The sequence below is a fragment of the Drosophila obscura genome, unplaced genomic scaffold (genome assembly GCF_018151105.1).
Source record: "Drosophila obscura isolate BZ-5 IFL unplaced genomic scaffold, ASM1815110v1 contig_189, whole genome shotgun sequence".
NCBI lineage: Eukaryota > Metazoa > Arthropoda > Insecta > Diptera > Drosophilidae > Drosophila > Drosophila obscura.
In genome coordinates, this window is record NW_024542777.1 from 2,075,786 (window position 1) to 2,196,364 (window position 120,579).

A 120,579-nucleotide genomic window follows, 5' to 3' on the forward strand; every position below is an offset into this window, starting at 1 on the left:
CTGTACAAAGGCAATTACTTTTCTTTTTTGAGTTCCCTTTTTAAAACAAAGATATGCGATGATATAATGCAAGTCAGGGGGAAGTCTTCCTTTTGGTGTCACTTTTTCAATTTTTGTGTAATTCGTTTTCATTTTACTAATAGTTAAATGTCCAGAAGCATAATGAAGCTGGTAAAAAGCGAGATCCATTAGCAAATTAAATGGGGAGTGACTACGAGCTGTCAGGGGAGCAAGGTCAGCGTGGAAGTCTCCGTCTCTCAACCTTATAGAGATTTCTACTTGGAAAAAAGATTGCAATTATAAAATCATATAGTACAAAGAATGAACTTGTAAAAATACAAGTTAGAAGTCATCCTAGATTGTAAATTAAATGAAACTTAAAGGAAACTTCAAGATCAAGTATAGAGTTCATATGGTGTCCCTACCCCAACCAACCCTTCTCCCACTTCCTCTCCTTTTCTCTCTCTTTCCTATTCGGAGTTTGCTGTCCAGCGTTGTGCTATCCACATCCACAGTATCTAATGACTTTTAGCTGGAGGCTGCCTCTGTTGCTGTCTCTGTCTCTGGATCTGCCCAGGGAACGGCGCATTGTAGCACTTAAGTGCAATGCAATGACGGTCCCCAAAATGGGTGGGAAAAACAGGAAAAAGTTGCCAACTGCATTGCGAGGGGTGGAAGCCAGGAGGCTGATGCTTGCGGGGTGTTGGCTCTCACTTTTGACGTTTTTGCCGTCCGTACAAAAAGCACAAAGCACATTGCCAAACACCCGCACCCATTTATAGAGCTCTGTAGAGGTAAAAAAGAGACAGGGAGAAAGCGATACCGTCGCATAAGTAATTGCATCTCTGCTCTGTAAAACACTTCCGGTTCATTAAACTGGCTGGCCCTGACCCAACGGGCAATGGTATCCCGAAAAGTGCCCAAGCACAAATATGCCAACCGTCTGCTTCGCTGACTCGTTCGTTTAATGGTGACTGCAGCATCAGAATAACAATGCGCATCTGAATAAATAAGTAATTCCCAAAATAGACAGATTGATTTTTACCATTGCTGAAAATGAAATTCTAAAATTTAATCCAAGAGAAATTGTTTTTTTTTTCAAATATGTTTTGTTGCAATTTCTATGCTAAAATCTATGTAAAGAAAGAACAAATAACTAACTAATAACCAAGATTTGCTTGGTAATTGTTGCAACGTTCAACTCAAACAGAGAGCAAAGTTTTGTTCTCTGCTGTGTACTCGTATAGTTTGTTCCTCAGAATTTTCATTCCCTTCACAGACGTGACAAAATACTCGTCTCAAGCCATTTTTCTGCGTTGGTTCGTATAAAAAGTTGCCTTTACTTTCCCCCTCTTTGCTTTGCCAAGTTGTTCAGAACAGTTCTCAGAGTCAGAGAGGACTTGGGGAGCATTTTTCCAATGCAAAGTGCCAGCTCATTGCCATATGGAAATTTAAGCGATTTGTTTAACACGAACATATGTTAAATGTTGATTTTTCATTCGCCCATTGCCAGGCAAATGAGATGCCATTGAATGGGATGAGGTTGAGGTTGCGGCGACACGAGACGAATAGAGTCGAACATCAGCCAACAACAAGTGAAACCAGAGAAATGGCAGAACAAGCAAATCAAATGAAACCCTTCATAAAGTGCAAAACACAAAAAAACGACAGCACCCAAAAAAATCAGCTTTGATAAACGAAAGAGAAACGTGCAGGGAACAGCTAACGTGGTTACCGCTGTCGCAAAAAGCGAAACAACTGTCAGGAAAAACGTTGTTCCACAGAGTCCCCGTTTTTCGTCTTCATGTGTCTCACAGATGGTCCTCCATCCATCTACGGTACACGCATATTTGAGGTCTCTGTGGTTTCTGCTGTATAGTTTTGTGTTCGTTTTTCCCTTTTTCTGAATCAAGCTGGGTTAAGCATACGGCAAGGAGACATCTGGGCTAATCTTATAGCTTCATGAACTCCATTGCCTGACCTGTTGATGGCTTTAAGCTGTGTTATCCGATTTCTCTGGGCACTACGATGCTCTCATCTTACTCTGCTCAATCAGCCGAGCTGTCTATATCGGGCACGCCTGATTGGTTTTTACTGCTTCACTTCCAATTTAAAGTGGAGCATGTCATGCCAAGTCTTGGCCAAGGTGCACAAATAAGCATTTCCAATTCTCGAACAGACTTTTCAGCTGGAAATTATCATTTGAAGGCTTGATAGAAAAAAGATAATGTAATTGTTTTCATTATGAATCCAATGAATCTTTCAAAATATATTTCAAATGTCACCTTCAAAAGCGGAAATACCTTTATTAAACCACATTTTCCGAGAATTGTAGGTATAATAATTCTCGACAAATTTCGGTCACCAAGTCAGCCCTATTTTTTTCTTATTCTTTTTATATATTTTTTTTTTCTTTTGAGTTAACACTAATAAACATGGACAGCTGCGAGGCAGCTGGAGGATGGACGTGGCCAATGGGTTGTGGCAGCTTGTGATACTGATTGCATTTTGCACCTGCGGGCACAAGCTGTCAGTCCGAGTGTTTGCCTCAAGATGATTGAGATGTTTGACACTTTTTCACTGGCATCGGACACGCGGAGCGACAGAGACAGAAAGAGAAAGAATTTTTAAGCTCGAATTTTCTACTACAAGTCCTCTTTCCCAATCTTACTATGTGTACTTGGCTGATGAGCAGTGCCATTCAAATAAAGGTCTTTGTCTAATACTCGAGGGCAAAGAGCTTGAGCGAAATATTACGCATACCCAAGTAAACATATTAATTATCTTCCGCCGACATTGTGGGCCTGTAAATTGTGCGGAAATTTCAGGACAGACAATAAATCAAAATATTTATTTACGATTTCTGTCTATACGAAAAGCGTTAGCAGACGGAGGCCTTTTCAATATGAGTGTCTGTCGCCGTTCCCTATTGGAATATTCATCAGCCCGCTCCTTTTGGGCCTTCTCTTTCTGTTTGTGTTTGTGTTCAGGTTTCCGTTGCCGGGTTTCTCCCCGTCCTGCCGTATGTGGCATAAACAAATATTTATACTTGTGCGAAATATTCTGGTGTTGGTGTTGCTGTTGGTTTCAGTGTGGTTATTGGTTCTGGGGCGTGGTGCAGCCTTCGCATTTCACTGCCGCTGACATTGCTGTTGACTGGCGGAGCCCTGCCTCCGCCTTTACGGCTGCCATTGTGTCAAAACCGAAACTATTGCCGCGGGATATGGACTTTGTGACACCCAAGCAAATGGTTTGAAAAACTAGAGAAATGCCGTTGTGATTTATGAAATTGCAAGGACTTTATCCTATAAGATTATAGCGTATCCTCTTACATTTAATAACAATTATATATGTATGACATAAATATGTTTAGGATGTGTTTATAATTTTCAAAGAAATTAAGGCTTGTTTTCCATTTTTCAAGGCAATTTCCCTGATACTTTGTTTTCAAACTTTAGCTTACAATTACATCACAAAGTCTGTTTATTCTACTGATGAACATAAAATGACTTTTTAGCAATTGTAAGTAAGTCCCATACTATACAGAAATTTTAATTTAATGCAAAAATTTGCAAGAGATCGTTCATACCCCATCCTTCCATTATGCCACATTTGGGAAAATATTGTGTCAGAAAATGCATAAATTATAAATTCAATTTCGCAAACGACAATGACCGCATTTTTAAGGCATTCTTTTACTGCTGATGCAGGGATATATTTGCACAGAGATGTGCGTAAATTAAAGTTGATACTCTTGAATAATTTAATTTAAAGGAGATCACAGAGCGGAATGAGTCAGACTAATTCGAGTTTAAAACTCATTAACTGACGAAATGAAATTATCGCCTGGTTGGACACAAACACATATAATTGCGGCCAATTACAAGTTCCTAGGCTTACCTCGTTAGTCCAGGAATCTGTGCAAATATTTAATAATATCTACCTCCTTCCTGAGGTTGAGGAGAAGCTTTTGGGTAATTTTAGTTGCATCTCTCAGGATTCAAAAGTTCCTGGAAAACTGAAGCCATAGTAAAGTTTGACCTTTGGCAACGAGCTTCTATTATACATTTCGGGTGAAATTTATAACTCTGCCCAATTGCATTTTCTTTGAAGCCAGAAAAATGGACTTGAATGCCCACAGCCACAAATTCAGGCAGACCAAAAGTTATATATGGCTCCTGGCCATTCACAAATTTCTGCCACTTACAATTTACAATATCGAACTGTCACTGATGGACATTAGCATTGGGTATGTGGTATTGGCCCAGTCCACTGCTGGTCGATTCTGACGCTGCCTGTAGTCGGACCCAGTACCAACCTTATCGTTTTACTCCTAAATAATTTATATTTCAATTTTAAAAATTTACTTTTCAATGAAAAAATTCCAAAGAAGCGAAAAAATTATGCCAAGAAATGGGAAATAAAAAATGTTGCCTACTTTCGAGCGCATAATTACTTTTGGATGTTGGGAGAATTTCTTTTGCCCCTTGAGAGTCGCTGAATTTTGTTGAATTTAAAACCAATTTATTTGAGTTTCTCCCTTTTGCCAAAAGCTTTTGGCAGTTGGCAGCCCTTTTGTGCTAATTAAGCAAAGGCACAAAAACTGAGGCAAGAGTAATCAGGAATGAGTTGGCAAGTCGACTTGGGGATACCTAGTAGCAACGAATACTCTGGGAGATGATTGAAAAGGAACTTGACTTTGATATTTTAATTTACTTTCTTGATGTGAAATTTGCAAATATTTTTCGTTTACCCTAAAAATATTATATCTATTTAGTTTTTGTGGACGTGTTACATTACCCTCTAATATTAAAAGTACTTAAGGCCTTTTTTTTTTAAGTGTTCGCTGTACAAAAGTTTGTTGATTCGCTTCAACTTTTGGGACCGACATGGTTCAATACTTAGCAGAGCTTCCGGTAGGGTTTCATTTGAAGTTCGGACTGTGTTTGTTCCGCTCAGTTTGGGCCTGTTGGCCAAATGGAAAAGTAAATCAAAACGATTACCATTTAACACTAGATCAAGGCCGAAGTGAAGCCAGACTCATTAATTACAGAACCAATTTTATTAACAGCCCGGCCAGGGCATTATTAATGAACAGAAAGTTGGCATGAAATGTCGAAATTGAAAGTGCAGTTGAAATTGAAGCAGGGAAAAGCAGATCGGGGTCGAAGCTGGACAAAGTTAAGCAATTTAAACAGACAGCAGTAAAAGGGTAAAGAACAACTCGACATAATGCAGAAATGTTTCATTAAAAAGTTCTGTCACAATTTTTAATTAAAATTTTTTAATAGTTTTGTATCTGAAAGTTGACAGAAAATTGTCCGATTTATCAAAGGGAACAGAATTCCAGGAAAAAAGTGTGATAAATTTTGCATATATACGAGTATATATTTATTTATGTATGTTTTTTGTATACACCAATTCCATAACATAAAATACCTTTAAGACCCCCTTTAAGCTACTGACAAAAATCCCACGAGCTCAATTCTACTCAGTGAACTAACTACTAATGTATCTTGAATGGTACCAAATGTTGTAAGCAGCTAGAATATATGCTGACTAACTCCTCTCTTCTACGCTCATACGCAGTGTGCTTAATCTTATATTAACATTAATGCAGACATCGGTGTCAGCTGCAGTCCATGGAGCTGACAGAGCGAGACAATTCCTTTATGCAATTCAAGAGCAGCTGACAAAGTCAAAGAGGGCAAAAAATTTGTAATATTCATTATAATTGAAGATGAAATTAGTGTATTTGTAGCAAAATGTACAACTATAAATTATACAATGTAGACCGAAGTCAGTTAGTTATTTTTGGCTTGTCCGCGTCATTCGCAAATATGTGTTTGTGATACGTAATATTTTCTGAGCGTTGCACAGGCGAATGCAGAAAAGATGAAAAAATATTTGTTGTGAAATTTATGGGCACACACGGTGATAAAGTGTGTGACAGGGGGGGATGGGGTGGCTGGGGGGATGGAACATGATATGTACCTTGCCACTAATGGCACACAACGCCGCCTGCATTCCAATCGCAGAGCAAGCGGATGCAGAAGCCGAAAGCTGAAGGCTTCGACACCATTTTGGCGCAAAGCCCTGCCGCTTGCCAACAAACACGTACCACACTTGCAGCTTCCCGATTTGGCCATAAAAACACCAATGCTGCTTTTTCCTCGAACTCTGCCAGCGTCCTTAAGTGCAGCTTTGTCATGCGGCTGCCGGGAGCCGGAAGCAAGCTGAAGCCATGAATATATATCTAAATGGATTTCCTGTGTGACATCAGCATCGCTTGGCATCTGCCGCCTCAGCGTCGAGCGTGGAGCGTCAAGCGACGAGCGACTAGCGTTGACATTAATTGCATAAGTGCAATCAATGCCATGAACGCTAAGAAAAATGTCATAAGCGAATTTTAGCATGACAATTTCCAAAGGAGCTGCCAGTCCAGTGCCAGTCCACTCGCCGAGCCACAAGCCTGAAGCGCCCTCCCAATTTGCAATTTCCAAATTGCGTTCAACTTCAATTAAAGGATATTATAAATTAAACTTATCTGTGGCATGAAGTTGCTCGCGTCTGCCAGCCACTGTCGGGGCCAATAGTTGCGATAACAATTTGAGTTATGCGATGCGAAACGGAAACTCAGCTCTCAGCTTCTCAGCTCTGGGACTCAGAGTGCTTTAATGAATGTATGTAGTTCCTGCTCCTTGTACTTTTTCCTCTAAGTTATTTTCGGATATTGGCTTTCTTACTCATGTCATAAACTTTATGTTGTTATTCAATTTCTCAACTGTTTGTCATTGCTGAAGAGCAGAAGTTAGACACGGAGATTAACTACTCTGTAGGTAATTCCCAAGACTTCACATTGGTGGGTGGGCCTGAAACAGCCTCAAACAGAAACGAATGCTTCCCCAAGCCAAAGGAATTCCGAGAGTTCCAACCAGGGTCTTCATACAAAGCATTACATTGCTCGTCTTTCCCATGGCTTGTCATGTCAGAATGTCGGAATGTACAATCATAATCGCTTTCTGGCAGTGCCGCAAAACCGAATCGAGAACTCAATTGCTCCGCCTTCCAAGCCAGGCCATGACCCGCGAGGTCTAACACTTCCTTGTCTTTCATACGTTACACGTAGAGTAATTAAACTTAAAGACCAACAAAAGCACATAACGCTTGAGGCCACACAGACACATACCCGTAGTCACACTGACACACAATTTCGTAGCTTCTTATAATTATGAAAATAAATAAGTAATTACATTGCCAAATCATTAAAGACTGTCTTGTTTGCTATAAGTACTTTATTTGTATAATAAGCTCTTATAAATGGTTTCGAAACAGTTTTACAGACTTATTTCGTCCAGTGTACGCTCAGAATTGTTGTGTACGCCGCCTTCGGTGTGCTGTGTGTGGCTCCGCCTGCCGTGTTTCGCTGCGGCCCACCACACAAACGTGGCGCTTTGTGTTGTGCTGGCTTGGCGCTGGCTTAGTCGGCGCTGTTTGTCATATCACCGCTAATATTGCCGAGCCGTTGGCTGTGGCTCAGCATTCAATATGTGGTATTCTCCGTACTCGCATGGAGTGTGTGGCCACATGTGTTGTATGTGTGTACTGGCAAATGTCAAGGGGCCATGCTGGATGCTGGATGCTGGATAGCAGCTTGCACTTAATTGCCAAGCGAACAAGAGCGCAAAATTTCAATATCGCCGGAGACATCGAAATGTTATTAAGCCAATGCACATTACATTGAGATCTGACTGCAGCTAGACAATTAGTGGGGTATGTTGATACATTTTGCATTTGGAACACGTTCCTCTTAATTGACATCTAATCCGACGGGCGCATTAAATATGCATATTCAGAGTCCATACTCACTCCCGACATTCAAAGCCCCAACAAAAGTACACACAAAAGTAAAGCAAAGCTCATGAAATATTTTCAACCTCGTTGCTCCCTGTAGCTAAAGGGAATTGTCTATCCCCAAAGCTCCTGGAACAGACAGAAGCCAAGCTAATGTTTTTCTTTTGGGAGATGCCTTGCCCTGCCTTCGAGATGAAATATTCAAATTTTGCAGATGCAATGATATGAATGGAATTAAGCAAACGTCAGACATTTTCTTTTGTCCCGGACCCAATGACCCGATACTTGGTTGACCCGAGCCGTTTCACAGGCATCTAAGGAAGGACAAAGTTCTGTCGAGCAAGTAAAATAAATGCATGGAGCTTATGCTTGATAGTTTTAGCAATAATAAAACCAGATTTATAATTTAGATTTTTTGAATAAAATATCTCCAACAAGTTTTCAAACATTTTTATAACTCGCCATAAAAGGGGTTTAAATGCGCGAGCTATGCAGCGAGCATGACTCCAATATATGCCCAAAATATATTATTTGTATTTTCTTATATAAATATTTTGTCCAGCACAGTGGTGAATCTTCTGTTATCATTATAATAAGCCAAATTGGGCACTCGTTCCCCCGATCTCACCGCAGCAAAACTTCGCTGAGTACCCACCACAGCCACAAGGAGGCCATCCAATTGGGCCAAAGTCGTGGCTGGGCGTAGAGAGCCATGCCAGGCTGTGCGTGCCCCATACTCGCACTCTTGGTCGTGTATGCGACATGCGTCAATATTGAATTAAAGCGATAACAAATTGTAATTACGCCGCATGTGGCGCTACGCAGAGAGCGCACAGAGCCCACTCCAGAGTCGAGGCTAATGGAGTTTCGGCCGGGACACTGCGCAGTGCGGCACATAAATATCCAAATTGACATAAATTAGTGGAGATTGAAAAAATAGCTGCGGCTGCGGCTGGCACTGGGGCTGGGGCTGGTACGGTGGAACGGTAACCGTCCAGGGCCATTGTCTTCGTCTCTGTCTTTGTCTTGGTTATAAATGAGAGTTTCATGGCCCTGGCACGGAGGCATTAAATACTCGTATGCTCACGCTTACACATGTTATGTGCCCTGACATAAATAAGGAGCCCAATAAGGTCAACAAATAAATTTCAATTTGATTGCCCGAGGCACGTCAGGTGGCTTCGAAGCCTGAACCAGTCTCTAAAGAGAGCCACTAAGGAGGGGTGTACTCAAGTTGAAGAAGAAGCTTGACGTTGGTCATTGTCCCCGTATCTCAGAAGCTACCCCAGAAAGAAAACGAAGCGGTACCGAGCCATGACTTGAATGAGGGATGCATACCTAATGAGCAGTTTGGAAATCAATTCAATTTATTTTGCTGGTCACCGTTTTTTAAATTTTTTGCGCTTTTTGGAGCCTTGGAAATGAACTATTGTGTTCCAAGACTTTCTTGGCATGAAAAATGTACGAGTATCTTCTTCAATTCCGTGAGTCGTGTCAAGCTGTAAAAAGTAGTTGCCTTCCTGCTCATCCTCTTGCGCTGTGTTAATTTCTCATTGGTTTTTACATTGCTGGTCCCCGGCTCTGGCTTCTGGCATGAGTTGTGGGATTTATGGTTTAAAACTGAAATGGGGTTTGTAAGCTATGTAAATGAGGCTGGGGTCAGAGCTGAGGGATCTGATTCGGGTCTTGACAAGTCGCTTAAAGCGTATTTAAGTCCCAACCGAATATTCCAGCCAAAAAAACTGAAACTGAACAAGTACATAGACGTAGACAAAGCATATACTCGTATCCTTGCTTACATCGGAGCCTGAACCATGAAAGTTGTTAAGTGTCAGCCCATCGGCTGTTGTGTTGTGGGAGTCGGGCAGACCACCCAAAAATCGAAATTCAAACTCTCATTTGTGCATTATACTCGTACACCGTACACCTGTCATTGGGGGGACAGCAAGCGTAAAAACCCATTTCCCCCACCCGAACGAGGAAATGACAAAAAATGTTTCCCTCAATACAGTGGCCCTGCCTGTTGATTAAGTGCCCTGTGTGTGCGTGCAAATTTGCATTTCGAATGATTGATTGCAATTTGATGCATGATTCTCGAAATTGCTTTCCATCGGTTGCAAAGGGCAGAAAATTCGAACGGAGGAGGCCTGTAATCCCAATTCAAACAATTTTCCAAATCAGTTCGATTCATTTCTGATTGGGATTCTATCTCTACCGAGATGAAATATGTATGTTTAATGTGTAACGAAAACTCAAAAGGCAAATACATAGCTACACAATACGCAGCAATTGTTTGCTGATGATGTTTTTCTCGTGAACAGTCTTGCCGTTTCAAATATGAATCATTTTTACGGCGCCCCATTACTGGTTTTCGGGCACATCCTCTGGAAGGGAACATTTTGAATCTAGAGTAAAAAACCAATATGTAGTCTGGATTAGTGTTCCCTCCTCTCCCTCCGACAACTGGTCGATTCCATTTATCACTGTTCATCGGACAAGCGTGAAATTTAACCGCAATGGATATGGGCCAGCAGCCCACACATCCTGTCACTTTAATTAGAAACCAAAACTCGCACACGAAACACTCATTAGCCAAGTGGGCAGCCCTCACCAGGTCACAGGAGAAGAAGACGGCCCCATCACCTGATGAAAGCAATTTGTCAGCACGGGTCCCCAAGGAAACAAAAGAGTTACTTCCTAATGAATAACAAAGCAGACGTATCAGTTACACCACCAGCAACAAATAACAAAAAGGGGGAAAAAATACGGAAAAAAGGGGAAAAAAGAATAAAACCCATTTTAGCCCAAACTCTTTCGTGTCTGGCATTTGTCCTGGCCTGGGGCAGGGTCTGCCCAACAAATGACTCGTATTAAAAATGCCTTAATTTCGGAGTGGCCACGCCCATTTGGATAAAAACCACGACAATAAATCGCGCCCTTGGATGCCAACAAAACAACCAAAAACTACAGAGTGTCATTAGCATGCCACGGAGAAATGAGTTTGAACATTTTTAAGAAAGAAATTACCAGTGGGTAAGCTTACTTCTTCTTTCAACATATATAGGTACACTAAGGAGACAGAGATGAGATGCTTTCTTTTGTACGTTATAGCTTATGACAGAATCCTCGAAAAAAGAGTAATTAAAGCTATAAGTCAGGAGCAGCAAGTATACAAAATAGATTCAACGGCACACTGATATTCAGGAGGATTTAGAATAAGAAACATGTAGAAATGCATAGATCAGACAGTGCCAACCCATCTAAGTATACCCAAGATCTCGTCCGATCTCCATATTGTAACGATTCCCCGGGCAAAAACATTCAAGTTTATCTATAAAAAACTGGACAACTTCTGGACACAACCTAGATAGTCAAACTCTCAATAAAAATGTGCAGTAAACTTTATAAGACATTCAACGAAAGTGAAGCAAAGAGCAAGGGTACAAAAGGAAATGAAGCAAAAATAAAAAACAAAAGCTGATGCAGCAAAATAATAAGAAGAATGTCGGACAGGACATTACCGACAGGATGCAAAAAGTTTAGCATAGAACATTACAAACACATGGATGCCATGGCCAATATACTGAGAGGAAGGAGAATTTCCATCTCCCTCTTGTTCGTTGTCTTCTTCGTTACATAGAATTTAAGTTTTACGACCAACAAAAAAAACAATTGAACAATAAAATTTGCTTTTGAAAACAGAATGATGGCTCTGTGCAGGCGACTTGGCTTTTCTCGTTACGGACCGTAAAGCAAAAACAGCAAGTCCCTGGCATTTTCTCCTGCCATTTGTTGGGTTTGTACCTCAAATGCATAACTAGGCGGAAAGCTCGACCAGGGCCACCAACAACCACTACCCAAAGCGTAACTAGCCATTGTTTTTGTTCTCGACCTTTCTTTGCCGTGGTTAGGTTATCCTTTTCCCCAAAATAAGCACCAGCTAATAATATTAATGAAAAGGGCCAAACAAAAAATTCAAAAACAAACACTCGCCGGAAAAATTCTTTATTGGATTGAACGAGAGTTGGGCATATTCAAACTTCCGGTATTAGTAGGTACATGTGAAACATTTAATTTAACTTTGTAATATAAACTTAGTAGCGTGTTAGCTAGGTCTCACATATGTAATGCAACAAAATAATCCAAGAATGAGCGGGAGATTAAAAGTACTGCAGAATTGGCACAATAAACAACTGGAAAGGGAATCCCTCAAAAACAAAAAATAAAGAATAGGCTATCCACAAAAGTCTCTAAAGAGTAAATAGTTGGTTGCATCATTATACATACCTATAAGGCTTGGACTTAAAATCTAAAACCATCTATAACCAAGGTGGTTGAACTGTTAGGGTATATGTATATCCGCGCAGTTTTTCTCTGGCCCGTATTTTAGATTTAATTCATATTAAAATAACAAACAAATAAATTATACAATTTTATAAAAAAAACCTACATACATATAAACATACAAAATTACTGAAAAAATGTATTTCATTGAAATGCAATCAGGCGGCATAGATGGACATTAAATTATGGTATTCAAATGAGAAAAATAAATATACTCGAATTAAACTTTAAATATGTATGTCAAATAAATTTTCCCTCAATTATTTATAGCACAAAATTAAAATTCCAAAATGAAGCTGCGGGTAAAAAAATATATTAAAATGGAACCGAATAGGAAACCCACTGCTCGGTTCGAGTCCCCGGGCTAATCAGCCCGTAAGGAGTGTGAATGAGCCGTAACAGGGCATCGGGTACCCGGAATGCTGGGCCTGAACTCTTTTAGCATAAATCACGGCTGGGAATCCAGCACGAAGCAGGGGCAGATAGCTGGCGGGCAAGTGTGGATAGCGTCACCGGATACCCGCCACAAGAAATGTCAAATTAATTTAACAGGCCCCTAACTCTTCCTGTACTCCTGCGCCGCGTGCCGAGCCTCTCGCTTTTGCCTTTTTCAATCAAGGTAGACGCCGTGGAATCATTTTGCATTTCTTGTCACGTTTTAGGAATTTGCTGCGACACAAACAGAGCGAGATGGAGGGAAAGGGCAAGGACAAGGGCAAGGGGCTGGGGCTGAGCCAGAGCAAACTCTCTGCTTATATAAGATCCAGCTGACTGGCGAAAATTTCGTCGGCATTCGGCATAGATAACGCGCCGCCGGGCTTAAATGGTCTTTGTGGGGGGCGGGGCGGGGCAAGTACCCGACACTGGCCCTGAGTTGGAGATGCAAGGGCCTTTCCTTTCCCTTCACTTGGGTGGCGGAAGCGTAACGACAGACACGCATAAATTACTCAATTAGTAGTCGAGATGCGAGGCGAACGAGGACGCCTAACAAGACAGCCGGAAGTGGTGTGACCCCTCCCCTCTCCTACTCCTTTTGCCACTCTTCTCCTCGCTGCTCCGATTTGGCTCCACCACTCGTATTGAGTAATCAAATGACGGGATATTAAACGCGTCTGTCGAGCGCGTTCCCTGCTCTTGGCACATGAACCCATAAATCAGAGGAGTCAGATTCACTGACTGGGAATGCTGAGATTTCTAATTACAATTGGAAGGCAAAGAGTGAAGAGCAATCCCAAAAGAAAAATAAGACATATTATAAATATCCTCTAAGATAGATCGCTTTTTAGGGCTTAACATAACTTTTTTTGCATTGCATTTCTGGCTTTTTCAAATATTTCACTATTGACATTGACTATTTGCAAAGTTTTCTATTTATTTTTAATTTGTGACCCAAAATAAATACAAAATAAATTTATTGTTCATGCAGCAGCAGCGCCGTTTCCTATGCACGTATAGGAAATGGGAGGGAAATTCCATATAATTATTGTAGGTTGTTTTTTAATGGAGTCCGTTTATAAGTTCGTTGAATGACGAACGCCAAAAAACGGTATGTGAAGCCCGTAAAAGCTTTAACCCATACCTCATTTTGTTTGCTCTGTTGATAATTACCAACATAATTTGTTTGCCCTGTGGCTAGGTCACTGCAGCTGCTGGGGCTCCCTTTGACCTAGGGCCACCCTAGACCAAGGGTCACACCGACCCCGTGACAGTGTTTGCGTGTCCGAATTGCGATAATGTGGATATTTGCCTTGTCGCTGGCTGCCATTTCAGCAAGCAATTAGAAAGTGCGCACAGTTATTATTAGAAATGTCGACGCAATTCGCTCCAACAGGACAGAGAGACAGACAGACAGCTCTGGACGGGCCCAGCCCAGCCCAGCCCATTCCACACATACACGTTCTAGAGTTGATGGCTATCAGTTTACGGCGACTTATTAATTTGATGAATTGTGATAAAAGTGGGCAGCACCTGCTGGGTAAACAGAATGGATGGATGTGTCTAGAGACACTGGAGACCCCGGAAAAGGCTTGAAGAATACATTAGCTATACATCCCTAATATTGACCCAATAACAGCCAGAAACACTCTTCTCTCATATGATCTCCCTAAAAATATCTAATTATTTTAGTTGCAGGAGTGTTTGGCATGGTCCGATATCAAGGCCACTTGGGATGCCATTAATCAAAGCAAAAAAAAATAAAGTGGCAACAGGCAAATGGACCGAATACTCGAACATTCCCAAATGCAAACCCTGTCAAAGGTGCCCGCAGCAAGTGGATTGGAGTGGAAGGGCCGCTTCAAGTCACGTCACTGGCAAGATGAGACCAGATGTAAGAACGTACAACCGTGCGTATGATTGATGTTGTTCAATGCGGTTCTGACAGCACCATTATCTGAGGTGTGTGTGTTTGAGTTTACTTGGCTATGTGTGTGTTTGTGTGTGTGTGTGTGTGTGTGTGTGCACCACGCATGTGACAAACAACATCAGCAGCAACAAATGGCAGCAAATACCGAGTCGTTGAGTGCCATCAATGAAAACAAAGAAGAGTGCACGGGGAAGGACAGAAGAATGGAGTTCTGATGGCCATCTGGGTCCTGTTTCGATTCCCAGTGACTTTGACAGGCGTCCGACAAAAGTTGAGCAGCGTCCCATGCTGAGTACGAAAACGAAGAGGAAACCGGAAATGAAACACCAGGAGTGCAGGTTGCTGTTGTACTGCAGCATGGCCTCTTAATTAAACCTGCACAAACAGGTCAACGAATGGCAAGGCGATGGTCGAATGCGCTTCTAAGGTTTTCTGACGGTAATTAGTTATAGAGTTATAGATCAGATTTCTCTTTACATTTTATTTTGGGCTATTTGGTATTTTATGAATTATCTTCATGTAAATATGTAGATTTGAACTTCAATTTCTTCCAATTTCGAAATGCTTCCTACAATGCATATACCCCTTCCCATTTCCGTATATACATATGTAACTGTAAGAACTTTTTGCTGCATGAAATAATCAGGAATTAATCATTTTTGGGACAGTGGCGAATTAATTAACATTGTCCGTCGTTGTTATGTGCACAACTGTAACACTGACATAAGATGCAACTCAGATTCCGGTCGGATCCGGTCTGGTCAGGCCAGCGTACTTATCCCCAGCAATCCCACTTTAATCAGCCAATTCCACGGTAATGGCCGGCAGCGAGCACGTGCTGGCAGTCTGCAAACATAATTGAACCTATAGATGGCCGGAACCACTCTCCGAATGACATTGAGAGGGCTCCGCATGTTAATGCAACACAAATTAAACGCTTCCATTGTTCTTTTTACTGCCACTGGTGGCTGCCTGTTTTCCACTTCATTATAAAACCAACAACAGACAACGGAGTACGCTGTAAGGGAGAGGAGTTTCATTTGCCGTTGGCCATTTTTAAGCTGATGCGCGTGCAGATCCATAAATGCAATTAGGGAAAACAGTTTTGAAAAAGGGTCTTTCGGAGAAAAAACACAAAACTATTTTTAATTCCTTTCTGAAAAACGTAGGTAGAATATCGATATCCTTGAACTGAATTTATCTTTAAGCCGATTTATCCTTAAGATGGATTGGCATGCCTGTAATAACGCTTCTCGTCATCTATAATAACTCATCAAAAACCATTCTAAAATCCCACTCGACACTGAATCATAGCCCAAGGTCATTATGGAAGCTTTCCATTGGGATCCAATGAAAAATGAAGACATTGTTGGAATAGTCCGGCATACGGATGCCAAAAAAAAAGACAAGACACAAATTTATTTAAATTTGTACGTACAAGCTGCAACTACATTTACATGTTTGCCGTAGTTTTCCCAATCAGATTATTCCGCTTGTCAGTTTCTGCAATGAATTATTGAACTAATCTAATAATAAGCTAAAGCCGCAGAGACTGTCACTGTGGTTCTGTGACCACTAAGAAGTGAAAAGGGAAAAATGCGAAAATATCCTCTTTACAAGTAACCAGAGAGCTGATCAAAGCAACAAGTTTCAGAGCCCCCCGAAGCAGTTTGCCACTTGGGCAAAAAGACTTCCTGAGAAAAGCAGCGATGGAAAGTTGCAAAGAATAAAATTTCCGCTTGGTACAGTTGATGGCCCTTGGCAAGATGGAGCTGATCAAATAAAATCTTTTGCAGCTGTCCCTGTCCAGGAATGAAGCCCAAAGGGAACAATTAGGAGCTAATTCCTTAAAGAGAATCACCAACTAAGGAGACTAGTGCACGTTTTCTGCAGTTCAAGCTCTTTAAATTTAAGATAAGTTTTGGTTTTGATAAAAGCAGCGTAGCGTTCAACAGGTTTTCCCCATTTCCTATGAAGTGAGACCTCGAACATTTTTTGTGTGGGCGATGCGGAGTGGAGTCAAAGTCAACGCATGCGTCCGTGAGAATCACTCGAAAGCATGAGCAGGAGTCTACCAATGAGTGAGTCAAATTCGCGGTTGCACTGCTATCTTGGAGTCAACAATCGAAGGACCACTTTCGCCCTATTAACGAACCAAAATGTAGCCAGAAAGCTGACCAAACGATGCGGACTTGCGGGAGTCAGCAGACAATGATGGTCACACTGGCGTATTTGCTTTTGATTTTTAGTTCTTTTATATTTCCGCATGAAATTAAATTAAATGTGGCTTGTAATGTGATTGCAATTGGACCGAACAAGCGGATGTGAATGGCAAACTGCAGGAAGCCGGCAATAAAAGACCGAAGCAGGCGATGGCTTCAACTTCTGTTGCTGCCGTTGGTACACAGGAAACGGAAGCATTAGCCGTGGTCCGCCATTTGCCATTGTCCGGACAACCCTCAAGGGCTGTCAGGGTTGGTACGCGAGGACATGACCATATGACGATGCCGACAACTCGTATGACTTGCTCTGTACTTTTTATTGTGCATAAGTGCTGTGCCTTAACGTTCCATTGAATGTGTGACTCTCTCTCTTTGTGTCTTCTGCGTAGCTTTTTACTTCTCCCCAGCTGGTGCTGTTGTTGCCGCCCTTCTTGTGGGCTTTGTTCTGTTTTCTTCTGTTTGCTTTGAACTTGTCCTTCCCCTGGCCTTTCCCGTGCTTATCGCCGTTCAAGTGTCAAGCGATGTCGCGACGACATTTCAAGCGCAAGCAATGAGAACAACAAAAGGTGTTCATTGTACATGCATGTTAGGGATGAGCGGGTGACTCATCAAGGACAGCTTTAACACATACATACATATGTACACTGGTAGGTTCAATCGGTTATCGATGCAAGTCTGATTTTATCGAAGGACTAGCACCGATAGCTCTGCATGCGTGAGTCGCTAACCCGCTCATCTCTATGGGAGCTGCTTCCTACAATCTGCCTCTAAATTGGAGTTCTAAAGTGGAAAATGCCACCCCAGATGCTTCCTTCCCCCAAGTTAATTGCAAGACAAATTACTCCTGTTCAAGTGGCTTGGGCTTTTTATATTTTTATAATTGCTTGCTCTCCCATCTGGGGGCATGGCAGCCAAAGGATAACCCACGAAGACTTCTTGTATGGATTAAATTGAAGACTCATACAAGGAAACGGTTTGCTTGGGCTGTCTGGGGCTTGGATTAAAGCATACCCAACATTATTTACTTTAAGGAATGCAGCAACTGCACAGCACATTTGGCTAGCCAGACAGCAAATTGGATGCCACAAAGCAAACGACATGAGGTCAAAGATGAGGGACGCTCTGAGGTGCTGTTGGCCCATATGCGGGCTTTCTTTCTATTTGCCTGTGTGCAAATATTGGATATCCGAGTAATTTTACCCAATTTGGGGACAAACTTAATGCAAACTTACATACATCGACTTGAAGGACAGTGGACAGTGTTACATTGTTATTACATCAATCGTACTATTGCGTGTACAAACCTCTTCAGGGCGTCAACCAGATTCAATTCACAGAAAAACAGCAATTCCTGTTAAAACAAATGAAACGATGCCATCCCATAAATGCACATCAAATTATTATAAAAGGATACCCAGCAGAACAGAGCAGCAGCCACAAGGAGAATCCGAAGTCAACGGTCCATAAAAATATATTCCAATAAAATGAGCTCGCAAGGGCCGGCAGCAGCCATATGAAGCATCAATATACCGAAAGCAATAAAGCGAAATGGCCATCGAGGGGGTGGGAGCCCGGGTAGAGCGCTGCAATAACGCTGCACTTGCCAAGGGTTAAGGGGGATATTCACGAGTTCAATATATGTACATTGTACACTGTACATACACATCTACAGCTGCCAGGGGGCATCACGGAAATCACTCATACATGTACGTTTTGTCGAGCTCTTTCTTATGAAATCCATAACAAAGATTTTAAGAAATTTAGTTTATGTAATAATAAATAAAGTATGTTCGATTTGAAAGTAGTTTCTGTCACAAGCCAAATTAAAATGGTGGAGTTTTAAACCAACAAGTCTAGATCGCGCCCAAAATAAATGTACTTGTTGAAGAGAATTTCGATTGCTCGCTGGATTAAGGCACGCTGGCAGGCCCTTCTATGGCTTTCGGTCGGTTTGCCAGTCATCATTGCCAGTTCATCAGTCCACCAGTCAGGCAGTCAACCAGTCAGTTGGTCGTTCCGATCCCACATGGCTTGCACGAAATTCCGGTTGCACCAAACGGAAATTGCATTTACACGCTTGCCTGGCAGCAACATGTTTGGGAACGAATGGGCCCACAACCAGGTCCAGGTGCAGGTCGGGTAGTCAGGCAGGGCAAGTGTTCGATTTGTTGGCGATTTTTGATTATAATACGCAACTCCACAGCCCCGCGTTGGGCCCGCAAACCTTCCATATAAGCAAACAAACACAACGATTTGAAAGATGTCCAAATAAAGCAGGGCAGGAAGCGAAACCTCTGGAACTTCTCCATCCTGTCCCGAGGCCAATCACTTGCTCCTCACTTAGGACGTGATAAGCACAGATATGCTTGTGAGGCATTGAAATTCACTATATTGCCAGCTGGGGCGAATGTCATACGCTTTTCTTTACACGTTGATTCAATAAATTCTAAAATTGATTTTCTTACCACCGAAACACTTTCACTCCAATCCTTTGTGAAAGGCCAGTTCATCCCAAGTTTACTTAGATCTTGCCCAGTACAGACCTGCCACGCCCACACGCACCAAACATAGCCAGAGGCGAAAATCAAAATCGAAAAGCAAGCCCCAGAAAACAGTTTCCTGACACATTATCAAAGCAAACTATAAGAGCTTGTAAAGTGCACGCAAATATATATGTACATATATTTTCGAACTGCAAACAAACAGAAGAGGAAACCAGGGAGCGGGAGCCCAAGCCCAAGCCCAACACAAAGACAAATCCCAAACACACACAGAAACAGATACCCCAAAGATTAATCGACGGGTATTTAAGTGGGGCGAGGAGCCGAATTCAAATAATTTGCGGCCAACTGAACAAACAGACCAAACCGCCAGCTACTCGTAAGATAATGCAAGTGGGAAGGAAGACGGGTGAGAGAGGACAAAAACGAAAACTTCCTCTGAAAAAGTTTTCTCAAAAATGTTCCAAACTAGACTGGTGGTCTGCGGCGACGCTGGATTGGGGGTGGCCAGACGGGAGGAAGGACGAGGCAATAAAACAAATCATATCATACATCAAAGCGCAAACGGAGCGTGTGACGAGAGCCAAGCCAGTCAAGGTGGAAGGCAGATTATTTGAGACAACAGCTGTCGGTCGGCCTGATGGACAAAGTTTGGCAACAAGTTCAATTACTTTTCACCTGCCCAAAAAAAGCCAAGCAAACAAACAATTTTCATTAAAGCTCCTGACACGTGGCTTGTCCTTTCCCCTCTGAAACTTTGTGTATTCGGTTGTTGAAAGGAGTTGGTTCCCAGCTAAGATAAATGTGTGAAAAATCAAGTTGTTAATTGTGTGCATGCATATATATTTTATCGGAGGAATCTGTATCATATATTATGATAATCCTTTAATTCCGTTACGAGATTTTTCTTACCTTGGCACACCTTTTAATCGAATTTAATTTTCCCGTTGTGTTCGCATTTCTCTTTCCCGTGCCCAAACTACTCAAACAATAATCTACCGCTGTAATCGCAATTTAACTCAAGCTCAGTGCAAACAGAGTTTAACATATTTGCTAATGGCCTGGCGGATGGCAGGGTGGTAGAGTTCCCTCTAGGTTATTCCGCCTTCAGCTGTTCTCCGGGAATCGATTTGCGAGCGGGAGCGAAACTAATCCACCGCCAATATCCCAGTGTCAATTGGAAATTAAGCCATGCCAAGTGAAATGTCGCAGCGACCTGCAGTAAACTGCTGGAAAAACGTTTTTGGTAAATTCAGGCCAACAATCCAAAACTAACAGCAGTGAAAGCATCCGAAGCCACCGCCAAGGACGCGGAGGGGGCCAAAATGGAAATTGAATTGCATTCCAAATGCATTTGTCGCATCTGCTAATGGCGATGCGGATGGAGATGTCGCTTACCTGCAGCTTTGGTCCGATAGGGCAAGTTGTTTTATGGATTTCTCAGGGATTTACGACGGCTTAAAGGCAAGCCCTGTGTCGCCTTGGTAAAACATATCTTCAAGCTGGTTAATGTGCATAGATATTTCAGGCACAACAGAATCTCGGAATCTTGATTCCTATCGACTTTGTCAGGCCAGGCCAGGCCAACCCCCCCATCCCCCATTTGCATTTGATAGTTTACTTAAGATATACTCGCATAATCAGCTTTAACTTTATAGCCTGACTCGACGTTTATGGCCTGTTTGTAAGCCGCCCCTGGGCCAAAGTTAACCGAGTCAACAACTGGAGGAGTCAGTGGAGGGGCTGCATGGATGCCGGGCTGCAGGCAGGCCCCCAAGTGAAAGGGCAAAAGTGTTGTGCATAAAAATGTTGGGGTGTTCTCCCGTCTAGCACTCTTTATCCTGAAAAAAGAGGTTGGCAGTGGGAGAACATACTCGGGAGTGCGGAGTGCGGAGTGGGGAGCGGGCAGCGGGCGATGTTGCATCCGGATGTGGCCCGCTTTGCATATTAAAAGCGCTGCAGGCGCACTTTTGCGGCTAGAGGAAGGAGCTGGATCCGATAACCTCAAGCTATTCTATGTAAATTGGGTTTGCTTTTGTCGATGCAACAATGGCAACAGTCTCAGCCTTGTACCTGTGGCTGTGGCAGGGCGTGGCCTAATGCGAAATCGTTAAAGCTGCAACTCGAAGGAGCAGATAAAACATCAACTGAATCCAATCAGGGTAGGACATGAGGCAAGCCACAGGCACAATCAAGTGGCTAGCAGCTTCATGGGGGTTCATTAAATTGTTAATGCGGTTCTGTTTTCCCAGCCCCCTCACCGGACAGAAAGCCCATGAGACAGACTGTCGAATCAATTCAGCTAGAAAAGCAGCTGAACTGTTCCAATAAAACAAAATGAAAAGCCAGATTAAAGTCGAAGCCATCGATACCTCGTTAAATCCTTATTCAAATAACCCACTACCACTGATCCGAATAAGGATCTGTAGCACCTATCCATCCACATCCACATCGCTTACTTCAAATAACAAAAAATATTATTACTTCCTGCCAAGGCTGGTCGATTCGACTCTTGACTCTCATATTTGATAGGGTACAGAGAGTATAAATCACAGATTTGGTCGGCATCTAAAGGCATATGTGTGTATATGTGTGTGTATCACACACACATAAAAGAGGTCTCTATCCTCGGCGGGGCCCTGTGCAAGCGAGTAATAATTGAATTTCAAGTGAAGCAGCTTCTGCTGGCAGTTATGAAATTTCTGACTAGTCTTCCGCTGCCGGGGAACGGAAATAAAAGCGAAATGCTAACGGTAACCGTTACTCTGCCACCGAAATCAAGACACATGTGTGTGTGTTCGTGTGGGCTTCTACGGAGGAGCAGGACACCACGAACACATGTTTCCATTGCTGGCAAGCACCGCAATGAATTTGTGTTTCCGTCTCGATGCCTTCGCCATGATGGTTAGCCGCATCGTTGATTTGAGGGCGTAGCTTAGTATTATATATATTTTTTTTGGTATCTTCTGCGTTCTTTGACGCGCCAACACAATTAAAAATGGGCAGCTCAACTCATTTGAGTGACATGAAGGGAGGAAGGAATTGATATATTCATGAATAACATATGTACATAATCCTATGTCTACGAATAGCTGTCATATGTAGTAACTCCGATATGTTATATCGGTAATCAAACCAAAAGGAGTAATAGTGTTTGTTACTTTTGTTGTTTGTCTTCTAGCTGGACACCATTTTGCCTTTTGCAACATTAAAGATTTATGGCATGTATGAACTTTCAGTCTAATTTAGTCGGGTTTATTCATGCTCAGTATTGCTTAGCGCTCATCGGTAAGAAACAGTCTTTGGTTCCCAATAAATACACATAGTGGTCTCATTTGATGTCTCCAACTGAATACAAATATTTATATTTATATTATATTTTACATAATGTTTAGAGCGATCGGTCCACACACAATATGGTATCTTATCGCTATCAATAAATGTTTCCTAATACATTTTGTGAACCAAAGTTTAACATGAGTTTTGTTTTTGCCCGCCATTACACAGTTTTACAAGCAGCACGTGATAATCTCTGAGATTTTGTACCAAATTTCTTGTGTCGTATATTAAGAATAGGAAAATCCGTAAGCCTATCGGAGGAAACTGAATTTAAAGTTAGGTTGCAACTGTTGCACATGCAGATCGTGAGATACGAGATACAAGGCAATAAATATACGGTTTACGGAATAATTTGCGAATCGAATCTATTAAAAATGTAAATATAATGAGAAAATCTATAATCATATATGTATACGAGTACGAGTATTGATGTAGCTTAGTTTTTGAGCCCAGTAACAAGACGATTCCACATAAGTTGTCCATTAAATGAGAGTCGCAAAGCGGAATAGAGCAACAGGAACATCGCATGGTGTCATTCGCCAGCCAGGCTGGCCAGAAGCTCCTCATCGATGCCATCGCCAGTGGGCATTGGCGCCGTGGTGCTAAGGTTCAGCAGCAGATCGTTGCCCGACGGAGGCGGCGGTGCCGAAGGCTTTGTGTCCGGATCTGACAGTCCACTGGAACTGGCAACTGTGGAGGCAACAGTCGTAGCCGATGTTGTCGAAGTCTGCTCAGTGCTGCTGGGCGTGCTCCGTCCACTGCCACCGCTCCCGCGCTGCGACAACTTGGGTATTTGAAACTTGTTGTGCAGTCCCTTGATGAAGCCCTCCATGCTGGCGGCCATCGTGGGTGAGGCATATTGTAGAATGGTCATCATGTCGGTGTGATGATCGAACCGAGGCGGCGGCTGGGACATGGAGCCAGTGAGAGCTGCCGGCGACACGGCTCCCGAAGAGCCACCTCCACCCGCAGATGAGCCACCCTTTCGTTGAGCCCCTCCTGCCCCACCGCCGCTGCTGGCTAAGCCTCCCATACTGGGTCGACGCCTGGGGGCATTGTGCTCTGGGAAGGAGTTGGTACTATTGCTTTTGGTCAGCAGTACACCACCGCCGCTGGCGGATCCGCTGAGCTTGCTGCTTAAGTTGCCCGACGAGTTGGCCTTCTGAAATAGATGCTTGCTGGAGGAGGAGGAGCCGCCGCCAGCGATTGCTGTTGATCCTGTTGCTGACGCTGTGGCTTTCTTGGAGGCAGGTCCACTGTTCACTCCGGGTTTCAGGCCCGTGTGCTGCTTTTTGGCGTAGCTCGAGGAGCTAGACGAGGCTGCTGCGCCCCCACTCGAGCCACTACTGCTGCCCTTCGTCTTTCCCATGCCGCTTGAGGAGCTTGCGCCGGAACTGGAGCTCTTGCTGCTGCCCGTTTTGTTGATTGTCAGCTTGAGGCCTTCCTGGCTGCTGGGTTTCACCATATACTCCGAGGATGTTCCGCTTGTGATGTTGCTTCCACCTGCGTCGCTGCTGCTGGGCCCGCTAGTGGCTAAGCAGCTACTAGGTGGCGCTGCTCCCGGCTGCTGCTGTTGAAACGTTGCTGGTGGTGGTGCCGCTGGTACCGCTGATGCCGCTGATGCCGCTGCTCCCACTGCCACTCCCGCTGACGCTGACGCTGCTGTTCCCACTCCCAGTCCCGTTCCCGCTGCTGCTGCTGTTGCTATTGCTGGGATTGCTGTTGCTAAAGCTGCCGTCGACGTCATCAAACTAACCTGACAAAGTAAGCATGGGGTGTGGTGGTGTGTGGTCGTGAGCGTGCGTACCATGGCGGGGGAGCAAACACAAACCAAAAACGAACCGGAAGAAACACAAAATTATAACAATAAAAAACGACGAACCAAAATTAAATAGTTGTGAAAAAGAGTTTGTGTGTGTTGGGAAGAGAGTGGAGAGAAGAGAGAAGAGAGAAGAAAAGCAGACCCCGTTAGTAATTCGCTTAAACCTTTTATAAGTTTTTGACCACAGCCATAGGCGTTGAAGGAATCACATTTCCAATCGGAAAGAGACCCTTCAAGACAAATCTTCTACTGAGGTCAGATTATATTTAAATGTACTATATGTATGTGAGTGTTAAGTCTAACAGAATACTGAGAGACAATACAGAATATAGCACGTGCACGTGCATAGGCACAGGCACATTCACAGGTTTTAAATGCAATTATTATCCATGGAATGGGCTTAGCTGCGATACAATTTCTGTCCATATGTAGCCACCAGGTCGGAAACCAATCTATACGTACACAAAAACTAGTAATTGTTGCAACGAACATCTATCTGGTACGGATAATATGTTTTAATGGAGGAGACATGCAATCGCTGGTGCGGGACAAAGACAAAGCTACAAAGAATTCAACACATTCGTAAAATATCTACGTACGTGCTGTGCTTAGTGCAGGATAAGAGGAGGTTAGAGGGTCGCTTGGGGGATCTGGATGCCGGAGAGAGCCCCACAACCGTAACTACATTTTAGGATTAAGTCGAAAATAAAACGGATGCAGGATGTGACAACTAAAAGGATAATATGTATATATATTTACAAAGATTAAGCAAAGAAAAACAAACACACAAACAAAGAGCTAAATAATAATTGTAATTATTTTAACTACAGCAGGACTAAAGCGATTACAAATCTTTTCACAATTATATCAAATATAGATACACGTTGGCATTAGTTTAAGGATTTAGTCTGCTTTTGTTTAGGACAAGTGCTAGTGAGCCAACTACGGGTTAGGATTGGAGGCGGAGCCGGAGCCGGTGTAGATGGTGGGGGAGGGTGTGGAGGAGCTCTTATAATGAAAACGGACTTACCGCGCCTCCCGCCAGGCCCTTCCGCAGAGCACTCAGTTCCATGGCCGAAGCACCTGTCACCGCTCCCGCTCCTGCTACCACCGTTGCTGCCGCTGCTGCCGCCACTGCTGCTCCTCCAGCTCCCGCATAGCTGCCCAGGCTGCCTCCAGCAGCCAGATGCGACAAGCTGGCCACAGATGATTTGAGCTGCAGTTGTTGTTGTTGCTGCTGCTGCTGCTGCTGCTGGGAGGTTTTCAGAGCCGCCACAGCGGCAGCGACGCTGGCGGCAGCCACCACACTGGCTGGAGAGACACCACCGACGCCGCCACTACCAACGGAGGGGCCAGAAGAAGCTCCCGCCGACGAAGAGGCCCCTGCAGAGGAGGATTTCTCCTTTTTAATGCCCGAGCTGCCGCTCTGTTGACTGCTGCTGCTGCTGCTGGCGCTGCTCAGAGAAGGCACCGGCGGTGGTGGTGGCGGAGCTCCAACGCTTGCAAAGGAACGCACCAGGCTGGGATTGCCACCAGCTCCTGTGGATGATCCTGCCGATGCTGATGGAGGAGCGCCGACGGACGACGATGATTTGTCACCCTTGGGACTGAGGCTAGTTCCCGCTGTGGCCGCACTCTTCAGAGTGGACATGCTCGGCTTTCCCGAGGAGCCGTGCTTGGGCGAGTGGGTTCCAAACGGCGATTTGGGACTGTTCGAGGCGGTGTTGTGCTTGGGACTGCTGTAGACGGGCGAATGCTTGGGACTGGGACGTGCCGGAGGCACGCCAGCCATTAGGCCCTGCCCGGATCCACCGGCCTTGGGCGAGGACGAGGGAGAGGAAAACTTCCTCACCACGCCCCCGGGTGCCGAAGCATCTCCACCAGCCGCTGGCGAGTTCTGGCGGGAGTATATCTTCTCCGGGGGACCCATGGGGGAATCATCGCGTTTCTTCTTGCGCTTCTTCTCCTTCTGCGTATCCGTGGAGGATGAGCTGCTGCTGCCGGTGGAGGATGTGGAGGAGCTGCTCCCTCCGCTGCCGGCAGACGAAGAAGAAGCGCTGGCACTGCTTTCGTGTGGGCGCTTCGTGGCGACACTTACCCCGGCAGGAGCTGAGCTGCTCTTCTTGGACGATTCCTTGGCTGGATCCTTGCCGGTAATCGGAGTTATGGTTATGGTAGTGGGTGCCGTTGTGGAGGTCGCACTTCCTCCGTCCCGAGGTCCACTGGTCTGGTTCTGTGCATTTAATGGTATTATCTCTATGCCACCTGTGCGCTGAACCTCCACTGCTGGGACTCCGCCGCCAACGCTGCTTCCCCCGGGAACTCCTCCACCTCCACCTCCACCTCCTGTCTTACCGTCACCTGGTATGGGAGTTATGCTGACGCAGTGCTTGAGGTTCGGTGTCTTATCCTTCCAAATGTTTTTATACTTGTCGGCAATCTCATGATCGCTCGTCTTGGCCGCCGCCGGAACGGAGGCTGCGCTGGCACTGGAGTTGCCCGAGGGTGCAGGGCCCAGGGCTAATTGAGGATCCGTTTCACGCTTCAGATTTATTAGGCCGGCAATGGCTGCCGCTGCCGAGGTGGAGGCCGCAAAAGCATCTGCCAGGGAGCGCGACTTGGCTTCCATTTTAAGGTTGTTGATGCTGGTGAAGCCGCCGCTGGGCAAGCTTCCATCCACCGAGGGTCCCGTTTCCATGGCAAATTGATTAAAATTGTGGGCATGAGCAAGCCCCGGTCCTCCCCCGCCTCCGCCGCCGTTTCCTGTTCCAGCTCCCGATCCAAATCCCGCACCTGCGCCCGCTCCAGGACCAATCACGCCGTGCAACTTGAACTGATGCTCCTCATCCCAGCACTTGAGCAGCTTGTAGATGACCATCGGGATGGAGAGGACTTTCCGCACAGTCCGTGTCAGCTTTTGAGAGAGCATCTCATACTCGTTGTTCAGGCAATAGATGCTGCATGTGGCCTGGCCATCCTCCAGCAGGAAATCCACTGTGGCCAGCGACTCCTCATAGGGGTGCTGCAGCTCCACAGTGATCTGGTTGAAGGAGACGGCCGTCACCTCCAGTATCACAGTGCTATCCATGTCTAAACCGAGAGAAAGTTTTGCGGCTGAGACAGAGCATGACAGAAGAGGTAGAATGTAGAGAACTCACCATTGTATTGCTTCTGCTGTTCTCGCACACAGCTGGCGAGAAGCGTGTAGAAGAGGGCCTGCTTTTTCAGAAACGCCATTATCTTGGGCACCTGGGCGGGCTCTGTGAAGGGTAGGGACGATATCAGTGCACCCTGCAGCTTGCGATTGTCCGTAAAGAAATAGCAGTGCGTCTCCTTGGGCAGATTGACATAGAGGCCCCTCTGGGTGTTCTTTATCGCCTGCTTAGAGGCGGTTTGCACAATCAAATTGAGCACAGTGGCGACTGGTGACGAGGGTGCTGGTGTCATGCCCTCTACGCCCGGCAGGCCTAGACTTTTAAGGGTCTCGTAGCACACGGGCATGGGCTTGTTCAGACGCAGCACATAGGTGGCCGGCATCAGCATGGAGTTGTTTTGATTGAGAGGGGCATACGTGGGCATCTCCAGGCCCGTTTGCGGATCGCGACTGAAGCTTAGAATGGGCATAAGCTGAAGCTTGTTGGCCGAGGAGCCCTCCAGGTTAACGGTGGCACTCAGTCCGTGACTGCTGTGCATCACCTGATCAATGCTAAACTCGCTGCTTGCCACCTTCGAATCGCCATCCGCCAGGTGGATGGGGGGGCAGAAGTAGGTCAGCTTCATGGGATGGCCGCCGCGCCGCTGCAGAACCAGACCCACGGCAGAGCTGTTCATGATCTCGTAGCTGTCGCCCGTGCGGTTTGGCATCTGATGACTGTAGAGACTGTAGATGTCCGTTTCCATGGCCTGCAAGGCCACAAACGCCTTCTTCTTGACCTTTGGCTCGGCATTGAGTTGGTAAATTGAGGACAGACCCTCTAGCTGAACGGTGAAGTCGGCAAAGTCTCCGGACTTCAGGCACTTTACCAATTCACTCGATTGCTGCTCTATTTTACATTCATGATGCACCTTGACGTCCGACAGATTACCGCTGGCGTCGAGCAGAATTTCCACGTAAAACATGTCCGTGGAAATAAACAGGAGCTGCTGATCCTCCATGAACTTGAGACCCAATTGCCGGGACAGGCTCTCCAATCGCTCCACGAGGCCATGCCTCGAGGTAACCTTGATATAGTGCTGAAGCTTGTCCAACGCCGACTGCAGTGTTGCCTTGCAGAGGGGATCCAGTGGATAGTGCTTCTCAATGAAATACATTCTCACCGACTTCTTGATCTCCTCATACGTTTTCGGCTTGTTCCGGTACTTTGCTCTCAGCTTCTCCATCATGGTCTCCTGCTGAATTTGCTTATTCTTTTCCTCAATGCTGGGTATATGGCTACCAAAGCCACCTATAGATAATTTTCAATAACATTTAGTTTTTTCTTAATTTCCACATCGAATTTTTGCCACTTACCTCCCGCCGCCGACGAGGATTTTGCATTTGTTCCACTCATCGTTCTTATGTTTGCTTTCTGCCTGCCTTGCTTTAGCAATTTAGTTGTTCAAATGTACCATTTTATTTGTTACCATTTACCTCTGAATATTTAGTAACTATACCTACACCATTATTCTTTTTCGCTAAATTAAAACCCGAAAATTTTCAACGCAAAACAACAAAATGGCCATTGTGATCAGTGTGACCGCGGATTTATCGGAAGAATATACCCTCTGACACTCAAAAATATACCAAAATATACCATCTCAATTTGAAAATATACCGAGGAAAAAACTGTAAAACAATAAGGGGGCTTTTAATATTACTAGCTAGCTAGGATCCTCCGCAACCTTTTATCCGATTAATCAATCAATTTCCTAACAGATCTAAACATTTAGTTAATTTTTTGGATTTATTCTTCATTGATACATGTGCTATATATATATGTATGTGTTTATTTGTGTATGTACGTTGGGAATATATTTACATACATATGTTCACTAAAATGCAATTAGGGCCTGCATCTGTCGAGAAAACGTGGATAAAGACAGACCTCCCGAATGTGATATCGGTTAAGCAGCCAGCAGAGGAAACGCTCTAGCCCAAGACCATAACCGCCATGAGGCATTGTTCCGTAGATCCTTTGATCGGTGTACCAGTAGTAGGGTGTGGGATCGATGCCCTCACGCTTATAGCCCTTTAGCAATTCTTCGCTGTCCCAAATCCTCATCGAGCCACCGATAATCTCGCCCACGTTTGGCAGCAAAACATCCACACTCTCGGTCAGCCGCTGGTCCTCCGGACAGCGGGACATGTAAAACGATTTGATGGCCACGGGAAAGCGGCAGAGTAGAATGGGCTCGTTGATAGTGTCGGTCATCTTGCGCTCGGGGGCCTCAGGAATGTCCTCGCCAAACTCGTAGAAGGTGCCGTCATCCTTGGTCACGTTGTTCGCCTTCAGCCATTTGATGGCATCGGCATAGTTCATTCGGCGGAAAGGCTTCTTCGGTGCCTTGAAGTCCGGGTTCAGCTCCATCACCAGGTGGCCAAATGGCGACTTCAGCACCCGATCCACAACGTCGCAAACGAGGTCCTCCAGCCGATCCAACAGATCGTCGTAGCTTATGAATGGACACTCTGCCTCCACGTGGGTGTACTCCGCCAAGTGGCGGCGTGTGCGACTCTGCTCGGCCCGATAGCTTTGGGCAATAGTGAAGACATCACCCAGGGCGGGCAGGCAAGTCTCCAAGTACAGCTGCGAGCTCTGTGTGAGGAAGGCCTCCTCGCCGAAGAACTGCATCTTGAAGAGTGTGGCGCCGCCCTCTACCTGTGTCTGTACCAGGGTGGGGGGCGTAACCTCGTTGTAGCCGCGCGCAAAGTAGTGGTCGCGGAAGGCCTGCATCACGACGGACCGCATCTTGAGCACCTTGGAGGTGTTCTCGCCCCGAATCATTATGTGCCTGTTGTCCAGCTGTACATCGGGAAGAGCTTCCTCGTTGAGAATCGCATCGGCCCCACCTGGGGGAGCCAGCCCGATCAGCTCCCAGTAGTCCACACGCAGCTCATGGTCACCGGGTGCGATCTTCCCTGCTGGCACCGGTTTGAGTGTGCCATAGAGCACCACGGAACTCTCGGTGCTCAGGACCAGGGCGTCGTATGTCTGGCACAGCGAATCGGTAAGCACACATTGCAGGAATCCGGTGCCGTCCCTCAGGGTGAGGAAGATTAGCGCCTTGCCCTGCCGCCGTAGTCGGTGCACCCAGCCATAGATCTTGACGCGAACTCCAGGGGCTTCGGCTCCTTTTTCGATTTTTATTTTTCGGGCCAATGGCAATCTGGTATCCTCTTTAATCTTAATTTTGCGTGCCTCCTCCAAGTTCTGTTGGCGCTTTTCCGCGTCCTCTGCCTCGCGGAACTCCTTACCAACATTCTTCACGCCATCGCGTTGCAGCACCTTCTGGATCTTTTTCAGCTGAGACTTGGCAGCCGGCTCAAAAACTTTGGACGGCTCCGAGCTATCCACATAGATGGTTTCGTAGAGCTCCGCAGCGCCCGCCAGCCGCATTGCATGGAGAATCGTCTTGAAGGGCTTGCTCTGGGTGCCGTTTCCGGACTCGTCGCTTCCCCGTTTCTCCGATGTATAGATCGCACCTTCACTCATTGTCGTCGAACTTTCCCAAAAACGTTCTTATACTTCGAGTAAATATTTCACACTGCATGGCTATCCGTTCTTGCACTGGTTTATATAGCAGCCTGGTCTTGTATTCCTGACGTCAACACTCATGCAATAGTGAGTGAAAAGTTTCATCAGCCAACTGACGATATCTTCGGGTAATTGACGTTATCTTCGGGTAATGCTATGTATGAAAAAGGGAAAGTACCCATATTTCATCAGCCAACTAACGTAATCTTCGCGGTAATACCATGTATTACTGATAAGTTTTCTTTAGTACAGTGGAAGTTTGGAGTTTAGAACAACTGTGTTCCTGGGGAGATCTAATATCTGAAAAAACAACATTAAAAATAGTCTCATAATACAAAACAGTTTTTCTTTATTACTAAATAATTAATTAAACATATTAAAATTCCTAAAAAGTACATTTAAGGTTTTTTTAATTTTTAAATTTTCATTTTGTCTTTAGTCATCAACTAACACAACATAACATAACACATGCAAATGACCGGATTTTCGTGGGAATCCCCGAAATATTCGTGGTGTATGAATATTTCGGGGAGTTCCATTTTTATTTTTTCTTCAAACAAAAGCAAAACCATGGGCAATACAAAACCACAGCTTCTATTTTCTGGACAGTTCTAATATGTAGGTTCTTTTTTCCGAAATTCCACTGTACTTATATGCATGCATATATAATAAGAGTGTTTGCATTTGATCAAATATATACTGTACTTATATGCATACATATGTATATATTAAGAGTGTTTGCATTTGATCATATATATTTTCTGTTTGAAGTTTTTGTATTTCAAATGATTTACATGCGCCTAACATAGCGCACAAAATGTGCTGTTGGGTGCAGCAGGGCTGCTAGCACCTATCGACTATCGATTAGCCATCAAGAAAAACAACTTGTTTACGTTATAAAATAATTTAGTAAATCAATTGATAACAATTAAATCCGATGACGAGCATTGCCGGTGGCCACGGGGAGCCGAACCCCAACAGCTCCTGGTTGAGTGCACGTGGCTTTTGGCTGGCGTACTTCCTTGGTTTACTGTCCATTCATTTGATACTCTTATCTCTGCCCTTTGTCAGTATTTCTTGGGCCTGGACAGCGACAAACCTGATTCACAATTTGGTAAGACTACATATATCATATCCGTCCACTTTGGTTATTCTGTGAGCGTTCCATTTTTGCCCCAGGCCCACTTGTACTTCCTGCACATCATTAAGGGAGCGCCTTGGCTAAGCATCGAAAACGACCCGAGCCGCCGCTGGACGCACTGGGAGCAGATTGACGACGGCATTCAGATGACGACCACCAGAAAGTTCTTAACAGCCGTTCCCATTGTGCTGTATGTGCATCCCTCAATGGAATACCATTTGGCATATTTAATCAGGCATTTCTGCTTTTAGTTTCTTGCTCACCTGTCTCTACACCCGGAACAGTACCGAGCACTTTATTGCCAACTTTGTGTCCCTAGTTGTCGTCACGCTGCCCAAGCTGCCACAGTTCCATGGCGTGCGATTGTTCAACATCAACAAGTACTAGGAGCCAGGAGCGAAGCGCAAAGCGCATTTATTTAGTCTCTTAAAAATGTACATACAAATAGTAGTATATCACTAAAGTTATACATATTTATACTCTGACGGCTTGCCGCTATTGACCCAATCCGTAAATCATGTAGGTAAAAATGTACCTAATAGAGTAGCGGGCAGAATTTTCTGAAAATTCTAAATTAAAACTAGTCATAAAATGGGAATGTAAATTCAAATGATGCCAATGGTTGCATGATCTTATTTATTGTAGAATGGCAATTTGCAGACGCTGTTTGGATTCCTTGGAATGACTATGAGTCGTGGCCACTCAAGATTGAGATTGAAACCCAATTTAATAAAGTTCAGGGTCATATCTCAAAAATGACTAGAGTGGATAATGCTTTGTAGTGGCTGCATCGCTCCCGCTTTGTATGCTTATCTTATTTTTATAATAATTAATTAATTGGCGCGCAGTATTATACGATTATTAAATTTGATTTGTTTAAGAACATATTTGACCCGGAAAATTGAATTTTTGTATCAGATCAGCTGTTTTGTTGTGGTTATTAGTGCTGATAGTTGCGTTGATAGGCAGAAAAGTGATCAAATGTGCTGTAAGGCGCAAAAAGAATCGAGAATTCCGAATACACCCAAATGCTTTTGCCCCCACTATGCTCTCGTAATTTGTATAATCGAAATACATTTTTCATCAGCATGAGTAATACGAAGTTAAACAATTTATCCCAGGAAGTATCTGCGTCTGAGAATAATTCGGTTAGTTCATATAAAATTAAGTGTTTTCGACGGGTTTGTTTGTATGTATGTATTCATTTTATAGCTAAGCAGTGACTCGGAAGATATCGAAGATGTACTCGCAAATGAAGAAGTGAGAGATCACCAAATATTGTTGAAGCTCCTAAGGCATTCTCAAAAAAAAATTTTAAAAAACGCAACGACTATCAAAGATTTCAAAGGAAAATTAACTGAAGCTGAAATACAATTAGCGATTCACAAGGAAAAGGCAAATCTCTTTGATGAGAAGTGCAGGGACAAGGATTATCTGATAACATCGTTGAAAGCATCAATACAAATGAACAATGAAATGAATACAAGAATCACTGCCTCGCACGATATAAAGATAAAATTAATGCAAAATCGCATTACTGAGTTGCTGTCAAATTCTGGAATTACCCAACACACACAATTGCAGAAGCTCGAAGACCAGATTTCTGATTATAAACGTATCATTGATTTACACGAGTCTACAATTTTAGAACTTAATGAGAATGTGGCTAAATTAGAAATCAAAGCCAAGCTAGATGCAACTAACATAGAAAACAAGGACCAGGAACTCTCCAAAGTAACCAACAGAATAGGTGAAGGCGAGTCTACAATTTCAAAACTGAATGAGAAAGTGGCTGCGTTAGAGCTTGAAGCCAAGCTAGCTGAAAGCGGCCTTAAACAAAAGGATGAGGAAATCGAGGATACACCCTCGTTTAGAGGGTACAAACTTACAAGACTCGTATCCTCTAAATTAATTGAAATCACTGGCCACGCACCCTTTGTCGCCCCAGTTGAGGATATAACTTCTGATGGTAATGAATGGATAGTCATTCAACGTCGTTTCGATGGCAGTGTGAATTTTGCTAATGGCTCCTATGTTAATGGCTTTGGTTCCTGCGCTGGAGAATTTTGGCTTGGCTTGGATAAATTGAATATATTAACACACATTACTCCTCATGAACTATACATTCAACTCGTTGATTTCGATGATAACATATGGTACGCTCGATATGATCACTTCGTTGTCGAGGACAAAGATCTACGCTACTTGTTAGGTAGCCTGGGTTACTACGAAGGAAACGCTGGAGATTCACTTCGACCCCATATACATTTCGATTTTGAACAGCTTAAATGTGGCTCTTGGTGGCGTTCAAATCTAAAACAGTGGTAAGCAATTGGGCAGTTGGACACTATCGATGCTTTTATTTATTGATAATTATAATTAGCAACATTTATTTTCAGTAATTTGAATGGAAAATATTATACATCGAAACCGAGAAAGAATCCGAATTTGGACGGCATATGGTGGGGCTCAAACGGTTCCTACAAATCTTCTAAAATGTTGATAAGGTCTATCTTTAAGTGATATTGGCTGTATAAAATCCAATCTAGGAACTAATAATCATTTTCTTATACATTCCTTATATATTTGTGAATATATTAAAATGAGGAAGGGCCAGCAGCTCCTACATATATGTATGTATGTATGTATGTACTTTTGTAAACTTGGAACGGACAAACCTAGCCGCGCCCCCTAGGAAATAGATTGCCTGTGCATGTGTGTGAACGACAGATACGAGTACCCATCTATTCCGTTGAGGCATCGGCAAGGGGCAGCAATAAAAAGCGCTGGCACTGCAATCGCAATCAGTTTTGTTGGCGTCGTCCGCGAACGTTGTTGTCTGGTGTGTCTGGTGCCCTATTTGACTTTGCGGGAGGAGCTCGCGACCTCTACGACTTTGGAGACGAGAACGAGAACTGCGACATAATCAGTAGGAAAGGTGTGTCGAAGCGGATCAGAGACGACCTGGCAGCAGATTTCAACTGTTTGTGAAAGGGAAAATAACCCTGTGAAATATTCCAGCTGAGAAGACCATCAACACAATGCCGATCACACTGGAGGAGGAGATCTTCGGCCTGGCCGTGAATCCCTTCACAAAGGCACCCGAGATGGTGCGCCGCTACACGCTGAGCAACTCGAATCGGATGTCCATTTCGGTGATTCAACTGGGCGCCATCATCCAGAGCGTAAGAATGCCGGATGCCTACGAGAAGGTCGATGACATATGCTTGGGATTCGATGACATTGCCAGCTACGTGTCCACCAAAGCAGCCTACATTGGTGGAACCCTGGGACGGGTCGCCAACCGAGTGGCAAACGGCGAATACGTGGTCGGTGAGTCAAAGGTCCAGCTGAGCAAGAATTTCCAGAACAAGTACCAGCTGCATGGCGGCCTTGTGGGCTTCGACAGCGTCATTTGGGAGGTGGTGCAGAAGTCGGAGGACGGCATTGTCTTTCGTCATGTCTCGGCGCATGGCCACGAAGGCTATCCGGGCACACTGACGTGCCTCATCTCCTACTGGCTGGACAACGAGAATCGCGTTGGCGTGCGATTCGAGGCCACCACCGACAGACAAACCGCTGTTAATATCTCCAATCATGCGTACTACAACCTGGCCGGGCACGGCGCCGGGCCCAAGGGTCTGGCCGAGCATACCGTGGAGATAGCTGCCAGCAAGATTGTGGAGACGGACGATGAACAGATACCCACTGGTCAGTTGGTCAACGTCGACGATACGGTCTTTGACCTGCGGATGCCCGTTCTGCTGGGCGATCGTCTCATGCAGTTCGACGGGAGCCTGATCAATGGCTACGACAACTGTTTTGTGGTCAATGGCGGCAGTGTGCAGCCGAGCATGAATATGGTGGCCAAGCTCGTTCACCCTCCCAGCTGTCGGGTAATGGAGGTGTGGACCAACCAACCGGGGATGCAGTTCTACACGGCCAACAATCTGCCCGACGAGAAGAGCGGCGCTGTCCCCATGATTGGCAAGGACTGCACTCACTACGTCAAACACGGTTCGTTTTGCGTGGAAACCGAAAAGTTTCCCGACTCCATGAATCATCCCGAGTTCCCCTCGATATTCCTCGAGCCCGGCGAGAAGTACGTGCATGAGGTCATGTACTGGTTCAAGGTGGAGGAGTCCTGGAAATGCTGTTGCAACAACGCCTGAAAGAATGTAGAACTCAAAAATAAAGCTGGAATATTTCATTAGGCTCTGCACGAGTTTTAGTCTTGATTTCCTGGCTATGGGTCTGGTAGAAACGATCAGCATGAATACGAGAGTCATGTATGTTTACCAAAGAATTTTCCAACTCCAACTTACAGCTGAGCAAACAAAGGCAAATGCGTGTAAAGCTTCCATGGGAGCACTGAGTCAGAAAGCCGTCAAACTAACGTTTAAATTTGTGTTACTCAATCATATGACTGCCATATAAATTAGATTTTATATTTAACGAAAGTTGCGCTGCTAGCAGTCGTTGCTTAATGTGTTCATCTGTTATTGTGTGATATACACATCTGGATTTAATAATAATATATTTTACTAACTGATTTGGAATAGAGAAAGAGAAAGGTAGGAGTCATGGCCAACGAGGGTAAAAAGACGCGCCAGGAGAGCGACACTCTTGGGGCCATGGAAGTACCTGTGGATCGCTATTACGGCGCTCAGACCATGCGCTGCTTGTTAAATTTCCGTATTGGCGGGACGGAGGAGCGCATGCCGGTAAGTGATGGGCATTCGGCTGATCCTCTGTGAGCGCTTCCTAAATTAACTCCCTCCGAGTGTGCAGAAGGCCCTTGTCCAGGCCATGGGGATACTGAAGAAGGCCGCTGCTGAGGTCAACCAGGAGTACGGACTGGATTCGAAGATAAGCTCGGCTATCTCAAGCGCAGCGGATGAGGTGATTTCGGGTAAACTCTACGACGAGGGACACTTTCCCCTGCCGATCTGGCAGACGGGCTCTGGCACTCAGACGAATATGAATACGAACGAGGTGATTGGCAACCGAGCCATTGAAATCCTGGGCGGCACTGTGGGCTCCAAGGATCCGGTGCATCCGAACGACCACGTTAACAAGTCGCAGAGCTCCAACGACACCTTCCCTTCGGCCATACACATCGCCGTGGCTACGGCTTTGGTCACCGAGCTGAAGCCCGCGCTGACCAAGTTGCGAGACTCCCTGAACGCGAAGGCCATGGATTGGAAGGACATCATCAAGATCGGCCGCACGCACACCCAGGACGCGGTGCCCATTACACTGGGCCAGGAGTTCAGTGGTTACACGCAACAGCTGACCAACGGCCTGTTGCGCATTGATGCGGTGATGCCCCGCGTCTATCAGTTGGCCCTGGGCGGGACTGCCGTCGGCACTGGGCTGAACACGCGCAAGGGATTCGCAGAAAACTGCGTCAAGCGGATCGCGAAGCTCACCTCGTTGCCCTTCGTGGTGGCTCCCAACTTTTTCGAGGCCCTGGCCTCCCGAGATGCCATGGTCGAGGTGCACGGCGCCCTCAACACTGTGGCCACCAGTCTCATGAAAATCGCCAATGACATTCGGTTCTTGGGGTCGGGCCCCCGCTGTGGACTGGGGGAGCTTATGCTACCCGAAAACGAGCCGGGCAGCTCGATCATGCCGGGCAAGGTTAATCCCACCCAGTGCGAGGCCATGACTATGATCTGTGCCCAGGTGATGGGCAACCATTTTGCCGTCACCACAGGCGGTGCCAACGGACACTTCGAGCTAAATGTGTTCAAGCCGCTGATTGCTTCCAATGTGCTCCGATCCATAAAGCTGCTCAGTAAGTCTTTGCCCCAATCTCTCAGCCAGAGCTAGAGTACATTAGGGTTATTTCTTCCACTCTAGCCGATGGCTGCACCAGCTTCAATGTCAACTGCGTGCAGGGAATCAAGCCCAATAAGGAGAAGATAGCCAAGATAATGAAGGAGTCCTTGATGCTGGTCACTGCCCTCAATCCGCACATCGGCTACGACAAGTCGGCCCTGATAGCCAAGACAGCTCACAACAATGGGACGACACTTAAGCAGGAGGCTCTCAATGCGGGCATCTCTGAAAAGGACTTTGACGAGTGGGTTCGCCCAGAAAAGATGCTAGGTCCCAGCTAGGCGTCGTGAGCTCTCCCAATATGCTCCTTGTTCCCCGTATGTTAATAAAGTTTAATTCTCATCCATCTGGGAATGCGGCGGCTTATAATTTGTTTTCCTACACAACACAGAGGAGACAGAAAACTATTGCGTACATTGTTTGTTGTGTCGCACCTGTAGAATATATGATTATCCGGCTCGAGCGACCAATTTTCACACATACTTATGTGCATCGACATCTCTTCACATAAGTCAATGCTTAAGTCGTTGCACAGCCGCTTAGTAGTCAAACACAAAAATACACGTGTTTTAAATAATATTTAAATTTAAATATTCCAGTGTGACCGCGGATTTATCGTAAAAAAATATACCACCTGACCCTCCGAAATATACCTTGTCATTATCAAAATATACCGTAAATATACTGCCGGACAGGAGAAGATATTCCTTGATTTCGATATTCGATTTAATATTACTAGCTAGTTACCCCTCTCAGCCATAAACAAATAATTTTATCCAATTCATCAATAAATTTTGTTCAAGATTGGCTGGTTTTCAAAACTCTTTTTTATTGGATTGCTTACATAATAAGGTCCTAACAAAAACGACCAAAGCATAAAACGTAAATGCGTACGAAATGTGACTTCATTGTTGCTGGTCAAGCAAGTTTCTTCTATGAGTTTGGGCATTTGTATACTCTATTTCCTTAACTAATGGTCAATTTGATATTCCAAGCTGATTTGAAATATTAACAATGATATTTTATAAGATTTTTTTTGGTTTTTTCACCGACAGGGTTGATACAACCATCATACCACACGCGCGCAATTCAAATCTATTAGCCCAAATAATTTATGCCTGTCTTAATTATTTAAGTGGTTTTATGTTTTAAAATTGCATTTATTCAGACACAACTACATTTATATGGAAGTATGTGTACGCTGAAGACGCATTCCCCTCTTCTATATCGGAAAAAACCACCATGACTTGATACCCGCGCTTATCGTCGCTGCCAGCTTAACTTTTTTGTTCTTAAATACTAAAATCTAGAAATGGATTTCAACTATCGATATTTATCGGATTAAATCAAATTAAAATTAAACTGGTAACATGAAACATAAAAAATTCACAACATTGTTTATTGGACTTATTTATTTAAAAAGGGACTACTATAGTCCCTCAGTTTTAGAGTTATCTCAATGAAGAGCCTGCCAGGAGCTGCCATGTAATGTTGACGGTTGATGGCTGCTCGAAGACTAACAAAAAGGCTCTTCTAAAAAATATCACTAAGTTAGCCTTGTCCTTTCTGGCATCTTTCAGTATTTGCATTGCTTTCCAAATTCTCAGTTTCTCACCCTAGGATAATCCAAATTTTTGTTTCCCCTCATTTTGGTAAAAGTTTTCGAGTTTTGTTGAATCTACGCAGCTGGCACGATGGTGCGCGTAATCGAGGATATGTTTGGCATCGCCGTGAACCCCATCAGCCAGAAGACGGATCAGGTGCGCCGCTTCACACTGAGCACTGACCGAGGCATGTGCGTGTCCATTCTCACCCTGGGGGCCATCATCCAGAGGATCATGGTGCCGGACTTTGACGGGAAGCTAGAGGATGTCTGTCTGGGCTACGATGACGTGGCCGGCTACTACCGCAACCAGCCGAGCTACTTCGGAGCCACCATTGGAAGGGTGGCCAATCGAGTGGCCCGGGGCCGCTTCAAGCTGTGCGGCAAGGAAGTGAGTGTGAGCCGCAACTTCAGGGACCGGTACCAGCTGCACGGCGGCTTTGTCGGCTTCGACAGCGTTATCTGGGACGTGGTGGGCATACACAAGGATGGCGTAACCTTTCAGCACGTCTCGCCGGACGGCCACGAAGGGTACCCCGGAGAGGTGACTGTCAACATCAACTTTTCGCTGAACGAAACGGGCTGCTTTGGCATGAGGATCGAGGCGAGGGCCAAGGCCACCACCTGCGTCAACATCACTAACCATGCGTACTTCAACTTAGCCGGCCATGGAACCGGCAAGGACACCCTCTTGCAGCACATGCTGATGATCAAGGCCCAGAAGATTGTGGACACGGATATCGAGCAGATCCCCACTGGGAAGCTGATGCGTGTCCGCAACACTCCGTACGACTTCTCCAGCCTTGTCAACCTCGGCAAGCGTATTGTCCAGCTCTCCAATTGTCCCATCAGCGGCTTCGATAATAACTATTGTGTCGACGTGGCGCCCAATCGTGTCCAGCTAGTGGCCCGTATTGTCCATCCCTGCAGCGGTCGCTACATGGAGGTGCACACCAACCAGCCGGGGCTGCAGTTCTACACCGCCAACAATCTGCCCGACGAGGACCGCGGCGGGGTGCCCAACATTGGCAAGGGCGGAGCTCACTATGTGCGGCATGGCTCCTTCTGCCTGGAGACCCAAAAGTATCCCGATGCCATGAATCACGATGATTTCCCGTCAATCATCCTCAATCCTGGACAGTTGTATGACCATCAGGTGGTCTACAGATTCGGTGCCTGCCCCAAGCGAATTTAGGGATGGTGCTGCGCTCCTTCTTGATAACAAAACAAAATCTTAAATTTTCACTCAATAATAAAGGATATGATCGATGGTTTATATTATATTATTTAATTTAATTTTTCATTTATACATATATTGATTTTAATAGCTGATAACTCTATTCGACAAAATCGAACTTTTCTTTCCTTAAGGAACCAAACCGACTATTTCTGATAGATTTGGGCTTTACATTTTTTTAAAGAATTATGGTTTTTATTCTATGGCAGAACTATTTTTTGAAGAATCTCTTAAATAATCTCGCAAAACAACGCTACTGAAGAAGCTCAGTAGCTCAACACAAATTTCTAATAGATTTGTGTCCTTAAAAATCGTTAAGGAATTATGGTTTTTTTTCCTTACTGTTTGGATCGTTTGCAACGTCCGAAATGGGGTCAAAGCAAACAAAACGGACTTCTGATATAATGGTTTTACCGAATAGTTTTAGTGCTTTATAAATTCAGATCCGCTCATCGAAAGACGACTTTTACTTTTACTTTAAAGTGAGTTTTACAAAGAAGCTTTAAAAGCCACTAAACAATCTAAAATTACTGATTTTTTACGATAAACCAGAAGATCCACCACAATAAAACATTTTGATTAATTAAAACCAAAATTGAATAATAAAACAGTTTTTGGACTACAGATTTTATTTTGTACTGAATCCCTACATCGCTTAACACGCTTTTGCTTAACACGAGGTTTTCTAGGAACGTAACTCCCGTGTTAAACGAGGACCGGCTGTACTTAGACAGATAAGTGAAACAGCGCCGAGAAAAGATTATTGTGAAATAAGAACAGCACTAACGACTGCTCTCACAAGATTGTAGGTTAATAAATAATCTAGTTATCCTTCACATTATCGTTAGGACTCACCGATCCGATAGAATAAATAACATGTATCGATAGCACTAAAAAATCAACTCTGCCTGACCGTCAGAAATATAGCGAAATTTACCATGTACGAAATACACTTAAATACTGCAGTATACCACGAACTGGCTGAAAATATACTAATACCGATAAATCCACTAATAAAAACCTAGATAGATTCAGAAAAAAAAGATTCAGATTGTTTGTAAAGTGCAGAAATAAGTGTTTGCCACGTCAAGAAGCGATCGATTCCATCCGCCAAGCTGTTTAATCTACCACAAGTCTACAATAGGACGACGGAAGACAGTCGTCACAGCAGCAGCAGCAGCAGAATGACCGTACGTATCCATCAGATACTTTCCCATTGTGCATTTTAATTTTAACCCCCCGCCCCACCTACTCCTTCTATCAGGTGCACGAATTCAAGGTGGAAATGACCTGCGGCGGGTGTGCCAGTGCCGTGGAGCGCGTTTTGGGCAAATTGGGTGGTACGTAATGCAGGAATGAAATGGCCTAGTTACGGGTATTAGGCTAATTAATGTTAATGCCCCTTATCAGACAGTTCGTGTTGCGGCTACCAACTAAAGTCTTTTTCGCCATTCTCACAGATAAGGTCGAGAAAGTGAACATTAACTTGGAGGAGCGAACGGTTACCGTCACGTCGAACCTATCGTCCGATGAACTGTTGGAACAGCTGCGCAAGACCGGCAAGAGCAGCTCGTACATCGGTGTGAAGAAATGAGATGAGTTCCTCAGCAAGTTTCAGAAATACGGCAAGCTGAAACTTGAAGTCTAAAAGGGATGAGGGAGTCCCCACATTGCCGGTGTCACATGTCACACATACAAACCATTCGAGCTGGAGGCGCTGCTTGATGCATTCGTTCAGTGATACCCAAGATTTACCCGATATACACATGCATAGCTACGAGTATACTCGTACGAAACGAAGAAAAAGTTTATTCATAATTAACCAAAAATAAATAGGAATTATCTACAAAAAATTTTAGATTAGTATTCGATCTTGCCGAAGTTATAAGTAGCTCGGAGTTAGCCGATCAAAGGGTTAATTTATTCATTACTTAATACTAGAAGAAGAATTTTAAATTCAATTTAAAAAATCAAATCAAAACAAAATGCCAAGTTTTTGCCTCAATGCAGTATAATAATTATGAGTGCATATATTTCCAATGTAGTAGCCAATAAAATATTTACTCGTACGCCAATTGCCCTCTTATGATTAAACATAGTTCAATAACGAATTTTAATATCAAACACTTATTGCAATATCAAATACATACAAATATATTTAAATCTTAAACCAAGTAATGGTTTCTCACCTATTCAATGCTGTTTACTATGTATAGTGATTTGGGTACTTCTGACATGCTTTTGGAATTTGGAAGCTGCCTTGCCCGTTAAGGTTCCCGTTTCAGGCCAACCCAAAAATGTTGAACACATTCTGAAATGTGGCATGAAAATTGTCATGCCTAATCTCTTCCCGATCAGATGCAGGCATTTAGTCATCATGGCCAGGGGGATGCGGCTTGCTGTCGCACCGAATCAACGACAAATAGCCATGTCTCATAGGGTCATGTCTTGTAACAATCGAGCAGGCAGCATGCACACCACACGTCATAAATCTCTGGGAACGGCAACCACACTTATCAAAATGAATATTTTTCGTTTTCTGTTTTCCATATTCTGTTGTATTCCCTTTTTGTTTTTATTATACCCGTACTCGAAGAGTTAAGGGGTATATTGGGCTTGTGGTAAAAGTGGATGTGTGTAAAGCAGAGAAGGAAACGTCGATTGAGCCATATTTGTCTGTTCGTCCGTGCGTCCGTCTTGTTTGTCGCCTAGATCTCACAGGCTATATGAGCTGGAGACATCAAATTTTGTTTCCAGACTCACTGAATCAAGCGCGTTTTACAATTTTGCCACGCCCCCTTCCGCCTTCACAAAGAACGAAAATCTGTGGCATCCACAAGATAGAAAGATACGAGAAAACAAAAAACGCAGTATTATAGAGAATGACCATATCTACCAGTTTGCCGAATCTGAGTAAAAAAATTGATTTTCAGTTGCTTCCCCCACCTACTCCAGCGTTGCTGACGCTACCCATTCTCTTTCTCGCTCGCACACACTCTGCCCTGTGCATCTGTTCATCTGCATATGTTATCTACATCTACAATGTCGATAACACATCTAAAATGTAGACTTAGATAACAGATGTAACAAACAAAATGTAAAATTGTTGAAAATTATACATTAATGATAAGCTCACAAATTTATTTACTGACTGAGTATGGGTATAAAAGTAGAGTCGCGTCCAAAGAAGCGACTCACACGTTCCTACTCCTCTTTTTTTTTTGTTTTTTTGTGGACCATGTTTGGGGCGTAACGAAATTATCAATCAAATGCCAGTGTGGCATGCAAGGAATGCAGAACGCTCACACACAAAGAACGAAAGACTCTGCACTAATTGAGTTTAGAGGGAGACGCAGCTTTCCGTTTGGAATTCGATGTCGCCTCTTGGTCGTTGAGAGTTGCTACCTGAGGTTGCGGCTTCGGTTTGCGTCTCCTGTTGATTTATGCCCCATGCAGCGACCCCATACAATAAAGAACACAGCAAGGGACGAACCAGCCTGTCAAAACAAACGTCACCGTCGCAGTCACACTCGCAGTCCCGGTCACGTCCTTGCCCCTGTCCCATTCGTTCAGATAGCATCGTAAAAGGTTCCTCCCTTTGGTCTTTGGTAAGATCAAATTATCGACTCAAGTACCGCTTAAATGGTCCCCAGAAAAATAAACAGTTAGTGAAGGAAATGCTGGCCCTGTTGCTTTTCCGAGCGCTGTGAATGTTGTAATAATTGGGATTATAACTATCTGTATTTGTTGTCAGCCATGTGGTAGATAATAAATAATGAGCAGGAAGCGGTGTTAGGGGATATACAAATATCTACTGATTTCTGATCAAGTGTACTTGCATTTGTGCAGCTCAATGATTCTCGGAGCTGCAGAAAGATAACGCCAGCAGATGAAGTTTGTGTCAAAATTTGGCCATCACCCTCCCCAACCCCCTTTGTCGACCAGTCGGCCGAAGTTGTTGGATTCATTCTTGTGCGAGTACGATTTTTTGTGGATATTTTTCCCTGCACACTTGCGTTGTGCATTGTAGACATTCCGAAAATCGTTGGCGAAATTCCTTGGCGCATGCTTTGCAGCAAGTCCTAACCAGTTGGTTGGTTCGCCTGGTCAAGTGGCTCGCGGATCGTTGGGGCATTGGCAGGACAGGACTCGACTGGTTTACCATTTGGCGGCGTTCTTGGCTGAAAGCACATACGCACTCTCGCACACACACACACGCACACGCGGACAAAGTGCCGCCGCTGTCTTGACTTGGCTGTGGTTGCGGCTGTGCTTATTGTCATGAGAGATGTGAGGAGAACCGACAGCCAGAACAATGGCACACTAAACTAAACTTAGGGCCCAACTGTGGCCATAAATTCCAAAATAAATTGTGACGTTTGTGAGGGTAAGAAATCTCTCAGGCCCCACCAGCACACGCACTCACCTGGCAAGGTCATTTCAATAGCAACTTCTGTGACGGTTACCGACCGAATGTTCTTCCCGATCTCCTTAGTTATTTGTCCTGTTCTGGTTCATTGAACCATTAGCTACTCCTACGCTGCCTGGCTACGGGTAAACGTACAAAGGTATTTGGGGGAACGGAACACAGTAGCCAGCGTTTTGCAGTGCAAATTGCACCTCTCTACCGCGGAGCGGGGGGCACAGCACAGAGAGACAGGAGACAGGGAGAGAGGCAGCGAGGCAGCGAGGCGGCCAGGCAAGCAGAGAGAGGACGACCAAACCTGTCGACGCAATGAAAATTCCTATGGCCCGAGCACTGCAGCTTCGATTCAGTTTCGAGCGTGTGCCAAGCCAAGCCCACGAGCTCGGTTTGGCCATAACATAACGAGAGCAAAGCTGGACAAAAGGAAGGCACACAACAGAACGGCAGACAGGAGGCGAAAAATGCTAAGCGTAAATAACTCATAGATAATACTCGTAATGCCCATGCATTTGCAAGCGATGCAAGGCGAGCAAGGCGATGCGAGCGCAAACCCAAGCCCAAACGCAAACAAAACAAAAGACTTAGGACACGAACTGGCCGAAGGAGTCCCAGTCATGTAACAACAGCCTCCGCCTCGTACGAAGGCAGCTCTCGTAGAATTGGAGTTCGACTCTGAACGAACAACAAACGAAAAAAAAACAAGATCAACTGGTTTCGCGTCGAGAAAACCAACAACAAAATACTCACTCAAAGCGGAGAGCTCAAGACCTGTTGAGTCTGAGAGCCAGAGCCAGAGCCAGGCCACCAGACCATCAGACCATTGTTGCCTCTTCGTCGTCTATTGCGCGTGCCTTCGCTCGGTCGGTGTCGGTAGATCGGTAGATCTTGGTTGGTTGGTTGGTCTGTAAAAATACTTTTCCCCCAAAGAAGTTTCATTTGTGTTTTTGACTGTTCGTCGTGCAGAACGATTCTCCTGCGCTGCCAGTGCTCCGATCCTCTGCCCCGCGGCCAATATGTTCCCTCCATCTATCGTCGTCTGCCTCTGTGCCTGTGCCTGTGCCTCTGCCCGTGTGTATCTGTGTTTGTGTTTGAGAGCAGGCGTGTAATATGCGCGAAAAGCTGTTTTCGGTACATACAGCCTTTCCCATACATCCATATAGTCAATTTTCCTGTTAACCGAAAACCTGACAAAATATAATAGAATACCAGAAAAATAAATACAGCTTGTGCAACTGCCATAGAAAACGCTCTCGCAGCGTGTGTGTATGTGTGGTGTGTTGGTGTATTGGTGTATCTCTGTAAATGTGCATTTAAATCTGTCTGTGTAAATATGCAAAAATGCAATGCAAATGTTGATTCTGCTGGTCGCCACTCAGCCTCAGCTAGCAGTAGGTGAAAGTAAAGCGATTTGTTTAATTAATTGCACGCAGGCAATTTTGTACACAGTGCCAAGTGATCCAGGAGCCAAGTGGAGGCTGGCATTTAAATTAACTGACTAATCACTGAGATGGTCCGACAAGGAGTGGAGTGACCCAGAGTTACCACTGAGCTCCAGCTCCCCTCACTTGGGTTATCACCGACTTTGCCTGCAATCTGAGATCTGGACTATCCGCTCGAATCATAGTAATAGGATACCTACAAAAGTGAGTAACACATTAGAGTTTAATACTTTTTGGGGGAATAATTATGACGAAGCTTATGAACCAGAAGCAGTTTGGTATGGTGTATGCATTTACATTCGAACGGATCTGATTAATCTTGGATTCTCTATTCTAGGTATTTGAATGGGAGTTGGATCGAAATATCCAATATATCCCAGTTTCTCATTACTTGAGCCAGCTCTTGAACTAAGCTATTATTTATTAAACTGGCATCCCTATCTCATAATAATATCATAGATTTATATATTTTTTCTGAGCTTCTGAGGATGTCGAGACAAGTAGCCAAACACACCCAGAAACCGTAACGCCCTAATGATTTGATTCTTTGGCTAAACTGTTCATAAAACGATGGAATAAATTTTCTAATAAAGAACATGCACAGATCGGCACGGCTATTGGAAAGACCTATGCAAATGCGGCCCCTTTAAAACGGTCCCCAAGATCAGAAATTATGCTAAAGACCCGCATGGGAAGCTCTTTTTTGCTCTTTTTTTTTCCTGCTGGTATTTCTATGTCGCAACCCAATTTCAATTTGGATCTCAGTTTGGGGCTCGTTGGGAACGGAACTCCGTTTATTTGTTGAGAACTCTGACAAAACATTTGGCAATAAGCCAGAAATACGATGCATGTATCTGCTGTGTATCGTATATAGACAGACACACTTTGCTTGTTTTTCCTTGTTCTGGTTTAGAGTGGACAACAAACAAGCTCGTAAATAGTCAAACACATACACATGTATATGCATAGTATTCACCCATGGGTAAACTATTTTTATTGACTTTAGCTTTGACGTTTCACACCTTTGCGGTTTTTGTTTACGATCTGAATAGGAATCACAAGAGACAAGCAGAGCGGCAAAGATGGACAGGGACAGGGACAGGGACAGAGTGAAGGAGAACTAATGCAAATCTCCATATAGAGCTACAATATGTATGTACGTCATCTAAGTTGGGAAGAAATTAATATATATGAAATTTTGAAATCATTTGAATTTACTTTAATGGAAAAAGTTTTGTTCTTCCGTTCGATTTTCATGTGTAAAGATAAATAAAGTAATTTTGTAATTTTGAAAATTTCAACATTCCCCGTTAATTCCAGCATACCCCACTACTGGAATAGGGTGTACATATTTTATGGTATAAATCAGCGAATAAACTCCAACAAAGACCTGAACCCACGATCAGGCACAGCTGCCTGCCGCCCCGCCTCTTGGAATTGTTAGAAACTGCTGGTTGGCCAGGGGTTTAGGGTAAGGGTAAGCGGACAGTGGACAGCGGAGTGCGGAGTGCGGTGGGGACACACAAAGCCGCTCGTGCCGACACACCTGACAAGCGAACGAAAAGCAATCGACCAGGTTCGGGCCAGATTCTATGGCTGAAATTATTGATACATTATGCGGCCATTTTATGGGCGGCTGGGGCGGCTGGGGCGGCTGCCAAAGGGAAAGGGTTCAGAGAGGCGGAGAATGGGGGAAATACTTGTAGAGATGGAAACATGTCAGAGTCAGATGGAAATGCAGCGATTGATAGAGCTCTCTGTCCAAGGTGGAGCTTTGTTTTAATCCCCAGCCAGTTACAGCTGCTGCTGTCGTTTGATGGGCGCTCAATCCGACCTTTTGTGTGTGGATCTGACTCTGACTCTGGCCAAGACTCTTTAGCCCACTTTTGGCTGTCGCTGTCGCTGTCACCCGGCGAAAGAGAGCGGACAGGGAGTGGCCCTTTGTCTCTCGTTAAGCCAATTGTCCATTAAGACCCAGAGCTGCTGGTCCTCTGATTGCATAAGCCCCTCCACGCTGGGCACACTCGTATTTTATTTCACTGTCAGTTGAGATGAAAAATTGTTTTCATTATTTTTTCCTTTCCTCATTGGCATTTGCCCCTTGCTGACATCACGTGACAAAAGCAACAGCAACAGCAACATAAACAGAAACAGAACATGTTGGTTCGGGTTCGGTGGCATTTTTCGGCTCGAGCAAATAATTTAAATGTCAATGAGCGAGAGAGCAGACGACGGAGACGGCGACGGCGACTCTAACCAGATAACCAGCTTGTGGCTGGCTGGGTCCCGGTCCGGCTCATGACGAGCCGATCCCCAGTCAAACCCCCAGCCAAGTGACCCAATTTCGAGCAGACACTGCAGCAGAGCAGCCAGAGAAACACTTTCTCCTGGACCGATCGAGTTCTGGCTTTTCTTGGTCGTGGGCCCAACTTCGACCTCGTCTCGGGCTCGCAATTAAGAGAAAATTTAATTTTTTTGAATTTATTAAGGTAAATAAGAAGCAGACGGCAGCCACAGCCCCCAAAAAGTGGTTCGTGTCTCGCTTTTGACATAAATCAAAATTTTTCTTTCCTATATAACTACATATATAATTTATACACACATGCAATCAAATCCAGAACGGACAGATCAAAACAACAGACAGCAGCAGCAGCAGCAGCAGAAGAAGGAAAGATAATGACGGCACTCCACAGATTCTTCAGTTGCCACAACAAGGCCTCTGCCTCTGTCTGTATCTGGATTGGCCTTGGGTACGAGTATTTGCTGAAAGCATTTCTGAAATCAAATTAATATCAACTGGTTCGGGCCAATCATGCGATGACTGCATCACAGCTGATGCATGCAATTAGAGCGGTTCGGGAATTTCGGGGACTAATTGGATAGTTCTATGGATGTAAATGATTAAATAAATCATTTAGGAATGTTAAGCCTGTAGGTGTATTCTCCTCTAAGACTGCAATTCCTACACAGTCACACATTCCCCAAGCGACTGAAGCCAAAGGCCATCAGGCCACTTGAAATTTGTTCAGTGTTTGCTTTCAACTCAATAATTTTGGGGGATCACAAATCGAATAATCAAATAGTACAATACGACGAAGCCAAGAGAAGAGAAGATTCCAAAGTATCAGTTACAAAACGTTTCAATTTTTGCTGCCTCACTGGGCTTCTCGTGGAGAGGAGCGAATCATCCGGGGATCGGCTATCATTTGGGACATTGGAACACGCGCTTGTGTCCGCGACCCAGAAGAGAGGTGCCCCCAAGGTGAGAGAGCGGGAGAGAGAGCCAGAGAGAGTGGGAAGCAGGGAGACAATGCCACAGAAATCAGATACTTTTTATTTGCCACATACTCGTGGCCCAACAAAGAATGCCAACCGAATTAGTGATAAATTCATCGATGGAATTGTTTTGATAGCAAAATCAACCGAAACCGTTTTTCTCCTCTGGAATGACTTGTTTTCTTGGTTTTTGTGTCTTGCCAGTTGCCACCGCAACTATCTATAAATGGCTAATGACATTGGATTAGCATAAGCTGTGCAATTAATCTTTGTAATAAGTGGAAACCGAGGCAAGCCGAAACCAAACCAAATCGAACCACCAGCCAAAGACAAGCAGTCGGGGCTCGCTGCTCGCGGCACAACCAGAAGATGGGGAGATGGGGAGAAAAAACTTGGAATTATTGGGAATTGTAAGCGTAAATCTTTTGTATGATTAATGAATGTAGGGAAGCGATGCGTCGCGACACGATGGGTCCCCTGCCCAACGCTATTCAGTTTTATTATGCAAATTATGCGTTAAGGGCGTAGAAGGCCGCATCTATTAGTGTCAGGCCTCAATCGAACACTATCCACCAACGCCACCTGACCAGCCTCAGAATCGGACCCAGAATCAGAGTCACATCACACTCCCACACGGACTTGGATTCCCAGCTGCACATTGTTGCATATTAATGGGTCTGGAACGGACTTCAAACAGTTAGTCGCATGTGCGGCATATTAATTATGGAATTTCTTTTGCTGCCTCTGCAGCGCAGCGAACCTTCGTTCGCGTATGCGTATCTCTGCGTGGAACCTCGACTGGCGGCTTGGCCTTTCTCTTTGGAATGCGGTAGCTGCCAAAGAGAAGATGAAAATTACCCATAAGGCACCAGAAAATATGCCGACATGCCTGGGACTTGGTTGGCAATACGATCAAGCTACAAATTCCACAGATTTGTTGCTATTCTAGGGAATGTTCCTCACGTTTTATAGGAGATCTTAAAATTGTTTTCTCTTGACAAAGATAGTTCTAGACTAGACTGCTAATGTGACCAGATACTTGGGTACTTCTCAAGTTCATTAAAGAATATATTCTTACGTTATTCGAATACGCATGTTTATGTTTATAGTATAGGGAGAAGGAAAGCTATTTAAAATGAAAAGAATCGTTTGTTTCTTAATTTGCTGGAACTCATATCTCCCTCTTCATATCGGAAATGGTAGTTCCATCGAAATGAGTAACAGAACATTAGCAGGCAGACTTTGACAGTTTGTTAGAGAGCCATAAAGTGGGTTATTTGATATCGGTTTGCTGGCCAGAGTAACACGTTGCCCGAGATCATAGTAGAGTGCTTTCTCGCCCAGGCAGGTTCAGAGACAGAGCCATAAATCTGCCAGCCAGCAGCGGGTTGGTCTCCGAGCATAAGAATGGAGCAGCAGTTTTGGTTTAGCTGCCATTTATATGGGTGTCAATCCACGTTCTTTGTCGATTGTCGATTGTCGATTATTGAGTGTCAGGACAGAGCGCAGCTAATTAATGCGCCGCCCGAAACGAAGACATTAAATAAAACGAACAAAACCCAAAACGGTTAAAAAGAAATCTCCTATCGGCCAGCGAGAGGAGCTGCGGAGATGACCTCTTTCCCTCGCAGACTGATAAGGGGTCGTAGGGCCAACACTGATTGAGGGGGGCACTGGGATCAGCAGATCGGATTAATGCATATGACCCACAGAGCGTGAAGTATTCAAAAATATTTATTTATATTTGTGCTCGTATAACAAGGTCAAATCGATCGACTGGAGTGCTTTAGCCGAACAGCAAAGCCCATTTGTCATGCGCAGATATGGGGGAGGGCTCTTCATATAATACGAGTATGTGGGACGATCGAGCATGAATCATATGAGATGATGTTTTTTTTTTTGCTTAATTTTGTGGTTGATCTGCGATGAAGCAACCAAATAACAACAAAATAAATCTACAGTTCGATTTCTCTTCTTTCGACCATTTTCAAGAAATTCTAACACTTTCCTTCTGATCTGAAAATCCATTTCTGATCCATATCAGTTCGGGCAGCATGATGTCTAGTTTGCGAGGGACGCCATATATGAATCATAGCTCTTGCTTATTTGGAACCTGTTCGAATACCAAAAGTACATACATTTGATGCTATATGGCATCGGCATCCTGAGCTCCATCATCATCACCATCATCATCATCACTCTCTCACTAGAGTCGGACGGGCTTCCTCTGCCCCGCCTCTGTCGGACACTTCCGATAAGATCGCTTTCAGCTTTCAATAGAAAAATTAAACACAAACCAAACGGCAGACTTGATTGGAGGTTCGTCGCGGGCTGGGGGACATTTATACCGGGAACGATAAGAGAACCAGCTGCTGGAGAGAGAAAATGTTGTTGGTTTTTTACGATGGTTTATGGATGGCAGAAATGTCTGACATTATGCCGGCAAAAACAATTTCCAGTGAAATGAAATCGAACGGCATTGATTGCATGCCAATGTGGCTCCAAAGTTCTTGATCGACACCTGCAGCCAGACGGCGACGACGACGACGACGTTCCATCAGACGACGCTCCACTCCGACTACGACTACGACTCAGACGGTGATGGAGACTGGGACTGAGACTGAGACTAGGACCGGTGACCATTTATAGAGTAACTAGCGACTAGCAAGATGATCAACAGACGATCACTTGCTTGCCATGCCAATGACGCAAAACACGCAATGGGCCGAGACTCTTCCCCGGCGGCTCAGCGGCCCAGCCAGTCCCCGCTTGGCGGAGCTTTCTCTGGAGCAAGGAGGAGGCAGCGTTAATTATTATGGGCAGAGGAAGTGGAGACGACGTCGGCAGCGACTAATTGCACTGCGGCTGCAGTGACCATTGTGGCGTTGAGTCTCTGGACAGCGTCTAGCCGGCTGCCTAGAGACACTCCCCTCCCCTCTTCCCTTTCCCATTCATTGTCAGTGAATTATTTAATCGAATTCTTCCTTGTTTGTTTAACTTTTTTCAGAGCCGGAAAATGCAGCAGCTGGAACTCTGAACCCTGAATACCGAACTCTGACCCCTGACTTTGGCTGAGAAAGAATAACGAAAGCACACACCCATTCACACACACACACACACACACTCAATATGCCCACCCGCCACAACTGGGATACGGACCGTGTGGGCGTGGCCCATCTGGCTGGGGCTCTGAGTCCGCTCTGCATAACCGATGCCAATCATGAGATATTGCGGCCAAAGCCACGAAGGTGAGTTTCTTGCTTAAATTGCAAACAAATTGTTTAATTTAAATGTGTGGCGGCAGAAAGAGGAGGGGAGTAAGTTTTTTAGAGTGAGATTCTCACTAGAGAGAGAGAGAGAGAGAGTCAGACAAAGGCATATTTACATTAAATTGATTCTCCGATATGGATCGTAGATAAGACAATTCTATATATTTATATTCTCGTAACTTTGAAATTTTGGATGTTACACGAATTGAGGGGATGAGACCAGACTAGATTTGAGTGTGATGGATATCACAGATATAGATATAGATACCACAGAAAATCCGCTTGCTCCTATTTATGGGCCCTGATCAAGAAACTCTTCGTTCTGGCTTTCTTTCTACATAAAATATTACTTTCATAACTTATCTCAGTAACCGTTCAATTCGTGGATTTGATCTCGATTATATCTTATTCTTGTGTGTATCCTCTGTCACTCTTCTTTAAGCTTATGTATTGGTTTATTGGGAAATATTCCTCTTCTATGTATATCCAAGAACAGTAAGTTTTAGCTCTCCCTTCTTCTCCCCCATCCCGTACTTCATCATACTAACTCAATATCAAATCTTTTAACTTTCTCTGCATAAACTATCCCTTAACTATCCCGACACGACTTAAATACTCTAGTCCGATCCTTTAATACACATTTCAGAAAGCGCCATCTGTTGCTGCTTACATGAACTCTACTCATTTCTACATTTTACATACATAGCTTCTTATTTTACACCTCCACACTGGCGCCCACTAGTGTATCTTACATGTAGCAAGCACTAGCTCTTATGGTGTGATGACATTAGACTCTGCTAACTGACTAGCAGTCAGAGCGAGAGAAGTATATGCGTCCATCTGATTACACTACTCAACAAAATTGAACTTTTATTTAGGCTGTTAACCAAAATTACTTTTTCTGACAGATTTCGGGATTTAAAAATTTTTGTAGTTATTTTTATTTTTATGGTGTAATTTTTTTTTAAGAATTTTTTAAATTTGGTATTTATTTTCATGGTTTTTTAAGAGGTTGTGTTTCTATTTTTCACATAACTTAGTAAGTATCTTAAGTATCTTATATCTGGTTTCATAGAACTTTGCAGTTCTGAAAAGCTGACAAATGCAGCTTAAAATCCGACCCAGACACTTTGTATCTGCAGCTTAATACCTGGAAGATATTAAGCTTTCAAATTCATTTGTTGCGGTATTTTCAAGCACGGAGCGAAAAGTTGGCTGTATTTAGTTTTGACGCTTTAGCGTGGGCTAAAATCGGTCGCGCCGGCGCACCGTTGACCAAACTACGAAAATACCGTCGGTCCACCAAGGACCGTGGTCCACCCCCCGGCGCCGCCGCGGGTGGGCCGTGGGGGGCGCCCGCAACCGTTCGGAACCTCCTGAAAACTAAAAAAATACCAAGCTTGTGCTGCGGCAAGCAATAAATTTTGATATTTTGATATATTCGGCCGTCATTAGACCCTGAAAAGAACCCAATCCAATCACCTACAATAGGCAAAGAATATTAAAGAAAAGAACATAGAAGTATTTCGTTGCATATGCTAGGTGCTCGGCTCGTGTGCTCTGGTACCACTATGAGAAATGTGTGGCAAGATCTGTTCTAAGCGCATCGGAAACATATCTTCAGCTCTGTCTGCTTTCTTATCGGGTTTCAAAAGGGTTTCCAACCGCACCGCCACCAACAATGGCAACTATTTTTGGACTTGGACACTTGCATGCATAATTGTGCACAAAGGCGTGAAGGGAGGCACAAGAGTCAGACAGGTCAAGTTGAGCGGACAATAAACTTTTGTTCGGGCCGTAATACGAAAACCACAAAAAAAGAAAAGACAAGACCAGACCAGGCCAGGCCAGGCCAGATGAAGAAGTTAACGTAGGAGCCTGGGTAGGAATAGCGGACGCTAGACGATTTTCGGAAATCATAATGTATTGTTTGTTTGTTTGTCTGTTGGCCAGATATCTTCTTGGTCTCGAGACCAAACGGGAACGATCTGTCTGCGATTCGTTTTCGCATTGTGAAGCCGGTCAAGGTTAATTTGGAAAATATTAGTGTCAGCACAGTCGGTGGTGACTGGGGAGGGGGAAGGGGAAAGGGGGAAGGAAGCCCCCAGGCAGAAAAAAAGAAGATCACTCCGGATGTGTGCCACAAAAAGAAGATACTCGTAGAAGCACAAACTGGCTTTACGACCCCAGCGAAGGCAGAGACGAATAATTATTAAATGCGGGCCTGGCCTGGCCCGGACCGACCGGCCCAGTCAGACACGACTAATTCAATTAAAACGAAACTAGAGCTTGAGATACAAATAGAGATTGAAGCTCGAGTCGAGTGCTCGGGCTGAAGGTTTCTGCTAAGGTTTTGGTCTTTTTCCTCGCAAAGTTCAAGCTCGATTGGGAAATCGCCAGGCAGTGGCATCGGCAGTGGCAGCGGCAGACAATTGCTGATTGAAATCTCAGCACGCCTCGCCCCGCAGGAAACAGGGGAAACAGAAATATGACTGGCATTTTGCGAAACTTTATTGTAGCTTCGTTTTTGTGTGTTGCTGGCAATTAAAAGTTTGAAATGCGAGTAACAACAAACAAATGACAGTTGGAAATATTTCACACAAACGAAAGTGAAAATGGCAAAATGTGAATAATTAGCAGAGGGCCCACAATAAAGGGAATCAAATAATAATAGCTAACGAACTGGAATAGCAAAAATGTACGAAAAATTCGCCACAATTGCCAGACGAATTGTTGAACAGGTAGCAGATACCCGCACTCGTGCTCCAGCTGCAGCAACAACAGCGACTTGCGGCTAACAAAGTCAATGACAATGGCCAGCAGGAGGAGGCGGAGACGGAGGAGGAGGGCCCTCTGCCCATGCCCATGCCCATGCCTCTGCCAGCCATCTCTCTCAGGGCAACAAACCCGAGCCCCATGTATAGCCATCTCTATCGGTGTAGCATCTTCAGTTCGGTGTAATTTTGAACGCAGCATTAAAGAGAGTACAAGAAATAATGCGACGACGCGCCGCGACGTGAGGCAAGTGAAAATGTTGTTACCTTTTTACCTTGCCCGAGCTCAGGCCGCGACTTTCTTTCACACAAACAGCTACACAGCCACAGATGCAGATACGGATACACAGATACAGATACAGATACTTTGATACACTCTTAAAGCACAATCCACGCTAGCCCAGGCCAGATCTGTGAGATCTTTTTGGTGTTTGTCCAAATATACTAACTGTAGCTAACTTACAGAATCGGCTGGCCAAAACCAAAACCACAAAACGAAATGCAGCCAAAACCAGAAAACAAAAGCCAAAAAAAATGGAAAACTGAAATCGGAGGCGCGAAAGTGTGGGAGATTTCAGAGCAGCTGTTGCCGAGCAAGGAATGACAGAGCACAGACTGTTGATAGATCTGGATAGACGGACGGACTAATTAAGTCGTTGGAGATAGCAGTGGCAGCCCCCAGCCCGCAGCCCCTGCTCCGTCTTCATTTTTGTCTTTGTCTCCGTCCTCGTCTTTGAACGGAAGCGACGTCGGTTGCTCTGCTCTGCCTCAGCCACAGCCTCATCTTCTCCGGGCTGGGCGCATCTCCAATTGATGTTGGGGATGTGGTTGAATGCGGAAATCTTGTTGGATGGCTGTCTGTATGGTCTGTACTCACAGTCGGAGGCGCAGTCGTAGTCGGGGACGCCGCGTATTAAACTCTAATCAGCAAGATGTGATGATATGATAGCGACACCAAGCACTCGGCACTCGGCACTCGGAATAGGTAGCAATTTGTCAGATGTTGGGGTTTCATAACAGTTACAGCCAATTGCCTTGTCACTGATGGTGTCGGGATACCAGTTCGGGCTGGTCATGGCTCACCTGAGGGAAATGCAGGTGAAGAGGTGATGTATGTGAGATTTCCCTGGGCACTTGGGACGAACATGCAGCAATGTCTTGCTTATACGAGTCCTCGTAGGATCACACTCTAGAATCACTTGAGCGAGCAGCACAAATAGAAGAGAATCCCATAGCAGTTCAATTTATAGTTGTTTCACTTGGATCGATCTTTTGTCCAGTTTCTGATTCCGGTAATCATATCCATGAGATTGCATCGGACAATCTTCAATTTCGGAACAAAATGCCATTTAGATTTCTATATACAGGCTTCGAAAACAGTTTTCTACTGTTCCCAGACTCAGACCATGACTCAGCTGACAAAAAGCTGGGCTTAAGCAATCCATGTCAATCAAACGTTGAAATGTCTTGCATGGGGCGTGGGGCATGGGGGCTTGGGGGCTTGGGGGCAAAGGGAAACTAAATGAGGAAAATTCGGTGAAGTCACCACGCATCTTAGCCAACAAATTCTGTTCGCCTCGAGCAACGACATTCAGCACAGATTTTGGGCTAACCTTGCCACAGGTTTAACTTCCATTTCCACCCCATAATTTGCTGATATTTTTGCCAACCAAAGATTATTAATGATCTCACATGAAGAGCTGGTTCTAATGATCTACAAATCTACAACTGAAAACTGAACACCAAAAACCGAAAACCATTTCCTGTCTAATACTGTCAGGGCATGAAAAACGAAAGTTCCCAAACCTTGATGAGCGTATTAGGCTGCCCCAACCCGAACCATTAGTTGGGTGGCACACATACCCATATCTCGCATGGCCATTACTGCAGCTCCAAGGGTCCAGTCCAATCCAGTCCAGCAATATTTCTTCTCTTTACTTTCGGGGGAACTTGCACTTGCTGCCTTTTCGGTCAGTTTTCCAACCATTTCGATTTATTTTTTCTCCTTTGCGGCCGAGTTGTTTTATAAACACGCGAATATTACATTAAACTCTTTGGTATATGTACTCGTATATTTTTCTGGTTTTCGTTTCGTTTTTTTAATTTTTGGGAGGTCTTTTGTGTGAGTGTGTGGAGCTCTGCCTAATGGGTGTGAGCATATTTATGGCCTGTCATTACTTTTCCGTAAATTAAACTTTTTAATGCGAAAATTGCTTAGAGCATAATTTTTTTAATAATCCCCTCAGTGGAGCACTTGAAGCCTAGGAACAGCCGGCGGCTAGTGAAGAAAGTTATTGTATAATCGGACAGGTAGAGAGATGGATAGAGGAACGTAGAGTTTTCCGTATTACGTGGGCGGCTTTTTTGTGTGTTGCTTTTTGTTTTTGTTTTTGTTTTTGTTTGGGGTTATTCGGGTATTTGGACCAAATGGTCGTGGCTTTCTAATTGCAATTGTGCTCCGCTTTGTGGCTGTGGCTGTGGCTGTGGCCGCTCCCATTTATTCACTTCATTCTTCGTCCACAAAAGAGAAGCTTCTGCAGCTGCTGCCGAAAAAAAATATGTGGATATGTTGCTGTCTGGTCTGTATGGTAGGAAAAACAAAAGGCCAACCTCAAGAAGCCGTTATGTCAGCGCATACATGTAGGCCAGTATAAATCATTAGAGGCAGGTTACGCTCGGCAATTTATTTACTCCACACATGAAACGTATCTTGTAGATGTATCTCGAAGCCTACGCACGTCTGCCCATGCTCAGAACACACACGTCAGGGCGAGCTTTGCTTTGCTTTGCTTTGCTTAGAATCTAACCATCTTGGGGCCTGGTACTGGGAGACTGGGAGACTGGGCTGGCACCGCCACTGCCAGACTGCCTGGGCGCCGAAGCAAGGAAGGAAGCTGGCAAAACTATCTGATAAGTGTCAAGATTGTATAACCTTCGAGTGCGATGCGGTGCGGTGTCAGGTGATGTGGCTGGCTGAGCTCCCTTGGCCCCGCCAACAGTTATACATAATTAAATTCAGAGCCAGAGCACCTATCAGAGATGAGAGTGACTTTGTCCAGTCACGTTATTGGAGCGGGATAAGCCCGTTGATGGCTGCAACGTTTCTGCGCCTGCCTTGATTCGAAAAAGTGGCCTCCACTCCAGATAAATATTCAAAATAAAAATACCCACCGAAATACGAGTAGTGCGGAATCTTGCCTGGATTCAACAGATTCTTCAACATCTTTGAAGTCTTTTATTTTATCACTGCTACGCTTTTGGATATAAATTTATATATGAACTCGTAATACTTGCTTACAAACTACTAAATACGGAAAGAGAGGGTGAATTATAATTTAGGTAGAGCCGATCATATTCCTTTTGCCCATAGACAATTATTTGAGCATCACTGCCAGCAGTCGCAGTGACTTTTTGAAAATCACTTTACCCCCAACAGCAGCAGAAAAATGAAAAATCACAGATACTCCTCGCAGTGTTGCAGTTCGTACGTATCTTGCAGGCACTACTGCCGCAGAGTGAGCCCTCAAACGCGCTGCCTATGGTGGGACGGTAGGACGGTAGGACGGTACGACAGTACGAGTATGGCTGATCCATTGTTTTGGGCTTACAGCTGAGAAGCAAATGGAAAAATTACCCAAGCCAAGCCAAGCCATGCCAAAGACCCTATGCGCAAGGTGGCTCGGGTCTGCCTCTGGGGCCCAGAGTCCCAAAACGCGCTGTGAAAATGAGGAAAAACAGATATCGCTGCGCGTAGACAATGACGGGGCAGAGCGGCGTGGAGCGGCGTGGAGCGGAGCAGAGGCGAGAGCGCCAGCAGCTGTGCTGTGGCAGCCGTGCTGCTGGTCTGACTTTGAACCACCGCCGTGAGCCGTGAGCCGTGGCTCAGGTGAGCTTGTTTTTCAGTCGAGCTTGATGTGCGCGAGCGAACGGTAATGCGGGTTCGAAATTTGGCGACTTTCGACCATTCGACTTTGGGAGCTTCGAATTTCGAGTCTGGAGTTTCGGTCGCGGCTCGCCGAGCACGAGCACGAGAGGCAATGATAATTTATAATTTGCATAATTGTTGTTATTATTTGTGCGAGTAACATAGAAAAGGAAACAGGGAATAGAAAAAGAAAAAGAAAAAGAAGGAAAATTGTGAATTGGAAGACGACAAAGAAGAAGTGTGTTTCTGTGTCTGTGTCTGTGTCTGTGTGTGTCCGCGTGTCCGTGTCGAAGTGAAATGAAACCAAACCAAATCTGACATCCACCACAGCACCCAATCATGTATTGCACCAAAGATTGCTCCTGCAGCCTCTGCCGCGAGCTGCGCAACTACAAGATAGGATCCAAGAAGGCACCCACTCCCCCCCTGCCAGCAGCGCCAACGAACTCCACGTCCCTACTGGGCAGGATGCTGAACGAGAACTTCATCCTGCGACGGCGCGGCATTTCCCTCAAGAACTTCCAGCCACAGTCGCTGCGGAACAGCGAAATGTGTCAGCAGCAGCAGAAGCTGCCAGTGCCACGCCCCGGACAGACACCCTCGCCCACGCCCATCGAGGAGCTGCCCGACTGGGTGGAGGACACGAGCAGGACGCGACAGGCCAATCACAAGGTGGTCATCTACTTTGGGGACTCCATCAATCGTAATCCAGCGCAACTGCAACCGCAAGCCCAGACCCAGACCCAGCCACCACCGCAGTCTCCAGCTGCAGCCGCAGCCAGCAGCAGCAGCAGCAGCAGCAGCCTCTCCATTGTTATCGCCCAAAGAACTGCACTCGCAGCTGCTCCAAGAGATGTCCCAGAAACTGAAGTCCAACGACAAAGCGGAGGAGGGGGAGCACAAGGTGGAGCGGGTGGAACGGGCGGATGATGAACTGCCGCCCTACATTGAGAGCGTGCAGAATGGCGTAATTAATATCAGAATTGAAGGCAATTACCGGCGAGCCAGTGCGCTGGTGGAAACGGTGGCAAAGCCAACTTTGGCCGTGGTCGGTCCAACGAAATCTGATGCTCCCACTGCTGTCACTGCCACTGATGATGATGATGATGATGATGATGATGATGATGGAGACGACGACGACGACCCTGGCCACGATGCGGAGACGGACTCGTGCGACTGGAGCTACGTTCAGGAGTGGCGACGAGCCGCTAGACGGTACTGGAAAACATTTAAAATTATCCGCCATTATTTGTTGCCTCTTTTCCATTTCCATTTCCATTTCAATTTGTATACTTTCTGCTGCAATTCTTTTGTGAAAGTTGGGTAGAAAAAGGGATTTCTGGGGAGAGAATCCATTGAAATTAATTGGAAAAGGGAAAGGAGTCAGTTTCCGGATAGGGCAAATAGAATAGAAATGGGGCAAGTAGCACCGTCTCTGCCCAAAATTATTCAAAAAGTTTTAAAATTATCAGTTCAATTGGAAACGCATTAAAATATGCAGAGAAAAGAACAATCGTAAACGATTTTCACTTAAGACACCATCAAATTTAAATATGAAAGAATAAACTCTACAAGTATAGCCATAGCAACTAAATCAGCAATTCGGAAACACTTTAATGTGGATGAATGATCCACACCAAATATCTCACAGCATGAAAATCACATAAAACTGCTGACATCAAAGTAAAATGAAGGCATTAAGGAAACATTTTAAAGCTTATACAAGCCATCAGATTTTCCAACAATTTTCGTATCTCTGTTCCCAAAACATATCGAGAAAACATCTAAAACATAATCCACATATAATTTTTTGATAATCGAAAATAAAATCGTTGTAAGAAAATCTAAACGAAAGGTCACTGCTCGAGAATGAAAAGACTAATCAAGTTTCCTTAGGAATGGGACCATGGAAAAAAGGCAAAGAAATTTAATCCATAAATCGTATTTAGCACAGAACGTTGTCCAAACCATTGAAGATTCGTCTGGATAGACAATGGAAGATGTGTCAAGCTACGGCGAAATTAAAAATTTGGGTCAATCAGAGCTCAAGTTACAGCATAGCCTGTCTGGGGTTGGGCGCAAAATCTTGATTCTTCTGTGTTCTACAAAGAATACAGTCATAATAAGAGAATGAAAAGATTTTGACAGCGCTGACAACAAACTTTTCGCATGCAAATGAAATATCGTAACTGGCTTTTAATATCGTCTGTTTGTGCTGTTTTTTATTTTTTTTTGGCCGAACCCAGTTAGAAGATGATGATCATTGGGATGCAAAGAAATGTGAGAATGAATCGTGGGGACGGCACCAAGACAAACCTACTTTCGAATACAAATTTATATGTTTAGCTGGAGAAAGAATTCAGAAAATTGCATACTCTTGCATACTTTTGCATCATACTGTATAATATTACAATATTCATTTACATTTTCAAGAGATCATCCTCTTGGATATTGCTAAAAGATTGTTTGTATTTATGATGTCTCGTTCCCAGCTATCTCTAAAGGTTTGGGCTTCACACATTATATATTTTGCATTCATCCTCGTTTTCCAGCAAGATATTTGAACCTTATGTTCTGGGAAATTCTATTCTGAGACGTACTCCTACTCCACTGCAAGACAAACAAAGACCACGACTTATAGATGGAACTTAAAGATCTTTACTCTGTGTGCGTCCCCTTTTAATTATTTGCCACTGCCGTGGTGTGTGGAGAGATTTGAGGAAACATGACAGTCCACCGGCTACTCTACCCGTTAGACGTAGCCTTTGTGTGTCTTAGAATGGGACTCCAAAGTTGCGTTGGGGAATATTAATTAGCTGCATCACTTATAGGTGAGGAAATGGAACAGGTATTTAACACAAAATTGGGTGCTGAATTCTGAAATCACATAAAGTATTCTGCCCATAGGCCAGTCTTATTTAAATGAGTATCCCCGCTGTCACTATCTTTACCGTCGATGTGGCCGCCATAAATCAGATCAGTTAATTACGTCGAGTATTACGACGTATTTATACGTATTCTACATGTATACTATACTCGTATATTTATTTACACTGCCCTGCTACACTGCTATATTTAAAATATTTATATGCGTATTATTTCTTGCAGACCCACTGGCAACTTGCCGCCCAGTTTCGGACAGCACCCAGCGCCCAGTCAGATTACTGGGCTCCCCCCCATGCCGCCACCGCTGTTGCAGCCACCACACCAGCAACAGCAGTCGACTCCACTCTCTGCCCATGGACCCCACAGCGGGCTGGCGGTGTCGATGGCTGCGCCAGCACCACGCGTGTTTAAAGAGCTAGCCCAGCACCCCAACAAGGGAGTGGGCCACAAGGTGGGAGTACCTGGAAATCTCGCCCTTCCTCTTCCCAGCCAGATGACTTCCCCCGTCAGGGCCACCAAGGCACTGATTCCTCAGCGCGCGGTGGCGGGTCCCGCTCGCCTGACCGTCCAGAGTACGCCCGTGAAGTCGCAGCCCCCGCAGCTGAGTGGGAGCCTTAGCCAGACCTCGCCCAGCCGACCCACACTTGGCATACCAACCACGAGCACGAGCACGAGCACGACCACGACCAGTGGGAATGCCCCGCCAGCCAGAACGCACCAGCACGATCAGTTCCGGGCTCTGCAGCGCGTGCAGGAGTGCCACAGCTCCTCGGACGAGAACCGGAGCTCGGGCCATGCCAGCATGTCGGACACGGGAGGCCACAGCTCCTCCCCGGCGGGAGGCATGACCCTGGGACCGTTGCCCGAGGATCGGCTGGCAGCCGGAGTGACCAATGCCAATCGGAGCACCCGATCGCGACGTCATCGGGGTATCCTGCCGGCGGGCAAGGCGCCCTGGAGCGGCACAGGCCTGGAGGACATAAAGCTGGCCATGCTCACACTCCGCTCCCAGACGAGCAGCAGCACGTACAGCAGCCTCAGCGCCGGATCGGAGAGCTCGGAGCCCGCCCGACGGCTGGGCCGTTACTCCTCCCTGGAGACGGTGATCACCAGCACGAGTGCCGACGAGTTTGTGTGGGTGGACTCTCACAACCGCCTCGTGGAGCTGCAGCATCCGCCGTGGAGCCAGCAGTGCATCATACGGGTGCTGAGGGGCGGCCGCTGCAAGCAGCAGGCGGAGCAGATGGCCGTGGAGGTTGTCTCCAGATTGGGCTACCTGCTGCAGCGGGCTCTGGTGAGGATTGCGCGCGAGATCCAGCGCTTCTCGGCGGGACTGGGAATGTGCTCCAAGCAGGAAGTGGCCGGTGCCTTCCGCGTGGTGCTCTGCTCCACTCTGGCCGACTCCTGCACCAAGGCCTGCATGCGGGCGGCAGCCATGTTCGCCGTGCCCGGGGAGAGTGCGCTGAAGCAGAGCAAATCCTCGCGAGCGGGCCTCCAGCTGTCCGTCGGCCGCTTCTACCGCTGGATGACCGACGCTCGTCTGGGCAAGTTTATACACGAATATGCCGCCGTGTATCTCTGTGCGGGGATCGAGAACCTGCTCGAGGAGATCATGCTGCAGTGCAGCAACGGCAGCACGGCGGCCGCCCTCGACCAGAGCATCGCCAACTCGGGTGACGTTTGGGGTCTGCTGCAGCCGTTCGCCCATCTCAATGCGGGGCGCATTGCCTCCGGTGCTCTGACCATGCCCTGCTGGGCCAGCGCCTCCTCCCTGGCCACCTGCGTGGGCAGCATCCGGGAGCTGAAGGAGAAGGCCCTGCGCACCCAGCAGGAGTTCCAGCTGGCCGCCGCCCTCTCTGGCTCCGCCCTGGCCGCGCTCTTCTACTTCATGCGCTGCTCGCAGCTGGAGCACACGGAGCTGCTGGCCGCCTCGGGATCTGGCCAAGCCGCGCCAGCGCCGCCCACTAACACTGCCAGCCATCATGTCCAGGAGCTGTGCTATGAGCGGGCCTATGTTGTCCTGCCGCCGCTGGCCGAATGGCTAAGGGTCGCCTCGGCCCATGCCGAGCACCGCAGCGCCCTGATGATCGACAAGGATGATGTGATGCAAGCAGCCCGACTGCTGCTCCCGGGCGTCGACTGTCCCATCCGGCCCGTGGCCCACGATGAGGAGCTGCCCACCAAGAAGACGCACTTCAATGCGGCCTCCAGCAGCTCCACGGGAACGGGAACGGGAACGGGATCGGGATCGGGCACAGGCAGCAGCAGCTCCAGTTCCCCGGTGGTCAGTGGGATTGGTATTGGGATTGGCGAGGATACCTCAGAGCTGGGCAGGCGAGCCACCATTGGAGTGGCCTTCAAGGTGAGTACAACTGGTGCCTATGCCGATGTCTATTGAAGTGCCTAATCCCTGTCCGTCTTCTTTGCAGCTGCTTCTGACTGGCCGAGCAGAGCTGCTGGCTCAGGCTGCCCAACTGCTGCCGCCCACAACCCGCTACGACACCCAGAACAGCGCTGGCCTGACTGCTCTCATGGTTGCCAGCATCCGCAACGACGAGGTGGCCCTGCACGCGCTCCTGGACGCCGGATGCGATCCCAATGTGGAGGTGCCGCCTGCGGGCAGCTCTGGCCATCCGGCCATACTGCCGGACACGCAGCACTGGACAGCCCTGAGCTTTGCCGCCAGCCGGGCCAACTACGTGGCCTTGAGGATTCTGCTGGAGCGGGGCGGCAAGGTGGAGGGCGGGGCTCGCAGCAGCGAGGAGAAGTGTACCTTGACGCCGTTGCAGTTGGCCGCGGGAACGGGCAACCTAGAGATTGTGGCCCTCCTGCTGGCACATGGAGCGAATGCCTTCCTCTCCACTCAGCAGAAGGACTCGCTCTGCTTTGCGGGATCGGCGCAAAAGGGTTGCTTCTGTGCCATCTCCGTTGCCGCCGCCCATGGCCATCGCTCGTGCCTGCGCAAGCTGCTCACCCATCCCGTGCTGCCTGGCACGCGAGATGTCCTCTCGCTGGAGGAGATGCTGGCCGAGGGCGATGTGGCTGGTGTTCGAGGCGGTCCAGGCAATGCCCCGACCAATGCCAACAGCGAGGATATTCTACCACTGCTGAACAAGACGCAGATCAAGCGACTCCAGGAGGCCATGTACCACAGTGCCGAAAACAACCATTTGGGTGAGTAATTCACGGAAACTCACGTTTCCATAGCATATACTCGAACGCATAAAGGGAGTCTCGTAGTTCCCAATGTTCGAAATGCAGCCAAAGAACGAGTCCCAGGAGTACTTAAATTTTAATCCGAAAGTTAACTCAAATTAAAACCGGATGAGGCGAAAAACCGTTCAATGCGATTTGTTTACATTTTATTATACCCGTACTCGAAGAGTTAAGGGGTATATTGTATTTGTGGTAAAAACGGATGTGTGCAACGCCGAGAAGGAATCGTTTCCGACACCATAAAGTATAAGTTCTTGATCAGCATCAATAGTCGAGTCGATAGAGCCATGTCGTCTGTCCGTCCGTCACTCCGTCTGTCCGTCTGTCTTGATGAGCGCCTAGTTCTCAGCCAGAATGAAGAATTTAAATTTCAGTTGCTTCCCCCACCTCCTCCATCGCTGCTGACGCTACTCATTCTCTTTCTCGCTGGCACACGCTCTGCTCTGTGCAATGCGCGACCTTTCGCAGAGAAGATGTAGAATCTACATTGTAGATCATCTGCATCTGTTATCTGCATCTGCAATGTCCATTCCACATCTAAAATGTATATTTAGGTAACAGATGTAGCAAAAAAATTAAAAATGAAAATATTTAAAAATTCTACATAAATCATAAGCTCATATATTTATATACTGACTGAGTACGCGTTTAAAAGTAGAGTCGCGTCCACAGAAGCGACGCACAACGTTCCTTCTCCTTTTTTATATTTCATTGCTGGAAGATTGATCGAATTACTGATCGAAAGAAGAATTCGTGTTTAATTGAAGGGGGCGATTCGAAAGCCGAGAATGAATAATGACGCTCCAATTTGATGGGATTTATATGTAAATAAATATGCAATATATTTTAATGTGTTTTCCAGACATAACCATAGAACTGCGCAAACTGGGGGTGCCTTGGACTCTCCACTGCTGGATGCATGCCCTGTCCGCGGCGCACGAGCTGCGTCTGGATGCTGTGATCGACCAACTGCTGCAGGACTTCCTGCAGGTATGCCCGGACGACTACAGCGCTCAGTTCGTGAGCGAGTGCCTGCCGCTGCTGTTCAACATATTCCGGAACAAGAACGAGGGCACCACCCTACTGCTGGCCGACATATTTGCCACCTGCTTCGGCTGGGAGACGCTTCATCCGGTAAAGGAGCAGCCGCAGATGCAGCCAGTCCAGGGCTCCCGCATAGATCCCAAGTTCGTGAACAACCCGGAACTGAGCGATGTCACATTTAGGTGAGATTAAGGAATAAAGGATCCCCCAATTAAATCCACTGCAGTGTGTAATGCTTTCGCTTCTCCTTTCAGGGTGGAGGGAAAGATCTTCTATGGGCACAAGATTGTCCTGGTCACAGCCTCGCCGCGGTTCCAGAGCATGCTTAGCTCCAAATTGAGCGATGCCAGTTCCACGCCCACGGTCCAGATCAATGATATTCGCTATCACATCTTCCAGCTGGTCATGCAGTTCCTCTACAGCGGCGGCTGCGGCTCTCTAGACGTAGCGCATGGCGACGTCCTCGAGCTAATGGCTGCAGCCAGCTTCTTCCAGCTGGAGGGTCTGCTCCGATACACAGAGGCTCGCTGCTCCGAAATGGTCGATGTGGACAATGTGGTGGCCATGTACATACATGCCAAGGTGAGCCGGCACACTCCTTAAGCACTCCAGACTTCAGCGAATCTCAACGATAATGATATCCATTGCACAGGTCTACAATGCGCATCGCTTGCTGGAGTACTGCCAGTGCTTCCTGCTTCAGAATATGGTGGCTCTGCTCACCTACGATGACTCGGTGAAGCGCCTACTGTTTGCCAAGAAGATACCCAATCACGACGTCCTTGCCGGCCTTCTGCAGACCCTGCAGACCCGCCTTAAGACGCGCAAGCCCAATTCTGGCGGTGGCCTGGTCAACTCCTATCGATCGCCCCCGGCCACGCCCGTCAAGAAGTAACCCTTCCCCATGCCCTGTTCCCCATTCCCCATAACAGAATCCAACTCGTATTTATTGCATTGTTTTTAATTGAATCTTTGAGCTTTTATGTATTATAATAACTTCCCAGCCGGATCCCGATCCCGATTCCGATCCCGATCCCTTCTCTACCTTCTAGACTCTACCTTAGTTGTATTTTTTGTATTCTCAATTTGTTCAGCGCACTGTTAACTTATACGAACCCCAGGATCGCCAAGGATCGCCAAGGAGCCGATCCTCTAGCTATTATTTTGTAGTTGAAATTGTTTCTGCATTAAATGAAGAACGTAACATTTGATTCCAACTAATTTCCTTTGGCGGTAGTAACAAAATCTTTAAAATGTTGTGCATGGGTGGATGGGAGACAGATCTTGACTGCATTCGGAGCTAAGATAGGAACAGGCCCTTGTTGAGTTGCTGTCCAATATGATGCATCGACAAAAACCCTACTAGACAAAACTGGTTTTAGTACACTGGTAGCTGCTGCTTCCTTTTAAAATCGAGGATGCAATCGTGGCCCTCAGCAGAGGGCTCCCTTCTCTTCTGTGCATTGTTCTTTCTGGTAACCTTGAGATATGTCTACGCATATGAGGACCGACCATATTAATCAATCAATCAAAAAACACTCAAAATTCGGTTCCATTAGTTTGGGATATTTATTAGACCTTTGGGGGCTTGGCGTACTCCAGATCGGGCTGGGCCACCACTTGCTGGCTGACCTGTTTGGCGGCCACCGAAATCTGCGGCAATATGGCACCACCCTCGGGTACAAAGCCATGGTCGTCCGCCTTGTAGGTGACGGTAACTTCCTGGCCATTGGCATCAAAGTAGGAGTAGGAGCCGCTTATCTCGAGGAACTCGTTGTCCGTGCCCGGGTTCCGCAGCACAGCTTCCTCATGCCGATGGGTGCCGTCCTCGGAGAGATACGAGAAGTTGTAGGAGCCATCCTCGTGCTTTTCATTCGACGACTCCAAAATGGCCACGGGTGGCTGGGTGGTGGAAGTGACATGATCCACTGGAGCAGCCGAAACCGCCGCCACCAGGCAGAGGGCCAACGAGATGATGAGCTGTGAGGAGGTCATCACATGAGGTAATCCTTAGAGGCGAGATGCGGTGAGCGGTGAGCTCTCTGGAGCGATACTTACAGTCTTGAACATGTTGCTGTCTGGATGGAAAGCTGATCTTGATTTGAGTCGTGTCCAGCCAGACACCTCTTTATATTGCCAAAAATTGGCGCTGCCCTGCTTACCGGTTATTGACCAATATCCATATACATACCCGTGAATACTCGTACTCGCACTCGTACAATATGAATTTGCAAACATTTACTTGAAACCCGTTTTAAGAATTAATTAAAGATCAGACCCAGACCCAAACCCAAACCCATCTCCAATCTCCCATCCCCCATTGCAATTCCCATTCTTATTCCCCCACCGATTCCGATACTAAACCAAAATTTCAGCTGCAATTTGAGGCTGTTAATTAATTCCCAATCGGGGTACAGGCTCTTATTGTTCTTCCCTCTGGCATTCCATGCACTTGTTTATCCTACACTCGACGCCATGTACATACTCGTAAGTTGTGGTCCATGCCGCATGGGATTGGATTGCGGGTGCTGCGGCTGGCCCCACTCTGCTCTGTGCTCTGCACTTTCGGTTCAGTCGGGTTTTAATTTCGATCGTTTCGATTTTGGTCTTTATCCAGAGCGGATTTTTCTCGAATATGTCGGAGATTTGGTTTTTCCATCCGCAATTGTTTACAAGAAAACTATAAACAAAGCAAACACACGGCGAACAACCCACCCGCTCGCTCTTGGTCTCCCACCCTCGTTCTGGATACGTTTCGTGCCCCCATTGATGTTATTTTTGGCCACTGGGCATGAGGCAGCACTAAACTCTCCATTCTCCTCCTCCAGCCTCCTTCCATATAGTATTTGTTCCACATAGCCACAGCCCAGAGCACAGAGCCCAGAGCAGAGGCCGAAGTATCAGCAGCAGCAGCCGGTCAGATGAAGATGTTGCCGGAATATGGGAGGTGGATAGCGTAGATAGGGTGGGGCATTGGGAGGAACGGAGGGGCAGCTACAAAATACTTAAAGGTGCCACATACGCATCGTTCGATATGGGATACGGTTTCTTGGCATTTTGTTTATGCAACAATAAATTTTACATTTAATTTTCGTTTCATTTGAAATGCTACAGAAATACCGAAGAATGCCCCGTTTTGGATCCGAATTTGTTCCGCCGCGGCGGTGCGCTGCTCTGCTCGAGGGTGAAGCAATTTGCTCGATTTCACTGCACCGTACCGGCAATATCTGGCAGCATTGTTGGAATCAGATTCGCATATTTCTTTGTTCTGGCTGTGAAATAATTAATTATTAATCGAACTCGAGGAATTCAGAGCACATTTTGCGCAATTGAAATATTCGAATACTTAGAAGGAAATATATGTACAACACTCGTACAGATGAATGTTTCCAAATTTGGGTTGATTTGGGGTTTTTTGTTCGAAAATTTAGCTGGAAAATCTTAACTTTTGAAATTGTTTGGAATTCAAGTGCCGAAGTCGAATGTTTGTGTTTGCAGAATGTATACATATTTTTGTATACCTTACGAAATTAGTTATCTACATATGTACATATATGTATGTACAAACTGGTATGTTTGGTGTTAATATGAAGCAGAATTCCATTAGTTCTAGGTATCTGGATAGTACCTCTATAATTCTTTAACTGAGTCAACTACACATGTATTTAGAAGGTTGCAGGAAATGGAATAATTTTGGTTTTGTACAGATTTTCAATTCTAATTTCGTTTCAAGTGTTAAATGTCTTAAGGTCGTCTATCAAAACGTGGACAAAATTTGTCATTCATATTGAAATCTTGGGAGAATCGAGCATTATTCCTGTCCATTTGTCGACAGTCTCTCTTTGCTCGAATAAATGAGAGGGAAAATTGTGAAATTTTGATGATAATGTTTGTAAATGGGCCGCAAAATGATTCGAATGCATCGTTGGAGCTGTTGACTTTGATTAGCTAGATAAAATATTTTCCCCAAGGGAAAATTTGTAGAGATAGATATGATGGGGATGTACTCACCTGTGTAGATATGTACATGTATGTATTTATCTATGTATGTAGTTGATTGGCTTGATTGAGCTATAGCAGTTGTCTGTTGGATAAACTCATAGTAAATACGCCTTTTTCCCTTTCCTGTCGTTGGTCGAATAAAAACGCCAGTAAGCGGAAAAAGACAAATCGACTAGAATTTAGATCTTTGTATATTTTTGAGTATATCGTATACATATTTAGCTGCGAAAGCCCCGGACTGTTTTGAACACATGGCACTATTAGGAGGTCTGTTCTTTTGCCTCAGCGTGTTTAGAAATTGAATTAATTTAATTTGCTTCGATTGATTTATGGACCAATCGGTGCTCTGGAAAACTGTGCCAAGAGGCGGCGGCTGCTGCTGATCATCGCTGCCGTCTAATGATCGAGGGTCTATATTCTATACTCTATATGCACATGCCATACGAAAATAGTTTTATTTTTATAACTGTGTGCTGGTTTGGTTTCTTTTTTTATGGACTTCCCCCACATACGCCATGGGACGGACGATGACGGACGGACTAACTCAGGATGATGCCGATGCCGATGCCAATGCTGATGGCATCTGCCAATGCACACAGCTGTCTCCCCATGCCAAATGTAAGAGCGAGTACGCTTCTCTATAGATTCGTATGTACATATGAATGTAGCTATAGTCTGTCTGTATGTATGCATGTATTTATAAAGATATCTAAGCGAGGAAGTTGTAAACCACTGGGTTGGGGAATGGGATGATGCCTATTTAAGTGTGATTTGTTGCATGAGGCTGGCAATTAAGAGCAGCATCCACCTACACCTACTCCAAACTATTCCCAAGACAAAGGCCGCGAAAATGTGGGAAAATTCGCAAGGAAAATGCATGGCCAAGGGTGGTGGCTGGCGGCTGGTGGCTGGCAGCAAGTGGATTGGGCTCGTGCTGAATGGTATGATGGTGTGTGGTATGATGTGGTGCTGGCGGTGGAATAAACAAAAATGACGACATGCCAAATGAAATGGGCAATGCGAAAAGCGCAAAAACTTTCGACAGTTGCCAGCAGAAAGAAAAAGGAAAACCAAGCACACACACACACACACACGCAACGTGAGAGGGAGAGAGACTGTCAGAAAGACGGACGTCAACTTGCCTATATGGCAAGTATGTATAGGATAAATAAATAAAACTGAAAATTATGAAAAACAGGCAGCAGCAGCAGCAGCAGCAGCAGCAACACAAACATTCGCCACAGACACGAGTGGATTTTTGGATTTTTAAATATTTTTAGCCGAAAGCCAAAAACCGAATATTTTGCCAGTCGAGTGGGATATTGGAAAGATGAAAAATTATCAACGCTATGTGTGTGTGTGTGTGTGTGGTTGTGGTTGAGTGGTTGTGTGTGTGTGTGTGTGTGTGTGTGTGGGAGAGTGGGCTGACTTGGCAACAGTTGGAAAATGTACGCCCACTTCCGCAAGGCAGGCCGCCAACTGATCCTGTTCCTGTTCCTGTTCCCGTTCCTGTCACTTTCCCTATTCCAGAGCAACACTTTAAATATAACTTAAAAATTTAGATTCAATTCAAGTTGATTCTATTTAATATTTTGATATTTTTTAACTGATGAAAATAGGTATGCAGGTGGATTTGATCTTTGATTTTATTCTCTTTTTCCGAGCGTATGAACATTTAGTGAAAAGTGAACCGTACACGCTGACGCCTCGCGACGCACTGCACCTACGCTCCAAAATTTTGAAAACTCAAAGACATTTCGAAAATTCTATTCACGAAATGAATGGGCGTGCGAGCGAGTCGAATAGACAGAGAGAGTGAGGGGGGGAGACATATACATGGACAGAGAGAGGGCGCCATACAGAGCGCGAGTGAGAGAGAGCGATAGAGGGAGACGTATACTCAAGTGCAGGGGAGGCCCACGATCTGAACGAAGGAGCCAGGCAATTTATGCTTCTGCTCAGTGGCAGCAGATGGGCAGCCCCGAGAGCCCGACACCTCGGCAGAGTGCTGCAGCATCGACCCCCATCCATCCACCCACCCACGCCACCCTCTGGCATAGAAAAATGTTTCTAAAATCGGAAAAAAGGGGTGGGGCGGAAAAAACTAATTGTATTGGAGAATGGAAGGAGGAGGATCGATGAGTGCAGTTCAGCACCAAAGTTCAAGCGGTTTTTCGCACTCGAGTGATTTGAGCAGAGGAAGTTCTATCTATACTCGTAATTCAACAATCGGTTGCTTAGTCTAAACATGGCTGCGGCCACACCCAGTCATCTAGTCAGCATCCAGTCAGCAGCACTCTCCATGCAGTACGATTCCCGATTCCCACTCCCGATCCCACTCGGGTCCGGCCTTAGTCTTAGTCAGCCAGTATACTCGTATACGAGTACGAGTACGCGTATCTGTCAGTTGGCGAGTGAAAATAAACAACAGAGAGGGGAAAATGCCGAATAGGAAAAGATGAAAACTCGCTTCGAATATGAACATTTTTATTCTCTAAACATTCTTGGATGTTTATGTTTTTGGATGTTATTTTTTCCTTCTTTTTTCCGCCGCCCTCCCGCATTTCGTGGCGGAACTCCATGATGTTTCGGGTGCTCGGGATTCTACTCAAGTGCTGTGCCAGTTGGATTCTAAAAAGATTCCAAAACGCTTAGTTAGGACTCGATTGTTGCGCCCTATGCCTCCTCATCCTTCCTCCTCTTCCCAAACAGTACCGTTCCGCCCCGTCCATTTCCATCTACCTTTCTCTCACATTGTAAACATTTCACTTGACGCTCAGTGCTATATTTAACATTTTCGCCTGCGGGAAAAAAAAGGAAAATAAATAACAAAAAAAAAAAACGAAAATTCGAAATGAGATACAGCGGCAGTAACAAAATAAAGTTACCTGCGCCTCGAGCTAATTTTACTTTATTAGTGGAAAAGTTTACGAACATGAATGAGAAAGAAATTGAAATACTCCTAGGTGGCAAAGAGCATGAGTCGAAACCTAAAAGATTGAATCAATGTAAATTAGTGGCGGCAATAAATTAATTAACCATTTTTGATTTAGGATAATTTCACAAAACTCCGACAGATTGGTTTAAAATCGGACCTCTATATCTACATACATATGTATGTATATAACTATCTATCACTGTCTTTGTGAGAATAGATTTTTAATTGTTGAGATAACTTAACAAACCGTGTTAAAGTGTATGAATGACTTCTTTGATATTGGTGTATACATATATATATATATATGTATGTATATATATGTATGTATGTTTGTAGTGAAGGAACGATCAATCGAAGCAACAAACGGGCTATAGGAACTGGAAAAATAGTTCTGGAATATCCTTGGAATATGATAAGATCTAATCTGACAGTCTAAAATTCATTATTTTTATTATTTTTATATATATATATTCATACTTGTATTTTTAAATTTTGTGATGGAGTTCGCTGAGGATCATGTGGAGTCTGCGGTGCCCACAATTGAGACAGCCATCGACAAAATTTTCAGCCGCCTTAAGATCATCGCCGTGGATGTTGAGAAGGTGCTGCGGGCCAAGGAGTTGCTGGCCAGCCTGCAGCGTCGCAAGACGTTCTTCTACCTGCTGGGCCAGGACGACGGTGGCAGCATCGACAAAACCCAAAGCGAGATGAGGCTGCTGACCTCCAAGCACTCGTTTCCGTCCATATCGAGCAGGGAAGCGGACTTCAATGGCGAAGATCTGAGCGAGGATCAGTGCGACGACTGGCAGTTCCACGAGGAGAATCGGTGGCATAGCTTCTTTTCCGGCTTCCAGTTGCTCACCACGCCCCATGGCGCCGACCCCAACGACAATCGCAAATGCGTCCAGCTGTCCACAATGCTTGGCTGCGATCAGGAACTCAAGACCTTGCTCCGTGAGTACCCTGGGGAAGAACGGGCCCTGCCTCAAAGGTGCACGTGTGATGGATTCGATCCTGTTTTTAGGTAATGGCGTGCGGTGCTTTGTGCTGGATCTCTTCGTGGGCACCCAGCGCGACAATCAGTCGCTGATCGTGCAACTGCGCGAGGCAGAGATCAGCGTGTCCAAGGAATACGGCTTCCCAGTAGTCTCCACCATTTTCGTGAAGCTCTCGCCGCGCTTTCAGTACACGGGCTACCTCAACCCACTACACTACAAGGGCGATACCAAGTGCGTGGAGCTGAAGAAGGGGTACAAGCTGACACTGACTGTCGACCGGGAGTTCTCCGACTGCTGCTCGTCTTTGATAATATACGTGAACGCCCGCTTCCTGCTGTGCGATGTCGTGAACTTTGACTTCATCCTCATCGGCAACGAGATTCAGTTGACGGTGCACAGCGTGCATCCAGAACATCTCAACTGCTGCGTAGTCCGTGGAGGAATGCTTGGGTCATACATGCCCGTGTTGTTCCCAAAACGCTGCTCAAAGTTTCGGATGTCCTACGAGGAACTGGAGGATCTGACATTTGCCCGCGAGGTGGGAGTCAATGTGGTGGTTTCCAACATTATTGGCACCGCCAAGTACCTCGATAATCTGGAGAGCGCCATGGGTATAATGCAGTGCGAGAATCTGCGTATCTATGCCCGGGTGGTGCTCAACGATATCAAGGGATGCGACGGCGAACTGAACTGGGCCACCAGGCGGTACGATGGCTTCCTTGTGGAACTTGCCGAGCCCGAAATAGTTCCCGATGTCATGCACCTGTGTCCAGATGCCGAGTGCTTCTTGCAGTTGGTCCACGCGGCCAAGAAGCCGATCATCTTCGATCCCGAGATGATCCACGAGAAGAAGCTTCGGGTTGACCCCAGCCACTACTACTACACGTTTTACTATCCGGACAAGTACCTGGTCAAAGGCCACCAGACAAAGCAGTCATTCTACTTCAGCTTTCTGCAGAACGCCCTCTTCGAGAAGATGCCGCCCGAGGCGCTGGCCAAGGTGCCCTACTGCGACAAATCGCATACTGGCGCCGACGGCCTGGCCCGGGCCGTGGTCACCGCCTCCATGGAGGTGCATGCCGTGGCAATTGTTGTCATCGGTGTGACGACGCGCATGGTGCAGAAGATTGCCCACTTCCGGCCAGAGGCGCCCATCATCTTTGTCAGCCACATGCGCTCTGCGGAGGACTACGTGTCGCTGTACTACAACGTGACCATGCTCTCGTTCCGCACCAACCAATTCCACACGCACCGTCAGAACATTTTCCGCAAGGGCGTCTATGCCCTGGCCTATTTGGCCAAACGTAAGATCGCCCGGCAGCACGACCATGTGATCTTGGTGTACAGCCACAAGGAAGGGACCACCTTTCCCGAAAAGTATCTTCTCTACAAATTTGACAAATCCCACTTTCCCGAGCACATGTCCGCCTCCATGTTCCCCGCGCAGCCAGATCTGCCAGTTTCCACTGAGGATACGGACGCGGATGCGAACAACTAAGCGCAGTTTAATTTACATAATTTATAATTTATTTGTTCTGGTAAATAGTATTTATCGGAATGTGTTAATCGGGTGTGTTTTGCTTAGAATATACGAAACAGATATAGATACACTTTTACTACACTGATCGACACAGGCGATCGTCCACACACACACTGTACTGTACATATATATTGTATGTATGCACATAAATAACATTCGTAAGCCTATGAGGGGTATTTGCACAAGGTTCGTTCAAGAAGTACACATATACAGCTAATATAATATATGCATCTATCAATCTATCTTCAATGCCTTAAAGCTTCACATAGGTCATTCCAATCCCATTCCGATTCCCATACTTCGCCTGCGACTCAGGGCGTATTTTGCAGAGCCTTAGAGTCACATGCTCGTAGGCAGCCTTTAGAGTGGTGTAGCAATAGCCCGCCATGCCATTCATTTCGGCCTGGAAATTCGGTCCGCCCGTCAGGTCGTCCAGCAGGGCTAGCTCCGCACCCAAATGGGGTACGGCCGCACGCAGCATGGTGAGCATTGTGAGCGGTATCATGTTGTCCGCATTCAGCTGGGCGGCATTGGCTGCAAGTCGATTAAATGGGTACAAAATGATCGAATCGATCTAGCCAAGATGCTCACCTGACATGGCATGCTCGTACGCTTCTGTCAGCAGTTGCGTGCTGCGCTGTATCACAGTCAACATGTCCTGGGGACTGAACTTCTCCTGCAGTTGCTTCAAGGTCTGCACAGACTCCTCAAACTTGGGGTCCAGCATCACAGTGTGGAGGAAACTGCAACAGAGGAGGATGTGTATATTTCGATTTAACTTAAGTACTTTCCATATATATAGTAGGTATGTATGCAGCTTCCTCTCACCTCTCGTGGCCCATCAGGTCGACAAGTTCTTGGTCGTTAAGTTTCTCGGCATGATTTAGGTTTTGCCTGTACATCTCGTCCTTGCGGCTGTACTTGTTAGCGTAAAGCACGAAAAGGGTGGAGTAAATGCCCTCCGACAGCACCAGCGGATAGAGCAGAGTAATGTGGGAGATCACCTCTCTGCTGCCCTCCAAGTGGCAATAGTCCTCGGGCAGGGCTGGAAACATTTTTCGCACGAAGCGGTAAATGCGTCGGGAGATGGATTCCCATTCGCGCATGGCCTGCTTGGCCAGGATCGGTGTGGGTTTGACCTTCCAATAGCCATAGGAGTAGTGGAAACAGTTGGCAATCCGCTCGTTGAGGGCGTGCAGCGGATGGTGGCGATCCTTGAACGCCTGCTCCAGGTACACACGAATGGATGTGACATCCTGCTCGCTTACAGTCGAGGCCATGCCAAAACTGGGCACCTGCTCCAGCATGGCACTCGTCGAGGAGTTGGTAGAGGTTATGGAGCAGTCGCTGCCGTTGCTGGTATGCTTGGCGACGTTATTGTTGTTGTTGTTGTTGTTGATGCTGTGGGTCATGCTACCGAAGCTGTCGCTGAGCGGACTAGGCTCGTGGCCCCCCTCCCCGTTGAAGCTTCTGTTCAGAAGACTTTGATCCAGCTGAAAGCTGGCCAAGCTACTTGTGTCCAAATCCCTCGTGGAGTTATGGCCCATCGAGAGCAGGCTGTCAGCTCGCTGCAGGCCGCCCTGCTTGCTGTTCAGCGCCTCCTGCGAGTGAATGCGTCGCGGCGGAAATCCGAGAAAATCCAGTGCCGAAGCAGCCTCCGCATGCAGCTTGGTCAAGGCAGTCGTTGTTGTCCTGGCCTTGGCCACTGGGGATGGCGATTTCTGGGGCAGCGGCAGACTGAGCAAAATATTGTTGAAATAGTTTCCCGGCTTGGACCCCTCCCGTGCCCGCTGCTTGCTCATGTACACGGCTATGCAGTTCCAAAGCTGGGCCGTGCTAAGCGAGGGTTTCACGGGTTTCTTGAGTGTACTGCCGGGCACAGCGGCCAGGGTGGATCCAGAGCAAGTGCTGGCCGTGCAACTGGCCAGATCCGATTCAAAGTTCTGGAACAACGAGCGCCACTTGCGATTGTGATCCACGACTTGTCGGCCCAGGGAACTAAGCAACGAAGCAAGTTTTACAATAGATGAACGAACGTGCCCTGAACGGGGACGGGCCCCAAGGACTCAAGGACTCACCTGGGGTACTTTGGGAAGCGTCGGTTCAGCACAAGTTCTCCAGCCTGCACGCGCACCGTCTCCCAGCTGCCGCTGAGCTGGCCAAACATCTTGTTGCCAATAAGCTCGTAGCTTTCGTCGTTCTCCTCGCTGGACCCCATCGCTGATGTCCGCCCAATGCCCGCATCCCCGCTGGGCATGTAGTACTCGCCGCGGCCATTCGGGCCGTGCAGGGATAGGTCACCCTCGTAGTAGTAGTCGTTCTCGAAGATTGCCACCCCACTGCCCACGAGATCGTCGCCGGAAAAGCTGCCCTCGAAGTAGTCGCCTCGATTGGTGATGCAGCTTCCGATGCCCACGCGCTTGTTGTCCGCAAACATTCCCATGTACTTGTCCCCGCTGATCAGGTCTTCCATGACGCCATAGCCACTGCGGGTGTTGGCCTGGTACTCGCCCACGTAGATGTAGCGGTTGTTCCGCATCATCCCATGCCCGTGGAAGAGGCCCTCGCAGAAGTTGCCCTCGTAGATTTCGCTCTCGTGCGAGTCCTTGCAGTGGATCTCGTACAGGCCATGGCCGTGGAAGCGGCTGCCCTTGAAATGGCCCACATAGAGACCCGTCGAGGGAATCACCATTTTGCCGTATCCTACAGAGAAAATACAGGGGAACGGAATGGTTATTGAGTATGCAAAAGAATGAGTTGAACACACACCTTCGATTACTCCCTGGCAGACTTCGCCGCAGTATACACTGCCGTCGGGATACTCCAGATAGCAGTTGCCATGAAGGACGCCCTTCCGCCAAGTGCCACACGCCTTCACTCTGGCGTACTTCGGATGCTCGCGACTGTACTCGTAGCCCGTGGAGCGGGAATTGGGCACGGGACTGCCCAGAGGTCTCCCCAGAGCGGCCACGATGCTCGACTGCAGCTGATCTAGCCAGACCTTGCGCATCTCCTGGGAGCGCGTGGCCACAAGAAAGCTCTTCTCGGGCGTAGTCAGCCTCAGGCCAGTCTCGCCCTCCGACCACACCCATAATGTGGTCAGCGGATAGGAGAAGAGCGAGTTTCCTCCCACCTGGCAGAGGAAGTCGGAGAAGAGTATGAAGCTGTTGCTGGTCATGCTGAGGCCAGAGTTGGCCAGCTTGAGGGGAACCAGAGCGGATGTGAGGATCACCCGTCGCTGGCTGCGTCTGAACTGCACAATGCGTGGATTGCGATCGTTGCTGCTCCAGAAATCTTTGGTGTTCACAGCCAGCTCCTGGCTGATGCAGCTATGCCGCGCGAACTCCGTCCAGGCGAGGCGATGCTCGTTATACTCGGACTGCGTCTTTACCAGCAGCTCCATGAACTGGATGAACAGTTGGTAGATGCTGAAGGGCTGCTGGAACAGGCGCGTCACATAGCTTTCCTCGTTAAGCTCCGCGAGGGGACTGCTGAGGCCGGCAATCGAGGCCACCGCCTGGCCGAATCCGTTCACCGAGTACACGTCGCAGTAGGCCTTGGTGTAGCCCTCGAAGAGCTCAATGTATTCCTTGTGGTAGCAGATGAAGAGCAGATCGGCAGGCTGGACAAAATCAGCCCGGTAGAATCCCTCCAAGGAGTGTAGCGTGGCCACCAGCAGACAGAGCATCCGCTCCCAGTTGACCAGCAGCGGGCCAAGAGCACTGAGAGCCTCCAGCGAGGATTGCTGCTGCCAGATTTGCAGAGTTTGAACGGCCTGGCGGTGCTTGAGCAGGAGCTGGAGCTGCGACTGGAGGTGGCTTAGGTAGTAGTGGTAGTGCCGCTGGAACTGGCGTTGATTATGCAGAGTATACCCGCCGGAGCACATCAGCAGACGCAACTGGTGTGGCCAGGCCGCTCCCAGCTGCAGCTGGAGTAGGGTTTGGGCGTAGGTGCTCGACTGCTGCAGGTGTCGCATCGGAGGAGGCGGTTGCAGCGACTGTATTTGTCCAGAGGCATTCAGCAGCAGGGTATGGTAGTCACCACAGGTGGCCTCCAGTGCAGAGTTTTGCTCCAGGGGCAGCGCAGCTGCCTGATCCGCTATGGTAATCTCCTTGGGGGCGCTCACATCCTCGCCCAGCTGCCCGTGAGTGTTCAGGCCCCAGTGGTAGAGCCTGCCGTCTAGGGTGCGCGCCACCGTGTGCTCCAGCCCCGCCGCTATGCTGCACACACCTATGCTGTCCAGTTTCTGCAGCCGGGCGACATTGGCTCGTCGGATGTGATCCCCCGTCCCGAGCAGTCCGTTGTTGGAGGCTCCGAATGTGAAGAGCTGGGTGTGCAGCAGGGCGTATCCCTGGTGAAGCAAGTGCCTCGTGTTTGCGGCAAAGCTGCGCACAGAGTTTCCGCTGCTCAGCGACTTGACGGAGGCGCGATCGTCCTCGGACTCCTCTTTGCTGGCCACCGGCAATTGCAGCACATCATCTGCCAGGTTGTAGGGGGCCACCAGCATCACGAAATGCTCATTTCCCGCCGCCAAGTCAAGCAGCTCCTTTCCCTCTTCGTAGAGACGCATATGACGGGGCTGCAGCTCCGCCTTGAAGACCTCGCCGCAACTGCCCATCACATAGGTCTCGCCGCTGGCGCTCACAAAGACCACGCCCTGGGCAGAGCAGCAGACGCGACGTATACGTACGCCTTCGTCGAGAATCTCCAGGGGATCGAAGCTGAGTGTCTGCCAGGCATGCGGGTGGTGGAGGTCCCTGCCCAGCCCGAGGCCGGTGATGAGTTGGCGCTGCACGGAACCATTGGTGAGCACCACGAACAGCTCCAGGCTGCCGCTACAGTAGTCCACATCAACAACGTCCGTGCGCAGAAGCGTCAGATCAAGCGAGCTCCTGCTTGACTGCAACTGTCCCGAGTAGAGGGAGTTGTCCGTTGTCAACAGGAGCACCCCGTCGCGGTCAGCAGCGCCCGTGCGACAGATCCGCAATGCGGGCGGTCGGGTCAGCGGCGGCACTCCCTTCCAATGGAGTTGCAGGGCCTTGCCGTCGTGATAGATAATAAAGGATTCGTCATCGCCAGGGGTCACAGCTACCTTCATTGCCTTGTCACTGCCCGCACTGCACATAGTACTCGTCGCTTTTGTTGTTGTTGGATTTGGCCAGGGCCAACGTTTTGTAACACGACGCAATTGCACGAAATGGTTGGAAGCTATTTACACACGCCGCACGCGCATTGGGATATTCTATGCTCTCAGTGCATGGCTGTCGAACATTCTACGATCTTAATTCGCACGCACCTCGCCTTGCCAGGATCTTTAAGGAGAGTTTTCGATGGTAAGCTAATTTCTAATTTTTCATGTTTTTGTGATGGTTTTGCGTGCAGTGTGCCCGTGCCCTGGGAATACCAAAAAACCCATACCAATTAGCATTGCGGGTACTCCAGCCACCAGCACTCCGTCCAGTGCTGTGCTCTTAGCAAATTTAAGGCTATATCTTGCATTTAAGTACATGGAATGTCTTTTAACATTTTTAAAATTCCGCAAGGCCATCAATTTAATTTTTTTCGGATGTAGCTCATTTAGTATTTATCTTATAAACGGCTAGACCAATTTTTATGTTATATATAAAAGGTTTTGATCCGATTGTATTTACGACGTCGCGTTCACTAACCATACAGTATATGATTGGTATGGATCGTAATAAAACGACCCAACTCGCTGTTTATTTATTTTCAGTTTTAGCCATTTTAAGCGTTTTATTTTTCCTTAGTCTAGCTTATTTGCACTTTGAAATTTCGTCATGACCAAGATGTGTAGTTAGATACTAAAGTAGATGTAAAATGAATCAAAAATTGTATATACCTTAATTCATAATTTATTTATTTATTTTCTATTTTCCTGTTTTTCACTCCCTCACCTCTCATTTTGAAATTCTATGTTGTTGGTATTTTTTTACTCCTCTGAGTTTGGTCACATTCACTGTCCCCGCTATCAGCTGTTTGCTAATGGAGTGTTTTTTCTCGTTTCTTGTTTATTTTTCTTAAAATGTAGTTTTTTGATTATTGTTTGCTGTTGCACTTGGCTACATTACATGATACTGTTACAGTACAAAAAGATCCACCTAATCGTCCCATCTGCAGCCACAGCATCAACAAATAAGGTGAGTCCGCCCACAAAACCCGTCCTTGGGCCATGAATTCACACACCCTAAAATCTATTCGCAGCACCTCAATGGACTGCGAGGGGGCGGCTGCTGCAGCGTTGGCAGACGACTCTGGCCATTTCAGTTGCACCAGCGATGAGGGAAACAGAACCAGCCCCATCAGCAGTCGGGACCAGGAGCCGGAGAAATCAATGTTTCTTGTTAGGCAGGAGCTGCTAAAGTCGCGCAGCGAAATCGAGCGGCTCGCGAAGTCTGAGCTGTGGTACAAGCAGGAGCTAAAGTCACAGAAACACGGTCGCCTGGAGACGCTGGAGCGTCTGTACGCCCAGGAGCGCAAATATCTGTTGGAGAATCAGAGACTGCAGCACGAATCAATGCAACTGCATGCCAAGTGTGCATCGCTGGAGAAGCAGCGTGAGCTAGGGCATCCATTGTCTCTCGGTTTGTCTACATTTGAGAACGAAGATGGCAATTGTGGGGACTCATTCGAAGCACAGCAGCAAGAAGCGCGAATCTCGGACCAGCGCCAGTTGATTGATGTGCTCCGCAAGCAAAAGAAGATGCTCCTGGAGGATATACAACGGCTGAGTCTGGAGCACGACGAAAAGCTGATGCAGCTGGAGCTGGAAAGCAAACACATGACGGTAAAGTGTAAGCAGCTGCTGGACGAGAAGAGCCAGCTCGAGTATCATTTGGAGCTGAGAGCAACTGCCCTGCGCGGTGTTACAGCCGAGCGGGATCAGCTGCGTCAAGTCATTGCCGAGCTAAGCGATACATTGCTGACTCAAGAGCGATTGCTGGCCCTAAAGGAGCAGGAATTCCTGGATCTCAAGCAGTTCTATCAGCAGAAGTTGAGCAGGGAAACCAGCATGGACGTTATGCACACATATAGCTTGAAATTTCACGAGGAGATCAACAGCAAAACCAGTGAAATAGCCACTCTGAAGAACTCACTGAATGAGCTTCAATCGGAACTGATGGTCATGTCCCAACTGGAGGCGCAGAATGAGGAGCAGCAGCGCCAGTTGGAGCAATTGCAGTTTACTGTGCGGGCTCAGCTCTTGGAGCAAGAGCAACTGAGGCAAAGTGATGGCCTGAAGCTGGATCAAGTGGAGAAACTAACTATTTCCCTTGGCGCCCTGCAGCTGGAAAAAGAAACCCTCAGCGGAAATCTGTTGGAGGCACTTAATACACTGAAAAACCTAGAACAGGAGGTGCATCGCCTGCACAGACAATATGCAGAAATGTGTTCGAAGTGCGAGGACACCAAACTGCAGCTGGAACTAGAGAAAATCGAGCTGGCCAAGCTGAGACAGGAAAGTTCTTTGAGGGAAAGCGCCCTCAGTGAGAAGCTGCGCGACTACGCAGATCAGTGTCTCCGGCTGGGGGAAGCCATGGTCAAAGCAGAGGCCAGACTAGATAGCCAATCGACGCAGGCAGAGATATGGCAAGAGCAGCTAAGAAAGATGGACCAGAAGAAGGAGCAAGTGCAAGAGAACTGTCAAAGCCAAGGCACGCAAACTGAAGCCGATGACCCAGTGCTGATACAACGCATTGAGGTGCTGGAGAGGCACCTGGCAGAAGTCAACGCCCAGAAAATGCAAACTGTTTCACTGCTCCAGAAGCTTCTCCGGCAACAGGATGCGAAGATCAAGAGTACATCTGAAATGGAAGCAGATTGGCGTCAGCTTCTGGAGGCCTTGCAAGTCACTCAACAAATGGAGCAAGAAATGCGACTGCAACTTCAGCAGAAAACGGTCGAGCTGGATAAGTTGAATGACCTCTTTGCCGGACAAAATGAAGAGCTCCACAATCTGCAACAGTTGAGCCTGGCCAAGGACCAGGAGAATCGTCTGGAGCTGGAGCTGCTGAAAGAAACATTCCGCGAGAATTTGCAGATACACTCTGTTGATTCGATGAACATACAACGGCTACAAGGTCAGGTGAAAGGTTTGCTCGAAGAGCGCGAGCAGAGCACGCGACAGGAGCACAAGGCAGTGGACTGCCTGCGCTCGCTGGTGCAAGTGCTGGAAACGGAGACAGGCAGAAAGGTGCAGAGTGCCAAAAGCTGGCCGCAGCTGGCCAAGTTTTTACGCAAAGAGCTGCGAAACGGTAGACTGTCCCAGCGAAGGGCTGAAGAGCTGCCAGAAATCAAACTGAAGCTGGCGGAGGTCACTGAAATGCACGAGCAGAACCTGGTCAAGATCAAGGTGAAGTCTTGCAGCTACGCTAAAATGTGAATAAATGTCATTTATATTTGCACAGATGATGGAGAAAACTTTGGTCGCGGAACGTGCACGCTTTGAGGCATCGGACTCGGGCAAGTCCACGGCCAGCACAACGCCCCTTGAACCCGCCCATGAAGTTGCCAATCTGATCGATGACTACAAGAAGGTACAGCTCCTTTTGGCATAATTCAGCCCTCGATTCATTCCCCCGTGTTCCCCGCAGCTCGTTCAGCAAACCGCCAAGGAGACGGGTCGCCCACGCAACAGCTACATCCTGGATCTGATCGAGCGAAGTCAACGTTGCCAGCCAAATTTGTGCCAATTAAGCGAAGGCGTTGCCGCCTGTCGCTCCGATATGCAGCAGCTGAACATGCTGCTCGCTGCTGCTGCTGCTGCTGGTCCAGAGCAGGAGAGAGAGGTCATGCCCTCGCTGATGGAAGAGCTGCGCGCAGTGTCAGGGCCATCTTAGACAGAAGAATGACATTCTCTAACCCATAGTAAACCTGTCAATTTACTTTTATTTGTATACCCTTGCAGATGGTATTCTGAATTTAAGTAGATGCTACAAAATCAGCATCAGCAGGCGATCCGATCCAGCCATATTCGTATGTTCATCCTTCCATCATGCTTAGTTTGGTGTGTGTTGGATAAATGGTTGACTGAGTCAACCGGAATGACCGATCTGCCAGGGTATAACAATTTTCTTAGCCCGAATCTGTCCATGTACTTAAATTGACTTTTTGGCTCGAATTTCGTTTGAAATGTGCAATGCAGTCTGATAGGATTGCACCTACTGCTTATACTAGTCAGTTAAATTGAGAAAATGTGTATTTTTTGTTGTCGTTTAATTTATTTAGCACGAATTTCTGTACCCACTTTTTTGTTGTTTAGTCGCTAGTTTCAATTAACTTACAATTTAGGTGCCAATATGCGAATATACATATACATATATACACATACAGTTTGATAAATTATTTACTAACTTTACTATGTATGTCACAATATAGTATATTTTACTTTAGTGTACGTCTTATGCAGATTGATGCAAAATACAAGATACAGATTGATGGAATACATTTCGATGGAGTAGAAACACTACTTACGGGGTTTTGGCATGGTGTTGCATGATGTTTCAGACCATTACTTGTAGTACTTAAAAAGCACGAAATCAAATCATCATTGGCCATCATTGGCCTGGTGGCGATCACTCATGCATGCTATGGTAAATCGGTTTTGTGGCTTCATCTTCAGTCGGAGACGGCGGCAACTTGGTAGATATTTTTTCGTATATATTAAAGGAAGCGACCTGACACCGCCCCTGGCATTGTCAACGCCTTGACTGGGATAAGCGGCACCGCGCTGGAGTCGGCCCTAGGAGCGAGACTAGCAGCAACCCACTTGGGTATTGATAAATGCGTTGAAAACTAAGCGACCGCCCAGCGGACCTGCCACCCCTCGCACGCCCTGGCACTCCGCACACCGCGCACCTAATGCACCAAGCTGCCCCCCGCAGCCAGCATCCAGCACCCAATGAGGACCAATCGACCACAATCGCTGGCCAAATTCAATTGGCGCAATTTTTCATCTGTGGCTCCAAGGGACCCGATCCGGCATCTGGCGGATCCTTTTGGGCTGCGGCTGCGGCTGTGGCTGCTGTCTATTGTTGACCGTGCTCTAGGGGTCTGGTCTGGTCGGCTCTTGTCGGCAATTGTTCTCAGCTCTGGAGCTGAAGCTGGAGCTGGAGCTGGAGCTGGCCTGGTCTCAAGGTTGTTTATTTTGAAAAATCACCATCACCAACCCGATCGTGGACTGTGCCGACGGGCTGGGGATTTAATTCTATGCTGGACATTTATAAATTGCATTCAATTTATACACAACACGAAAGCGTGATTTTTACATTTTTACAATCTGGCGAATAATAGATCAGCGTCGTATTATTGCACAGCACCCGCTCCCAAGAGGTCCCAAGAGCCATCCTCAGTCTGTGGCTCTTCGGCGTAGGGCATGAAGATGGCACGAGAACTCTCGACGAAAGTTCTCGGACGAAAGTCCACTTGAAAGTGGTTCGATGATTCAAAGTAATTGAAATCTCATCTCATTCGGCTATTTCCATAGCAAAAGGTAAAACAAAAGGTTCTTAAAAAATATTAATAAGACAACTGAACGTTTTACAAGGAAATATTCTTTATTTCTTTTACAAACGAAATTCCTCTTATTCTTAAAATGTAGGTTCTCCTTTTTCGATTCTCCTTAAACAAAAATGCCTTAACTCCTCCCAGAATCATGTGCTTAGCCCCTCCAAGGGTATCATTTGATTCGATGAGAGTGCTTTTTGTTGTACTTTTGTTGGGCTCTTTGATTTCGGTTTCGGTTCTGGTTCTGGTTCGTTCGGGCTATTGAGCAGGTCGCTCATTAACGAAAGAGCTCTTGAGGAGGGGTTAGGGGTTGGGGTAGGGGAAGGGGCTGGGGCTGGGGCCGGGGCCTTGGGGAGAGCAGATGGTACTGGCCAAACAAAAGGTATAAGCATTTAATTCTCACCAAACGATTGATGCGGTCGCATGGAAGTTCGCCCAGCCGGCAGACGATGTCGATGGGTCGTACGTCTGTCCATCTGTCTGTCCATCTGTCTGTCGGTGGATACAATCATTCTTCTTGGCCTGAGCCTGGAGTCGAATCCAGTCCTAGTCCCAAATTGCAAATGCAACTTGTTAACCTTGAAAACTAAACAGACAAACGGACGCAACCGGACAGATAGTCAAGGAGCAGCACAAGAGCAGAGCTGCCTGAGCCCCACAAGACCCCAGACCCCAGGGCCAGCACAGTATGAGGCATTTAGTCAGCCGTCGTCGTCGTCGTCGTTGCTATTGCTGTTGCTGTTGTTGTAGCTGTAGCTGTTGTTGGTGTTCGTCTACGTCTACCGATCACTCGTTTGTCTAGCTCTGTTCCCATCCCATTGCTGCCATCGCTCTCCTCTTGCCCACCATATTGAATAATGCGTTTATGGCCAGATGAATGACACTTCATACATGCGTCCTGTCCGTCCCGTCCCTCCGTCTCCCGTCCTCGGACACTGCCAACTTCTGACTGCTTCTGAGGCTGCTGTGGCTGCTGCCTCCTGGTGGTGCATATTTCATGCGTAAACTTTGGCTGAGGGATCCACAACTATTCGTCATTTGTGCCGGGGCTATGTCAGTGTTGGGTTTGAAAGAAATTCGTTTAAATTGTCAATTGTCTGGGGTCCGACTGGTGCCTCCCTCCTCCTGCTGGAACTGGTTTCCACTGGCCACTCCTAATGAGGCACATCAACAAAATAAAGGAGGTACGAAAAAAGAGAAGCGGGCCCAGACCCAGACCCAGACCTACACCCAGACCCAGACCCAGACCCAGACCTAGACCCGAACCACAATCCGAACCCTTTTAGCATTCAGGCTGTGATGTGATGTGATGGTTGGTGGCCCCCACAGTGGCTCTCGGGCTATATCCCATCCCTCGATGCGTTTGCATTTAGCCGGCAAACCACATTAAACTCTAGTCGACTCGACTCAGGCCAAGCCATCTTGCCCACATATGTATACGTACAATACTCGTACATACGGCATGTTTAGTGCCCTGCTATTGGTACCGATTCCCAGAGCTATACCCACTCCCATCGCCATTGCCATTGCCATCGCCATCGCCATCACCATTTCCATTCTGATTTGGTTTGAGATTCGGATGCGGATCGGATCCCGCTTACTGGGTGTTGCAATGTCATTCCCTGCATTTTATGCACTCACCACAGAGGGAGGGAGAGACCGGGCCCGGGCCCGGGCCATAAATAAACTTGTATCTTTAAGATAGAAATAGTCGTAAAAATCAGCAAATAACCCCGAACCCCCAGCTAAACCTCGTGAGAGCTTTTAGCCGTGGCCAGCTCCAACCGAATCCGAACTGAACTCAACAGAACGAATCATCAAGCTGAGGGAGAGACCCAGGCCATACCAGACCATACCAGACCAGACCAGACCAGACCTAGGGAGGCCAAGCCTGGTCGGGTCCAGCCATTTGGAGCATCTAGGAAACATGTGTAAGTTGCAATATTAAATTTTATATTTAGCGCACGACTTTGTGTTCTTTATTCTCCCCCTTTCTTCTTCGATTTTGCATACAATGCGCAGGGCAGATGCAGATCCCTCCAAGATGATTTGAAGATGCCCGGACGAGATCGTGATTGAAGCCCCTAAGTAGAAAGCAAACATTCGCAGTCATTAAAAGGTCTATGTACTTTATGGCACTGTAAAAGCCAAACGAAGATCTAAGCTAGTTAATTAAATGGTTTCCTCTCCCCAATGATCCTTAATTCAATTGGCTCCATGGCATCCATAGTAGCTTATGGCTCGCAGTCAGTTTGCATTTGTGTCCATCCGCTCTTGCAATCAATTTCCTTCCCGTATGCAGAGCCATTTAATTCACAAATTACGCATTTCTCTCCCCATTGTTTGATTGCAATAACATTTTTCATATAAAATGTTATCATCACTCCTAACAAGCCTCCTTGCTACCTTGCCACCTTGCTACCCACCAATCTCTGACTGGCCTTTCTTTACACATAAATCATAATTATCATGCACAATTTACCTCTCTCTCTCTCTGCACTCTGTGCTCTGTAAAATGTACCCCTCGCTCCTTGGGTATTACCATATGAATTGGAGATGAAAACACATCTCAATGAACTTGTAATGGACAGCAATCTTCCATCTAACGCTGCTGGAACACGTTGACCCAATTTATTTCAATTCAAACAATCCTAAAGCATTTAAAGACCAGCGAACCAGCCAGCCAGCCATAAAAAGGCAACCGAAATGAGAATTGTGAGAAAGCCAAAGAGAGAAGCAAATGTGAGACGAGACGGTAGTCGGTTGAAAGAAGATCATAAAAAATAATTAAGAAGTTGGTACTTGACTCGATATTGCTGTGCCCAGCGATGCTCTTTCCACGCAAATCCAATGAGAAGGAACAGCATGGATGTTCATTCCATTCAATAAGTAAGAATGAATATTGACCCTATTTTGGGGATAGTGTATCCCGTCTTCGGGCTAGCGCTGCCTTCTGTGGCCTCTTGTTGTTTCCATTACTCGGACCATGGTTATTTAATCAATGGGGGCTCAGTTGCGTGCTCTCCACAGAAAAGGGAAGACTCTCAAACGTGCGCTCAACCTCAGCGTCCAGAAACATCTTGAGTCGCGACTGGTACATTGATCTGGGGCCCATTACAAAATAGTGAAGAAAACCCGTTAAGATGCAAAGATAGCGAATGAAATCAATGACCCAAAACATTTTTTTTTCTTTATTTTTTAGTTTTCGTGCGGTCTGCCCACATTCTGTTGTTGATTACGTCAAATGGGAATGGGATTCTTTCATTTCGCTTGCTCTCCGAGTCTACTCTACTCCTATATTGAGGCTACAATCTGGGCGGCTTTCGATCGCAAACTATGTAATGCATTAGCATTTCTCAGCCAGAGGGAGCTGCAAGGGAGCCAGGCAGCCAGGCCAAGAGCCAAGAGCTGCGACAAAATGTCAATGGGAAAATCTTGCTGCCCGGCCTGGATCCACTAGACGACAGATGCCGAAGCCGAAGCCAGAGCCAAAGTCGATGCCAATGGGGCCCATGTGGCCATGCAATTTAGTCAAAGGCCCTAACGGCATTTGAGCCAAATGCGTTTACGTTTACGCATCCGCTATAAACTCGTATGCCGGGCTGGTTGCCGTTTGCATTTGCCGGTTCTCTAACCAGAGAGCCGATACCTGGAACACTGCAGAGTTGCAGAGCTGCTGAGCTGCTGAGCTGGTGAGGTGTTGGTTAGCTTGGTTAGCCTCCAAGCGAACGCAGAACCAGTTGGCAGAGATACATATACTTATGCTATAAGCAGGAGCTTGCGACAAAACTGTGACTTTGACTTTGACTTGGGCTGGGTCTGGGTCTCGGTTTGCGGCCCGACTTCCTTCGGGGGGGAGGAGAGCACTGGCGAAACGTGGTTAGAGCGATGTCTCTCCGCTCTGGGTACTGTTAATTGGACCTATACTGAGACGGCCGTCAAGTCGAGTCGAGTCGCGTCTGTCCCTCCCCTCCACTCGCCACGACGTTTCAGAGCACGCAGTTTGGGAGTGCGTGGAGCACTTAAACAGGGTTAACTGTACTCGGAAGGCATCTCGTCTCTGGGCCTGTGCACAAATTTTATTTCAACTTACGTCAAGAGCGCTCCAGGGCCCAGAGCAAAGCCATGCGGTCAATGCACGCATTACCAGTTGCTCTCTTCGGGCTTATCATCCAGCGATCGTTCAGCCCCAGCCGCAGCCACAGCCACAGCCACAGAGAGAACCCCATCAAATCAGCAACGTGATGCTGCCCTTGGGGCCCTTGGCCAACATCTTTCGCTCCTCGGTCTTTGTCTGCACTCTCTATAAAGCGGTCATAACATTTGCACCACAATAATAGCTGTAATAGTACCCGCAGCCCAGCCCCCATAGTCAGCAGCTTGTCTCGTCTCGTCTCGTCTCATCCCCTCCCCTGGCACATTCATTCAAGGATAATGTTACGGTTAATGGTGCGGCCAGGCAAGTAATTTAATTTGCTCGTACCCATACCATACCCGTGCCCGTGCCTGTGCCCGTAACCGTATTGGTAGCATGCCCCTCCAACAAACGAACAACGCGAATTATTATGACCAAAAAAATGTACAGCAAGCCCGGGCTAGACCATGCCAGACCCAGACCCAGACACAGACACAGACAGATCCCAGATACAGATGCAGATGTAGATAGAGATCCCTCATACCCCAGGCGCTGGCGATCGTCAGTCGGCCAACGCTAGAGATGTGAGAGTGAGAGCTGAGGAGTGCAGTTGGCAATCGCCTCTTTGCTGGAACTACTGCATGTACTACCACTCAGATTCGATCAGAGATTGAAGCAATGTTCGATTAGCCTGAACAACTACACTGAATTCAAGCCCGATGATATATGTTAAAAAATAAATAGTCAACAACAAATTACCTATGTTACAAGGCATCGTACGAGTACGTATCATGTCCCTGTTTTTCGGGCAGAGCTCATCTCTAACGAATTTCAGCAGCGCTGTTCAGCATTCACATTCACCACCTCCACCTCCACCATCCTTTTGCTCGGAGCCGCATTTGATGCTTGGCCATCGTGCTGCCCTGGCTAATACCCATTATGCCATAAAGCGTTACCAAAACGCCATTAGCACGTCAGAAGGCACGCCTCTGGGCGTTGGAAAGGGGAAGGGACTGGAAAGGGAAATAAACGAATGGAGGTAGCGAGCATCGACAATCGACAATCGACTGATCAAATAAATCGCAACGATAGACATATTGATAACGATGGATAATGATAATGGTAGTGGTAGTGGCTGAGATGATGATTATGGGAGTGGGTAGGGGAATGGGAGTGGGTAGGGGAATGGGAGTGGGTAGGGCAATGGAATGGTGATGCCTGTGATGAAATTGTTGGATTCGGTTTTGGCTAATTGCAGGAGTCCATCTGAAATGCCTACATAGGGCTAATTGGTCCCCTCGGAAGCGCCGCCAAGAAATGTACAAACATTTCACGCTGTGCCTGTCATGGATGTTGTAATTGATGCTGCCGCCTCCAGGGTCCTGCAACATTGTGAGCCATGTCAGGAGATGTCAACCCGCCAGCGATGGCGACGACTACGACGACGACGACGACGGCCACGACCACGACTATGACTATGACGACGAGGACGGCAAATCTAACAACTTTGATTGACTTGTGATTTGAAGGCGCGCCTAATTGAAGCGAGGCGGCTGCAAAAGAGAGAAGCAGATTCTGTGACTGGACTGGCCTGGACTGGGCCCTGCCACTGGACTGCAGCTTGGCTTGTGGTATCACTGAAAGAAAAGTAGCCACTGCGGGAAGCTCAAGGAAAAGCTGGGGAAATTGCTCTTTACTTTTCACTCAGAATTAGCTGAAATTGAAAGCTGAACACACTATAGTAGGTCATCAACTGGATGCATCTTTTCTGCAAGTGCATTCAGGTAGGACGGCTCCTTGTGTTGACTGTTCTTGTAAAATGTTCGTGAGAAATGTCATTAATACGAACGATGTGACTGCCCGGAGATGTGGATGTGAATGTTGCCTTCCTTTCCTATTCCAGTTTCGCACCCCCTGCTAGCCCCTCGCCCTTCTGCACCGCATTGTTGCACTTAATTAATGTGAGGCTGAAGAGACTCCTTCCTCCATGGCCACCATCCACCATCCACCAGCCACCTCCCAGTGTTTTGCTGTTTAGTACACGCCCTCGGCATGCATTTGTGGTACTCCCTGGATGTGGATGTGGATCTGTATCTGTATCTGTATCTGGACATGGCCCTGGACCCAGACCATTTGCCATATATGGGGTCAAGTCATCAGAGGCGTCGTTGTGTCTTGCAATGGGAATTGCTCTATACTCGCGGAGTACTTAGAAGCAGGCGATAATGGTCGAACGTTTATCTACGATTACATTTCGAAACAACGACGATGGGCAGCCGCCCATTGCCCTGCACCCAATCTCAATCGGAGAGGCGTTAACAAATTATTTGAAACATGCAGCGCCGCGTTGGCATCCAATAGGCCCCCCTCTCTGCCACTGGTCCATCTCCATCTGTTCCAGGAGGCGTTAATAGGCATTGCAATGCCAATAATTTGCAATTATACTTAATTGTAATTGTAATTGTAATCGTTATTGTTGATGATGCTGATGCTGATGCTGTTCCTGTGTGGTAATTGAGAGTGCGGCAAGATGTTCTCTTTTTTTTTTTTCTTTTTCTTTTATTGAGATTGGTTTACTCATCATGTGTGTGTGTGTGTGTGTGGTGTGTGTGTGTGTGTGCTTGTGCTCGGGGCCATTGCTATATGTATGTACAACATTTTCGTGTTTGCTTAACCGATCGTTTTACTTGGCTAGACAAATGTTTATTAAGCCTATTACTTACTGGACTATGGATATGGACAGAGGCATATAATTTCTATAGAAACGAGTATTGCATGCAAACGTTGTTGCATCCATCTTACGATGGATCTTATGTGGCTCGATATGTGGGATTACATTCCGTCTCATTTGTTTTTAAATATAAATTATTTACCTCCGGACAATAGGAAAAAAAAACAAATCAATAATTCTACCTTCTTGTTTTGAAATCATCAACTAAAGGGATGCAATTCTTAAGACTTAATTCATTTAGCATACTTCGATGGAGCTCTCGTTCAATCAAATCGCTGCTAAAGTAATTGTGTAAAATTTAACCAGTGTAGATGGTTCATATCTCTTAACTAGGACTACACTTTGCAGTTCTATTGCCTCGGCTTCCAATTGCTCATCGCTCTCAACCAGCCCCCTGGAATATATCAAAATTCCTGGGTACAAGATTAGCTTGAATCTTAGATCATAAATTAAATTACACATATAAATGGTGTACATATGTATATCCTGCGTATCGCATAACTTACGTGCAAAGAGCTTAGCAGTTATGACATAAAGTTTTACACTATTCGAAATGATCCGTTAATATCAATTCACTTATTGCTGCTCCTTGGGAGCCGTAACTTAATATTACGAAAAAATACTCAGTTCCAGTGTTCTCGATACGTGTCGATACTCTCCACCACTCCGATGCCTAGTAGAGGATACCGGGATGGACGGCTCCGCTGCGTTGAAAGTAAACATTCGGATTGGTGCTCAACGTCGGCTCCAGCGTCGTGTACAGATTCGTTTCGTCGGGTCGTATGAACATGCCTGTATGTATTGGATAGATTTGATATTCAGGATTGTAGATGTGGTTGGCAGGAAGTGTAGGAGTTATAGCTGATGGATAGCTGACCCTTATAATACAATACATATGCAAAGATATTATTACCTGGCGCATAGCGCAATGTTTTGGCCAATTGCGCCGCTTGTGTCATGGAGGTTAGGGAGTTGCCCAACTGTTTGAGGGTCAACGGCGTGAGCGTGGGCGGTGCGGCTTGCTGTGGTGGCGGTGGTTGCGGTGGCAGTGGTGGTGGTGGTGCGGGTGGATAATAACAGAACGGGTGCGGGCTCAAATGTGCTGGAAAATAGTGATACATACGTGTATAGCTCGGCGGTGCGGCGGTGACCAAAGCAACCCGATCTGGTGTTGTGGTTGTGGTTGTGGTGTGTTGATCAGAGGTGGTGGGTTTTGTGGTTGGTGTGTGGGTGGTGCATGTGTGATTGAAAGTAGTCCCCAGAGTCCAGAGTACAGTGACCAGAGACCAGAGCCGTGTGTAAAGTTTACCAAACCAATAACGAAACCAGTCGTGACCCACACGCACAAAGATACAGCCACAGAGATATTGATTTTATGTATAGGATAAATATATGTACATACAGTAATTATTGGATTGCGGCAGACATTTTTCGACAATAAATGTAAATTCAATTAAATTTAAAAAAGGTACGAATACCGGAAGAGCCAACCCGAAAAAAGCAGTTCCAAATGATTGATGAATAAAATAATAATAATGAAAAATATTACGAAAAACAACAACATGAATAGATTATGTAATCACATATTCAATGGTGTGTATGAGTATGTGTGTGTGAGTGTCGTGAGCGTGTCGAGAATATATATTTGAATGATTATATTGACAAGGTTTCGAGGCGAGTAGATGCAGATGGAGATGGAGATGGAGAATGACGGGGAGGGTGGGAGGTAGAGGGTAGCGGAGGGGCACGAGAGGAACAAGTCGGAGGTTTTATGTTGTTTAGATCGTTGCAATGATGATGATTTGTTTTGGGTTTGTTGTTGACGTTTTTCGTGTTGGTTGCGGTTGTGATGTTTTGTGATGATACGAGTATATATGGATAGGGATGAGATGACAAGTAAACAAATAAATAACAAAATAAATAAAATATATATATATATATTGGTGTTTCTTATAAGATCTTAAGACCTACATACATGTATATGCGTACACAAAACAATGTGCATATGTATTAATCAGTGAAGATGTCACAACTTCTGCCAGGGCCAGTCATAATTGGCCTGACCCACAGCCCGGACACAGATGTCCCCAATTCATGGAAATTACCCTGCCATATTTCACACTTTTGCCGGCCAATTTATGGCGATCTTAATGATGTCAAACAATCGCCTCTCCCGTCTCCCCAGTCCCCAGTCCCCAGTGCCCAGTCCCATGTCAGTGGGTTACCTTTGGCCGCAGCACAGCAACACCCCCAAGCCATAGAGAAAGTCTCGCTCCGAACTGTATTTAACTCGGGCTATACTCATTGAGTGCGTTCCCATTTATGGGTATTTTGGTATTTGGTAAAAACCTGAGCGATGTCCACTGGGATCTTAATAGGTTTGAGTTTGATTTGCAAAAGCTTTTCCAGTTCGCTTCATTTCGCTTGGGTTGTGTGCTGTGACCTTCATTATCTCATCATCTTTATGGGGCCAATAAATGTGTCTGCTGTTTCGAAACATACATACATATAGGGGTGTAGATGGGAAAACATTTAACAAATGATTGAACTATTTGGGAATACATCAAGATGTGTAGATGATTCGAGTGAACTGAACTGGAAAATGAATCATTCAATCACTCACTTCATTCACAATCTCAGTAGTTTAGTGTGAAACAATATTTTGTAGGCCATTTCTTAGGCAGTTTACCTATTTTTAGTTTCATAATGTATGGTATATGTATAAATATCTTTCTGCACAACCTGCCGAAATCCAGTTTGTCTTAAGATAAACCCAGCCCTAATTGTTGTGCTATTTATAACTTTTGTTGAAGTTCTACGGCCAAAGCGGGCCACAAGCTTGAACTGGACTGGGCTTATCATTAGCCGAGCTCTTTATTCATATTCATATTCATACACTCGTAAGGCTACAGGCCAGAGAGCTGGCAGCTGGCAAAGCCTAACAAATGTAAGCCAATCAAGCAACTGCTCTCTGACCGGCAGCTGTGGCTGCCTGTAAATTATGATTATTATTATTATTATTTCATATGTGTATTATTATACTTTTCAACAGCTCTGTGAGCTAACTGAATCTGAGCTGAAACTGTGTTAATGGCCAACAGAAGGAGTGGGGAAATGAGCCAAAAACAAGGCTGGAAAAGCGGGTGAACAGAGGAACAAGCCAGGTCTAAGGCTGTTGCTGTTGCTGCTGCTGTTGCTGCTGCTGAACTCTTGACAGTGTTAAATGCAGCAGTTACACACATGCCATGGCACGGCCCCTCTACTTCTACCTCTACCTCTACCCTCGTTTCGTGTGGCACTTTCCTGGTCGCGGTCTTGGTCTTGGTCTCGGTTTGCGGTCTTGCTTTTCTAATTAACTTAGAACAAATACTGCAATTAAGCTCGCTTGTTTTTCCTCTCCTGCCTCGGCTCGGCGGCTGCTGCCTCGAATGTGGAATTATGTGTCAGAAAATGAAAATGCATGTGTCGGCCTCTGCATCTGCGTCTGTATCTGTATCTGTATCTGCATCTGCATCTGCATCTGTGGACTGTATCTGTGTATCTGTGCACGCTTTGGCGTTTTGCGCAAAAAAGAAACTAGTTTCCAGACAGCAGCCGCCAGCGCCAAGCCGTCAGCTGAAGCGGCAAATTTGGCTTAATTCCATTTTGCTGGGGGGAAAAAGTTTCTTTCTTTTTCCCTCAGTCTCGGCCCCGCAGCTTCTGATTTTCACAGTCTGTCGGCTCATTCGTTGATTTGGCCATTATGGATTATGCTCGCCTGCATTAAGTACCCCTCAAACTCACACTCACACTCAAACTCACACTAATACTCATACTCATACTCATACTCATAGCACCACTGCCCCTGGATATTCCACGGCCAGCCAACGAAATGAAACGAAACGAAAAACGTTAATTAAGTGCAAATATGTATGACCAGACCCAAGCCCAGACCCAAGCCCAGGCCCAGGCCCAGTCCCAGGCTCTGCTGCTCTACGGCATCCGTGTGCGTGTTCCGCTCTGTCCCTGTCTCTGTCTCTGTGGTAGTGTCAGTATGTCACTGTGTGAGTGTGAGTGTGTGGGCGGACACGGATCGGACAAAACCATAGATTCCTAGGGATGACAGAAGACGTGACTCTGAATTTTAATTGTAATGCTTAGTGGGAAATTGGGCAATGGAATGGGATTGAGGAGGAATGTGCTGGGAAGACATTTGTGACGAATATCTGGAATATAATTGCGCGTGATGCATACTAGAAATCTTTTAATTGGGCCGGAAATATTTTCGCTTTTAGAATTTAATTTGCAGAGCAATTTCTTATGAATATTTCATTGTTGTGTGTTGAATAAATTCTTCTTATAATTTATTCCCATTTAAAGTGAGACAATTTATTCCCTCATTATTTCCTCCTCCTCCCTTCGGACTCCTCACTTTTTCCGTTTTTCCGTTTTTACTTTTTCCCCACTTGCATTTAATTACGGGCATTTCCCCTTTCTTGCTTTCTTTCGTTCATTCGTTCATTCGTTCTTTCGTATCTTTCTTTTCTGCGACTGGAAATGTTCATTAAAATTGCCCATCTCTAAGGAAAAGCCAGCGTCTGAGACGCCGACTCTCTGAGCCACGTTTTGCATTTTGCAGTTTGTCGGCTTACCCCTGCTACACCTTTACCTCCTCCCCGCCGCGACCAGGCCTCGGCTAAGGCCCAGTATCTTCTATCTTCTGGCTGGCAACAAGTTAAAGTTAAACCAACTGCCGCACGTTGACTGATTGCTACGTGCAGATTGTCATTGTTCGCCTTTGTTGCTGCTGCTGCTGTTGCAGTTGTTGCTGTTGCTGTTGCTGAAGTTCTTACCACAGCAAAGTATCTTTTTGTAGCTGTTGCTTGTTGCTACATACTTTGCAGACTTGAGTATTTTCTTTGGCGAGCGTCGAGAGTCGCTTTTTTCCTTATTGGCTCCGTCCTAGACTATTTCTCTCTTTCTCTCTTTCACTCTGCCGATGCCGATGCCTATGCCTTTCCCCCCCCAACGAGCAGTTGTTGCAACAGAAGCAGCAGCTCCGAGGCTGCTGCTGCTGCTGCTGCTTCTGCTGCTCTTGTCTGGGGTCTTTGAGAGTGAGTTGCCAGATGTTGTGATATCACGAAGCAGCATTATAACTAATTGGCCACGTTCGTTCTATGCCATCTCCATCTCCCCAGCTCCCTCCCCCTGGCTCAGAGTTCATTGTCATGTGCGGTGGTGCGCGGTGGCCGAGCGGTTATTCCCTCCCATCCAGAGGCGGAAGAAAAGCATTTTTCACATGGCCACAACCGTTGGCAATTTGCATATTTCGGTTAAGGGCGTATGACCTTCAAATTGCTACAATTCAATTTACATTCAAAGCGGCCTACGCAGTGTAGGATGTGGCAAGATAAGCCTCGGAACACAGAACACAGAACTCGGAAAACCGAGTATAGCATCGATCTTCGCTCTGGCTTTATGGTTCAGTTTCGCATTTAACTATCGCCACTGATTTACGGCGGTTTCTGGGCACTTAACAGTTTAAGACCTTTAAATCAATCACTCGCCTAGAACCGAGCCGAATCGGGCCCTTCTCCAGTTCCCCTGGTCCTGCTTTGCATCCCTGGCTATGAGCTGCTGCCACTCCGACGAGCCACTCTGGAAGATACCGTAAGAGCAGCCACAGCACCCAGGGAGGAGCTGCACTCTTGGCCAATTTGGCGTAATAATTTTAGCGTACGAGTATGTGCACTCCCCTTTCCCCTTTACCCACTCTCCCTCTTCACACGCCTGTCCCGGCCTGTCCCGGCCCGGTCTGACTTGCTTCGAGCTGAGAAGTGAGCGGAGAGCTGGATGCTGGTGGTTGGCTTTTCCGCTTTCGGTTTCATTGCCGCAATTCGGAACTGGTTATCGATTACGTTGCTGTTTGCTGTATGCTGGATGCTGCTGGCACTTCTAGGCAAAACTTAAATATCATCGTTTCTGCGTCCAGTGCTGAGTATCCAGTATCGGGCCTGGCTCGGACCTGGCTTCGACTGCGGCTGCGGCTGCGGCTGTTATTGCAAACCGCTATAATTTTGTGGTAATATACAGTGACGCTCGTTTCAAGCACGTGCTGGCAGCGTTTACCCAACTCATATATTAGGCACCATACACAGACGACGCGGACACAGAGACTGGCTACGATACGATACTCAAAGACACGTACTTCACAGATTTGTACATTACGCCATCTTCACCATCATCATCATCATCACCATCATCACCATCACCATCATCACCATCATCATCATCATCGTTGTCAAGTTTTCTGTGCTGTTCTCTGCTCTGTTCCTTTGTTTTTCTTGGCTTTTCAATTTCAAGTTCGTTGCCTCAGTCTTTGGTTTGGTCCGGTCTGGTCTGGTCTGGTCTGGGCTTGAAGTGGGCTTAGAACAATTGAGGCTAATCGAATCTTTTTTTGTGTCATATTTTCGACAGCTGATGCTGGTCGAATCGTTTCCATAGTCTACAAAGGCCCCAGGCCACTCCACGGTTGGTCTTTGAACAAAGAAAACGTAAGCAGAAATCTTCCAATTGAAATTATTATTGGTTTTCGTTTTAAATTGAAAATTTGAACTGGTAATTGACAGCTTATCGAGCCATTCCAATTTCTAGCAACTTCCAGGGAAAACATATTATTCCGAGAGACCCTGGCCCTTGCCTGAACTAGAACATATGAACCATTTGCCCCATTAATACTAAATATTCATATTATTCGAATATTAGACTTTATTCGTACCTATTTATTTTAAGCTTTAGAACTCGCTAGCAGGAAACCTGAGAATTTTACTCTTACGAATATAAAGGTTCTTTGAAGTTGCAAAAACCAATACAAATCGTGGCGATCATTTATTCATTTCTCATATTCGTAATGGGATCTCCTTGGGACGATCATAGGTTGGCCAGCGCCAACTGGTTAATGACAATGAGGCAACCTTTGTGTAAGATCCATCAATAACCCAATCAAGCCTCCACCTCCAGCTTAGCCTCAGTCTTAGATCCTCAAGTTTGCGTTTGGCAATAAGAAAAAGCACAACAAAACCAAAAAAAAAACACAATACGAGTATGGGGAAAAAATAAGAAAAACAATCTCTGGACCGGGCACAGTTAAATGAATTGCGGCCTCCCTGGGGCGGCTTTTTATTGACAAATCCCCATCGATCGATAAACATGCAAGACAAATACTCGTAGACAAAAACTTCCGCACGACACGGCACGGCACGGCTCTCGAGTACGGATCTGCCGGCTTTAACCTTCCAAGGTCTGCTCGGCTCACTTCCAATGGTATGAATGATTGATTTTATGGATGTGGCTGCCTGGCATAAAGTCACTCAATAAAATTACAAAAAAATGCGTCGTCGCCAGAGAACAAAGACCGCAAGGCAGATGCACAGATTGATGGGCCCGGCCCGGCCCGGCCCGGACCGTCTTACTGACCAACTGGCCAATTGGGGCCCATCCACAAGTCGAAGACGGGACACCCTAGCGGCTCGCCTTCGCAGCGGATCTCTCGCCCCAGCGTCTGGGCAGTGTATAATGATAACATCATGATCAAGCCGCAACGGAAGCATCTACGTAGTGCAGGGCAGAGGCATGTTCGTATCTATTTTTGTGACCAGGCCTGTCATCGCGCGGCTCGTTGTCGACAGCTGCCGTTGCTCGTTGTCCGTTGTCCGTTGCCACTGCCACTGGCACTGGCGGAGCTGTTACAACAATGCGACTTCAATTAAAGCCAGTCCCGCAACCTTGAACTCTCGTATCATTTCGAGCGGTTTGCGCGTGTTCAATCAACGGGCGGCTCATATCGGGCCACATCGCGACAAGGCCCCACGACATCCTTTTAGTCAGAGCCAGAGCCAGAGCCGAGCAAAGCAAACCAGACCTGTGCGACCTCGAGCGTAGGGCCTCTAGAGAGACTCGAGCTGGATCTGAAGCTGGATCTGTAGCTGAAGCTGAAGCTGTTGCTGTTGCTGTCAATCTGCGTTCATCGTCTGCTCGCCTTCGACTGGGAAGCCGCGGCTGCGGTGGCAATCATCGCGAATGCTGCTGGCCTCTGACTCCGACTGCTCCCTTGCTTGTCTGGGCCAGGCCCTGGCCCATTCCTTGGCGTCAACGCCGTTAGCTGTCGTTTAGTTTATTGTTGCAAATTGCTCAGTGAATTATGTGCCGAACTGCTTACGACCACACACACACGCCCCCAGAGAGGAAAAGATACAGATACAGAAACAGACACAGACGCATACATGAACATTAAAAGGCTTGGCAGGAAATTCGATATTAAGAATTTATTAGAAATATTTTGAAAGACTTTGCGGTTTCGGCTTACACGTACCCAGTCTCGTTTTTGGAGCTTATAAATGTTCTGAATCTGCAGGAGAATGTTGGAGATGCCAGAGTCCAGAATTTCAAAGCTTCAAAAGGAAGTCATTTTATTGAGTGGAAATTACCCAACAGTTTCCCCACAATACTCCATACTCCTCGGGAGCATCCCTCAAGCAAACGAGTAAAAGGGATCGAGCAATCCTGTAATAGATTTGGCCATCAATTCCACCACCGAATCAAGTTCGTTGCCCAAGTCATTTGCTCTTCAATCAGCAGAGGCAGAGACAGAGGCAGAGTCAGAGGCAGAGGCAAAGGCAAAGGCAAACAAAAAAGAGAAGGAACAACTTTTGATTTTGCTCTTGCCTCATTGCCTTATGTAAATTTCTGCCGCAGCCAGCCCACATGCAGCTCCAGTTTTTTCTTTCTTTGCCCTTAATCAAGCCGGAACCCTTGCCGTCTCTCGTCCGGGCCTTTGGATCACTTCACTCAACTGGGACTTGGACTGGGACTGAGACTGGGACTGAGACTGGCACTCGCACTCCGCTCGAAGAGTCAACCCACACACATGTTTGGGGATCGGATCGGATCCGATCGGATCGGGTTTGGCTATGGGCTGGTGCTAGTGCTGGGACTTGGGGTCTGGGTCTGGAGTACGAGTACGATAATAGCAGCGATTGCTGGCAGCTCCGCTCTTGGCTGATGTTTGCTCCGTTTGCTTGTTAAGCTCTGTGCCAACTTTGATTTTCTGTACTTTGTGTGTCTCCAGACATTTGTCTTTTGGTCTTAAGGTTTCTGCCTGTGGCCTGTGCCTGTTGTTTCATTCGTTGTTGCTATTGCTGTTGCTGTTGCTGTTGCTGCTGCCCCCACCCCTCTCAAATGCACTTTCAATTGCAGACAGTTTGACGTACGAGTATGTATGTACACATGTACATATGTATGTATGCAGGGGTATGCAGCGAGTGCCAGGGCACTATATCTCTCATTTATCTATAAGTGTATACGTACCTCTACCTATATTTTGTCTGTCTGTGGCTGTCGCAGATGCTGGCTTTCTTTATGAGCCGATAGCTGAGGCGAAAACGAAGACTGAGCCGCCCTGCTCCGAATCGGAATTGGGAATTGGTAGAGCAATCTGAGGCCCAGACTGAACTGTGGCTCAGACTGAGACTGAGGCTGCCCACAGGCACTTTGGGCTGTGGGCCGTGGCTCCAGCTACAGCCTCAGTTCCAGCTTCAGCTTCAGCTCCAACTACAGCTGCATTTCGGCCCAGCTCTGGCTCTGGCTCTGGCCCTGTCTCTGTTTGCTTTCATGCGTGGCTCACATACAGAGACTCGGAGCCGTCGTTGTCGTCGTCATCGTCATCGTCATCAAGTAGCTGCCATGTAAAACGCTTCCTACTTGGGCCCAGCGGCGCATTGTTATAATTTGGTAAGTTATTGCAACTTGTGTACCCTAACCTAGGCAAAAGCCGTATTGGATTGCTTAAGGGTTTGACTGTAACTGCGACTAAAGGTAAGAGAATTTCCTCTGCAAGAAGGGAAATCTCTCAGAGCGCCCTTTTGGCTACCTTCGCTGGTAGAATTGATCAATTATTACAGCATAACTTTACGAGCAGTGGCCGACATTTTCCAGTGGCGCATTTCTGCTTCGTTTTCCACTTGAGCTGGCTGAAGTTTTCCTGGCCCCGTTTCCATTTGAAATGTTTTCGCTGACTGTAATCATACATTTTTGATGTATTTTCTTTAATTAAATTACGTAAAGTGTGTTACATGGCTGAAGTGAAGCAGGCACGGCACCAATTGATGTGCCTCCCCCCCCCACAATCCTCTTTCCACTTGCCGCATGTACAACTTTTGCTTTCATTAGAAAGCTGAGGTGAACCTTTTCAAGCCGCTTAGGTCTCTTTATTATTGTTTAGCAACAAAAACAAAAACTAACAATAATATTAATATAATAATAATAATAATACTCATAATCATAATAAATACAAATGCCGCAAAATATTGACACTGTCGAATGGATCGTAAATAGCCAAGAATTGCATAGACATTTGTATTGTTCGTGTTTTCACTTGCCCTTTGACAATCTGCCAAGCGTTTTGTTGTTTTTGTTGGCGTTTGGGGCCGGGTCGCGACCGTTTCCATGACACTCAACACCGTCTAATGGGGCAGATGTGAAATCTGGAATCGTAAATTTCATTCCTGATGATGGCTTTATTTGCATCATCAGAAATGACTAAATCTGAAGCTGAAGCTAAAGCTGAAGCCACAAACACGGCACAGTGGCAGGCAGCAAAAGAAATTTAATCAAAAGACTTTGGCAACGAACTTCGCCTCGCCCGTTCGTTCTCACAACGAAAACGAAAGCAGCAGACAGAGTCAGAGTCAGAGGTAGATATAGAGATGGAATCAAACCCAAACAAGCAAAGAGACGGAGATGGAGATGGAGACAGACAGACGGACGGACGGACGGACGGACGGACAGAGCTCTGCATGTGAGCTCTTTCTGCACTTGGCTTACACGACGGCGCGGCGTCGGGAAAATTAATATGCCAAACAATTACACGGCCTGGCAAAACAATTTTAAGCCCAGTTAATGCCGCCGCACAGTGGTTTGGCCACGTCACGAAAATGCACCGCAAAGAATCGTCAGCTCCCCCAGCTTACCCAGCTAACACAAATAAAAGAAAGCGCACAAATTTGCATGCAAACAATAAATGCAAATAATTCAAAAACAAAGAAAATTTTAGAAAATTGCACTGCGCTCGGGAACCATGAAATAAATCAATGCAAACGAAGGCAGTGATGTCACAACATAAACAAAATCTAATCTAATCTGAATCTAATGTTCCTTCACATTTTGTAGGTGCCATTATTCCCTTTCCGATCCATTATGCGAGTATGTGCGAGTGGACCCATTGGCGTTGAGCCACTGTGCCGTCGCCGTGGCTACCGTCTGGTGGAGCTCTTGCTGAGCCGACTTGACTTTGAAAGTTAAGACTTTTGCTTTTCTTTCTTCTTGAATGTGTGTGGTGTGTTTCTGTTGTTGCTTTTAGAAAGAGCGAACGTATGGATAAACGTAAAAGTTCAAGAGGTTGCCAGTGCCAGTGCCAGTGCCAGTCCCAGCCCCAGCCCCACTCCCAGTCCCACCCCTAGCAGCGCGTGCACATGAGGCAAGAAAAGAAAGTTATTACAAAACCAACAGGAACTGACAGCTGCCACAAGGGGCAAAGGCAAAGGGCAATCATCACGGTGTGGAGTGGGGATGACATTGGATTCGATCTAGGTGGGGTCCCAGTGGCCGTACCTTTTGACTGATTGACTGGAGGCCCTTTGCAGAAGTTGTGACAAATTCAAAGACCATTTATTTGGATATGGATATGGATGTGGAGACAGACTTACCTCCGCCATTGTTGGCACTGGAACAGTGCTTGGAGCTGAGGCCCTGGCCCGTGTTGGAGGCGGAGTTGGGCATCCCACAGCCGCTCATCACCCCGTACTTGATGGGCTTGAAGTGGAAGAAGGAGGGCGAGTAGCCGGAGCCGGCGCGACTCAGAGAGCTGAACTGCTCCTCCCGATCCTCGACGTAGAGCCCCTCCTTGCCCATGGCGGCCAGCTGCCTGCCCTTGGGCATGAACATCACCAGGAAGACGGTGGCCGATGTGGCCACCAGTCCGAACGCGATGCACGCGTCCTTGTGCCGCTCCGCCACGGCCAGGCCGCACAGCATCCAGCCCAGCCAGATGGGAATGGCCCCGCCAATGGCCAGGCCGATGTAGGTGGCCTCGCGGTAGTTGTCCCGGATGCCGCGCGACTTGATGGCCAGCACGGCGATGAATACGATGAGGAACACGATGTAGATCAGCGAGAAGAGCAGCTCCGAGAACTGCGTCTTGCACAGCGGGATCAGCACCGTACTGACCGCCGCAATCCTCGTGTAGATCTCCGGCGTGCCGTCCAGCGTGGTGTACGACGTGGGGTAGAATAGCGCCGAGTAGTTGGTCTGGGAGGCCACCGTGGTGGAGAGGAATCCACTGCCCATCACGGGCACACTGGTCGTGTACACCTCGGGCGGCTGGGTGAGCAGCCACTGGCCCCCGATGGCCACCTGGATGAGGAGGGCGAAGAGCAGCAGGAGCCCCTGGTACGGGGCCGGCAGGTAGACGCCTCCGTTCAGGCTGATCAGGAAGACGCACTTCACCAGGAGGGCGGCGAAGACAAGGGCGTAGGCCACGCCCACCCCAAAGCGGATCGCCCCGCAGCTGAGGAGCGTGGGCTGGGCGGTGATGATGGCGCCGAGGCTGGCGCAGGCGAACAGTCCCAGGAGCAGCATCTGGCCCAAGAAGAGGTGGCGCCGCGAGGGCGAGGTCCGCCAGGCCTTGAACAGCACGAAGATCTCGAAGGCGGCCATCATGAGCATGGTGAGAGTGGCCAGCACCAGCACCGGCACCACCCACGGCTCCTTCCGCAGTCCGGCGAAGGGCAGGTGCGTGGACACGATGCTTGGAGGGGTACCGTAGGCTTGGCCGTGACCGTGGCCGTGGCCGTGGCCGCTGCTGTTCCCCAGGCCGACGCGGGGTGTGCTGGCGGATCGGGCTCTGGCTCCCAGACTCCTAGTGGGCGTGGAGGTGGTGGAGCTGCTGGTGGTGCTGCTGGCCGTCAGAGTGGGCACCACGAAGAATTCCGTGGACATTTCCAGGCGGGCGGCATTCGAGACGTTCGAGACGCTGCCGGGAAAGTTGAGATCCAATTGCTTTGCTGACCTTTGTGCGGGCGGAGTGGCTGTGGATGTGGTGCTAGTGGTGCTAGTGGTGGTGGTGGTGGTGGTGCTGCTGCTGGTGGTGCTCGGAGTACGAGTACTCGTGGTGGTACTCGTGAAGGTGGAGTTGCGGCTGCTCGGCTTGAGCACCTGGTAGGCATTGCGATCGCTCTCCTGGCTGGTCACGAGACGCACTCTCCGCCAGATGTTGTTCCCGTTGACACTGAGGCTGCGGGACGCCGGCGTGGTGCCGATCAGCTGCAGAACCAGCAAAACCAGCAGGAGCAGCAGCAGCAGGCGGCGTCTGCTGGCCATTGAATCGTCTTGCCCGTTAACCGTAACCCGTAACCCGCAAACCGTAATCCGTAGCCCGCTTCAGACGCGGCTCATCTCACTCGCGATCGCGATCGTTTCGTTTCGTTTCGTTCGCTGGATTCTTCTTTTCCGCGCTGCTTCTTTCGGTTCTTTCGCTCCTCGCGCTCTCACGTCCGCTCGGCTCGGAGTTTCGAAGATTTTTGAAACCAGCAACCAGCAAGCAGCAACCAGCAGGCAGCAGGCAGCAAGCAGCTCGCTCTGCAAGTCGGACTTTGGGGCAGCTTTGTCTTGTCGTTTGAGACATGTTTGAAGCGAACTACCGAGCTCCAAACGCGCGGTTCGAGTTGCAGTTCGAACAGGTAGATGTGCAGCTAGAGCTAGAGCTATAGCAGCAGGCAAAAGAGCGTCTTAGAACGATCTTCTCGGCCATAGCGGTAATGTGTCTTGAGTTTTTCATTTCTGATTGAGCGCAACTCATCACTGGAATTATCACTGGAAGCTAAAATTGATAAGGAAATGGCTTCCCATATGCAGTATCTATTCTCGTACAGTATCCGCAATCAAATGCCACAAAACACTCGCTCGCTCGCTCGCTCGATCGCTCGATCGCTCGCAGATCGGAGAACACTTTCATTCGGACTTGGAGCGGATCCAATGGCAATGGCAATGGCTCGTGGCTGGTTCTGCTGTGGCAGGAAAGTGCTATTAGCTATCCATTATTGCGGTCTGACTTTGTGGCTCCCCTCGGCAGCTTCAACTCCACTCCCCTCGCTCCCCCAGAGCCAGAGCAAGAGCCACTCTCTCGAAAATAGCTCAACAAAAGAGCAAAACAGCAAAGTCCACACACAAAAGGCGATTGTAAATCAAAAGCCCGCTAATGATATATCGATATACAAAGTGTTGAGGTGGGAAAGGCAACGCCGCACCAATGCCAATAGGAACTGGGGAACGGCAACGGCAACGGGAGCACTCTACTCTGCTTCTATACCCACTCGTAGCTATCATTGTGCCCGGCGCGCGCTTTCAGCAAACTACAGTTAGAATTAGGCCCCGCACACACTGGGACAAAAGAGTGGCGAAAACTGATGCTGGCCAACTATGGGTTAGATGCAGATGCGGAATATTATTATATTTCAGTCATTGGTTTGAAGTGAATATATTTTTTAAATTAAATATTTCCTTGATAGCCCCAGGAACTCAATTCTGCTCAATTCTCAAATGCAGCTCCATCAAAGCTAGTGCCAGTGGGGCTCAGGGGGAATTCGTTTTCATTGACCACTGGGCATTCCATATCCATATCCATCTCCATATTTGGATCGCCTCACAGTGCCACGCCATTAGCCGAAACAAATGTTATGTAGATCGTTTCGGCGTGAGCTGGAGCTGGAGTTGGAACCCCCGCCCCCGCCCACCACTCCATGCGCTCGCTCCCCGCGATCTATGTGTAGTACGGTATCGTCAGTGGGGATCTGCGAGTGTCTGATCGGTGATCTGTATTTGCCGGCCGGCAGAAGGCAGCCAGAGGTCCGGTCCGCCATGCTCGCGGTCACCGTATTGACATGAAGGCGGGTAAATAACCTTTCGGCATGCCCCAAAACCCGAAAACATTCCTCTCCGGCGTCATACTCTTACGTACATACCCGTATGTATGTATGTCTCTATGCATGTATGTATATGAGCGAGTGTGTAGTCAAATTTGTGATTCGCCATAAACAGCAATAACTCAGACTCGAGCGCTGATCTTGAGCGATTCCTACCTGTTTCTGGAATACCTGTTCACATTTAGATCTAATCAGAGGCAGGGAAAGACATTCGCGCGGAGTACTTAATATGATTCGAGAAATGAGAAATGAGAAACGGGAAACGGCGATGCAGGGGACTTATGAATATGATTTCTGCCACTATTCTCGTACTCGTCCTCGTCCTCGTACTCGTACTGGTATTATATGTGCGTTGTGTTCATTTCTCCGGCTCGTATCGCAATTAGAAGTTGTCTGCGTGCTGTGCCTAATCCCTGTTTTAGCTAATCCAAGGCTGTCGTTGTCATCTCCACACTATCTCCCTAATTAAACCTGCCACTTGGCTCCGGTTGCTGGCCTTGCAAATATTGTCTTACCCAAGTTTTCTGCAGTACCAGATATTTATGTAATCCCCGCAACTTAGGCCAATCCCAACTAAGAGGCATTCTAATATTAGGCTCTGCCTTTCTCCGGATCGCTGGATTGAATTTCATGACAAACCCGAGACACATTGCGTTAATAACCCCTGACTGGGCACAAGATCAAGGCGGACCTGGGTTTGGGTTTGGGCTTGGGTTTGGGCTTGTGGCTCGTGCGCGCTGGCCAAAAGTCAATTGGCCAACAAACCCAATGAAAAATAATGGTACAAATATACATATATATAGTATATAGATTGCATAAAGATGGAAAACGCCTGCTTGGCGTCTATTCAGGATATATGTATGTAGGTATGCTACTTACGAGTTTGTATGTATTCATGAATGAATTGAACTAAATATGAACTATATTCTCCATAGAGATAAATGTTTACTCACGATTGAGATCATTTCCAATTAAATTAAAATAATATTTTAATATTTTATTTTTTTGCATCTTTACGAACTTTTTTCCCTGGCTGCAGCGATCTCATTACCTGGCTGTTGTATCAACTTTCTTTATGGTTAAAGCATATTTAAATTTGTTCCCCTGCCACTTTGATGGGCCTAGAATATTTTCACGAATTTGCAGAGGAAGAGACGAGAACTGGCCGAGAGTTGACCTCTAGCTTAGATCGGCTAATATTACATTGGCCGCATCGCATCGGCGCCAAAGACCCTAATCCTCCCCGAACTTGATTGATTTCGAGCGATTTGAATGTCTGGACTAGAATCCGAGACCGGACTCGAGCCTGGACCTGGACCTGGACCTGTAGTTGGAGCTGAATCCATAGAAGTGCCGACTGTTCTGCTGGCCGGAGCGGGGCCGCAAATGTGTCAGAGTCGGAGTGGGTCCGTAGCCCGCGGCACTTCATGAGCGCCTTAATTTATTTGCTACAAGACAGGCCGGCGCCGTCTGGGTCAAGTGTCAGCCCGTGGAGCATCATCACTCTCAATGGGAATGGCTTGGGAATGATCCTCAAGCCGCCTTCATCGCTTCGATTATTAATTTTCGGCCAATTCCATCTGTGTGTGTGTGTGTGTGTATGTGTTTAAACCACAAATTAAAGATGCCGCGCGTAAATCTTCGCGGATGCAGTTTCAAATTTAAATTGAAACCAGTCGCAGTCAAGTGCATTGAACTTGCCACCAACGGGATGGGCGGCACGCCGCGGAGATACCGAATATCCAGAGACAAAAGCCTTTCGGCGATCTTATTTATTTATCAATATGTAGTGCGGTTGGTTAGGCACACCCCCCACACCCCCTCTTGCACCGGGAATCGGGTTCATTGTCGTCCCAAAAAAAGAGCGAATTCTGATTTATAAGCAGAGCTCGACCAGTCCCAGTCCCAGTCCCAGTTCCACACCCAGTCCCTCGCCCTTGAACGGGGCCCTCTCTCGCGACGGGGCTACGCTTTAATCACGTGCGTGCAATGCGCACATGATGATGCGCCCCAATCCGCATCCCCCATACATGCTCTGGACGCCCCAACTCGAGCCCCGCTGATGCTGATGCTGTTGCCGATGCTGTTGCCAATGCCAATGCCAATGCCAAGGCTGGGATGCAGGTCTGCTTGCTGCTCTCTGTGGTGTGGCAACTGCTGCCAGGCCAAACACCCAGTGAACATTGCTCAGCAGCAACAGCAACAGCAACAGCGAGCCCTCTCTGTTGCGATTCACAGTGCTGGACACACAACTATATACGGGCGTTCAATTTCACATTTGTCCCTCTTTGGTGTCCGCAGAGCTTCTGTGCATTGGGTGGAGTCTGCAGCGATGCAGTCCAAGGGCGGAGACAGACCTAGAGGGGTGCCCTCCACTGTGCCTCGTCCGTGTGTTTCAGTCCATTATGCAGAGTGCATATAAATGCAAGTGCAAGTATCAGAGTGTGTGAACGCGCATGCGTGAAGCGTCCGTTTTAATCGTTGCCTGGCCATCGAATATTTCTTGTGCCACGACGCTGACGACGGCGACGAGAGTCGGATCGTAAATCCGGCGTATAAGAGGCACATTGCTCGCTCCATTGGTCAGAGAGCCGTCCATTGTTGTCGGTGCGGCGAGGTGGAGTTCGGGTTAAGGCTGTGCCTCGTCTTAAAAGAGTGAAAAGGAGTGGGGAGGAGTGGGGAGAATAGGCTTAAAGGCCTTTTAGATGGTGGCTAACTCTGGTCTAAGAGTGGGCATTGGGCCGTCGTCTTCTGCCTGACCAAAGGCTGATTTACTATGATCCGCATGAGTTTTATGTGCAGAAAGATAAAATTTTTAAGATATTGACACCTTGTTAGGCGTTTGAAAGACAGCCAGCACTAGCACCAGGGCCTGAGCCACAGCCCCAGCCCCAGCCCCAGCCCCAGCCACGAGTGCCAAGGGGCCGCAATAAGGAAAAGAACTTTTCGCTGCACCAATCTCTACATAGGTGCAGGGAGAACGCCTTCTCACTCTCCTCTCCTCCGTCGGTACTCCCTTTTGCGTGGCTAATTGTTGCAAAAATTAAATGCAGTTCCCGTCGTCAAATGCATAAACTTTGGCCGCATTACCAAGCCCAAGTAAAAGGCAAGACTAATCCTCTCCAGCTCCATCTCCAGCTCCATCTCCAGCTGCAGTTGCAGCGCCCACCATGTTTCCGTGTGGGTGTCATAGGCAGCCTCGGTTAAATTTATGGAATAATACATATCTTTATGGCTTCATTAGCGAAAAGCCGCTCAGTGCCTTAACATCAACCGCTTCTCCAGCTCCTCCTCCTGCAGCTCCTCCTGCTCCTCCTCTAGCAGACCATTCGACACGCTGTCTGCAGCAGCGCCGAAAGGATCGACATCGACATCGACGTAGTCTGTCACTACAGAGTCTCGTGCATCATTGTGGAGGCCCCAAAGCACTCGAGACGAGACATTGTATGCACACTTCAAAGAGATTCAGTTCGGTGTGGTTCGGTGTGGTTCGGTTCGGTTGGGCTCCAAAGGCAGATCGGGTAGATCTTCTTTGGGAACAAGGAGGCAGTCCAGCCCGAAATGGCGTGGAATGTGAACCATAAACTGTACCAAGATTACATTTGATACCAATGCACAATGAAAGAGTATCTCATTCGATACAACACTCCTTCTTCAGTAACCTATCCATCCTGTAGAGCATCCCTGATTCGATCATCTCTCAAGGGAGAATCTCCCTCGGTTTTGTTCTTAGCCTCACAGATTGATTGAGCCTTTTATTAAAGCGCACGTACAGCGTATTAAATAAATTGTTAGTTACGTTCCGGAACGGAACGGAACGGATCGAAACCGTACAGAACGCGCCCTCCCAGCCCTCCCAGCCCTCCCAGCCGTCCCAGCCGTCCCAGTCGCTGGCCGTGTGGTGTGGTGTGGTGTGGTGTCGTATGGCACAACGCCCCCGAAGGTGTTCTATAGGAAAATCTCAAGAGCATCGAGAACGAAAGAGTCAAGAATTCCTTTTTATTCGATTTTCTTACAACGTCATTTTCTGAGCCCAGTCCGTGTCTGTCTCTGTTCGTCTGTCTGTCTGGCTATCTGTCTGTTGAAGTGGATGTCTATGCCTTTTGCTTTATGGTCCAGCCACGTATCAATTATGTGCCAAAGTGCTAATGGCTGTTGACGGCTCTGGCCAGCTCTGGCCGGCCATTGTGGGTGTTGCCCCCACGAATATGCATTCCTTAGAGCCCATATTTCAAAAGGGCTGCCATCTAGACTCGTATCTCATGTGAAGGAGAAATTGAAGCCGCTCGGAGCCCAGCTAAATGAGTTTCTTCGGCTCCAGTTGCCTGCAGCATGTAGCAGGCAGCAGGCAGCAGGCAGCATGCTCATCGTTTTCCTTTAGGAAAAAGTGAAAACGAGTTTAATTGCTCCGCCACCCAGCCACTGCACATCGCGTGTCAGTCTCTGGGCAGAGCAATTCAATTATGACACAAGTCCATCGCATGCCAAGCCGCATCAACAGCAGCATAAAATATCCAAAAATCAACGAAGCGTTGCCAGCGTTGTTTCTGTTTCTGTTTCTGTTTCGATTATGGGCATGCAGAATATCGTTTGTACTTATCGATTGTCAGAAGGAGCCCCGAGTCGTACGAGGAGTCTCACAGCCCAAGGAACGCAGCAGCACAGTTATATAAGCTCAGCTACTGAGTGATCATGAACGATTACGATCGTTTGGCAGCGATTCGCAGCAATCACACAGAACAGAATCATCTAGCATCGAAGCAAACCAAACTGCAAGCGTTGTCCGCTCCTCTAGTTGGGGTCTTCGGGTCCGTTATGCCCATCTGCATCCAATTAGGCGATGCGAAGGCTTCCTTGAGCCATTTCTAGTCCTCAAAGCGGTTGCTGTTGTAGTTGGAGTCGGACCCTCGCTGAGCCCAATTCCTTTGGCCTTTTTTGGGGCCAATCGGCTAGTAACTTATACGCTTGTCGTTCACAGTGCATGATTAATGACCAACAAGGGCCGCAGACCAAAGGAGGAGGATGCCAACGGAGCTGGGCTTAGACCCGGCCAGACTCCAGCTCCCACTACAGCACCTCTAGCCGACAATTGGCACAGTCTGGGCCAGACGGAGGGAGCTGCTCGAGAATCGAGAACAGAACAGTGCAGAGCAGAGCAGAACAGAACAGAACAGAACAGAACAGAGGCAGAGTCAGCCCAACCGATATTCGAGTCGATCCAGTAATGAGCTACCTCAGTGGCCCGGGACTGACTGGCGCGAGAGATTAACTCCGATCTGAGAGGTTCACTGGGGGACCTGGAACAAAGTGCGAAACATGACTCGAAAAGTCTCCTGGCTTGAATGATTCAAAACACAACATCTGAAATCTGAAATATTTATTATTCTACTCGCAGATTGAAACCGATCTGATACTCGGCTCTACATTTGTTGGACTACAGCCAGGCGAGGCCAGACCAGACCAGGCTAGGCCAGAGACTCAATTACCAGATTGTAGAGTACAAGAACAAGTAAATCGCTGCAATATATGTAAGTTTCACACCTGAATGTAATCGAATTTTTATCATTTTACCTCCGCATTGCATTGTTGCCAGGCGAGCGAGCACCCAGAGAGCCCCGAGCCCCGAGCTCGGAGAGCTGAGCCGCGGCCAGCAAATTGAAATTTATTGCCTCTGAGCCACTGGAAACGCTGTCTGCCCTGCCACCCGGCACCCGCCCCCGCCTGCCACCACTAGCCGACCAAGATTTGAGGCCAACACACCAAAAGCCAGGCCATGGAAGGCCAGGCTAGGCCAGGCCAGGGCAGGGCAGGGCAATGCACAAAAATGTTGCGGTGGTTTTTTTTTGGCCAGGCCAACTGGTCGCGTATGTGGGTCGCATTTATTAGAGCCAGGCTCCCTCGAGTTGGCCAGGCCAGGCCAGGCTTATTGTTAGATAAGAAGTGTGACGTTACCCCATTAAAGCCGACGGAGGATGATCGAGAATCAGGCATCGAGAATCAGGCATCGGGAATTGGGAATCGAATCGAATCGAATCGGGAGTCGCGGATCGGGTGAATCAAGAGTCGAGGATCGCGCGTCGACAATCGAGCATCGAGTTGATTGTCAGTCAGTCGCGTAGTCGGACCCAGTCACTGGCCGTCAAGTGGAGTGGCTCAAAGACTCAAAAGACGAGGCCAATTGCCGGACTCAGAGGCAGAGGCAGTGCCCGAGCTAGAGCCAGAGCTAGAGCCAGAGCCAACGCCCGCACGACTTCAACTTGGACTTGGACTTGGTCTCCGACTGGGTCTCGGACTTGGCTTTGGTCTTTGACTAGGAGCTTTTTGGACTTGCCACCGCCATCGAAGATTTATGGCTTAGATAAGCGCGAAAAGTTACAGATGCTTATGCAGCGGCAGCCACCGCAAGGCGCGTCTCGGGTTCACGTTCCTCATTCTGGCCACGGCCGTGGGTGGATCGAGAAGATCCTGGATCGAATTAATATTTTCCTTAATTGTGCAGGAATAAAAAAGACGTGTAGAGCTGGCTACAGCCCCAAGTAGACAAAAATAAAGCTAGAAGTAAACATTTTCATTATAATTTAAGAATTGATCTGATGATGATAATATTTATTACTTAAATTTTACTACGCACTTTCATATTACCTCAAGGAAGTCAAACATGTCCTTTAATAAAGGGAGGCTAATTGGATTCCAGATCCCAACTCCTGGGGCAACCCTCGCTGGCAGTGCCTGCAGCACGTTGTTGTCGTCGTCTCGTTAGCGTGGCGCGATTGCTGGCCGCGATTGGAAATTGGCAACCGGCAGCTGGCAACAGCCAATAGCCAACAGAGGCAGCAGCCGCAGCAGAAGCAGCAGCAGCCACCAAAGTCAGAGTCATAGCCAGAGCCATAGCCATAGCCAGAGCCAGAGTCAGAGCCAAAGACAACTTCTCTTTTGGTCTAGTCCTTAGGGCCGATCGATAAGGATCATCGTCAGGCTCTCGGGCTTCTCATAGAACTTGCCTCTCCCTGCACTGGGGCTAAATTAGTGGATGCCGCTTTTAATTCCTATCAGCCTTATCGCAGCGGCCGCATCTTAAATGAGGTCAATTATCAGCCAAAAGTGCAAGTTGTTGGCCAGTCGCAGTCGCAGTTCCAGTCTCAGGCCCTGTCCCAGTACCAGTACCAGCACCAGCCGCAGCACCAGTCTATGAGTGGGATTGGGTTGGTCTCGTCTCGTCTTCTGTCGTCTTCTCCAGTGCTCTGCTCCACAGTGCTGTGCTGTCTATCGGCCTCATAAAATAGAGTTTCACTTTCAATTGCACCAGCGCGGCGAGAGTAATAGAAACTGCACATTAAACGCAACACGTGCCACGCTTCATGGGAGCAGCAACAGCAGCGGCAGCAACAGCAGCAACAGCTGCCACGAGCTGCAACCAAACCATCTCGTGGAAGCAGGCACAGCACTGCGTTCGTTGTCTTGCACTTTGCAATCAATCACAAAAGGCCTCGCTCTGTCCGTAATTAGCGCAGGGAAAAAGCAGCAACGATCAAACCCAACATTTGCAACAACAGCAACAAATATCGCACAATGAACATTGCACAGAGAAACAACAACAGAAACAAAAACAAAGAAAGCATGACGAGGCAATGGAACTGCACTGAGCGAAAACCAGGGGCAGTACGCTAGAGCTCCGGAGATCCATAGACTCTCTTTTTAAATGATTTCCATATTGGATACCCTAAGAAATCTGAAACTTCAATGAAAAATTTCACAGATTAATCCTTCTAAGCACATAATTTCAACCCCGGAGATTTATACTCTCTATAATCTGCTCACTCCCGCTTTCTCCATATATTTAGTTTGTTTTGAAGGGCTCTGTTCTCGCAGTGTAAAAGGAAAATTGGCCGCTTTTACTGCACTGAACTCCGGCTGGCAGGGAAGGCCGCAGAATAGACTGCAATTTGTGCAGGCAATGGAGCAGCAACTCGGCCAGTTTCATTAAAAATATTTTGGGTTGAATAACAATAGTAATAATGTTAAGTGCAACGCCGAACGCCGAACGCCGAACGGTGAACGACGAGCTAAAAACCAAAACCATGGCAGAAAAGTGAAATTTTCCACCTGACGCAGCCGCGCCTCTAAGTGAAGGCATCGAAGGCAGCAGCAATCATCTCGGAAATTTTCAGCTTTTGTCTAAATTGCAAATGAGCACCAGCTCGAAGACCGAGTAAAAGTCTCCCTCCGGCCAAGTACTTCCTCTGGCGCGGAAGGAAAATTCCGCAGGAAAATCCGCTGGGAAAACCCAGATGCAAGCTGAAGTTTAAGTGCTCGTGGGATTATGCAAGCTTAATTAAGTTTTCGCCAGGTAGGTCCCATAACTCTGCCAAATGAACTCGAACGCGTATAGCTTGACTTTCAGAACGTTCTTCCTAACTGGAAGCTTACGAAGGCTTTCCTCGAAGGCTTTATTGTAATGTGTAGCAACAACAGCAAAAACCAATTAAGTTTTATGATCCTCTTGCTGTACGTGCCGAGGGCTGTTAACTCTGGTAAGCTCCCCCCATCTCGGATATCTCATTTACGGGAATTATTTATGCGGTCTCTGGTCTCCCTCTCGATCCTTATCCTCCCGTGAGCCCGTGGCTCAATCCCAGTCCCAGTCCCAATCCCAGAGCCCCGCTCATGCATGGTCATGCCATTGACAACTTGCACAAATGTTGACCTTTAATTACGACAACCAACAGCAGCCACAACTTGTTCTGACTGGCCACTGTTTGCATAACTACGCACATAACAACGACTCGGAATAACTCGAAAAAAAAGCTTTAAAATATATATGTATATTGGAGTATTGGAGGTATATGTACGTACGTATGTATATAGAAGAGGAGGCAGCAGACACAAAACGGCAACGACGACAACTGCAATTTGTCCAGCTGCAGGGGAAGACATGTCCCAGGCCGGGAAAGTGGGGACAGGAGGAGACACAGAGACACACGCATGCCATGCTGAAGATGAGCAGGGCAGGGCAGGGAGTCACACTGAGTCACGGGTAGTCCGTGGAAGTCACTGACAAGGGAATCTCCAGTGATCACTGGAAACGTTCACATTAATGAGTCCAAAGGGGGTCATTCCTTGCGATCCAACGACAGGTAATTTTAACCAAAGGAAGCAATCATCAATGCATCTGCAATAGTGATCCTTACATATAGCCCGGAGATAGTGCTTGAAGGCGATCTTTAACACAGCTCACCCAACAGAATCCCTTTGGCATACAGACCTTGGTGTACACATAACCTTCCCCACTATGCATGTACATATGGATTTTCAGCGTATAGATTGCATTCCTTGAACCCGTATCTCTGCGAAAGAAATCACAGCTTTCGGCTTCCTGTGGCCCAGCATCACTGGAATGCAGATGTGGCCGACTTCGGGGGCTCCTCGCCAGGCCGGGTGACAAGTGCTTAGTGTCAGCACCTTGGTTAGCATGTGGAGCTGGAGTCTGTTTCTGTTGTCCACTGGACTCGACTCCACTCGACTCCACTCGACTCCTCGAATGTTGACAATTTTGCAAGGGGCCCTGTGCAAGGGGGCGGGGAGCTCGGTTTACACATTAATTATCACTTTTGTTGCAGGTAGCTGCGGAACCGGGCCGCAGAAGGAGAGGGAATACGACTACGAGTTCTACACAGATCCATCCGATGACATTAGAGGACCACTGCACTTAGTTCTCGTGTCTGGAGTCCTTTGGTTTTTGCACCTTTTGCTCTGCCCTTCGCTGCGCCCTTTGCTGTTTGCCCAAGTGATAAATGAGTTGATGAAAGCCTAGGAGGGGAATGGGAACAGTGCTGCCCACTGATTTATGGCTGCCAGGCCTGCAGAATCATCGATAATAATCAATAGCAACACCCACTTTTGGAGGGAAGAGCGAACATCCCGACACTCGAGCGCTGCCACATACGAAAATTAAATTATAAAATGCTTTACAAGTGGGGCGGAGGCCCGGGAATACGAGTATCCTGCGCATAAAATTGCACTCACCCACAGAACAGACAGGCCCCAGACGAGGGTGGACATGCGATTTCCTTGACATTTAATGCAATCCCACTGCCGAGGCCGAATGGGGCGGCGACAAACCACCTCCTCCTCTCCTCTGCTGCCACGCCCCACTCGTGTTTCAGCTGCATGCACCAGTCAGTGACCAGGATGGATCCCAGTCCCAGTCTCAGTCCCATTCCCATTCCCACTCGCTGAGGCAAAGCAAATAGCCAGCAGGCAGATTTTGTCTTTGTGCGCAAGTGCAGCACGTATCAATTATGGGAGGAACAACGAGGAACAACACAACAGCCTGGCATCAGCAGGACCAGGAACAGGCACAATCTCACCATGGACAACGACATAAAGGTAGTACTCGGGCCATTGAAGTTTGGCACCAACTTTAGTAGCAGTTTGGACATTGCAGTTTATTCAAATGGAAGTGGAAGTGGAAATGGAAATGGAAACTTGACGAAACGAAGTCGGAAGAAAGCGGAAAGCTGAATTGTTTTTTACAACTGATGCAGCAAAAGTATGTATGGGATAATTAAATCAATCAAAATTCATAGAGCTAGTGTGTCCCTAACGGTCACTCAAATTGAACACAAATCCATACCCGTAAGAAAAATCATGGGCAACAGGCGAGTGCTATTTCCAATTACCAAAGCCGTTTTTTTATGTGCCAGGCGCCAACAGCAGTCGACGATTGCCTGTTCTATTTCGGATCCAATCCCAGGCACAAAGACAAAGATTTAAAGCGACTCCAAGTGCCCCTCAAGGCACTCTGAGCTGGAATAGACCCAGACCCAGACCAAGACCCAGACCCCGACCAGGCTACGTCTGCCGAAGAAAACTGAACCTAATGGGCAGGCAAAAAAGAGAAACAGGCCAAGATCTAGCCGGGCTTTGCAGTCCTGCATAAAAAATGATTAATTCCTGGCCGGGTAATTTATGTAGACACATAATTCACAGCGGGACACATTTGGCCAGAGAGTTCAGGCCGCGTCCCGGCCGAATGCGGTCGCCACTTAAATGCACCACTAAAAATAGCGCACACAAACCTACATAAATGCCCGTTCGAATATATAGAATACATACGTATCCATATGCACATATGTATGTCTGCATGTATGTACCATATGAGTGTATGCCCTCGTGTGAGTGTCGATCATATGCTTATGCTAAAAATAAAAGGACAGGGCCGGGGCCAGGGCCAGGGCTGTCTTATGGCGACGACGGCATCGTTGGCTACATTTGATTTAAATTGAAGCCAAAGCCAAAGCCAAAGCCAAAGCTGGAGAAAAAACCAAAGCCAAGATCAGGGCTATGCTATGTATGGTTGCTCGGTCCGGAGCTGACAATATCATTAAATATTTATGACGCCGCAGCTGAGCAGGCAGTGAGCTTAAGCCCCAATCA

General features: G+C 46.9%; 14 protein-coding genes and 1 long non-coding RNA gene across 18 annotated transcripts; 9 read left to right on the forward strand and 6 right to left on the reverse strand.

The window, feature by feature from the left end:
• Window positions 1-18,023: 18,023 nt before the first annotated feature.
• LOC111073233 lies at window positions 18,024-18,525 on the reverse strand. The gene is made up of 3 exons (XR_002607680.2): window positions 18,448-18,525; window positions 18,200-18,379; window positions 18,024-18,136 (listed from the first exon to the last, which is right to left on the reverse strand). It is a non-coding gene; the product is annotated as an uncharacterized LOC111073233 (long non-coding RNA).
• A 4,100-nt stretch (window positions 18,526-22,625) lies between these two features.
• On the reverse strand, window positions 22,626-29,185 carry LOC111073243 (mediator of RNA polymerase II transcription subunit 1). 2 transcript variants are annotated; one of them, XM_022365465.2, is made up of 4 exons: window positions 28,958-29,185; window positions 27,606-28,892; window positions 25,478-27,537; window positions 22,626-24,381 (listed from the first exon to the last, which is right to left on the reverse strand). In XM_022365465.2, exons 1-4 carry the CDS (start codon window positions 28,995-28,997, stop codon window positions 23,158-23,160), a joined length of 4,611 nt encoding a protein of 1,536 aa, XP_022221157.2. In that variant the 5' UTR covers window positions 28,998-29,185; the 3' UTR covers window positions 22,626-23,157. The 2 variants fall into 2 exon arrangements, with proteins under 2 accessions (XP_022221157.2, XP_022221158.2); XM_022365466.2 differs by having other exon boundaries at window positions 24,068-24,376.
• Window positions 29,186-29,383: 198 nt separating this feature from the next.
• Window positions 29,384-31,208, reverse strand: LOC111073244 (asparagine--tRNA ligase, cytoplasmic-like). The gene has a single exon (XM_022365467.2). The coding sequence runs from the start codon at window positions 31,137-31,139 to the stop codon at window positions 29,490-29,492; it is 1,650 nt and encodes a 549-aa protein (XP_022221159.2). The 5' UTR covers window positions 31,140-31,208; the 3' UTR covers window positions 29,384-29,489.
• Window positions 31,209-32,036: 828 nt separating this feature from the next.
• On the forward strand, window positions 32,037-32,932 carry LOC111073248 (ORM1-like protein). The gene is made up of 3 exons (XM_022365472.2): window positions 32,037-32,295; window positions 32,361-32,512; window positions 32,574-32,932. Exons 1-3 carry the CDS (start codon window positions 32,119-32,121, stop codon window positions 32,707-32,709), a joined length of 465 nt encoding a protein of 154 aa, XP_022221164.1. The 5' UTR covers window positions 32,037-32,118; the 3' UTR covers window positions 32,710-32,932.
• A 426-nt stretch (window positions 32,933-33,358) lies between these two features.
• LOC111073247 (angiopoietin-related protein 7) lies at window positions 33,359-34,903 on the forward strand. Of its 2 annotated transcripts, none has more exons than XM_041593445.1 (3): window positions 33,359-33,470; window positions 33,535-34,646; window positions 34,706-34,903. In XM_041593445.1, exons 1-3 carry the CDS (start codon window positions 33,411-33,413, stop codon window positions 34,722-34,724), a joined length of 1,191 nt encoding a protein of 396 aa, XP_041449379.1. In that variant the 5' UTR covers window positions 33,359-33,410; the 3' UTR covers window positions 34,725-34,903. The 2 variants fall into 2 exon arrangements, with proteins under 2 accessions (XP_041449379.1, XP_022221163.2); XM_022365471.2 differs by having other exon boundaries at window positions 34,722-34,903.
• Window positions 34,904-35,151: 248 nt separating this feature from the next.
• LOC111073246 (galactose mutarotase) lies at window positions 35,152-36,544 on the forward strand. Its single transcript, XM_022365470.2, has 2 exons — window positions 35,152-35,260; window positions 35,344-36,544. Exon 2 carries the CDS (start codon window positions 35,364-35,366, stop codon window positions 36,492-36,494), a length of 1,131 nt encoding a protein of 376 aa, XP_022221162.2. The 5' UTR covers window positions 35,152-35,260; window positions 35,344-35,363; the 3' UTR covers window positions 36,495-36,544.
• Window positions 36,545-36,792: 248 nt separating this feature from the next.
• Window positions 36,793-38,518, forward strand: LOC111073245 (probable fumarate hydratase, mitochondrial). The gene is made up of 3 exons (XM_022365468.2): window positions 36,793-37,046; window positions 37,114-38,122; window positions 38,188-38,518. The coding sequence occupies exons 1-3, from the start codon at window positions 36,906-36,908 to the stop codon at window positions 38,445-38,447; spliced, it is 1,410 nt and encodes a 469-aa protein (XP_022221160.1). The 5' UTR covers window positions 36,793-36,905; the 3' UTR covers window positions 38,448-38,518.
• Window positions 38,519-39,634: 1,116 nt separating this feature from the next.
• On the forward strand, window positions 39,635-41,050 carry LOC111073208 (galactose mutarotase). Its single transcript, XM_022365417.2, has one exon. The coding sequence runs from the start codon at window positions 39,861-39,863 to the stop codon at window positions 40,962-40,964; it is 1,104 nt and encodes a 367-aa protein (XP_022221109.1). The 5' UTR covers window positions 39,635-39,860; the 3' UTR covers window positions 40,965-41,050.
• Window positions 41,051-41,849: 799 nt separating this feature from the next.
• Window positions 41,850-43,198, forward strand: LOC111073198 (copper transport protein ATOX1). The gene is made up of 3 exons (XM_022365406.2): window positions 41,850-42,196; window positions 42,271-42,346; window positions 42,467-43,198. Exons 1-3 carry the CDS (start codon window positions 42,191-42,193, stop codon window positions 42,598-42,600), a joined length of 216 nt encoding a protein of 71 aa, XP_022221098.1. The 5' UTR covers window positions 41,850-42,190; the 3' UTR covers window positions 42,601-43,198.
• Window positions 43,199-46,270: 3,072 nt separating this feature from the next.
• LOC111073224 (ankyrin repeat and BTB/POZ domain-containing protein 2) lies at window positions 46,271-68,282 on the forward strand. 2 transcript variants are annotated; one of them, XM_022365436.2, is made up of 7 exons: window positions 46,271-47,075; window positions 53,155-53,395; window positions 63,224-65,363; window positions 65,431-66,175; window positions 67,080-67,443; window positions 67,516-67,843; window positions 67,914-68,282. In XM_022365436.2, exons 2-7 carry the CDS (start codon window positions 53,277-53,279, stop codon window positions 68,154-68,156), a joined length of 3,939 nt encoding a protein of 1,312 aa, XP_022221128.2. In that variant the 5' UTR covers window positions 46,271-47,075; window positions 53,155-53,276; the 3' UTR covers window positions 68,157-68,282. The 2 variants fall into 2 exon arrangements, with proteins under 2 accessions (XP_022221128.2, XP_041449397.1); XM_041593463.1 differs by lacking the exons at window positions 46,271-47,075; window positions 53,155-53,395 and adding exons at window positions 60,381-60,818; window positions 60,907-61,330.
• Window positions 68,283-68,806: 524 nt separating this feature from the next.
• LOC111073218 (endocuticle structural glycoprotein ABD-5) lies at window positions 68,807-69,428 on the reverse strand. Its single transcript, XM_022365428.2, has 2 exons — window positions 69,320-69,428; window positions 68,807-69,241 (listed from the first exon to the last, which is right to left on the reverse strand). Exons 1-2 carry the CDS (start codon window positions 69,329-69,331, stop codon window positions 68,834-68,836), a joined length of 420 nt encoding a protein of 139 aa, XP_022221120.1. The 5' UTR covers window positions 69,332-69,428; the 3' UTR covers window positions 68,807-68,833.
• A 5,186-nt stretch (window positions 69,429-74,614) lies between these two features.
• LOC111073201 (pyruvate kinase) lies at window positions 74,615-76,906 on the forward strand. The gene is made up of 2 exons (XM_022365408.2): window positions 74,615-75,155; window positions 75,226-76,906. The coding sequence occupies exons 1-2, from the start codon at window positions 74,699-74,701 to the stop codon at window positions 76,695-76,697; spliced, it is 1,929 nt and encodes a 642-aa protein (XP_022221100.1). The 5' UTR covers window positions 74,615-74,698; the 3' UTR covers window positions 76,698-76,906.
• An 86-nt stretch (window positions 76,907-76,992) lies between these two features.
• LOC111073199 (alsin homolog) lies at window positions 76,993-82,144 on the reverse strand. The gene is made up of 5 exons (XM_022365407.2): window positions 79,509-82,144; window positions 78,818-79,442; window positions 77,568-78,737; window positions 77,331-77,482; window positions 76,993-77,273 (listed from the first exon to the last, which is right to left on the reverse strand). Exons 1-5 carry the CDS (start codon window positions 81,862-81,864, stop codon window positions 76,993-76,995), a joined length of 4,584 nt encoding a protein of 1,527 aa, XP_022221099.2. The 5' UTR covers window positions 81,865-82,144.
• Window positions 82,145-82,710: 566 nt separating this feature from the next.
• Window positions 82,711-86,105, forward strand: LOC111073196 (cingulin). The gene is made up of 4 exons (XM_022365403.2): window positions 82,711-82,897; window positions 82,962-85,110; window positions 85,166-85,294; window positions 85,352-86,105. Exons 2-4 carry the CDS (start codon window positions 82,969-82,971, stop codon window positions 85,595-85,597), a joined length of 2,517 nt encoding a protein of 838 aa, XP_022221095.2. The 5' UTR covers window positions 82,711-82,897; window positions 82,962-82,968; the 3' UTR covers window positions 85,598-86,105.
• Window positions 86,106-93,985: 7,880 nt separating this feature from the next.
• On the reverse strand, window positions 93,986-107,756 carry LOC111073230. The gene is made up of 3 exons (XM_022365444.2): window positions 105,871-107,756; window positions 95,043-95,294; window positions 93,986-94,921 (listed from the first exon to the last, which is right to left on the reverse strand). Exons 1-3 carry the CDS (start codon window positions 107,540-107,542, stop codon window positions 94,803-94,805), a joined length of 2,043 nt encoding a protein of 680 aa, XP_022221136.2. The 5' UTR covers window positions 107,543-107,756; the 3' UTR covers window positions 93,986-94,802.
• Between the last annotated feature and the right edge of the window lie 12,823 nt (window positions 107,757-120,579).

Bases quoted from the DNA above. Each gene is read 5' to 3' on its own strand.
- LOC111073243 (XM_022365465.2), bottom strand. From the start codon at position 28,997: ATGAGTGGAACAAATGCAAAATCCTCGTCGGCGGCGGGAG. The intron at 28,893-28,957 runs GTAAGTGGCAAA...AATTATCTATAG, and splicing joins ATCCTCGTCGGCGGCGGGAG to GTGGCTTTGGTAGCCATATA. The intron at 27,538-27,605 runs GTGAGTTCTCTA...CTCTCGGTTTAG, and splicing joins ACAGCAGAAGCAATACAATG to ACATGGATAGCACTGTGATA.
- LOC111073248 (XM_022365472.2), top strand. From the start codon at position 32,119: ATGACGAGCATTGCCGGTGGCCACGGGGAGCCGAACCCCAACAGCTCC. The intron at 32,296-32,360 runs GTAAGACTACAT...TTTTTGCCCCAG, and splicing joins CAAACCTGATTCACAATTTG to GCCCACTTGTACTTCCTGCA. The intron at 32,513-32,573 runs GTATGTGCATCC...TTCTGCTTTTAG, and splicing joins ACAGCCGTTCCCATTGTGCT to TTTCTTGCTCACCTGTCTCT.
- LOC111073245 (XM_022365468.2), top strand. From the start codon at position 36,906: ATGGCCAACGAGGGTAAAAAGACGCGCCAGGAGAGCGACACTCTTGGG. The intron at 37,047-37,113 runs GTAAGTGATGGG...CCGAGTGTGCAG, and splicing joins GGACGGAGGAGCGCATGCCG to AAGGCCCTTGTCCAGGCCAT. The intron at 38,123-38,187 runs GTAAGTCTTTGC...CTTCCACTCTAG, and splicing joins CCGATCCATAAAGCTGCTCA to CCGATGGCTGCACCAGCTTC.
- LOC111073199 (XM_022365407.2), bottom strand. From the start codon at position 81,864: ATGTGCAGTGCGGGCAGTGACAAGGCAATGAAGGTAGCTGTGACCCCT. The intron at 77,483-77,567 runs GTGAGAGGAAGC...CCTCTGTTGCAG, and splicing joins GACCTGATGGGCCACGAGAG to TTTCCTCCACACTGTGATGC. The intron at 77,274-77,330 runs GTGAGCATCTTG...ATCGACTTGCAG, and splicing joins GTACGAGCATGCCATGTCAG to CCAATGCCGCCCAGCTGAAT.
- LOC111073230 (XM_022365444.2), bottom strand. From the start codon at position 107,542: ATGGCCAGCAGACGCCGCCTGCTGCTGCTGCTCCTGCTGGTTTTGCTG. The intron at 95,295-105,870 runs GTAAGTCTGTCT...CCACAACACCAG, and splicing joins CAGTGCCAACAATGGCGGAG to ATCGGGTTGCTTTGGTCACC. The intron at 94,922-95,042 runs GTAATAATATCT...CAATACATACAG, and splicing joins AACATTGCGCTATGCGCCAG to GCATGTTCATACGACCCGAC.
- LOC111073198 (XM_022365406.2), top strand. The intron at 42,347-42,466 runs GTACGTAATGCA...CCATTCTCACAG, and splicing joins CGTTTTGGGCAAATTGGGTG to ATAAGGTCGAGAAAGTGAAC.
- LOC111073196 (XM_022365403.2), top strand. From the start codon at position 82,969: ATGGACTGCGAGGGGGCGGCTGCTGCAGCGTTGGCAGACGACTCTGGC. The intron at 85,111-85,165 runs GTGAAGTCTTGC...ATATTTGCACAG, and splicing joins AGAACCTGGTCAAGATCAAG to ATGATGGAGAAAACTTTGGT. The intron at 85,295-85,351 runs GTACAGCTCCTT...TGTTCCCCGCAG, and splicing joins TGATCGATGACTACAAGAAG to CTCGTTCAGCAAACCGCCAA.
- LOC111073201 (XM_022365408.2), top strand. From the start codon at position 74,699: ATGGAGTTCGCTGAGGATCATGTGGAGTCTGCGGTGCCCACAATTGAG. The intron at 75,156-75,225 runs GTGAGTACCCTG...TCCTGTTTTTAG, and splicing joins GGAACTCAAGACCTTGCTCC to GTAATGGCGTGCGGTGCTTT.
- LOC111073246 (XM_022365470.2), top strand. From the start codon at position 35,364: ATGCCGATCACACTGGAGGAGGAGATCTTCGGCCTGGCCGTGAATCCC.
- LOC111073208 (XM_022365417.2), top strand. From the start codon at position 39,861: ATGGTGCGCGTAATCGAGGATATGTTTGGCATCGCCGTGAACCCCATC.
- LOC111073247 (XM_022365471.2), top strand. From the start codon at position 33,411: ATGAGTAATACGAAGTTAAACAATTTATCCCAGGAAGTATCTGCGTCT. The intron at 33,471-33,534 runs GTTAGTTCATAT...TTCATTTTATAG, and splicing joins CTGCGTCTGAGAATAATTCG to CTAAGCAGTGACTCGGAAGA. The intron at 34,647-34,721 runs GTAAGCAATTGG...ATTTATTTTCAG, and splicing joins CGTTCAAATCTAAAACAGTG to TAATTTGAATGGAAAATATT.
- LOC111073224 (XM_041593463.1), top strand. From the start codon at position 60,455: ATGTATTGCACCAAAGATTGCTCCTGCAGCCTCTGCCGCGAGCTGCGC. The intron at 61,331-63,223 runs GTACTGGAAAAC...TATTTCTTGCAG, and splicing joins TGGCGACGAGCCGCTAGACG to ACCCACTGGCAACTTGCCGC. The intron at 67,844-67,913 runs GTGAGCCGGCAC...TCCATTGCACAG, and splicing joins CCATGTACATACATGCCAAG to GTCTACAATGCGCATCGCTT.
- LOC111073244 (XM_022365467.2), bottom strand. From the start codon at position 31,139: ATGAGTGAAGGTGCGATCTATACATCGGAGAAACGGGGAAGCGACGAG.